General features: G+C 41.5%; 1 protein-coding gene across 4 annotated transcripts; it reads left to right on the forward strand.

Annotated features, from left to right (window-relative positions):
• Window positions 1–4537: 4537 nt before the first annotated feature.
• NFIC (nuclear factor I C) lies at window positions 4538–96000 on the forward strand. Of its 4 annotated transcripts, XM_077273684.1 has the most exons (12): window positions 4538–5015; window positions 6475–6643; window positions 19485–20016; window positions 54518–54589; window positions 54720–54794; window positions 55169–55292; window positions 58654–58778; window positions 79269–79397; window positions 81726–81910; window positions 82213–82366; window positions 82982–83067; window positions 94505–96000. In XM_077273684.1, the coding sequence occupies exons 2-12, from the start codon at window positions 6614–6616 to the stop codon at window positions 94520–94522; spliced, it is 1530 nt and encodes a 509-aa protein (XP_077129799.1). In that variant the 5' UTR covers window positions 4538–5015; window positions 6475–6613; the 3' UTR covers window positions 94523–96000. The 4 variants fall into 4 exon arrangements, with proteins under 4 accessions (XP_077129799.1, XP_077129807.1, XP_077129814.1 ...); XM_077273692.1 differs by lacking the exon at window positions 6475–6643; XM_077273699.1 differs by lacking the exon at window positions 4538–5015 and having other exon boundaries at window positions 5825–6643; window positions 82264–82366.
• Window positions 96001–102500: the final 6500 nt, after the last annotated feature.

Below are 102500 nucleotides of genomic sequence, written 5' to 3' on the forward strand. Positions count from 1 at the left end.
ATGGGAGCAGTACATGACAGAATGGGGGCTCAAGATGGGAGCAGCGCATGACAGCATGGGGGCACAGGATGGGAGCAGCACATGACAGAACGGGGGGGGGGGGTAGGATGGGAGCAGCACATTACAGAATGGGGGCGCAGGATGGCAGCAGCACATGACAGAATCGGGGCTCAGGATGGGAGCAGCACATGACAGAACGGGGGCGCAGGATGGGAGCAGCACATGACAGAACGGGGGAGCAGGATGGCAGCAGCACATGACAGGATGGGAGCAGCACATGACAGGATGGGGGCACAAGATAGGAGCAGCACATGGCAGGATAAGGGCGCAGGATGGGAGCAGCACGTGACAGGATGGGGCGCAGGATGAGAGCAGCACATGAAAGGATGGGGCGCAGGATGGGAGCAGCACATGGCAGCATGTGGGTGCAGCACATGACAGCATGTGGGTGCAGGATGCAAGCACTACATGACAGGATGAGGGTGCAGGATGCAAGCACTACATGACAGGATGAGGGCGCAGGATAGGAGCAGCACATGACAGCATGGGGGTGCAGGATGGGAGCACCACATGACAGCATGAGGGCGCAGGATGGGAGCACATGACAGGATGAGGGCTCAGGAAGAGAGTAGCACATGACAGGATGGGGGTGCATGATGGTAGCAGCACATGACAGGATTGCGGTGGAGTATGGGAGCACCACATGACAGGATTGGGGTACAGGATGGGACCACCACATGACAGGATTGGGGTACAGGATGGGAGCACGTGACAGGATGAGTGCTCAGGAAGACAGTAGCACATCACAAGATGGAGGCACACAAAACAGGATGGGGGCTGCACATGACAGGATGGGGGCGCAAGATGGTAGCAGCACATGACAAGATTAGGGCGCAGGATGGAAGCAGCACATACCAGGATGGAGACCATATACCAATATAAATGCTCGCCACCCGGGCGTAGAACGGGTTCAATAGCTAGTATATATATATATGTGTGTGTGTGTCAATATACATATATACCTATTCTATGTGTAGACATTTACTCTATCTATTCTAACCTGTCAGTGTGATTTTACTGTACACCGCACTGAATTGTCGGCTTTTCTATAGGACACCGGTGCGTATTTCTCGCAAGTCACACGCATGGTCCGTGTGTAATCCGTATTTTTCTCGCCCCCATAGACTTTTATTGGCAGACTTTTTGTGCAATATGCTGTCAAATGCAGCATGCTGCGATTTTTTCAGCACGTAAAATACGGCTGCGAAATATACGGCAGATAGGAGCTGCCCCATAGAGAATCATTGGTCCGTGTGCAATGTGTAGTTTTTGCACCTCTCATACGTCCGTAAAACTCTCTAGTGTGACGCCGGACTAATAAGGAAGCAAATTTACACTGGACTCTGTCTCGCCTCTGTTCAGAAGTGCACAAAACTGTGGCCGTCAGCACTTTTATGCAATCCTAAAAAGATGGACACCACCAAATCACAGGTCTGACGAGGTCCACAGTGCCTCGATCTGCCTCATTATAGGGTATCCTCCATCTAGGGTTCAGCCTAAAGCACGTGTTTTAGAGATTTACATGGAAACCCCAATGCAAGAGCAGAGCGCAGTATAAATGTGCGCCGAGCCTTACTGCGATCTTTTGGGAGGCAGAATAAAAAAAATGAACAGCAGGTGAAGAATTGGTTTTATTTATTTTTTAGGCAGTTGCTTGTGTGGTATAAGTGATTAGACGACTTTATTCTTCAGGTTGGTGTGATTACAGAGATACCAGATTTATATTGGGTTTTTATGTTTGGCAGCTGTCACACACCAAAAGACGTTTTTTTATTGCTAAAACTAGTTTTTTGCATCACCATATTTTGAGAGCTATAAATTTTCCATATTTTGGCAGAAAAAGTCATGAGAGGTCTTGTTTCTTGCGGGACGAGTTGACGTTTTTATTGGTACCATTTTCAGACACATTACATTTTTGATCGCTTTCTATTCTGATTTTTGGGAGGCAGAATGAACAAAAACCAGCAATTCAGGAATTTTTTTTTTTTGGGGGGGGGGAGTTTATGTCATTTCACGTGTAGTAAAATTGATAAGGCAGTTTTATTCTTCGAGGCAGTAGGATTACAGTATCATTTATTTCATTTTTTTGTGTTTTGGCGCTTTTACATAAAAACTATTTTATAGAAAAAATAATTATTTTTGCATTGCTTTATTCTGAGAGCTATAACTTCTTCATTTTTCCGCTGATGGAGCTCTATGGTGGCGTGTTTTTTGCGGGACAAGATAACGTTTTCAGCAGTACCATGTTTATTTATGTGTGTCTTTTTGATTGCGTGTTATTCCACATTTTGTTCGGGGGTATGATGATAAAGCATTGTTTTTTGCCTTGTTTTTTATTTTTATGTTTTTATGGTGTTCACTAAAGGCGTTAACTAGTGGGACAGTTTTATAGGTCAGGTTGTTCCAGACACGGCGATACCAAATATGTGTACTTTTATTGTTTATTTTTTTCAGACAACTATTTATTTTTGGGTACAATATCTTTTGATTTTATTTTTCTTTTATTTTTGTTTTAATATTTTTACAATTATTTTTAAAAATGTATTTGTACTTTGTGCCACTCTGGGACTATCATTTGGGTACAATATCTTCTGATTTTATTTTTCTTTTATTTTTGTTTTAATATTTTTACAATTATTTTTAAAAATGTATTTGTACTTTGTGCCACTCTGGGACTATCATTTTTGGCAGGCTGATCGCTTGTATAGCATGGGGATGCAGCAGCATCCCTGTGCTATGCAAACTGTCAGCTCTGCACTGAAAAGTAAAGTTGCTTATCATGTACTACACTATGCACACTACGCACTCATAACGACATCAGGTCACCATGGCAATAATCGAGACCCCGCGTGATGCCGCAAAGTTTCCGATCCAAGGGCAGAGGGACTGTCATGCCTCTGCCTGCTCTCGCAATGCTACAATCACATTTGATCGCAGCATTTAGGGGGTTAAAGTGCCAGCAGCGGTGCGGAGCCGCTCCTTGTACTTAGCGCCAGGTGTCAGCTGTCAGAATCAGCTGACACTAAGCGACGATCCATCCCGCCTCAATAAGGCCCAGGGCACGTGGACGTATTAGTACTTCCAATGTCGGAAGGTTTAGAGAAATACGGAGAGTTATAGGTTCATGCGATACATATGTATATTGTGGTGGCTAACTTCACATTGCAAAAGATTGCTATATTTTATTGTGTTGTATTTTGTACAGATGTTGGTTCTGGTGGTGTAATCAAGTACTGGTGATGGTTCTCGTGCTGTGTTCATGTACTGATTATGGTTCTGATGCACTCATGTACTGATGGTGGTTCTGGTGCTGTACTCATGATTGTTCTGGTGCTGTATTTACATACCAATGATGGTTCTGTATTCATATACTTATGGTTTTATTGTAGTGTTCGTGTGCTGATGATGGTTATGGTGCTGCATTTATATACTGATTATGATTCTGGTGCTGTAATCATGCACTGATGATGGTTCTCGTACTCATGTATTGACAATGGTTATGGTGCAGTATTAGTGTACTGATGATGGTTCTTGTGCTTTGTGTACCGATGATGATTCTGGTGCTGTATTCATGCACTGATGGTTCTAATACTACATCTGTATTTGTTAGTAGCATTAAACTTTTTTATTTTAGGGTTTGGGAAAGGAGGGGGTTGGGGATGACAGCCCTGCCTCGGAGTGTTCTGTTATATGTGTAGACTCTGTAATTTCACTAAAACCTTATATATCAGATACTACGTCACAGTTTGCATGATTTGAACGGATGTCTGAATGAGCCCTAAGTTCTAAATAAAAAATAAAGTCCTATGTTCCTAAAGCGTCATAGGGAGGTCATTATGAGGGGACTTTTCATAGTTACTTTTCCTAGCTGCTGTGTTGCTGCTATTTGCCCTAACGTTACTAAGGTGTCACAAGCGGTTTGATACATCGGCCGCCCATTTTCCCAGCTAATCACGTCCGAGAGCAGCATAAAACTGTGTAAAAACTTGGTGAGCCAAAATTTGAAAATATTTGATGTCCCCCCCACCCAAAAAAATGACACAGAACCATAAAATACATCCCCCAATGTATCCAGGGCGCCTCAGCCCCATCCTTCCATCTTCTCGTGGATCATTGAATCAGCATTTGTACAATTCGGATGCGCAGTACGCGTCCGTGCACCAGTTGGAGGAGTAACATGAGGCCTTATATTTCTGGTGCCCTAGGGCGACCCATTGGGTGGTATAACAGGTCGGAGCCCTGTATCAGTGCAGGGGCAGCTGGGTGTCACTGCAGTATAGCAACATGTTGGTGTCAGCACAGCCAGGAAGCTTTAGTAGGAATGTCTGCCATGAAGTAGTTAACCCAGGGCCTGTGCAGGCTGAGGGAGGGGAGGCTGAGCTCCTCCCTCACCCCTGCAGATGCCAGGGGGCACAGGCCAGACGGGTACGGCCAGTGTGTGGGGAGGAGACTGTGGTGGAGGTGGGGATACATGGCTAGGAAGGAGGGTGCTGCTGACAGGGAGCACTGAGGGGGTGACTAGAGGGTCAGGGTAAATGGGGAGAAGTGTGAGCACAGCGTGTGCTAGATGAGCCGGCTGGGAGCCCACATGTGGCCAGTCAGGGTGACACAGTAGCCCTCTGCCCCCAGACCAGTCTGACATAAAGCCTGTGCCCCCGAGAAGTGGGGCGCCGTCCCCTCAGTGAGACGCCAGGCGCCCGTTATTTTCGGGTGCTCCCTTCTCCCCTCCCTCCGGCCCAGTAATTCCCCAGCTGGAGCAGCGGGGAGGGCAGGACAGGAGCTCGCACTATGTTACTCAGCATTTCCTTCCCAGCGCCGGGACAGGACACACGGGGACCCTGATGGGCTTCTCCTCCGCTCCCGCCTCCCCAAGCCGCCGGGCATGGACCTGGGAAGAGCCCCTGGCGCCGCCAGCCTAATTGTGGCTGCCTAATTGCACCGGGCACAGGATCATGGTAGGTGGCTGCGCTCTCCCACGCTCTGCACATGCGGCCCCGGTATTAGCGGGGTGACACCCCCCGTTTCCTCACCCTTCTATGTGGTCTAGCGTTATACTAGAGGAGGGGAATTTAGGACAAGGGGGTGGGGAGACTCGGCTAGCACAGACTACAGGCTGGAGCTGGTTAAAAATGGCCGCGTAGGAAGGGGAGGACCCGGCGCAGACACCAGCATGAACTTGGAAGTGAAGCCGGAGAGCTGTGCCCTGCTAGAGCTGCCCTACAGGCAGGGCAGTGCCAGGCTCCAGGGCACTGCGGGAGCCGCCATGTATCTAGGGCAGGGACAGCCCCCGGGGGGCAGATGGAGCTGTCAGCCGCAGTGCCGCCTGCTGCAGTGCCCGGGCACCCAGGAGAACTTTGTGCCCATTGCACGGAGCAGTGCCATCCGCCTAGTTATACGGTGTGTGTGCTGGTGTGTGGGCCGAGCCTCTCCCACCAGGATCTCCCAGCCCATACTATCAGTGTATGGACCTGGAGGGAGACCTATGACATCTGCACACAGCCTATGCACCCCTAACCTCCTGTACACAGCCTATGCACCCCTAACCTCCTGTACACAGCCTATGCACCCCTAACCTCCTAAGAAGGGCTTGTTCACACCTTAACACCTCATCCGCACATTGCCTTCTTCTTTTTTGTCCAGCTGTGATGGGTTTTCAATCTTTCGCAGCACGCTCATTCATTCATTCTTGTACTTTTTTTTACCCATCCATAAAAACTCACATAATGTAGTTTTCTGCTGCCAACTTTGTGTTTTTTGAGTGGGGGACAAAATGGTGTAAAAAAAAAAAAAAAGTACTGTGTGATCTTACCCTTTATTGGATGACTAAGTAGGCAGAAAGTGTTTGATCCGTCACCCACAAATGACATTTCTATGTGACCCATGTCTAACTATCAGTATCTACACGGAACAGGTACCAGAGACCGAGACGGTGTCCCCAAAACAGGGTGTCTGGACTGATGGTTAACCCGTCGTCTGCCAGGCCAGTAAAGCATTGCAGTCTCCGTCACCGACCTTATTCTTTGTATAGGGATGCTACATCTTTAAAGGGATGTCATTTTATATCAGTTTTTTTTTTTTATAACTAGTGTAGGATGGGCTTGATGTAGGACGTCACCCATTTCTCTCCTCCTCCCCCTCCTTCCCACACTCTCTCTTTTTTTTTCTGTCTTTTTTATTCTATCGTTCCTCTGCTCATTTTCCTAATGGAATACAATTCACAAAGTTGCCTTCTACCTCCCTGCGAGGAAGCCTAAATTAGGCAGTGTGCTAAAGGCGGGGATCAGGATTTTTTTTTTTAGAGCAAAAAACAAAAAAGCAAAAAACCAAAACCTCTTTGCCACTGTCCCAATCTGGAATTACCCAAAAAGGAAGCTTTATTGCTTTTTTTTTTATTTTTTAATGTGTATTTTGCAGGAACATTTTTTCTTTTTTGGGGGGATCCAGAAAGTTGGATGTGGGATCGCAGAAGGAGAAGCGAGCGGACAGCTGCTGCCTGTGACTCAGTAACTTTGTGTATGTAACAGTGGAGTATAAGAGGATCCCCTACCCAGTCATGTACGCATCACCTTTATGCCTGACACAGGTAAAGTCCCTCGTACCCAGCCGTTGTGCCTCGCAGCTTGCCAGACTCCTCTCCCACCCTGCTTGCTTCTTCTTCCCGCTGCATTGTAGTGCCTTGTCATACGCAGCTCCGTTTCTATCTTTATAGGATGTTTAATGCATGGTATTGTTGGGTGAGAAGCTCTGCGTACAGAGAAAAGAGCAGAGGAGAAGGAAGCATTACCACCGTGGCAGTTACGACATTTTATATCTTATGCAAAAATCGAGAAACTGGTTAGAAGTTTTCAACAAAGTGATTGTTTCCTGAAAAGGTCCCACTTTCAGGCCATATTTCTTGTGATTTTAGCCAAAATGATCGGTTCCGATAAAGTTTTGGATATAGGTTTTTTAAAACTTTTTCTATCTTAGGAATGTAACGCAGGCCGTTCTTCGCTGATAAAAAAAAAAAAGTCACGTGTCTCGTCCGCCCCTCGTCCCACACCCTCTTGCCCGCTTTTTTCTGGGACGTGTATTTTTACATCAGATTATATATATATATATATATATATATATATATATATATATATATGTATATTTGTTATTAATCGGGGTGGGGGGGGGGCCCTTTGGCATAAAATCTGAATTTGGAAGGGTGGTTTTGGACTTTTGGTGAAGTTTAATATTTGCTATAAGTTGATGCATTTCAAGGCTATACAGATAAATTACGTTTTTGTTCACGTCGGGTAAAATTTACCGTATAGAATTAGTGCTGTTTGTTTCCCTCGGTGCTGAGTAATTGTGGGTGTTTTCCATCTCGCCCCCCTCTTTTTAATGTGTCGAAGCTTGGTAACTACCGGAAAGCAAAAATGACATCCATCGTGCTTTGTGCTGTATTTTACTGCTCGTTCAAGTGGCAGCCCAGGGGTTAATGGACTAGAGAATGGGAAAGGCCTGTGCGTAAAGTGACCTTGGCCTGGTATGACAGCACTCCCAATAAGCAGCAATAACCAAATGTTCGAACTTTCATAGAATTTTATTGCACCTGCTGATTAAATGCTATCTAGCTATTACTGCGTGAATATACACATAATTAACATATATATGTATGTGTGGGCATGTATAATATATGCAGTATATACATATATGCACACTGTGTGTGTATGTGTGTGTGCATGTATGTATAAATATATATATATATATATATATGTATATATGTATATAATAAGAATTTGATACTCTGCCAATTTTGCACATGTTCCCAGAAAGAATGGAGAGGTCTGTAATTTTTATCGTAGGTACACTTCAACTGCGAGAGACAGAATCTAAAAGTAAAAAACATAAAATCAAATTGTATGATTTTTACATGATTAAATTGCATTTTATTCCATGAAATAAGTATTTTATCACCTACCAACCAGCAACAATTCTGCTCTCACAGACCTGTTAGCTTTTCTTTAAGAAGCCCTCCTACTCTGCACTCATTACCTGTATTAATTGCACATGCTTGAACTTGGTACCTGTATAAAAGACACCTGCCACACATTCAATCACACTCCAACCTGTCCATCATGGCCAAGACCAAAGAGCTGTTTAAAGGGAACCTGTCACCTGAATTTGGCGGGACCGGTTTTCAGTCATATGTACGGGGTTTTCGGGTGTTTAATTCACCCTTTCCTTACCCGCTGGCTGCATGCTTGCTGCAATATTGGATTGAAGTTCATTCTCTGTCCTCCATAGTACACGCCTGCGTAAGGCAAGATTGCCTTGTGCAGGCATGTACTACGGAGGACAGAGAATGAACTTCAATCCAATATTACAGCCAGCATGCAGCCAGCGGGTAAGGAAAGGATGAATCAAACACCCGAAAACCCCACATGACTGAAAACCGGTCCCGCCAAATTCAGGTGACAGGTTCCCTTTAAGGATACCAGGGACAAAATTGTAGACTGGGTAGGCTACAGGATAAAAGGCAAGCAGCTTAGTAAGAAGGCAACAACTGTTGCGCAATTATTAGAAAACGGAAGAAACACAAGATGACTGTCAATCTTCCTCGATCCGGGGCTCCTTGCAAGATCTCGCCTCGTGGGGTAAAGATGATTCTGAGAAAGGTCAGTAATCGGGAGGACCTGGTCAATGACCAGAAGAGATCTGGGACCACAGTCTCAAACATTACCGCTAGTAACGCACTACGCTGTCATGTGCTGTCCCCCTGCTCATGACAGCACATGTCAAGGTCTGTTTGAAATTCACCAATGACCATCTGGTCAGGTATGGGAGAAGGTCATGTGGTCAGATGAGACCAAAATAGAATTTTTTGGTATTAACTCCCCTCGCCGTGTTTGGAGGAAGGAGAAAGATGAGTACAACCCCAAGTACACCATCCCAACCAAGAAGCGTGGTGGGGGAAACATACTTTGGGGGTTCTTTTCTGCAAAGGGGACCGGATGATTGCACCGTATTGAAGGGAGGATAGATGGGGTAATGTATCGCAAGATTTTGGCCAACAACCTCCTTCCCTCAGTAAGAGCATAGAATATAGGTTGTGTCCGGATCTTCCAGCATGACAATGACTCGAAACACAGCCAGGGCAACTAAGGAGTGGCTCTGTAAGAAGCATTGACAAGGTCCTAGAGTGGCCTAGCCAGTCTCCAGACTTGAACCCAATAAAAAAATCTTTGGAGGAAGCTGAAACTCAATGTTGCCCAGCACCAGCCCCAAAACCTCAAAGATATGGAGAAGGTCTGTAGAGAGGAGTGGGCCAAAATCCCAGCTGCAGTGTGCCAACTTGGTCAAGAACTACAGGAAACCTCTGTCTTCTGTATTTGCAAAGATTTATGTACGAAATATTAAGGTCAGTTTTTCAATTGTATCAAATACTTATTTCATGCAATAAAATGCAAATCATACAATGTGATTTTCTGTATTTTTTTTAAGATTCTCTCTCTCACAGACTTCTCTATTCTTTGTAGATGGGAAAACTTGCAAAATTTGCAGTGTATCAAATACCTATCTTCCACACTGTATCTCCATGCAGTAACATTATTTGGAGCTCATAGGCCCCAATGCAAAATCTCCAATATGGCCACCAGCTATGATGGGTTTTTAATAGAATTGGACTTCTCATATAGGCCAAAGGGACCTTTTTGATCTCCAATTGGCTCCAGGGCCGCGGTTCGTCTGCAACCTCTGCACCCACTATAGTTACTCCACAGTCTTAAGTTATGTTGCTTTTTATCTCATTTATTGTTGATTTTTTTCAGTGTTCAATTAGTTCATAATGTTATAGCTCCTATAACCAAAGTTGATCTGTCTTTCTGCAGAAGGACCTATATCAGTTTAGGTCACTCTCAGGCTTATCTAATATATAAGAGGCCTGTTGTGGAAGCATCGAAGTAAAAATGGCTTCACATATATTCAGAATTTATTGCTGAAAATACATTTCTGTTCTAAAGGGAGCATGCCATGTTGAACTTGGTATTTGATCTGCAGGCAGTTTATTATGAAGTTGGAGGAGATGATCAGAATCATACATAGTTTATTTATTGGTGAATCACTCTATTGATTTTAGCAAAAAGAAAATAACAGTATTTATTAATCAATAGCAACGAGATATAAAACAATCTAATCAATTATTGAAAGGCAAATAGTTATATGGCTTTTATTCAATCACTAAAACTGACAAGGACAAGGGGAGAGGTAGGATGGAGGAAGAAAAAATGGTTCCCCATGTGATTGGTATAAATGAAACTAAATGTAAATGCTATAAAAAACTTTTGCATCTGCCAGGTCTTCCAGGATATGTACGATCTGTATTTGTCGCCAGTATATCTCTTATTCTATGAATAATAATAATAATTTTATTTTTATAGCGCCAACATATTAGCCGGCACATTACAATTAAAGGGAATCTGTCAGAATGATCATCCCACCTAAGCCGTCTATATGGGCATGTAGGTCATAGGAAGCTGAACAAAATGACACCTTGATATCTGCAGAGAAATCCGCATTTTTCTCAGGGAGATCTAATGTAGGTCCGGTCCATAGATCTTAATAGCACATTTACATATAAGAAAAACGTGGATTTCTCCGTAATAATACATCTGATTTCCAATATCAAGGTAAAATTTTGTTTAACTTTCTATGACTTACATAGAGACAGATTACAAGAGTTGATCCTATTGACAGATCAATTTAAGAGGGTCCTTGTAGAAATATTAAGATTAATTAGAAGAAAGAAAGGGGAAAAAATGACTTGGATGGGATATATTCATATTAAACAAAAAGGGGACAACTCCATATTGGATCCCTCTTTAACAAGTCATGATACTTAACTTTTACTTAAATGATTAAAATACATACGAGGTATATATAAAAATGTCCCTTCTGTTTATATACTTTAAGGAAGACTTCCTATTAGTGCTTTCAATAGATGGCTTCCAGGGTGTCCGCGTTTTCTGGCACAACAAGACAAAAATTAGTGCACAAGACCCCCAACACGTTACCTTATTGTGCAATGGATGCATATTAATACTCTTCCTTTAAATGAAATGAAATAAGAAATATGCCCATGAATAATTGAGCATGATATACTTTAATTATTCAATTGTTTAATAAACATCCACAGTCTTTAACATCTAAACAGCTATTGAAGTGGAGGAGCCAATGTGTGTAAAATTGGCCAATCAAACTGACAATAGTCAGTGTGATGTAGCTGAAGTAACTGACCAATCCGGTTGGTATGTCAATCCACCAATAGAATGTTTGTTGCAGGTTTGATGCGGCTGGTATGGTCATCCAATCTTAGACCGCTACGTCAGTATAAGAATTCTCCATTCGGAGCCCCTGACGTCAGCATGATGTGGCTACTGTATTCATCCAATCTCAGAACGCCACGTTAGTTTGATGCTATTGATAACGAGCTTACACCTCATTGGAGCGTACGAGACAGCAGGCTTCTTTAATAGGATGCATGTTCCCATGACTATCCAGGTTTGACGCTCTATGTAGTGGTATGACGATCTATGTAGTGGTATGACGCTTTATATAGTGGTATGACGCACTATATGGTGGCGCATCATGTTACATCTTATAATTAATATATATGATTGGTTAACTTCTTCGTTAGCTATGATTGGCATTAAACATGTGGTTACCTGTTTCGTTGTTATGGACATTTACATTGGTGGCTGCATTTATACTAAGGCTATACTGTACATAGGGGACGTTCTGGCTGTCCGCCATTCATGCCATTATCCCATCCCCTGATGATACCGAACATGCGGCAAAATATTAAGACTTCCACAAACTCCAGTTTGAAAAGTGACTGAATTTGCAATGTCTCAAAATAACAAATTTTGCTAAACTTAAAAAAAAAAAAAATGTCAGAGGAGACCTTTTTTTATCTAGGAGATTGAATTTAGGATAATTGTCAATAAAGCGATCTTAGGTGATACCACAATTCTAATTGCACAGACTTGATTATAAATAAAATATATCATTCCAAAAAGAAGTGATCAACGGGTATTCCCATCAGGTATGCATGTAAGAGCTAATCGATCTACCCCATTTCCAGCAAGCATTGGAGGATGTTGGAAAGATTATGGGACATTTATACCAATTAGAAAGAATTTAAACATTTTACTTTGGAGTTCTACAAGCAATCAATGACTCGTGGTTAAGTTGAAACATTCATCTTGAGGAGTTCCTCCTCGGTGGAGGTAACAATCAGTTCTTTTTCTCATTTAAAATCAAAAGCCGAATTAACCTCTGTAGTCTTCATGTCTTTTAGCAACCCATAGACCAAAAAAAGATCAGATTTATGTAGGGATGCCTAGAAAAAAAAGGAAATTGTGTTTTATCAAGAGCGTCAGATCCAGATCGGGAAGAAAGTTTCATTTTATCATAAAAAGTCCAATATTCCTAGGAGAACTCCTGGTATGTAAGGTTGATCTGTAATAGGACAAGCCAATTCTGGGATTCAAGATAAAGCGGGAGGAAAGAGAGGGGAGAGACTGGTCTCCAGAACTAACAGTAGCTCTGAGGTCTGATGATATCAAAGTCCAAAACGTGGCCTAGTACTCTAGATGGATATCTGGCAGACTAGTGCCCCTCCTGTCTGTACGTCTTGTCATTGAGGAATTAAGGCCCCATACACATTTGATGAAATTCAGCTAAATCCCCGAATTTGGTTGAACAGCTGATGTGTATAGAGGCCACCAGACTCTCTACCATCAGATGATGGGGAAGAGAAGAATCAGACTTAGCCTTTTTTCAGTGGAGACTGGCAGTAGCTTCTTTCTCCCTGATGAAAACACTTGAACACTGAGCCAAGCAGGACCACTCATGTGTATGGAGGAGTCAAGAGAATAGCTGTCTGGTAAAATTATCTGACATATATGGCCACGATAACTCAATCTAAAGGAGCTTAAGGACCAAATAAACATGGTCACGAATGATTCAGCTTTAATAAAAAAGTATGTCCCAGGATTAGGAATTAATAATGTTTGTAGTTTGTATAGGATTCTAGGTAATATATCCGTTTTGATTGCTGCCATTCTCCCGATTAAGTGAGGGGATTCCACCGGTCATGTAGATTAATGAGGTAAGGTATATAGTTCACAGTATAGAAGACATTAAGATCTGCTACTATTTGTAATCCTATATATCTATTAAACCAATATTGGCATTGAGAAATAAATTGTGAATTAATTATATAAAAAGTATCTGATCAGAGAGAAATATTCAAAATCTCAGATTTGCAAATATCAATGTTAAAGTTACTTAATGAGCCAAGTTTTGTGAACTTGGCCAAGAACGCCAGCAGCAAGAAGTAACATACAATAGGAGATCATCTGCAGAAAGAGAAAGCTTATAAGGATGATCTGACATCACAACTCCTGGAATGCATGGAGAAGTTCTCAACACCACAACTAAATGTTCCTTTACTAGAATGCAAAGGAGAAGGAGAGGGGATACCCCTATCTTGTGCTGTTGTAGAGCAGTCAGACTACCATTGATCCTAACCTGAGTTGTAGCATTATAGTATAGACTATCTATAATCACTCTGGGGATGCCCTTTATATTTCATAAAATAGTTTTTATAAATATAAGTTATTGACGAGTACACAGAAGACTCTCTAATGTGCCTTGACTTTTCAGCAAAATTCATACCTGAACTTCTGGGTAGCGGAATCCCTGCATGCAGATCAGCTTCAATGGCCTCTCTCGCAGTTAACGCAAGAGATCTTCTACATTATCGCCAGAGTGCAAAGCGCTGGGGTAGTGCAAAGAGCGAGATCTCGCAAAAATGCTCAGAATTTAATTGCTAGTGTGTGTGTGCGTGGAGGGATGTGCAATCCCGCTCTGCATGCAAGGATCCCACAATTCAGAAGTTCAGACCGGACCGTGTCTAGAAATTTGGACCCTTTCTGAGAACTTCAGGGAGATTCTGTGCACTTTTGTCATTAATTTGTAGTTAGAAAAATGACATGTCTTGGCATGCCCACGCTTTCATTAAATAAAAAGGGCAGCCCCAGATTGGTGATATGTGCCGTTTAAGTAGATTGGGTCCCATCTATATACCCTTGAGTACCCATTGCATGAAATCTCGGCTCACTCAACCAAGTTTTTTAGGCACTTATACATAGTATGTGGTAGTTTGGTTTTCAAAGCACGGACCACGAGGGACAACATTATTAAGGTATTGCTCTCTGCCTTGGGACAAAATTTCCATATATAAACAATTTAGATCCCATCTCATTCTTGGTAGAGATAGCTGTCAATCACTGAGTAGGACCACGCACTGGACTCCTCAACACAGAATGAGCAGAGATGTAAATCAATAATATACTGGATATACTACATATTTTTGCAAAAAAACTGTATATCAGCCTCCTGCTGTACAACATGCTACCCCAAGATTGCACAGCATTTTCAGGCTGACAAATTCTGGTCACAAGGACCTCTCATCAGCATCTCATTCTTCCTATGAAAGTGGTGGCTTTTCTCTGCTCTTACACAGTTGATAGCTTGATGGAAAATGCTAGAAAATGTTATGAGTTGGAGAGCTAAGTGCTGGGCATTTCTCTTCCAGAATATGTGTGAAAATGTCACGTGTTGCTACACTTCCACTACCTATGTACATTTCTAAATGCACACGCAGAATCCGTGTCCTCGTATAACCTTACTTTCTGTTCTCTGAACACAAACACCCCTCTGAGCTCCACCTGTTCTTACTCCGGAAGTAAGATCTCCCCCCTCCATGTCTTGCATTTGCTTTGTAGATTTAACCATTCATCGACCAACAGCACCCCTTATTGTTGCCGAGAATGTTGTTTTCAGCTCTATTTAATGTTAGAAGGTTTAAGATTTTGCTGTGACCCTATTTTGATCACCAAAAAATGTGTTCATATGCCCCTACCATGCAAGGCATGGCTTGTGATTTCCACAGTGGGTGCTCGAGAGTTCCAACTCTGAAATAAAAGTCCACTGAAACTTGTCAGTAAAGACCAATGTGAAAGAGGAGAGCAAATAATACGGGATATAAAGAGTTTAAGATTAAAATCTACGAAAATTTGTAAACATTACATCAGTGACTATCTTTGGGATCATCACACCATAAATATTAGACCTATACCCATACTACAATTTAGTATAAACAGTTTATAACCAGTTTATTTACATAGGTTTCCAAACTTTTTGTGATAACGAAAGATCACAATTTAGTCACTTTTAGTTTGTTGACACCTGTTTCTTTTTTGGGGTCTTGGAAATATGCTGCCAACGGTATTTGTGGACCATTGGCCAGTCAATGAAACCTCAATTATTATATATCTGCATTACCTTTTATTGACGTACATGACTTTCTAATTGTGTTCCTATCTGTATAATCGGTATACCCCCATTGAAGCTTGATTCATGTCCCTGAAACCAGGACACAATTCCTCAACTCTGGAAACATCCGGCGTATTGCGCAGACTACGCTAAAGCAAGAACACAATTAGCGAGGAGGCATTCTGGAGTCAGTGCACACCTCTTAATGATTCAGGAACTTCTGACAAGTGGCATGTACCATGTGTGTGCCTTCCCACAAATCTTACTCCAGTTGTGGCATAGGGAACAGAGCCGTTCATCATGAATTTAAGATTCAAGGGTTGCCATGTCCCAACTCTGTCCACTTTCTTATGAGCTGGGTGAAACTCCTATAAGTATGCTATAAGTTGCAAAATATTAGTGCAGCCTCTCATTGCTCCAAAATGTTATGACTTTTCAACACCTTTTACAATAGGATTTTGTCATAAAAGCTTTGATGAATTGTGCCCCATGTGCGTAGTTTATACAGTCAATTGACAGACTCCCTCTAATACAACTGTTCTGTCTCCATACAGGATTATGATAAGTGTAACACATTCCCCTTTTACTCAAGATGATGCACTAATGATAACGACAATTTTTTATACCAGCATAAACCATCCAGTCACCTGACTAATGAGCATTTTGGTCATTTGTGGGGTGATTGCTGCTTGTATACACAGGCTAATAATTGGAAATCAAAGTACGTGAATCGGTGAACAATCTAAATGCACCTTTAGTAAAAGAAGTAACCTGTTCATTCCAAATGAAGCTGCACACTCTATATACTAGAAAGTATAAAGCTGGCACTGGAGCTGCCGCACAAATAACTGTAAAGACGCCAGCAAAAGACGGTTCGGGAAAATGCTAGTTGTCTTTGCCGGCGTCTTTACAGTCGTTTTTGCTTTGGAAAACTTAGCTGTTTCTCTGGCATCTTAACCCCTTCCCAAGAGTTATTTTTCCTTTTTGCATTTTGTTTTTTTCCTCCCCTTCTTCCAAAAGCAATTACTTTATCATTGTTCCATCGACATAGTCATATGAGGGCTTCATTTTTGATAGACAAGTTTTATTTTTGAATGACCTCATCCATTTTATCATGTGATGTACTTAAAAGTGGGAAATCCCCCCATAGAGTATAATGCCCCATAAAATGTACTCCCACAGTATGATGATCCCAGAGCATCCTCCAACACAGTATAATGTTCTCACAGCCCACACACATAATGTAACACAGACCAATGGCCACCACAGCTCCCCACACACAGTATGATGGCCGCTAGAGACCCATACACACAGATGGCCGCTATAGCCCTTCTTACAGAGTATGTTCCCGCTAAAGCCCCCCATACACAGTATGATGCCTCTATACAGAATAATAGCCCCACACATTATAATGCCACCACAGCCCCCATGTACAGTATGATGGCTATCACAGCCTTCCATATATAGTATGGTTACCCCCACCACACACAATATGATGTCTCCCACAGCCCCCATATAAATTTTGATGCCCCAAAGTACACAGTATGAAAGCCACCACATAGTATGATGCCCCACAACCCCTCTACAATAACCCGCAGTATGATGGCCTCCACAGACTCCCAACACGGTATGATGACCCCACAGCATCCTATATACAGTATGATGGATCCCACACACAGTATGAACCCCGAACACCAACTCAGTATATACAGTATGATGGATCCCACACACAGAATGAACCCCGAACACCAACTCAGTATGATGGCCTCACTGCCCCATGCACACTACAACTGTCACCTCACTCCTCCACACAGTATGATGCAACCACAACCCCTACACACAGTATGATGGCCATCATAGGCCTCCACACATGATGCCCCACTGCCCATATACACAGTATGATGGTGATCCAACCCCATACAGTGATTGATGACTCCCACGGCCCTCCACACAATATGATGATGCCCACAGCCCGTTACACATTTTGATGCTCTAAAGTCCCAAATACACAGAATGCCTCCATACAGTATGATGTCCCATATCTCCCACAGTCAGTATAATGATGTTCACAGACCTCCACACAGTATGATTATCCCACAACCCCCCCACAGTGTGATGATCACCCCAGCCCTACAACAGTACGATGATCGCACAACCCCCAAACAGTATGCCGCAGTATGATGGCTTCCATAGACCCCAACACAGAATGACGACCCCACAGCTCCCATACACAGTATGATGGTCCCCAACCACCACACAGTATAATGGCCTCACTGCCCCACGCATACTATGATGGTCACACAGTATGAAGCAGAAATTGATGGCTTGCACACCACTTCACACTCCTTTTGATGCTTCAAAGTCCCAAATGCACAGAATGATGGCTCCCATACAGCATGATGTCCCACAGCCCCCCACACTCAGTATGATCGCTCTTACAGACCACCTCCACACAGTATGATAATCCCAAAGCCCCATAGTATGATGGACACCCCAGCTTTAAGACGGTATGATGCTCCCACAAGCCCCACACACTGTCTTGATGGTCATCAAAGGCCCCCACACAGTATGATGTTACCACAGATACCACATTTAGTTCCCACAAAGTATGATGCCACCACAGCCCCCACCTAGTGTGATTGCCCCCACAAATCCCACACACAGTATGATGCTTCCAAAGATAGCAGTGAAGTGAACTCATTGTGGCGCCCAACATCACGTATGTAGCTCCAGCCTTTTGCAGGGCACAGATTGAAAGCAGCCTGCAGCCTGCTAGAGCAAACAGTGGACCAAGAAGCCAATAGCTCTCTGCTCCACTACGGGTGTTAACAGTATTGGTATCCTTAGGAAGGATGCTAGACCAGCCCATCTGGCATGTACAAAATGGCCAGTGTTGCTGTTTTTAAGCCCAAACCACAAGTGGCTCCAAAACATGGAAGAAGTAGAAATATTTCTATTGTGTTTTTTTTTTCTAATTTGGCTTACAAATTCTCAAACCTCAAATTCTCTGGTAAGAGATCTGGGTGCACTTTTCTAAAGGTCTAAAATTGTTATGACATCTAATAATTGTTGAAATGTAGTTTGTAATAATAGGGAATACAAAAGCATACAAAACTTCAAAAATACAATACAATACTAATATTTTATAACAAAAAGAATATATCAGTTTTTATGTGCTACTTTCTTCAAGCAATTTTCCAGTTTTAACATTTTATCATTCATAGGCTAGTGAATTTTGAAAGCAATGAACTGTGATGATACTTTTGCTGTTCCTGCGGTGGCACTCCACAACTGATCTAGTTCCTTTTTATAGGCTGGGGCGACATCACGACTTTAGTGCACATCACTACTGCAACCAATCACTGAGCTTAGCGGCTTGTGCCGTCTCAATTGACTGAGCTCATTGTTCTGCTGCAGCAGAGTCGTGACGTCACTGCTGCAGCCTCTGAACAGAGACCAGGGCAGTGGCAGATAGCTGCCAAATGGAGCATCAAAAGGTGAGTACAATCTCAATTTATTGTTTTTACTCTCTGCTTACTATTTTAACCTCCTTTTCATGATAAAGCGGTTTTAGATTTTATGATTTTAAGACATTTGCTACCGCCTTGTAAAACTTGTACTTCTGAGTGCGCCATATGGCTACACATAGCGGCACTTTAGTGAGAGTTTTGCTTAAGTATTTGTAAGCCAAAATCAGTAGAAAAATTACACTGAAAAATATTATAATGGATGGATTTGCAAATCCTTTGTGTTTTGGACCCATTCCTAGTTTAGCACAGCAAATACTGAAGCAAAACACTTACCAAAATATTGGTTGTTGAAAATGTCCTTTGGCTGGGTTGTACCATGTTTTGCTACTAACTGTTTTTGGCTTTATATTGACTACAATTGTAAAAACCCATAAAATCACCTCAAAAATGAAAAGATAGAATCTTAAAAATGAATTGCAAGCCATTGCTTGCTCTTTGATTCAGGCTCTGTCCACACTGGCCCAATGTCGTAGCCGGTCTACGAGAAGCCAACTAATAATACTTTTTACTTTACCCACACAGGATGAATTTCACCCATTTATTGAAGCCCTGCTCCCTCATGTACGAGCTTTTGCCTACACTTGGTTCAACCTTCAGGCACGAAAAAGAAAATATTTTAAGAAACATGAGAAAAAAATGACTAAAGAAGAAGAGCGGGGCGTAAAGGACGAACTTTTGAATGAGAAAGCTGAGGTTAAGCAGAAATGGGCATCCCGCCTTTTAGCAAAGCTTCGCAAAGATATTAGGCCGGAGTTTCGGGAAGACTTTGTGTTGTCTATTACTGGAAAGAAGGCTGCCGGTTGTGTCCTCTCTAACCCAGACCAGAAGGGCAAGATAAGGAGAATCGATTGCCTACGGCAGGCAGATAAGGTGTGGAGGTTGGATCTTGTCATGGTAATCCTTTTCAAAGGCATTCCATTGGAGAGCACGGATGGAGAGAGACTGATGAAGGCAGCGCACTGCTCAAACCCCCAATTATGTGTGCAGCCGCACCACATTAGCGTTTCTGTAAAAGAACTAGACCTGTACTTGGCTTACTTCATTCGGGAGAGAGGTGAGACAATACTTTGTGTTCATTCAGCTTTTCAATGGGAAATTTCATGCTATAATGCCAACTTTATGCCCTAAAATATGTCAGGGTATGAAGTATGAGTATTATCTCACATTGAACCTCTTGTTTTATTAAATTGGTAGTATTGGAACAGAAGAAAATAACAAAAGAAAATGTAGTTAAAAATAATTTTCTAAATACCTTTAATTAGTATATCACGCTCATCTTGTCTAGGGAAGTAATCACTATAGAATTAAAATGGTTTCTGTGTTGTTCAGTAAGGGAGTTCGTCTTCCCTCTCTTGATATGTAATAAGGTGTGCTCCCTGTATGTGTTCTAATCTAATACTGGAGATACCGGCGGTGCTGATGTAAGAAGAGGCTGCTCACACTGCTGTCCACCCTGTGTATCTGATCTAATACTGGAGATACCAGCGGTGCTGAGGTAAGAAGAGGCTGCTCACACTGCTGTCCACCCTGGGTATCTGATCTAATACTGGAGAAACCAGCGGTGCTGAGGTAAGAAGAGGCTGCTCACACTGCTGTCCACCCTGTGTATCTGATCTAATACTGGAGATACCAGAAGTACTGAGGTAAGAAGAGGCTGCTCACACTGCTGTCCACCCTGTGTATCTGATCTAATACTGGAGATACCAGCGGTGCTGAGGTAAGAAGAGGCTCCTCACACTGCTGTCCACCCTGTGTATCTGATCTAATACTGGAGATGGCAGGGGTGCTGAGGTAAGAAGAGGCAGGCTGCTCACACTGCTGTCCACCCTGTGAATCTGATCTAATACTGGAGATACCAGGGGTGCTGAGGTAAGAAGAGGCTGCTCACACTGCTGTCCACCCTGTGTATCTGATCTAATACTGGAGATACCAGCGGTGCTGAGGTAAGAAGAGGCTGCTCACACTGCTGTCCACCCTGTGTATCTGATCTAATACTGGAGATACCAGCGGTGCTGAGGTAAGAATAGGCTCCTCACACTGCTGTCCACCCTGTGTATCTGATCTAATACTGGAGATAGCAGGGGTGCTGAGGTAAGAAGAGGCTCCTCACACTGCTGTCCACCCTGTGTATCTGATCTAATACTGGAGATAGCAGGGGTGCTGAGGTAAGAAGAGGCAGGCTGCTCACACTGCTGTCCACCCTGTGTATCTGATCTAATACTGGAGATACCAGGGGTGCTGAGGTAAGAAAAGGCTGCTCACACTGCTGCCACCATGTCTATCTGATCTAATACTGGAGAGGCCTTAGGTGCTGGGGTAAGAGGTTACTCATGCTACTGTTCACTTGAGTAAGATGAAGGGAGCTCTGGAGTAAGATACGCCGCTTTATGAATTTGGCGCATCTTACAACTGCCGTACACTTCCACCAAAAAGTTAATCCAGCTGGGGTGCATTTCTGGTGTAATTTACACAATTTCTGTGGCATATTTATAATGAATATTCTATGTCAGCTTAGCCACACAATGTCCTGCCCCTTTGGCGAAGCTGGCGGGGACTAGCGTAAAGGCACCAACATTTTTCTGACATTTCATGAAGTTTCATGTGAAAATTCTATCAAATGTCTTGATGGATCAGGGCATTTATTTTCAGCTCTCCTGGAAGTGATTATTTACATGCTTTGTTTCAGACAGAAATGTTAAGGTAACAAGATATGGCTTTTGGTGCGCAGTCAGATTGTCCTGGTGGGGGGATAATTTTTGAGTGATAATTTTTTAGCCCTCATTACTGTAATTGTTATTTCTTTTTATTAATAGAAATCTGATAACTTCAGTGTTGTTTGACTATTAAGTTATGTGAACTTTAAGTGTACAATTGTTAACAGTAGACAAACCCATCTCTTGACGTCTAGGTTTAGTGCCGTGTTAGTTTTCCCTGCACAGCTTGTTTTCCCATCAAATGCATGAAAGTTCAGAATGACCCCATTTACTCCACGTGTTTAGTCATCAGTCCTGTGTGTTGGCTAGCAATTGGCTGTGCAAAGATAAGAGGGTTTGAGGATATATAGGTGAGCGGTATATACTATTCAGACACGAGCTTTGGCATAATACACTTCAAATTCAGATTCATGTCCTGTTTTTTTATTTTTTTTAAATGCCATACAAGTTTTTAAGGACATTGTGTAACATTGGTTTGCCAAGTTAAAGGGGCTGTTTGGAGAAAGCTAGTTATCTTCTGTCCACAGGATAGGCTATAACTTGTTGATGGGTGGGGTCCGACTGCTGGGACCCATACTGATCGGCAGAACTCCATTAATTCTGCGGAAAAAGTCGAGCACAGTGCTTGGCACTTTTGCAGGGAATGTGTACAGACACTCCATTCTAATGGAGTGGAGGTTGGGCATCCAACCAATCAGTATGTTATTACTGGACAATACCTTTAATCGTTTAGTTTTTTCAGTTGCTTATTTTGCTTGTCTATATACAAAATTTTGGTAAGGGGCAGACATCCGTGTATACTTTATTCCATCATGGAAGATGATAAAGCATTTGCCCTGTCTATCTCCAGGCGGAGGAATCGCACATGGCTAGTAATCCGGTCTCCTCAGACTATCACCTTGTTTCCTTCTATTAGAGGCCATGCGCCTTTTTAAGGAAAATATCACCTGTTCTTTGAGTTGGAAAGCTTCTGAGGGCTCCAGAAACATGGCGCTATCGCATCGATCATTCTCCCTCCACCATATTTCATCCCTCACAGTTGTTTCTATTCTCTTGTTTTTGCTTTGTGTCTCTTACATCAGCATTATTCTCTCAGAGTCCCACTGACTCATGAAGGATGAAACTCTAGGGAAATTTGGCCTGGAAGATTGTGTCCCTTCTAAGGGGAGAATGTGTAATTGTGAGCGTGTTTCTCCTTATGACGTTTCCGCTTTCTCTGCCCCTGTCTCACTCTTTGTCTCGTGTTTTCTCCCTCCCTAGAAGGTCACATGACACTTCTTCTCACTGCGGTTTCTTTGCAGAAGTCTTAACAAATTTTACTTATTTCAGTTTGTGGCTTGTGAGGAAAATAATGGGGGCTGGGAATAAAGAACAGATCTCGAAATGAATAAAATAAACTGAATGTTCTGAATGTGCATAGCAGAGAGTTAGAGAAGATGGATGAGGAGCAGAAATGTTGTGGTAACATTGAGATCTCTGATATCTTCTCCTCCACCCTCTCTGTTACCCCCTCTCTTACAGCGAATGCTTGTTCTCCTCCCCGTGCCCTGAGACACGCAGCAGATGGCACCAGTCTGCCTGGCAATGTGAGGGAGGGACTCATCTGTCACTTTCTCTGTGCCAGGCTTTACAGATGTGTATTAACCCTTACAAAACAGTTGCCACCTGCTATCCCTTGTTATCCATTTCTACTCCTCTAGTTTATCTGCCATTTTTTTTTTCATCATGCGCCATTCGCTTTCGGGCTTTGAAGGGAAAGATTAATCAATTATATTCTTCTGTTGTAAAATTAATAATAATAAGTCACTTAGCTTCTTTGTGAGAATTCTGCTTAAAGGGGTTGTCCCATAAACAAAGTTCATTTTAATCAATAGATCTTTGAATAATAATAATAATTTGTACAATTGGATGTGTTTAAATAAAATGTTCCTGTGCTGAGATAATCTTATAAATGTGCCCCCTGATATGTCCGATGTAATGGCTGTGTCTGACCGTACTGGAACATGGTCTGATCATACCACAGCTCCTGGACAAAGGAAGCAAAAGAGAGTATGCAGCAGGGGATAACACCTGCTGGTTTCTGCGAGGTAAAGCTTTTGCTTCTTGTTTTTAAACATGTTTACCTCACAAAAAGAATCGACTGTGATCCCCTGCTGCAATGTCTGTATACTCACTATGCCTCCTTCCCTGCTCTGGAAATGTGGTAAGATCAGATCATGTTCCTGCATGGTGAGACACAGTCATTACACATTACATAGCATGGGCACATTTAGCAGCCCCCAGCTGTCTGCTTTGCCTTTGCTGGTTATTGAAAATTGGTTAGGCTAAAAATAAATTATGTGAGGCCCCTCCTATCTATATAATTGCCTAAGGGGTACATCCGTCTGTTTCTAACTTCCGTCTGTCTGTCGTGGAAATCCCGGGTCACTGATTGGTTGCGGCCGGCTGGCCGCGACCAGTCAGAGACGGGCACAGTCTGGCCGCGAATTGGCCCCTCCCTACTTCCCTCCAGTCAGTGCCCCCTCCATACTCCCCTCCAAGCAGCGGCCACATAGGGTTTTAGCAGTCCGATAAATGGACTGCGTTACACCGCGGCATAACGCGGTGTAATGCAGTCCGTTAACGCTGCTATTAACCCTGTGTGGCCAACGTTTTACCTATGCAGCATCAATAGTAAAAAGACCTAATGTTAAAAGTAATAAAAAATCATTATATTCTCACCTTCCGGCGCCTTTCCCGCTCCTCGCGACGCTCCGGTCCCAAGAATGCATTTCCGCAATGACCAGAGATAACGTTGCGGTCTCGCGAGACCGCTACATCATCACGTGTTATTGCCGCAATACATTCTTGGGACGGGAGCGTCGCGGGAAGCATTGCTAAACGCCTGGCCTGGATCCGGGGGCCGACGGAAGGTGAGTATATAACTATTTTTTATTTTAATTCTTTTTTTTAACAGGGATATGGTGCCCACATTGCTATATACTGCGTGGGCTGTGTTATATACTGCGTGGCCTGTGTTATATACTGCATGGCCTGTGTTATATACTATGTCTCTGTGCTATATACTACGTGGCCTGTGCTATATACTACGTGGCTGTGCAATATACTGCGTGGCTGGGCAATACACTACGTGGCTGTGCTATATACTTCGTGGGCAGTGTTAAATACTACGTGGGCTGTGTTATATACTATGTGGGCTGTGTTATATACTGTGTGGGCTGTGCTATATACAACGTTGGCTGCGCTATATACTATGTGGGCTGTGTTATATACTACGTGGCCTGTGTTATATACTGCGTGGGCTGTGCTATATACTACTTGGGCTGTGCTATATACTACATGGGCTGTGCTATATACTACTATACATATTCTAGAATACCCGATGCGTTAGAATCGGGCCACCATCTAGTTTCCAATAACCAGCTAAGGCAAAGCGGACAGCTGGGGGCGGATATTAATAGGCTGGGAAAGTCTATGGCTATTGGCTCCCTCCCAGCCTAATAAAACCAGCCCTCAGCCACCCCAGAAATGGCACATCCATTGGATGCACAATTCTGGCGCTTGGCCTCGGTTCTTTCCGATTGCCTTGGTGCGGTGACAATCGGGGTAATAGTTGTTGTCAGCTTTGTAATGTCAGCTGGCATCAAGCCCAGGGATTAGTAATGGAGAGACATGTATCAGACACCCCCCATTACTAACCTTATATTTAAAAGAAAAAAAACATACATAGGAAAAAAGTTTATTTGAATAAAGAATCTCTTACACATTCCCTGGTTTACCCGTTTATTATTAAAAAATAATCTCAGCAGTTCCACCGTAATCCTTGGTGTTCCCACGAGGTCCAGCAATTCTCTAGATTCTCTTACAGGGGATGACATCAGGAGCTTCATCGCCCATGAGACATGACCGCGAGTGAACTATGCAGCCTCGTTCTCGAGAACAGGGCTGCATAGGTCACTCACAGTCATTCCTCACAGGCGATGATGTTGTGTCAGCGCCCATGAGAAATGACCGCGAGTTACCTATGCAGCCACCCCTGATTGGCCTTAAGGTGTCTGGAAGTGAGTGGCTGCAGGGAGAATATAAATTAATTTTCTCCCTGTAGCTTCTATTCCCGTATTTTTTTCATGCTCTTATTACTATGTTCTGGCACATAAAGCAGTTATTTCCATTCATATTACTGTATGGGCATGATATTTTTTACTTGGAATTGAGCTGACCAGCCTGTATTCATTTTTTTTTCTGGTATTACCTCCTGCATCTTTTACAGCTGACAATGATTCTAGAAGTAGAGCTGGAATTCTTGTTCTGTCAGGTGCACTCACAATGATTATTGTAAAAATTGAGGTTGTAGAAGTTTTCAAGGAAATCCAGCATAATTGCGGAACTTGCATTATATATTACAGCACTGGTCCGCAACCTGTGGCTCGTGGGACACCTTAAGCTCGTGAGCCACTGCTGTGTGGCTTGCAGCTAACTGCTAGCTCAGCGCATTAGCATCGGGGATAGCAGTCAGTCGAAAGTGTAGGGGGAGCCATGGAAAGGCTGTAGTGTAGCGGCGCAGTGGCTCCAATTCCCCTTAGAGCTAATTCACACGCTGCATTTTTCTACCCATTTTTACAGTATCAGAAAAGTTAATTACATTTCTGAAATCGCATGCCCATGCTACTTATTTTTTCCTTGCAGATTTGATTCAAATAATTTTATTTAAATCTGCAAAGTAAATTCTTTCAGGTTTTTGAAGCATTTTTTATCTATTTAAATGAATGGGAATAAAATGCTGTAAAAACACTTATAGGCACTTCTCCATTACTAAGCCGTGGCCTTCATGTCACCAGACAGTCCGAAAGTGACATCAACCCCATAAATATTACCCCACTTCCAAGTGAGAAGAGCCAGGCAAAATGTCAAAATTGGCGCATGTCATAGATTAACCTTTTTTGGGCGGCTGCGGGCTGCTATTTTTAGGCTGAGGGGGGGGGGGGTAATATCCGTGGCTCCATACCAGCCTGAAAATACCAGCCCCCAGCTGTCTGCTTTAGCTTGGCTGGTTGTCAAAAATGAGGGGAACACGATGCAGTTTTTATAATTAAAATAATTAAAAAAAAACTGCATTGGGACCCCTCTATTCTTGATAACCAGCCTTGCTGTAGCTAACAGCTGAGGGTTGAAGCCCCCAGCTGTCAGTTTTGTCTGTCTGATTGTCAAAAATACAGGGGAACCTATGCTGTTTTTTTTATTTATTTATAGCACAGGTGGCGATTGATGAATACTCTCATCAGCCGTTGCCTGCTCTCACTGTTATTAGCGGCAACAGGTGTAGGCTGATGTGAGTAGTAGTCCCATCAGACGCCACCTTAACTCGCTGTTATCAGTTGAATATAACTCTCAACATTCCCCCTGCTCACACTGATCACCGGCTGAGCATGGGAGAACGATGAGAGCGGTTTTCAGCACCCGGCGCCGGGGAACAGCGCTAACTGTACCGTTGCTTCCCAGGTGCCGGTTCGTATGCTACTGATGACACACCGATGTCATTCATGTGTTATCAATGTGCACATGTGCTTGACGTTTTGCGGCCCGTGCTGCTGTTAAAAAACAGACATCAGCTTATTTTGCCCACGGACACACAGTCCATGGAAACACGCTGACATGTGCACAGACCGATTCACTTGAATGTGTTTACGTGTGTCAGTGTCTCCGGTACGTGTGAAAACTGTCACCACTCGTACCAGACATACTGACATCTGAAAGAGCCCTAAGTCTGGCTGCTTTTATTGTGTGATTTTTTTGATTAATTATCCATCATGCCCTGAGCTTCTGTTTTTCATATAGAAATGTTTCCATACGATCCATTTCCCATGTTCATAGCACCGAATATTTTGAAAGTGTAGGCGTTTAAATCGTATGTAATTCCTTGCAGATTCTCTCTATTTCCCTCTCCTTTTTGCTGTCTTTCTGGAATCCAGTATCAAAATATTTATATTCCTGTTGGTTTTACTTCCTTGCTGACCTCAAGTCCCCTCTCTTCCTTTTCTGCCTCTCTTTTTAATAGATCTATAGGAGGCGCTTCCCAGTACAGAAAGATTAACCCCTTTACAGTCAGAAAAGTACAGCTAAGAAGCACACTTAATATTATGATAGAGTAAATCCTTATTGTCATCATTTATTGTATAATCTTACTATTATTTATATGTGCCCTGCCAATAAAAGTAAAAAAAGTAAAGTAATAAACGTATACTGTAGTAAAGTACTTGTGTAATAGTGTACTAATGCTGTATATATAGCAGCATCTAGGGTGGAGCCCATCTAAGAAAGCTGTTGTCAAGCAGATTAAAGGGGATAGTGGGGGTCTGACGCTGAGACCCCCAAGTTTAGCACCATTACTTGTTCAGTATTTGTCAGACACACACCATTGTGCCTTAGTACTTTAGCTTAGCCATACTCGCATAAATGTAGTAGGTCTATCAAAAAGGGGAAATGGATTTAAAATGTCACCCAAATTTTGCTGACCAAATGGGGTGTATATACTATATATATAGAGAGAGAGAGAGAATAGAGAGAGAGAGATGGTAATAGAAATCGTGGAACAGCACACTTATAAAAATGCAATGTGGGTGCAAAAAAGCCGGTTCCAAAGTTTAGGGTCACACAGACAATTTTGTGTTTTTCATGACATTGACGAGGTTCGAAAAAAACATTTTAATTTGAAATAATAATTTTCTCCTTCAAACTTTGCATTCATCAAAGAATGCTCCCTTTGCAGCAATTACAGCATTGCAGACCTTTGACATTCTAGCAGTTAATTTGCTGAGGTAATCTTGAGAAATTTCACCCCACGCTTCCAGAAGCCCCTCCCACAAGTTGGTTTGGCTTGATGGGCACTTTTTGCGTACCATACGGTCAAGATGCTCCCACAACAGCTCAGTGGGATTGAGATCTGGTGACTGCGCTGGCCACTCCATTACAGATAGAATACCAGCTGCCTGCTTCTTCCCTAAATAGTTCTTTCGTAATTTGGAGGTGTGCTTTGGGTCATTGTCCTGTTGTAGGATGAAATTGGCTCTAATCAAGCTCTGTCCACAGGGTATGACATGGCGTTGCAAAATGGAGTGATAGACTTCCTAATTCAAAATCCCTTTTACCTTGTACAAATCTCCCACTTTACCAGCACCAAAGCAACCCCAGACCATCACATTACCTCCACCATGCTTGACAGATGGCGTCAGACACTCTTCCAACATCTTTTCAGTTGTTCTGCGTCTCACAAATGTTCTTCTGTATGATCCGAACACCTCAAACTTGGAATCATCTGTCCATAACACTTTTTTCCAATCTTCCTCTGTCCAATGTCTGTGTTCTTTTGCCCATATTAATCTTTTCCTTTTATTAGCCAGTCTCAGATATGGCTTTTTCTTTGCCACTCTGCCCTGAAGGCCAGCATCCCGGAGTCGCCTCTTCACTGTAGACGTTGACATTTGTGTTTTGCGTGTACTATTTAATGAAGCTGCCAGTTGAGGACCTGTGAGGCATCGATTTCTCAAACTACAGACTCTAATGTACTTGTCTTGTTGCTTAGTTGTGCAGCAGGGCCCCTCCCACTTCTCTTTCTACTCTGGTTAGAGCCTGTTTGTGCTCTCCTCTGAAGGGAGTAGTACACACCGTTGTAGGAAATCTTCAGTTTCTTGGCAATTCCTCGCATGGAATAGCCTTCATTTCTAAGAACAAGAATACACTGTCGATTTTCACATGAAAGTTCTGTTTTTCTGGCCATTTTGAGAGTTTAATGGAGCCAACAAATGTAATGCTCCAGATTCTCAACTAGCTCAAAGGAAGGTCAGGTTTATAGGTTCTCTAATCAGCCAAACTGTTTTCAGCTGTGCTAACATACTTGCACAAGGGTTTTCAAGGGTACGCTAACCATCCATTAGCCTTCTTACACAGTTAGCAAACACAAAGTACCATAAGAACACTGGAGTGATGGTTGTTGGAAATGGGCCTCTATACACCTATGAAGATATTGCATTACAAACCAGACGTTTGCAGCTAGAATAATCATTTACCACATTAACAATGAATAGAGTGTATTTCTGAATCATTTAACGTTAGCTTCATTGGAAGAAACTGTGCTTTTCTTTAAAAAATAAGGAAATTTCTAAGTGACCCTAAACTTTGGAACGGTAGTGTATACTGTATCTACAGATGTCCAGTGGCTGGAAAAATGTTCATATATTGACAATCATATGCTGCGTGTACACGTTGCAGACTTGGTGCATTTTTGTCACCTTTTTTCTGCGCTTATTTGTGGCAAAATCCGATTCCAGCAAAGAGAATGAGAAACCTGAATTCTCATTCCCTAAAAGTGAAACAATTTGTAGCAGAACTGTATGAATGTTATTTTGTTGTTCGTAGGATCTGAGTAAACGGCAATGAGCATAATAGTGTCATGTATTCATGGTTTATGATGGCTCATTGGCATTGTGCTGTCTCTTGTTAGATGTCTGTAAAAAGATAGGGTCTTGTTTACGCTTTTTCTCATTTCTTGGGATTCCCATTGTTAATGTCTTATTATCTGATGAAAATGTTCCCCACATTGGTGTCACTGGCAGCAATACAATGCTGTGCTTTGCAGCCCTGTGCCCAGGATTGGGGTGAAATGAGGGGAGGCTCTCCTATCAGCTCTGAATGTTAATGAGGCTGTGATTGTCAGCCCAGACCGGAGCCAGTCGATGAGTATTGATCAGCCTGTGAAAAGCCTACTGCATGTTGTTAAGAAGGGGATGGAATGGAGCTTCTTGAAGCAAAACCCCTGCATAGTTTAACTCTGTATGTGCAAAGAGAGTTTTGATCATTTTGACAAATACATTAAAGGTAATCTGTCACTAGGTTTCTGCCACATAACCTGAGAGCTGGATAATGAAGGGGCCGAGACCCTTATTCCAGTAATGTGTCACTTATTGGTCTTTTAGTGTAGTTTTTTTTATAAAATCATTGTTTTATAAGCAGGAGATTATCACTAGATGACTAGTAAACCTGCTGCCGGGTAATCCAACCATACCCCCAGCACTGATAGGCAGCTTTCTAGGTATACTGTGCATTGGCAGAAAGCTGCCAATCAGTGATGTGAGCGGGGTTATCCAGAGCTCAGACAACTGATAGATCTGCAGCAGAAAAAAAACATTTTGAATAAAAACTGCAGCACCCAGTAAAGTGAGTGATACATTGAGAGCAGAATGTTATAGGGACAGAGAACCTGATTCCTGCAGAGTGGGTAGCCAAAACCTGGTAATAGACACAGCACAGTTGCAGTCAGGTATGAATTTTCTCTGAAATGGTCTGCCATTTCAAAAAAGCATAGTTTAAGCATCTGGTTGGGAACCATAGACAGAGACTAGAGTAGTGCAGCACCACCCCTGGCTGGCTACTCCCCAGACACATGTGAGAAAGACCTATCGATAACCTAGAAAGATGTGTAGAGAAGCCGGCCAGGGGCGAAACCAAACTAATCTCGCCTTTCCGTATAGTTTCTGGACAGATCTCCACACTGTAATAATACCTGGTTGCCATTGTGCACACAGGCTTTCATTCATGCTGCCCGTGGTTTGGGCAGCATGTAACGCCTGACAGTTTCCCTTTAAATTGTAAATATGATTTTAGATATTGCCATTTACGTTGCTACATACTATCTTTTTCGCGTGCTTGGTTGCATTTGAATAATAATGTAATGAAAAGAAAAAGAAATCTGTTATATTCTAAAATATGACTGTAAAAGATATCTAACATTATACAACCTTTTACACTTCTATAGCTTAATAAAGGTCTGTCACATTCCTGATATGTCTTGTTTTTAAGTGACCGCTTGTATTACCAGTGAAATAATTCTGGAGCATCTTTTCGTAGAACTCGGTGTTGTGCTGTTCCTCTGTTAATCCTCCTAATAATTTATGTAACAACTGGGTGTTATTATTTCCCCCTGAAAGGGACGTGTCCTTGCACAATCTCAGTCTGTCAGCATTGATTTAACAGTGTCAGACTGTGAAGGTGCACTTGTCTCCCAATTGGGAGACCCATTTGTCAATTTATTCATAAATTACTTGGAGGAATAATAGAGGAATAACAGAAGTGTCTCCATACAAAAAGAGTAAAAAAAAATCACATGTAATGTATTTTTGCCATGCCTTTTACAGCAAATTTCTATTCCTTTTGATCTAAAACTATCTGCGTCTGTTCATTCAAGACCTAGAAGTCTTTGTCCAATTTGATAAGTGATGGGGATGAGTCTGGTGTCCTATCTCAAATGCCAGCTTTCTTGCCTACGTGAGAATGTTGCCTAGGCTTTCCCCTCTTGTCCGTCATTGACGTGAGTGCCATATTATTGTCCAGCCTCTCATTATTATTTGCAGCATGGCATCTATGGATTACTTTTTCATCCACAAAGTGCACAGGATTCATTTTTTCATCCATTTTTGGTCAGTGCGTCATTTTTTTTTAGTACGTTAAAAAAATCTTCTGAAAGAGGTTTCCTCAGGTTCTTTTAGCAGCCAACCAGTGAAAAACGGATACCATTAGTGTGCTGTCCGATTTTTATTTTTCAGCTGATCCATTCAATTGTCCGTAGTTTTGAGTAGGATATGTTCCGTTTTTCTTTATATGGGACATCTGTCATATGATGTGTCGGTGGGCTGTTGGTGAAAAAATCTGATGTCACAAGTACTAGTGGTGAAAAACCACTTGGGTGGTTTGGTACTATACTATTGTATGGGTATAAGGGCTCATTCAGACAGCGGTTTTTTTTCCACATTTGAGATAAATTAGCGTTTCTTCCAGGTTTCAGCAATGTCATCAAAGTTTGATTGAGTTTGATCAGGGACAAAAGATACAAGTTTCTTGACCTTCTCCTGTCCATCAGTCCATGAAAAATGGACAGCCATCAGATGCCACCAAGTTGAGGTTCGTAAACCCGCAGTCAGTATGTGCTTCGTAGTCCGTGCTTGGACTGTATTCCAGATGTCTGAATTTGGCCTAAAGCTAAGTTCAAATGAATAATGAATTTTGCAGACCAGCGCATCCGTAAATTGTTCTTGTTGTTGGCCTCATGTGCAGCACCTTGCATAGCGGACAGGTGTAGGAGCTACCTACTGTTTACATGCACTAGTCTGGGCTCTAAATCAGACCAGACTAACACATGATTTGATTCCCATGTCAACTTGAGTTTTATGTGGAAATTAGCACATGTTTGCTGCATGTACTTACACACCGAAAAAAAAAATGTTTGTGTGAACTTAGCCTGATTACCTCAACGTAAGACATCCAATGCCAAATATATGTCCCGTAGATGTCCATGATAACAAGCTTCAGATATATTGCCTGTCTTTCGCACCATATTTATTATGTGTTCTAGACACTTTTTGTGCCTCGGTTGACAATGGGGGTGTGACCTTTCTGAAAAGGGGAGGTATGTCTGGAAGGGTGTGTGGCCTAAAATGCAAAACACTTTGCCAGAAACTAAAAAGTGGTGTAAGCTTAGACCGGACAGACTTAAAATTAGGCAAGTGTATCAAACAGTAGGAACCACTAAAATAGAAATGGTGGATTTTAAGACCATTTAGTGTAAGTTAGCACTGTCTGAAAATTAGACAGTACAGTTAATTACAAAAGATACGTCATTGATTTCTATAGAATTACCCTATTTTTGTATGTAGGTATAGTAATGTTATACATCTAATGTGCATGGTGGCCTTCACACTAGCTCAGAAGATACAGCAGAATGCTTCTGTGCAAAGAAGGCTTGGTGACTAATTTATACAGTAAAAGAAAAGTGTACATAGAGAACTGATATTCTTAACTACGAATGTGCGCTCTGCCATGCATCATTTTCGAGGCCAGTGCACCTACTGGCGGTGGACACTCAGATGTAGTAGACTGTATCTGAGTGACCACCCCCACTAGGCGTATACTCCTAAATATTTATACGTCGCATAGTGCATGTTCGCTCTGCTGGCACCATTAGCTACTTAATATTTGGTTGCACACCCTTTGGAATAAATAACTGTAATCAATCGCTTCCTATAACCGTCAACAAGCTTCTTCCAGCTCTCAACTGGAATTTTGGACCACTCTTCTTTTGGAAACTGCTCCAGGTCTCTCATATTTGAAGGGTGCCTTCCCAACAGCAATTTTAACATCTCTCTACAGGTGTTCAATGGGATTTAGATCCGAACTCATTGCTGGCCACTTCACAACTTTCCGACACTTTGTTTCCATCTATTTCTGGATGCTTCTTGAAGTATGTTTGGGGTCATTGTCCTATTGGGAGACCCATGACCTAGGACACAAATCTAGTTTTCTGACACTGTGCACTACGTTACGACCCAAAATCTTTTGGTAATGTTCAGATTTCATGATGCCTCGCACAGTCAAGGCACCCAGTGCCAGAGGCAGCAAAGCAACCCAAAAACATCTTTTATCCGCCACCATATTTGACTGGAGCTACTATGTTCTTTTCTTTTTAGGCCTCATTCCATTTTCAGTAAACAGTAGGATGATGTGCTTTACCAAAAAAACTCTACCTTGGTGTCATCTGTCTACAAGACACTTTCTCAAAAGGTTTTTGGCTTACTCATGTTACTCATGTACATTTTGGCAAACTGCAGTCTAGCCTTTTTATACCTGTGTCAGCAGTGGGATCCTTTTGGGTATCCTGCTGTAGAATTTCATTCAAATTACAGTGGATAGTTTGCACTGACACTGATGCCTGCAGGACATCTTGACTTTCTTTGGAACTGATTGGGGCTACTTATCCACCATCCAAACTATCCTGCGTTGCAACTTTTCATCAACTTTTCTCTGCTCTCCACGTCCAGGGAGATCAGCTACATTGTCATTGGTTGTAAACTTCTTGATTAGGTTGAGCACCATGGACAAAGGAACATCAGCATCTTTGGAGATTAATTTGTAATCTTGTGATTGCTGATATTTTTCAACAATTTTGGCTTTCAAGTCCTCAGACAGTTCTCTTCTTCAATTCTCTGTGCTTAGTGCACACACAGATGCACAATGTAAAAATTGAGTCAACTTCTCTCCTTTATCTGGTTTCAGGTGTGATTTTTATTTTGCCCACACCTGTTACTTGCTGTAGGTGAATTTAAATAACTATCACATGCTTGAAATAAAGTTATTTTCCCACAATCTTGGAAAGGTGCCAGAAATGCTGTCATGCCCATTTTGGGGTTTTGTGTGAAATTATATCCAATTTGGTTTTTTTTTTCCTTTTTTTTTGTTGGTACAATATATGCAATGGAAATAAACATGTGCATAACAAAACGTGTAATTGCAATAATTTTCTGGGAGAAATACTTCATATTCTGGAACAATTTCAAGGGTTTCAACACTTTCGGCCATAACTGTATAAAGTATGTATTCGCCTAGTCTTCAAAAACATCTATTAGAACATGTAATGCTTCGTGATACTGGATCACACTAGGCTCCTCACTCACTCTTTGGATTTAGCTATTGGCTGTGGATCTTGTTTCAGATTTTTTTCTTTATCCCAGGAGAAGCAACCGCAAAAAATACAGGATCTGATTTCTTGTTTCTGTGAAGGACAATGCCTGTCTAGCGGTGGCCAACAAAATGTGAGGAAGTGTCTTACTTATATAACTTGTTCCACATACTGAACTATTAAATTTTACAAAAGCCTTTTGGCAAAGGTCAAGCAGCTCACAATTAGAACTAGTCCCACTGACCCATCTGACTTCAGAAATAGAAAGAATTGTGATCTCCTGGAGGAAATAGGCCTGTATGAAGACCCTCTGGCTAGATTGGAAGTGATGGAAAAAAAATCTTAATTTATTTCTGAAAATTACAGTGTATCTATGAATCTGTGTGAGTGACCCTTCATGTGAAAAGTTTTCTTATATGCTGACTTTTTGAGTTCTGCAAAATATTTCTTTGACCTATCGCAACCTTTGCTGGAGTTGGGGCCAAAAAAAATTATACGGCTCTAGGGTTTGTTATTACTGCCATACTGGCAGAGGTGACCTACTGGGCTGTTCTTATTAGTAAGGTAATTGAATGACCAATCATCAGTACTTCCGTTTTAGTTGCCTTTGGGAGAGCTAATTTAGATGAGAGTAGGCTACTTATAGTTTGTGTCACCATGGACCATATTTGACCTAGTCTATTAGTAATTGTAAATCGTATATTTTGGAGGTTCAATTTCATATTTTTTACTTCAGACAACTTAGGGAACCCATGAGGAGTTGTGCTAGATGCGCATCTGGTGCTCACTTCATTGGCCTCCCCCAGAGGACACTGCTAAGCATGGGACAGACTTAGAATCTCAATCCACCTCAGAAAGAGAACCTACACCAAGTGCACCAAAAAAGGAAAATATCTCTCTTTTTGGTCAAAAGAGAAACACCTCATTTATTTGAACTGGAGCTGAACATCTCTTAATTGTTTTTACCTGAGGTTTTTGTGGTCACATGAACTGTGGTGTGATCCAATTCATTTGGTTAAAAACTGCTCCTCGTGTTTTTTACTGAAACTCATACAAGACTTTGAGTGAAGGATTGCCCTATTCCTGAAAGACTCTGGGAACCATCTCTAATGGAAACTTTCCTCCATTTCGTTGATCTTATGTCCTCTTCCTAGGGAGAGAGGGTGGTGGGCAATGTCTAATTAAGTCTCCAGAAGGATGGAGTGTATTTAGGTGACACTCCCATTAGTGAGTTATGCCACAAGAAAAATGGTAGCTTCCGAGACAACGTGAAAGCTTTCTCCCATGGGCTTGCAGCACTTCTGCATTTCATATTTGTTGGAAGCATCACTGGCTGCCGTTTACACTCAGCAGCCGTTCTGAGGCGGCCGCTTCCACGAAAAACGAATCAAAGTCTCAGCAAAGCTTGTTCCTATTACTAAAAAGACAATGTCTATGAAGTACAGATTACTAAACCACCTGTGAGAAAAATAATGAATGTTAGGCAGCTGATATATATATATATATATATATATATATATATATATATATATATATATATATATATATACGCCGTCAGTGGAATTATCCTCAGTAGAGAGGAGCTGGGAGCCTAACCTTGAGTTTGTTCTATACAGATGGTGCACATGCCAGCTTGCCTACATGCACCTGCTGTATGTTCAAGTATAATAGCTACATTGTATGCTATCTTGGTTCTGCCATCACAAGGAGCACAATAGGTTTCTTACAGCATCATTATGTTTTGTTGTGCTGGATAGTTGACTCACTTTGTCCTGGGAGAAGCAGCATGTCAAGACAACATAGATGATCGCACAGCAGTAACCTTACAGAAACAACCCGGAGGATATTCATTGACAACTTTTAGATTAAACAAAATGGTTGTCTCCAAGATCAATTATATATCGATCAGTCAATCATGGAAGACTAATTTTCAATATCACACTTTAGAATGAATAATAACTTTAGAAAATAAAAAACTGTATATATATCAAGTAACTCCAAAGCTGCCCTCAATTACAAAGTATGGAGATTTATAAGGGCTGTCCACTACTTGGACAATTTCTTCTCAATATCTACACTCACCGGCCACTTTATTAGGTACACCTGTCCAACTTCTTGTTAACACTTAATTTCTAATCAGCCAATCACATGGCGGCAACTCAGTGCATTTAGGCATGTAGACATGGTCAAGACAATCTCCTGCAGTTCAAACCGAGCATTAGTATGGGGAAGAAAGGTGATTTGAGTGCCTTTGAACGTGGCATGGTTGTTGGTGCCAGAAGGGCTGGTCTGAGTATTTCAGAAACTGCTGATCTACTGGGATTTTCACGCACAACCATCTCTAGGGTTTACAGAGAATGGTCCGAAAAAGAAAAAAAATCCAGTGAGCGGCAGTTCTGTGGGCGGAAATGCCTTGTTGATGCCAGAGGTCAGAGGAGAATGGGCAGACTGGTTCGAGCTGATAGAAAGGCAACAGTGACTCAAATCGCCACCCGTTACAACCAAGGTAGGCCTAAGAGCATCTCTGAACGCACAGTGCGTCGAACTTTGAGACAGATGGGCTACAGCAGCAGAAGACCACACCGGGTACCACTCCTTTCAGCTAAGAACAGGAAACTGAGGCTACAATTTGTACAAGCTCATCGAAATTGGACAGTAGAAGATTGGAAAAACGTTGCTTGGTCTGATGAGTCTCGATTTCTGCTGCGACATTCGGATGGTAGGGTCAGAATTTGGCGTAAACAACATGAAAGCATGGATCCATCCTGCCTTGTATGGAGCATCTTTGGGATGTGCAGCCAACAAATCTGCAGCAACTGTGTGATGCCATCATGTCAATATGGACCAAAATCTCTGAGGAATGCTTCCAGCACCTTGTTGAATCTATGCCACGAAGAATTGAGGCAGTTCTGAAGGCAAAAGGGGGTCCAACCCGTTACTAGCATGGTGTACCTAATAAAGTGGCCGGTGAGTGTATATTCCCCCTTATAAAATAACAGCCTATATTGACCGCCAGTGCACATCCCAGGCCTAGCATGACGTTTTATGTCACGTGAGCCCTGCGATCAATCAGTGAGCTGCTAATGGGTCACTTTATGCTGAAGTTAAAAGGAAGTGAAATAAAAGTGGCCTCTGACTGGCTTCAGGGCTCATGTGTTATAACAAGTTCACACTAGCCCCAGGAGTCCTGATGCTGATGTCACTGGAACAGTGCTGACACCGAAGGTGAGTTTAGACTGTCATTATACACTGGAGAGTATAACGGTTAGGAAGGAATTGTCCAAATAGTGTATTAATCCCATAATCCGAAAAAAGAGGGGTTTAATATAGGCAGAACATTAGCACTTCGATTATAGATGCTGACTTATATTACCTAACAAGGTATGAAGTGACACATTAGTAAATAGAAGTAAAAGATATCTTTATTAACATATTGTTTTAAAATTACAAATCTTAAAAAGACAGGGTGATGTAAAAAATTGGACCTCCAAAGCACGAACAGGGGGTGACCCACAAACCCCAACTGCAATATATTTTTTTATATAAATTAAATATATATACATATATATAATGTTGCTATGTTGGAGTTAGTATCCCTATAGAGAAAAAGGCTGACTATGTGGATGGACGTGAAGCGTCTCTTTAAGAATACCGCATGACAGTCTAATACCTAATTAAAGGGTATAACTAAAAAATAGTTTTTTTTAGTTATACCCTTTAATTAGGTATTTTTTTACATCATCCTGTCTTTTTAAGATTTGTAATTTTAAAACAATATGTTAATAAAGATATCTTTTACTTCTATTTAATAATGTGTCACCTTGTTAGGTAATATAAGTCAGTGTCCAAATAGTGTGTAACGTGATGTGGGGTGGTAGCTGTGGGTGAGGTACTCATTTCTTACACCCAGGTACGTTACATGAAAGTGGGGGTCCTGGCTGGGTGTGCCAGCACCAGGTGCTGGACAGTTCAATGAGGGAGACCACCATTTGAAAATAAACTTTATACTGAACAGGAACTTGGTATGGAATAAATACAAGAGATAGCGGGTACACAGTCTTATGAACGTTTCCTTTAAAATTCGAAGCATTTTCCACACAATTTCCTTCGTTCTCTTCTCGATTGTTCTCTATCCACACTTTTCCGCTTTCCTCTTTCTACTTGTCCTCTGTTTCCACTGTTTCTCACTACTTCACCACAACCCAGCTCGACTTTACAGTCCTATGTAGTAAGAGTGCTTTACTTGTCTCGCGGTTCCATGTTTTCCTTCTTCTTAGGGTGCGAATATGGCCAGACTTAACTTTAAGCTATCTGATGCTCTGGAACTCCCGCCGGACTTTCAATTCCTCTCACATACTCATGTCCTGTTTAGGCCTTTTACCTTCAAGAGTTATAAACACTGAACCTTTCTGCTAGGCGTCCTCTCCCAGTACCCATCTCCAATCAATCACTCTGTCTCTTAGTTAATTCTGCCCCGGATTTTGCTATCTCTTTCCTTCGGTCTCCTATCACTTTAGAGAGAATGTGCCAGTGCTCACAATGGACTTTAGGTCTTCTATCTATGCAATGCAGGCCCTTAATAACTTTCTAACAGGAAACTGCCACTTTCCCTTCAGTTCAGCCCTTCCCACTCTGGGCTAGTCCCAAACATTAACTCTCACTATCCCTATTGTAAAACTATACACACTATCAATATTACTAATACCTTTAACTCCCATCACAATTCACCTTACACATTACACCACATAACATTTAAACTTGTTTCATCAAGAGGTAATCATGGGCAGTATATCCATCTCCTTACAAGTGGACATCCCATTTAAGCAGCACATGAAGTCTTTTATTCATCTTTTCTTGCAGTATTTCTCAAGCATCATCAAAGAGCATCTGTCCCAGGTACATATAGTTTAAAAATGTAATTAATACCCAACAGCTATTTACAGTAGATTTAATTAGTTAAAATAAAGCAAGTAGAATATATATCATCAACCAGAGGTGCCCAGTTTTACTTTTATAACAATTCTACTCATCACGTTTTTAAATGTTCATTCTACCAGAATAAATAAAAAACTATAAAAAAAAATGCTTTGTAATCCAAAATGGCACCAATTTAAACTTCAACTCTTCCCGCAAAAATCCGCTTTGTTGGTGGAGGAAAAAAATAAGTTATAGCTCTGAAAATATGGCAATGCAAAAATTTGTTTTTGTAGAATAGCTTTTTGACTGTAAAAGTAGCAAAACAATATGGCTTCTCTAAAAAAAAAATCCATACAAACCTGTGCTCCCAAACCCAAATGCTCCCATTCCTGCTGACTCCGCAGTTAGCTTCCACCTGTTTAGTACTGTATTACTGTAGTGAGGAGAACCTACTTAATTTAAAGGAAGTGTGCCTCCAGAGGCACAATATGGGCACAATGAATTGGTCACTAAGCGGGTATATTTGAGATCTTCACTCTGCACCACCAACTGCTTATTTCTGTAACATATTTGAGGGGGTTTCTTCTGTTCTGGCACTAAATGTCTCTGCAAACGTAGTCTGCAAACTATTCCAAGCAAATCTGTGCTCCTTCCCTCCCGAGCCCTTTCGTGTGCCCAAAAAATACTGTACAGCCACATATGGGGTATTGCTTTTTATTGGAGAAACTGTGTAACAAATTAAGGATTCATTTTCACCTTGTGAAAATTAAGCTAAACAGCATTTTAATGGTAAACAGTTTATTTTTTATAATGAATGTTAAACATCAGTATCTCATTGCACACCAAGGTGAACGTAAAATGGCAGTGTTCTTAGGCAAAATTGTGCGTGAGCCCACTCCCTTGTAAAGCAACCACACATGAATGGTTCCAGGATGCTTTACTATTGGCATCACACCGGACTCATGGAAGTTCACACCTTATTTTCTCTGGGCAATCATTCTGCCAGATGTCCTTAAACTGTTTGGAGGCTTCATCAGCGAAAATAACTTTGCAGGAAGACCTGCTTTTCCAATCAAAATGTCACGCAAGCACCTTCATGGCCTCGGGACGTGTTTGCGAAATGAGGTCCTGATGACACTATGAAAGCCGGTCTATCAATCTAGACATGCGCCAACCCAGGGTTATCAATCTGCACATGCGCCAACCCAGGGCCATCAATCGGCACATGTGCCAACCCAGGGCTATCGATGTGCACAAGCGACATCCCAAACAATGGTGGCGCTGATGAAATATCTTGCTAGAAATAGCAGGTCACTGATTAAATAGTGACCTGTCAGTCAGGTTCAGGAGGCAGGCAGTGAGATAGAGTCTAATTCATTGTCCCACCCCGATTCACTTGGAACTCATCTTAATAAGATTTCAACAATAAATTTATCTAAAACAGCAAAAATTATTCCTGGCTCAGATCTGCAGTAGCAAGGTGTCAAGAGAGCAGTGTCAGAATACCCGACGTGCACAGACCAGCAGTGCCCCCCACAGCTGACGTCACTGGGCTCTGCAACATCAGGTATTATGACAACATGCTCCGTTGCTGGTTCGTTACTGTTGATCTGAGCCAACAACAAAGCGTGCGCTGGCATTGTGCATATTGTGCGCAGAGACTAGCCCAGCCCCTGAAACGAGCGCCACTGACAATGCTTCTTTTCAGGAAGGGGCTGGGACTGTGGCAGCCTCTGCCCCCTGATGACGCTTCTTTTGAGTATCCCAGCATGCACGGGATTCTCAAGTGAAGCGTCATTAAAAAGGAAGTATGGAAAAAATAGAAAAGCAATTAGATAGTGTAGTTAGGGAAAGATAGTGAACTTTTAATGCACATATATTAGAAAATAGTTTAGATTATGGCACTAAATAGATAGGGATTTAGCTTGAAAATTACTTTGCCTTTGGACACCTTCAGACCACCCCTTTAACACAAATCAGAACAAATCCTTAGGGTGTGTTTACTTCAACCTTTACATTTGTCGCTAATTACAAAATAAACATACTGCCTGCAAGTCAATTTCCACACAATTTTCTGAAACATGTAAGTGAGCTGGTACTGTATTATGCCGTGGATTTTTCACACACAAATCCACTCAGAAAATTTGCATCTAATACGCAATGTGTGAACCATAAGAGTGCTGTAATCATAGCTCACCCAGTGACTTTTAATGAGGTCCATTTGATTACAGCATAGTGTCAGGCTGCCGTCACACTAGCAGTATTTGGTCAGTAATTTCCATCAGTATTTGTAAGCCAAAACCAGGAGTGGGTGATAAATGCAGAAGTGGTGCATATGTTTCTATTATACTTTTCCTCTAATTGTTCCACTCCTGGTTTTGGCTTACAAATACTGACGTAAAATACTGATCAAATACTGATAGTGTGACGGCTGCCTCATGGTGTCAGCTTTTCCTCTACTCAAACCTGGCAGAACTTGCAATAGTCTAGAAAGGAGCCTTTAAAGAGAACCTGTCACTTTGGAAAACTCTATTTACCTGCAGTATAGGGTTAATCTGTAGGTACCATAAAGGCACTAAAAATGCTGCCAAAATACCATACCGAAAGGAAAGTGCATCTGCTGCGAGAAAGTGAACTTCCTTCCAAGAGCAGCCAGCTTTCAGTCATAGGGGGCAGTTTGATTGACAGCTCGCTCTGCATGGATGATGCATAGCCAACTGTCAATCAAAGTGCCTTTCGGACACTGCTCACAGTATACTGACCAGTGCTGTGAGCGTTGACTGTAGCCACTCCATGCACACTCCCACAACTCATCGCCTTAATTTTGAGGAAACGGATATCAGTGAAGAAGTGGGCTACCTTATGTAGTTTTTGTACAGTGGAAAACCAAAAAATTAAAAGAGACAACATCAGTTTGTGCCACTCTGAAATGGTCATTGTGGTGGGAGAATTATTCTGAAAAGCTTCCGAGGACCATTTTGTCCACATATTGGCCAGTCCTCTCTTCTTCGCACCAGTATGGACACTGTCTCTGGGCTGATGACTGCTATATTACAGATTCCTGTCTCGGAGACCACTTTGGATTGGAGAAAGTAATGTAATTAGGAGTAGGGCACCAATCTAAATCGAATAGAGAACATCTGATATGGAAGACTGAAAACATAGGGGAACATGATGTGCATTGAAAAAGAAAAGTGAGCGTGGTGTGAGAGAAACCACTTAGAAAGATAGAGGAAATAATAGAAAGCTTAAGAAATGAGGGGAGAGTGCAGAAGATAAGAGGAAGTAAGAGAAGGAAATGGAATGAACCGCTGAAAAGAGGGAGTGGAGGCAACGGGAGAAGGAGGGAGAGAACGAGAGAGGAAAGAGGGTGCTTGCCAAATTCAACTACTTGGCTTGGCAGACTTGCATGCTAGAGAATTTAACCCTGTAGTTGGTCAGCTGTAATGCACAGACACTTCCGTGATTCGTGTGCTTCCTTACAGTGCGGTTCTCCCTTATCAGAGTTGCTACCTGAAATATCAGTATTAACTCCTTGTCTACCAGGGAGGCCAGCTTGTGTCAGGTCATTTCAGTGATTCTGTTCCTTATCCACTTAAAAGGTTAAACTTTATCAGCAGTGGATCGGGAGACTGCCGGCACCCTTTTCATTCCCCTTTCTCTACTAAACCTCTGTGCTTAACAAACATTTTCACATTCAGAGACAACAAAATGGCCACCATTCTGTAAAACTGAGAGAGTGGTGAAAAGAAGATGTAAATGTAGCAGAAAAAAACAAAATGGCTGCCTAGACATTAGTCAGGTACCGCGTGACCTTAAGTATCACCCCTTCCAAAACACACCCTCCTTTTTTTTTATACCGCTCCAAAATGTCTCCTCCCCCACACTCCGTCTGTGTACTGGACATTTGCCATTATAAATATATGATCAGCACTACTGTACATTCAATCTATTTACCCGTCTTTCATTAAAGGCAGATAGGAAGGAAGTAGTTGCTCTAATCAAGACGTACTATATGCTCACACGGACACATGGAGTATTGTACGGATATGGAAATGCAAACTGAAAGACACAAACAAACAGATGTTGCTCATTTTTATGAGTGGTAAGCACCACAAGGAATGCCATGTTTCCCTGCCAGAATTGTAGAATTCATCTAGCATTAACCATATCTTGGCTTCTGCAGTCTTGGATGAAAATTACAAATGAAACCATGCAGATCTCTAACACAAGCAAAATGAAAGGAGCGACGCATAAGCTGAATAACAGATTCATCAGGCTGTGCATTGTTTCTTCACTAGTGGTCCTAAAAGTTGAATTTGACATCCAGGTCTAACGTATTTACCAAGAAAACTTTTACACAGGGACCTGACCAGTATTCCCAAACCGCAGGCACATGCTCCTTCTAGTAACTTACTGGTTCGAGATATACAGTTGAAACTAGAGATTTACATACACTATGTAAATAGACGCATATACATGTTTTTCTCAATATCTGACATGAAATCAGAATAAACCTTTCCCGTTTTAGGTCAATTAGGATTACCATAATTATTAATATTTGCCAAATGCCAGAATAATGAGAGAGTGAATGTTTAAGGCATTTTTATTACTTACTGCAAAGTCAAAAGTTTACATACATTTCATTAGTATTTGGTACCATTGCCCTTAAACTGAATGACTTGGGTCAAACATTTGGGACATCCTTCCACAAGCTTCTCACAATAATTGGTCGACATTTGGGCCCACTCCTCCTGACAAAACTGGTGTAACTGATCCAGGTTTGTAGGTCGCCTTGCTCGCACCTGCCTTCTCAGCTTTGCCCATAAGTTTTCAATAGGATTGAGATCAGGGCTTTGTGATGGCCGCTCCAAAACATCGACTTTGTTATCCTTAAGCCACTTTGTTACCATTTTCTCAGTATGCTTTGGGTCATTATTCATTTGGAAGACCCATTTCCACCCAATCTTTAACTTCCTGGCTGATGTCTTGAGATGTTGCTTCAGTATTGCCACGTAATCTTCTTTTCTCCTGATGCCATCTATTTTGTGAAGTGCACCAGTCCCTCCTGCAGTAAAATAACCCCACAACATAATGCTGCCACCCCCATGTTACACAGTTAGGATGGTATTCAGGTGGCTTCCAAGCTTCTCCCTTTTTCCTCCAAACGAAACGATCGTAATTATGCCCAAAATGTTTCATTTTAGTTTCATCAGACCACAGGATACATCTCCAAAAATTAAGGTATTTGTTCCGGTGTGCATTTGCAAACATTAATCTGGCTTTTTTTATGTTTCTTTTGGAGTAATGGTTTCTTCATGGAACAGTGGCCTTTCAGCCCATGTTGATACAGTACTCGTTTCAATGTGGATATTGACACAATCTTACCAGCTTCCATCTTTACACTGTATTTTGATTTTGTCCTTGGGTAGATTGGCACATATCGGACCAAAACACGTTCATCTCTGAGATACAGAACTCGTCTCCTTCCTGAGCGGTATGATGGCTGGACATTCCCATCTTGTTTGTACTAGCGTATAATTGTTTGTACAGATGAACAATGCAACTTCAGGTATCTTGAAATTGTACCCAAGGATGAGCCAGACTTGTGTAAGTCCACAATTCTCTCCCTAATATCTTGGCTGATTTCTTGAGACTTTCCCATGAAGCTTGCTACACAAAGAAGCAGTGTGTTTCAGGTGTGTATTAAAATAAATCCACAGGTATGCCTCTAATTAACTCATATGTTGCCAAAAAATCAGAAGCTTCCAAACACATGACATCATCATATGGGCAGTCCAGAATTGTTTAACCCCTTTCTGACATGTCTTACTCCCCCTGTTTGGAGCGGCCTGCAGCGCTGAGCTCGCACCTTTTCAGGCACATGACAGCTAATCTATATAGCTGACATGTGCCTGCAACAGCTGGGTGGAAGCGCGATTATAGTTAAATGCCACTGTCAATCTCTGTTATGGCATTTATAGGAAGCGCGTCACAAATCCCGCCCATAGGAGACCCCCTCACATGATTGCTAGTCACCGATGGGTCGGCATGACAAGCAGAGGTCTGCAGCAGACCTCTGTGGTTGTCATTGACAGATTGCTAAGAGTTTCACACCGTGGTGGACGCTCATAGCAAGTGAGCATTTCTGCCACACACAGGCGATCTGATCAATATAAAAAAAAAAAAAAATTGACCCAATCGCTAAACGGCGTAACAAGAAAAAAATTAAAAATGCCATAATTTTTTTGGTCGCCGCTACATTGCAATAAAATGCAATAACGGGTGATCAAAACATTGTATTTACACCAAAATTGTATCAATAAAATCATCAGCTTGGCGCGCGAAAAATAAGCCCTCATCCAGCCCCAGATCACAAAAAAATGTAGACGCTACTGGACTTGGAAAATTGCGCCTTTTTTTAAACAAATTTTTGAAATTTTTTGCACAAATTAAAAAGAACCTATACATGTTTGGTGTCTGTGAACTCGTAATGACTTGGAGAATAATAATGGCAGGTCAGTTTTGGCATTTAGTGAACATGGTAAAATAAAAAGAATACGACTGTGGAAATGCAGTTTTTTTGCAATTTCACTGCACTTGGAATTTTTTTTTCCAGTTTTCCAGTACACGATATGTTAAAACCAATGGTGTCGTTCAAAAGTACGACTTGTCCTGCTAAAAACAAGCCCTCACATGGCCATTTTATATTAAAATAAAAAAGTTGTGGCTCTGGGAAGAAGGGGAGCAAGAAATGGAAATGGAAAATGGCCCGCGGGTTAAGGGGTTAAAGGCATAGTAGTCTTAGTGTATGTAAACTTTTGACTTTGCAGTAAGTAAGAAAAATGCCTTAAAACCATAATAATAATTCTGGTAATCCTAATTTACCTAACTCAGGAAAGGATTATTCTGATTTCATGTCAGATATTGAGAAAACATGCATATGTGTCTTTTCATAAAGTGTATGTAAACCTCTGGTTTCAACTGTATATAATGAACTGCTCATAAATTGATTGCCCTGCAATTCTGGATCAATTCATACACTTGTATAGAGCGAGGCCGTGCCCTAACTAGTGACGCGACCGTCCAGTGGGCATGGCTGACTAGAGGGTGCAGCCTTGCTACATACAAGGCGCAGACTCCATGCAGTGAGTCCATGCCCACTGGAGGGCTCTGGACAGGAATATGTATAACGCATACATGCCCTCCGATCCCGGGTCAGAAACTGGCGAATCCCCGCAGAACACAGTGCGTGCGTTGGGGGATTCATAAGTCTGCAGTGACTGAGTTACTGCAGACTTATCGATTTGGCCCGGACAACCCTTTTAAGTACAAGGGTCTTCATATAATGTAATACTCTACTATTTTTTTGGCAAATCAGTGTGACGACCCTTGTAATGTGCCTTTCCTCCCATTTGTACATTAATTCAAAACTAATCAATAGCATTTCTACTATAATAACACAGCAATATATTACGGTTAATTAAATACTTTTCTTAAGCAATTTGTTATTCAAAATAATATTAAAAAAACCTTTGGATTTCAAATTATTACTTTGATTTTTGAGGTGATTTGAAATCCAGACCTCATTTTGTGGATGATTTTGCTGTGCATTGATCATTTATACAGTGTTTTATTTTCAATAAAGTAATTAATCAATTTATTTTAGTAAAGATTTTCAACTTGAATCTTCCCTTCATCGATACCTGATGTGTGATTTAATGAGTATCTGCCAGTCATGACAGAAATGTTACCAATGACAGCAGATTAAATTATCAGTAGCCCAGTATTACAGTGCAAAATCTGGTGAGTTTCTCTTCTCTGCGATGTACTAACTGCGAGGGGTGAAGCTAAGGCTATGCAGCATCTCTATGGTTAAAGTGAGGTCTTATGTTCAGACTTGGCAGGATTAGGCCTGTTTTGCGATTTTGTTGACTCATTCGTCCATAGAATACAGTGGAAGAATCGATTCACCTATTTTTCTCAAAGGTTTGCCAAAAAAAGGAATAAACTGCTAAAGAGTTAATCTAAGTCTCTCAAAACATAATGTACACAGGCAGACATCCCTGAGTGTGTTGCGAGAGTCGCGAAACATGCGGCCACGGAGACTCAAACATACTTTTCGAGCACGCCGAAGACGCTCGGTTAGCACCTGAGCATGGTCAGATAACACCTTATCCCAGCACGTTCACTTATCAATAAACAACATCTCTCCTTGTTTACATGCTGTATATTTCCACCCCCCACACACACATACTGTGTGTGACGCGGGGTCCCGATCGTTGCCATGGTGATGACGACATCTGGGTCACCACAGCTAGGAAACATGGTGATCATGCGCAGTGCATGTTCAGCAAGCTTCTCTGTCAGTGCAGCGCTGACAGTTTCTACAGCATGAGGATGCTGCTGCATCCTCATGCTGTAGAAGCAGTCAGCCTGCAAAAAATTATAGTCCCATAGTGGGACTAAGTAAAAAAGTTTAAAAAAAGTTACATTTTTTTAAACTAATTGTAAAAATATGAACAAAAATCAAAAGATACTGTACCTATAAATAAATATTTGAGTAAAAACAAATATAAACAATAAAAGTACACATATTCGGTATTGCCGCGTCCGCAACGACCCGACCTATAAAACTGTCCCACTAGTTAACCCCTTTAGTGAACAACATAAAAAATAAATAAAAAAGGCAAAAAACAATGCTTTATCATTATAACGCTGAACAAAAAGTGGAATAAAACACAATAAAAAAGACATATATAAGTAAACATGGTCCAGCTGAAAACATCAACTCATCCCACAAAAAAACAAGCCATCACATGACTCTGTGGGCCAAAATATGGAAAAATTATAGCTCTCAAAATATGGTGATGCAAAAAACATTTTTTTCAATAAAAAGCATCTTTTAGTGTGTGACAGCTGCCAATCATAAAAATCCAATATAAATCTGGTATCGCTGTAATCGCACTGACCCACAGAATAAAGTCGTCTAATCACTTATACCGCTTGAAAAACGGTGTAAAAAATAAATAAAACCAATTCTTCACCTGCTGTTGATTTTTTCATTCTGACTTCCAAAGATCACAGTAAGGCTTGGCGCGCATTTATCCTGCGCTTTACGCTGAGCATTTGCATCGGAGGTTTCCATGTAAATCTCGGAAATACGTGATTCAATCGGAACCTCTGGCAGAAGATTCCCTATAATGAGGCAGATGGAGGCACTATGGACGCCATCGGACCTGTGATCCGGCGGTGTCCGTTTTTTTAGGATTGCATAAAAGTGCCGTCGGCCACAGTTTTGTGCACTTCTGAACAGAAGGACACTGCTGAACAGAGGCCAGATGAAGTCCAGAGTACCTCTGCTGCCTTATTATAAGGTAATGGATTCCTCAGGGATTTCATCTGAATCACGTCACGTTGAGATTTAGATGCGCTATCATAGAACTGTGACATTATGCATTCAAATGTACAATATGTCATGTCATAGATGTATGATGGCTCACAGAAATAAGAAAGTTAAAACATAGGCCCCAGTGTCTTTTTTCAATATTGCCCTATTGACTACCAGCAAATATCTGTCCTCAGACAAAGAATCATTGGGCCAAATAATGCAGCAGCATACACAAGAAAAAAATGACACTCATAAGGGTGTGTATGAAGGCATCCTTTTAGTTTGTTGTGCACCATGGTGTGCCTGGGCGCGCAATCTACGTATATGCACCTTATGGCTGTTTTTTAGGGTGCTATGAGTGTATAGTTGGTTCTTGCTGCACAGTTAATGACAGAATTATTTTTAACTATTTGTTTTATGAAAAAAATAAAATCCAACCATAAAATCTATAGTATATTATAATATATAAATAAATATTCTCTATCTGTTGAAGTGCTGTGTATGAGGGGAGAGGTGTGCTCTGTATGGGGGTGTGCTGAGTGCGCAGTGCGGGGGGATGTTCTGCTCCTCTGCAGGGAGGACAGATGTGAAGATCTTGCTGCTTGGGAGTGAGAAGTGCTGAGCTCAGCGTCTGCAGGAGCACGATATTAATAGAGAGACGCAGAAACGGGGGAGGGCTACCCACTGATGTTGGCACGTACCACATGGGCGAAGGGGGACTGGGGAGACCCTAGCGCTAAGAGAACAACTACTTGCCATTCGCTTACTGACTGCGACAATACTGAAGAGAGATGACACACATTACTACAAGTATCTTACAGAAAGGTGCACACCTCCATCTACATGTGTTTCCTCACACACATTCTGTACAGTCAGCAAATGTCCGTACTGGAAGTGAGAAGCGCAGTAAATGAGCGCAGAGCAGATAAAGTGTGGACAATGGTAGAGAGCACATGTCCTGGCAGTGCCGCACAATCTACAACTCCCATGCCCAGCGGCCTTGAGATTCATTTCATTATAAGCGTCATTCGCTGGCATACATACGCAGTGTTGGAGTAGGGTGCCAAGGGCCCACCAGTAACCAACTCCGGGGTCCCACTTGTCAGCTACATGCAAATGTGACATTATCCTCAGTCACTAATTTCTGTCACTATGAACTGGGAAGATTATTACATGAATAGTGATTCTTGTATATAGTGCCAAGTACTGCTCGTGGCCCAATCTTGCACAGGGCCCATCGGAGGATTCTCCTGTGGGACAGTCCAAGCATGTAAATTATACAGATTCCTATCCTGACTTCTTAGTGTTTCCTCCTGATGGCATACATATTTAACCACTTAGTGAATCGAGTTACAGTTTTTGGCTCGGTGTTTGGTGTATTCTTTCACTATTACAGTGCTATTTACTGTCATACTGTGTCTGTTTTATTTGCTATGATGCAGGCATCATTTTTAACTTCCATGAGATGAAATCAGATTTTCATTACACTAAAATCATGTCATAGATGTATGATAGTTCATAGATGAATAACGTGTCACGTCACAGACATAAGATAGATCACAGGTGAACGTGTCACATCACAGACGTATGATAGATCACAGCTCAATGTGTCACGTCACAGACGTATGATAGATCACAGCTGAACGTGTCACCTCACAGACATATAATAGATCACAGCTGAACTTGTCACCTCACAGACGTATGATAGATCACAGCTCAATGTGTCACGTCACAGACATAAGATGGATCACAGGTGAACGTGTCATGTCACAGACGTATGATAAATCACAGCTCAATGTGTCACGACAGACGTATGATAGATTACAGCTGAACGTGTCACGTCACAGACGTATGGTAAATCACAGCTCAATGTGTCACGTCACAGACGTATGATAGATCACAGCTGAACGTGTCACGTCACAGACATAAGATGGATCACAGGTGAACGTGCCACGTCACAGACGTATGATAAATCACAGCTCAATGTGTCACGTCACAGACGTATGATAGATCACAGCTGAACGTGTCACCTCACAGACATATAATAGATCACAGCTGAACTTGTCACCTCACAGACGTATGATAGATCACAGCTCAATGTGTCACGTCACAGACATAAGATGGATCACAGGTGAACGTGTCATGTCACAGACGTATGATAAATCACAGCTCAATGTGTCACGACAGACGTATGATAGATTACAGCTGAACGTGTCACGTCACAGACGTATGGTAAATCACAGCTCAATGTGTCACGTCACAGACGTATGATAGATCACAGCTGAACGTGTCACGTCACAGACATAAGATGGATCACAGGTGAACGTGCCACGTCACAGACGTATGATAAATCACAGCTCAATGTGTCACGTCACAGACGTATGATAGATCACAGCTGAACGTGTCACGACACAGACATATAATAGATCACAGCTGAACGTGTCACCTCACAGAGTATGATAGATCACAGCTGAACGTGTCATGTCACACGTATGATAGATCACAGCTGAACGTGTCATGTCACAGACGTATGATAGATAACAGCTGAACGTGACACATCACAGACATATAATAGATAACAGCTGAACGTGACACGTCACAGACATATAATAGATCACAGCTGAACGTGACACATCACAGACATATAATAGATCACAGCTGAACATGTCACCTCACAGACATATAATAGATCACAGCTGAACGTGTCATGTCACAGAGGTATGATAGATCACAGCTGAACATGTCACGTCACAGACATATAATAGATCACAGCTGAACATGTCACCTCACAGATGTATGATAGATCACAGCTGAACGTGACACATCACAGACATATAATAGATAACAGCTGAACGTGTCACATCACAGACGTATGATAGATCACAGCTGGACGTGACACATCAAAGACATATAATAGATCACAGCTGAACGTGACACATCACAGACATATAATAGATCACAGCTGAACGTGTCATGTCACAGACGTATGATAGATCACAGCTGAACATGTCACGTCACAGACATAATAGATCACAGCTGAAAGTGACACGTCACAGACATATAATAGATCACAGCTGAACGTGTCACGTCACAAACATATAATAGATCACAGCTGAACGTGTCATGTCACAGACGTATGATAGATCACAGCTGAACGTGTCACCTCACAGACGTATGATAGATCACAGCTGAACGTGACACGTCACAGACGTATAATAGATCACACCTGAATGTGTCACATCACAGACATATAATAGATCACAGCTGAACGTGTCATGTCACAGACGTATAATAGATCACACCTGAACGTGTCACGTCACAGACATAATAGATCACAGCTGAATGTGACACGTCACAGACGTATAATAGATCACAGCTGAACGTGACACGTCACAGACGTATAATAGATTACACCTGAACGTGTCACGTCACAGACATATAATAGATCACAGCTGAACGTGACACGTCACAGACGTATGATAGATCACAGCTGAACGTGTCACCTCACAGACCTATGATAGATCACAGCTGAACGTGACACGTCACAGACATAATAGATCACAGCTGAACGTGACACGTCACAGACGTATAATAGATTACACCTGAACGTGTCACGTCACAGACATATAATAGATCACAGCTGAACGTGACACGTCACAGACGTATGATAGATCACAGCTGAACGTGTCACCTCACAGACCTATGATAGATCACAGCTGAACGTGATACGTCACAGACATAATAGATCACAGCTGAACGTGACACGTCACAGACATAATAGATCACAGCTGAACGTGACACGTCACAGACATAATAGATCACAGCTGAACGTGACACGTCACAGACATAATAGATCACAGCTGAACGTGACACGTCACAGACATATAATAGATTACACCTGAACGTGTCACGTCACAGACATATAATAGATCACAGCTGAACGTGACACGTCACAGACGTATGATAGATCACAGCTGAACGTGACACGTCACAGATGTACGATACCTCACAGCTATAAAAAGTGTTGCATCACAAATGTACGATCGCTCACACCTGAACAATGTTTCACATCACAGCTGTACAATAGATCATAGCTGAAGAATAAAGAACAATTCTAACAGTTGCTTTGAAATCCTGGTAGAATTTGAAAGCATTTTTATCACTTGTTTATTAGAGCAACTTGCTGTGATTGCTATTTTATGACTTTAAATAGAAAACTTGAGACAATTGAATGACGTCTGTCACCACCATCATTATTGTTCAGGGGATATCCAAAGCATTGACAAGGAGTCGGGTGTATTGTAACAATGCTGCTCCTAATCATTGGTAATGGGCACTTCGCTTTTAATAACATATTCTATTGATATACAGTATGTATATCAATAGATATATATCTTAGAGTACATCTCCAAGGTGCATTCTCCTTGTAGACCTCCTGCAGTGAAATATGCATTTCCTTCAGTACGGTTAACCCATGCATGTCAACTTTTCCATTGCAAGGTGTGAGATCTGTGGTAACATCTGCAGAATACCAGGACATGCTGGATTTTTATGAGTCTCATGCACAACGTTGGTGCTTGTGTCCTGTGGCCACATATCCATAAGACAATGTATTTGCAATGTTAAGTTTATTTAGTTTTACCGCAGAGATAATTTTTTACACTAAAAGTCTATTTAATATTTATCAGGACAGAAGTTTATCTAGTCATCTTTTCCTGGATGGATTTTTTCAGATTTTATGTTATTTTATGAATTTGCATTGCCTGTTTTAATATACACTTTTATGCGCCGTGCCTGTCCTTATGATGACATGATATACACTTGTAACAGTTAGCAGAGATATACTTGCTCTGAAATTCTTGTAGGCCATGAAAGTTTTTTTAGGGGAGGAAATTATCATTTATGGAGTAACTTTCAGCAATCCACAATTTTTAAGGCTTTAGAAAGTAAACATGATAATATACTAATAGCTGGATTATTGCTGTCTTTAGTGGGAATCTGTTGACTCACTTAAAGTATCTGTTCTCTGCAGATTCAGAACAGGATAGCAGCCCCCGCACAGCCATTGGCTCGGACATGGAGGACACTAAACCGATCAATTTGGGTAAGTGATGAGGTTCTGCCTTGTATCTTCCTGGCCCTTGTGATGGTAGTGTGTGCTTCCGGTAAGCGCATCCGCCCACATGTATTCTTCACCACCAAGTCATGTCACTGCTTTTTTTTTGTCTCTGCAGACTTGACGGATTTCCAAGAGAGTTTTGTCACTTCTGGTGTTTTCAGCGTGACAGAGTTGATTCAAGTATCTAGAAGTGAGTAAGCAGTCCTATATCCGAGGGAGTCCTAACCTCAATGCGTATTACTGAAGAAGGGGCATTGTATTTGTAGGATTCGTGCTGTCATTCGACTTCATTTGTATTGGCGCTCTTTTGTATCACTGATTGGTTATTATGGGGTGATATTTGGAACTGGAATAGAAATCCTTTCTTAAAGAATGAAACGTTGATTTGGCCCATTCTACAATATCTGGAGATAACATACAATTATGGCTAAATGCAATATATAGAAATCACTATGTCCTATGGGCAAACCTGTTGTTAATGTAATTTTGTAACAATCTCCCTCCAATGAAATGACAAACCTTAGGAATCATGCATTTCATTGCATGTTTTTTTGTATTTTACAGCCCCAGTTGTGTCTGGATCAGGACCCAATTTCTCTCTGGGAGAGCTACAGGGACACCTGGCATATGATTTAAACCCTGTCGGAACTGGGATGAGAAGGACCCTCCCTAGCACGTCATCGAGCGGGTATGTCCTCTTGTTTGTATGGTTTAACATGGAAATCAATATAGGATCTAATGATCAAATGCCATCATATAGCACATGAGCATAATTTACTGGCTTGACACAATTTACTGGCTTGATTGATTTTAAAATCTGCTCTTTCTTAATCTACTTAAGCCGGCCACACACATTAAATGGCTGTCAGACAAACAATCATTCGGCTACCAGTCATCTCGACCAGTTCTCCCATACATGGCAGTGCTTACACGGCCGAGTGCTCCTGTGTTCTCTATGAGAAAGCCATCATGTCTGGCGACAATTATCTCCAAGAGAACAAAAGGATCTGTAGTCCAAAATTTGATATGCCCCATCAACAACTACCTCGACAATGAGTAGTCTGGGGCCGTCCTAAAAATCAGACTGTCTGATGAAATTATTGATATTGGTGGGTTTCACTGATGTTAGTCTAAGGTGTTTGGGGGCCTTTAGTCATATAATAGGTAAATAGGGCACTCCTAGGTACATGGATAGGGTCCCAATGCAGTGAGGGACAGCTCTTTCTGCACCCACTTGTCTTGCAGCGATGTCTACGTCAGAGATTTGTGAGAAGGAAGAGTACATTGACATTTTCCTCCTTATGAATTCATTACAGTTTAATCTTGTTTTTAACATATATGCACTCAACACTTAAATCGCAACCCTAAGAAGGAGAAATTGTGGAATTATGGAAATCACAGGATAGATAGGCATATTAATGATATGCAAATGATGAAAAAATGGAAACAAAAATGTTGAAAAACATCTTGATTTATTTAGTGTTGAGTATTAGCACCACACGAAGAAATCTCTGCACTTATGCGCCATGGCTGCTATCAGTCAGGTTATTAATGGTTGTCTGAAGAATGTTTTTGGGCTCGCAAATCATCAAAATCTGCTGCTGGCAGCTCTCTTTGTAATGACGCCACTTATTGATAGCAGCCAAAGCGTGTTTTTCAAATTTTTTCATCATTTGCATATCATTATCTTGTCTATTGATCTTGTGATTTAAATAATACATCGACTTTTCCTTTCTTGGTGTTTGTAATTCAATGGTGAGTATATAAAGCTTATACTGTAGTTAAATTCATGACACATTTAAATGGTAAGACTTTTATATGACAAATGAAAGCTTGCTGTTCTGCACAGGAGAGCCTGTATGGAGCTGCCCGGCCTCAGTGTACCGCTGTACAGGTCATATTCTACTGTGATACCAGCATGCATAAGGCCATGCCCTCCTTTTCTCTGTTTCCATAGCATATCAGAGGCATATGCGGGTACAGTAGTGAACTACCACGCTGCCAGCTCTGATCGAAGCTGTACTACAGCCGAGTTTATAAGCCCTGAAGAAGTATTTTTATGAGATTGCACTTTTGCACTTTAACTTTACCTGTAAAGCTCTGATGAGTCTACAGTATTTGCTGAATTCGTATCCTATGCTAGTCTGCAAGTAAATAACAATAATCTAGTGGTGCAGACCTAGGTAAGTTAGCCAAAGGACAATTAAAGGGAATCTGCCACCAGGTTTTTGCTGCCTTGTCTTAAGGTACCTTCACACGAAGCGACGCTGCAGCGATAGCGACAACGATGCCGATCGCTGCAGCGTCGCTGTTTGATCGCTGGGGAGCTGTCACACAGACCGCTCTCCAGCGACCAACGATGCCGAGGTCCCCGGGTAACCAGGGTAAACATCGGGTTGCTAAGCGCAGGGCCACGCTTAGTAACCCGATGTTTACCCTGGTTACCAGCGTAAAAGTAAAAAAACCAAACAGTACATACTCACCTGCGCGTCCCCCAGCGTCTGCTTCCTGACACTGACTGAGCTCCGGCCCTAACAGCACAGCGGTGACGTCACCGCTGTGCTTTCACTTTCACTTTAAGGCCGGCGCTCAGTAAGTGTGAGGAAGCAGACGCCGGGGGACGCGCAGGTGAGTATGTAGTGTTTGTTTTTTTTTACTTTTACGCTGGTAACCAGGGTAAACATCGGGTTACTAAGCGCGGCCCTGCGCTTGGTAACCCGATGTTTACTCTGGTTACCAGTGTAAAACATCGCTGGTATCGTTACTTTTGCTTTTAAACACAATGATACACGGCGATCGGACGACCAAATAAAGTTCTGGACTTTATTCAGTGACCAGCGACATCACAGCAGGATCCTGATCGCTGCTGCGTGTCAAACTAAACGATATCGCTAGCGAGGACGCTGCAACGTCACGGATCGCTAGCGATATCGTTACAAAGTCGTTTCGTGTGAAGGTACCTTTAGAGTAGCATCATTTAGAGACTCTGATTCCAGTAATGTATCATGTATTGGGCTACTTGCTGTCGTTTTGATAAAATCACTGCTTTATCTGCTGCAAATCTAACAATTATCTGAATGCTGAGCTCTGTGTAACCCTGCCCACACCACTGATTGGCAGCTTTCTGCATATGCACAGTGTACGCAGAATGCTGCCAATCTGTGGTGTGGGCGGGGCTATACAGAGACTATAAGTATGGAGGACTGGTTTGCTAAACCACCAATGACAATCTGTTCCTGATAAAACAGTGATTGTATGAAAACTACACTAAGAAACCCATTAAGTGACACATCTCTGGAATCAGGCTCTGTCTCTACATCGTACAGCTCTCAGATTAATACAATTAGTACATGTACAACACTTAGCATGTTAAGAGCCCACCAGCATTATTGCTTTTGAGAGATGCATTGATTGGCATAGGAGCAGTATTCAGACATATCTCAACATCTTGGCTGGGTTTCACCAATCTTCAGTATTTTTTTAAAGGGGTTGTCCGGCCTTGGGATACAAGTCTGCAATCACTCTAAGTGACTGCAGACTTATGAATCCTCACATCATGTGCACTGAGCACTGTAAGGATTCTCCTGTGGCGGCGCCAAAAAGGAGTGGTCATGTGTCTTTAAGTATGTGATTTGCTTACTTCCAGTCACATTCTGACTAGACTGTATTCGGCCTTCGCTTAATATACCGGCATTGAGCAAGGCCGCACCTATCTACTCGGCTTATGACCACATGCATTCAAATCACATATATGCGGTTACGCACCTGTTGCTCTCAGCGCAAGGACCAGAGAATGCTCACAGCGTGCAATGTTAGGATCCACAAGTCTGCAGTCACATCGAGCGACTGCAGACTTGTAGCTTAAGACTGGACAACCCCTTTAAGGAGGCAGAAATCATGTCACCTTGGGTTGTCAATACTAGTATTTTTTACTCCAGAGAGGGGTGAGTGACTGTCAAGTTTTAGAGATGAAAGTTACTTATTTTAGGATGACATGATGAAGTCGGTTGAATGCTTTCATCAATCTTTTGTTATTGTTCTTTTGAAAGGAGCAAGAGACACAAATCTGGGTCTCTAGAGGATGATGTGGACACAAGCCCTGGAGGGGAGTTCTATACATCTCCGTCTTCTCCAACTGGGAGCAGCCGAAACTGGACTGAGGATATGGAGGGAGGTAAGTGCTCCAATGTAACGTAGACCTGAAGATATGAAAGTTCATGTATTCAATATTAATCTTAAAGAACACTACCTGTTACTGTCTTCAGCCGTTTGCAGCGCAGTTCCAGTCTTCCGAATAATGTGATGACAATTGTGACGCACCTTCTCCTGTGAGGACTTAAAAACACTTTCTCAATGTAAGGCCAGGTTCATATTGCGTTGGTGCAGTCCATTCAATGCATGCGTTAAACGGACTGCACCAACGCTAGTGCCTTTTAAAGATCGCACGATAGCGCAGATGCTCCACCTACGCTAGCGGTGACGGACCCGGAAACGCTGCAGCCCGTGTCCGAGGGTCCATCACAGAATGACGGCACATCGCTAACGCTGGCCGATTATGACATGCGTTAGCGATGCGCTACATAGTGTCAGTCAATGGTTGCGCTGAAGCATCCATTATATTGCGGTAGTGCAATGTGAACCCTGCCTTAGTCTAAGAGACTCAAGACAAGACTCTCGTAGACTTTCATTAAAAAAGGAAGTAACGGTCTTCTGCGTTGGCTGGCAAATCAGAGCTGTGGTCACATGATGGAGGAGAGGACAGGAGCCACGCTGGAAACGGCAGAAGACAGCGATGGGTAAATATTCCAATGTACGCACTTCACACACGTCACTGATTGCTAACAAAGAGGGCAAGAAAAAAACACAGGAGTTCCCTTTTAAGGGTCAGTGTGAATCAATTATTCTTTCCAGAGCTTTGCATTTTACTGTCAGAAATCATACGGCTTAAATGAGAGCGATTATGCCCGTAGAGGATATGATATGTGGAAAACTTATTGAGGGTATATATTGGGAGGATTTCACAACCTCTTGGCATATAGAGGGATTCATAGCCATAGCTTTCCATGTTAGATGCATAAAAACACAGTTTATTGCATTTTTCTAAAAAGTAAAAAAAATATTAACGTATACCAACATTTAGGGGCTTAATAAAAAAACGCTCTCATGTTTTTACTTTGGTAGCTTTTTTACTGAATAATATAGTGCAGCATGCTATGCTATAAGACTGGACAGAGATGAAAAAATACAATATTTTTATTTTATTTTACTTTCTTTGAGTCAATGAATTTTTCAGTATAAAATAAAATTGTATATTAGATTGTCATATTTATACTATATTTTTTTATGCCTTTTGAAATTGGGGTTTTGGTTAAATGGTCATTTGCATCTCTGGTTCATGTTAGCTTTGATCACACAGGACATAGAACACTTCAGTTCTCATCTAGTATAATTTATTGTTGTCATAGCTGTAATTTGCATACAAACTTGCATGATGTTGCCAGGCCTGTTTCATTTTTTCTTCAATAAGTTGCCTTAAAGGGGTTATTTCAATACTGCAAAGTGCTTGGAAAAACAAGTAATTTTACTATTATTAAAAATAATCTCCATTTGCGGGAAGTGAGGGATTTCTAATATTCTTGTTGAATTCTGATTGTCTAGGCTACCTACCAACCATAGACTACTGTCTAGAAGAATGGTAGAGGATGCTTAAAAACTCTATTCAATAAGGTCCTTTAAGAACTGTTTGCTGGAGGCAGAATCTGGCTAGCTTTAGTGTCCCTGCACTTCTCTGATGCTGCTGCTACATCAGAGAGTGCTCAATTCCGGCCAGCGGGGGGGCTATGCCACTGGTGCAAACTATCATTCTTCAGGGGCACACTGCCACGGCAAACCAAAAGCCGGGAGGCAGGGAACTAGTTTGCTCCTGAAGATTAAACCTGAGAACAACCCCTTAAGTCTGATTTATATAGCAGTGTCTTTTACATACTTTTGTTATAGTGTTTCATATCTCTTTATGTTTCAATATTTAGGTATATCCTCCTATTTTCATGAAAGGTCATTAGCCTTTCGTTATCATGCAGACCTGTCCTCATCATAATGTTGTATCATTTCAGTGATTTTTCAGTTATACCCCTTGGTATGCTATCAATAAGGTTATAAATGGTTGTCTTAGGAATGTTCTGCCTTGTTGAATGCACTTAAGCTTCAAATCATCAAAATCCACTGCTGGCAGCTCCTTTTGTAATTGCTGATAATTGACAGCCTAGATGTACTTGATGGAGACAAGGAGACGTTGCAGGCCACGGTAGCATGGTTAGGCCATTTAGTGTGCTGACATTGCAACTAACAACTTGCGGCCTGGCGTTGTTGTGAACAATATTACTCACTGTAAAATGATGGATTCAAATTGTTTGGAAATGGCCTTATATGTTTTCCGAGATTGAAGGGCAGAAACCATTGTTTCTTTAGGTTCATTACAGCTGTCTTTCCTCCTTTTCATTGTGTTAACACACAACTGCATGATGCAGACCAGCAAACTGCTAAAACTTATGCTTTTATACGGGTTGGTAACACTGCTGGTGTACTATCAAACAAGGGCACCTGGTTGCTACTTAACCTCATAATTCCTAAGGAAGCAGGGTATACTTAATTTTTCATACTCTACTTCTGCATTTTAGCCTAGTTTTTGTAAAATAATTCAATGAGAATGTAATTTGTAATGTTTTGTTGCTCATCTTTGGTCTTATTTGCTTAATATTAAGACTTACTAAGGACCAGATATAATTTATATACCTTGATGCGTAAAACCACAGAATTCACTTTTCTCATATCTGTATACATGAAAACTGGTTAGTCAGCAATATATGTTACATAGTATGTACAGTAGCTGTTAAAGGTACTTATCACCAGATTTCACACCTCATTTTTTAAGTTTTATTATTTTAGTTATGAAAAAATAAAAAAGCGTCTAAATATAATACATAAAAAAATAACGTATGAAAGTAATTTGCACACTACTCGATATTCGTACGCACGGTATGCAAATTAGCGATTTCCTGTTGAAAGTTGCTGTCAGGCAGCCTGATTGGAGCTTCCCGGCGTGCTGAGTGGCACTACTTTGCTCCCCAGCACTAAACATGATCTTTCACTCTTAAACAGTCAGATGTGGATGCTTTGTGTGGAGAGCTCATGCTCAGTGCAGGGGAATGAAGGAGAATTGTCGTGCAGCTGAGGAGGCATTAGTTTTGCTTTATTAATGCAAGTGTTACTGCACTTAAGTGTGCATTACTCTCAATCTTATAAACACTGTTCTCATCGAGACCATGCGGTGTAGGGCAGTGAGCTCGCTTTAGAAAATTGATAGCTATGCAGTGGAGTGACAGTGAAACCTGCTTTAATAGGGTAAAGCTAAGGACCTGCAAGTAAAGCCACTATTTTGCTTTATTCCTATTTTCTGCCTTTCCCCAATTTCTCTGAGATCTTAAATTCATGCTGTTTAGAGCAGAGAGAGCGCTGTTTAAAGACTGGACTAGAGGCATGTTCATTTGAACAATGCACAGAGTGCGCATGTGCATTGGAACAATTATAACAATGCACAGAGTGCGTATGCTCATTATAACAAAGCACAGAGTGCATATGCTCATTATAACAATGCAGAGTGCGTATGTTCATTATAACAATGCACAGAGTGCGTATGTTCATTATATCAATGCACAGTGCTTATGTTCATTATAACAATGCACAAAGTGCGTATGCGCATTATAGCAATGCACAGAGTGCGTATGTTCATTATATCAATGCACAGTGCGTATGTTCATTATAACAATGCACAAAGTGCGTATGCGCATTATAGCAATGCACAGAGTGCGTATGTTCATTATATCAATGCACAGTGCGTATGTTCATTATAACAATGCACAGAGTGCGTATGCGCATTATAGCAATGCACAGAGTGCGTATGTTCATTATAACAATGCACAAAGTGCGTATGCGCACTGTAGCAATTCACAGAGTGCATCTTTATTATAACAATGCACAGTGCGTATGCGCATTATAGCAATGCACAGAGTGCGTATGTGCATTATAACAATGCACAGAGTGCGTATTTTCATTATAACAATGCACAGAGTGCGTATGCGCATTGTAGCAATCCACAGAGTGCATATGTTTATTATAACAATGCACAGAGTGCGTATGCGCATTATAACAATGCACAGAGTGCGTATGTTCATTATAACAATGTACAGAGTGCGTATGCTCATTATAACAATGCAGAGTGCGTATGCTCAGTATAACAATGCAGAGTGCGTATGTTCATTATAACAATGCACAGAGTGCGTATGTTCATTATAACAATGCACAGAGTGCGTATGCACATTATAACAATGTACAGAGTGCGTATGCTCATTATAACAATGCACAGAGTGCGTATGTTCATTATAACAATGCACAGTGCGTATGCGCATTGTAACAATACACAGAGTGCGTATGCACATTATAACAATGTACAGAGTGCGTATGCTCATTATAACAATGCACAGAGTGCGTATGTTCATTATAACAATGTACAGAGTGCGTATGCTCAGTATAACAATGCAGAGTGCGTATGCTCATTATAACAATGCAGAGTGCGTATGCTCGGTATAACAATGCAGAGTGCGTATGTTCATTATAACAATGCACAAAGTGCGTATGTTCATTATAACAATGCAGAGTGCGTATGTTCATTATAACAATGCACAGAGTGCGTATGCTCATTATAACAATGCACAGAGTGCGTATGCTCAGTATAACAATGCAGAGTGCGTATGTTCATTATAACAATGCACAGAGTGCGTATGCGCATTACAGCAATGCACAGAGTGCGTATGCTCATTATAACAATGCACAGAGTGCGTATGCTCAGTATAACAATGCAGAGTGCGTATGTTCATTATAACAATGCACAGAGTGCGTATGCTCATTATAACAATGCACAGAGTGCGTATGCGCATTGTAGCAATGCACAGAGTGCGTATGTTCATTATAACAATGATAACAATGCACAGAGCTGTGACAACACCATGGCGGAACGAATAGGAAGAAAAGAGTTTAGATAGATAATATAGATTTAACAAAACTAAACATATGTAAATATATTATAGAGAACCTGTCATGTCCTTTTTAGCATGTAAACTGTCCCCAGTGCGTTGTTTGTGATGCAATGTGCATCACTAACACTTTTTTTTCATTAAAAATGGCCCTGTAATCATGATCAAAAAGCACTTTATATAGTTATAGCGTACCTGCTCCTTTATAGGGATGAGCGAATATGTTGGGCTCCCTCCTTATCTGAATAGCTGCATCGGGAACCCGGATACCTGGAGCGCTCCTGATAATCCGCCCAACCAGCAGGCTCTCCATGCATGTATTGTGACAGTCACACAGCCGCGACACATGCAGCTGGGGCACCGATCAGCTGATTATTGGGGCGCCCCAGGTGATGGGTTACCGAGGCAGCTATTCTGTGAGCGCTATAGCTATTCGGATAAGGAGGGAGCCAAACATATTCGCTCATCTCTACTCATTTAGTCATAAGGGTGTGCTTAGTTTTCGTTCATTTATGGGCGTCTCTCTGTTTGATTGATGTTTCCTGGTTTTTTACTTCACTCAAATCCACGGTAAAATCCTGCAAGCAGTGTGTAGTGTGGAGTCGCGCTTGCACAGTGTTGAGCGGGGACTATTTTAGCTGCTAAAAATAGCATGACAGGTTCCCTTTAAAAACTACTAGTAGGGTAAATTAAATGATTGGTCCCTTTTAACATTTTCAGGACTGGCCGACAGGGAATGGAGCTGTGCTGTTCAGCTCACTCACTCTTTACAACCAGCCGCCACTGGCGCTGAAAACATTTGTACAGCACAGCTCCAGTCCCTGTGTTGTGGATGTTCCCAGGTACTGCAGCTCAGCTCCTATTGAAATGAATAGGGGCTGAGTTGCAGTAACCAGAAACGGCCACAACACAGGGACTGGAGCTGTGCTGCTCAGCTCATTCACTGCTTACGGTAGGGGGTGCTGGATGTTGGACACCCACCAGTCTGATATTGATGACCTGTTAGTAATGAATTAGTGATTGTACCCCCTGTTACTTCTTTGAGCACTTTGTTAACTTCATGAAGTGGTTATGTGGATATTATAGGGGGTCACATCTATGCTGTTGATGTCAGTTTATGGACTTTACTCGGTGGGGTCTATATTGGACAACCCTATGTTCAGCTATATTTTTGTTTATACTTTACACTTGCTGTTTTTATATTGTTATGCAATAAACGTCAACGTGTTTGCTGTAATTTCCTGTGGAACGTTGTTCTTGTTTAGCATTTCTGAGTGTTTTACACCTTGGCTGCATCCCACCACTTACCTCGGAGTGCCCACTTAGGTTGTGTATATACCCATCACATCGCTGTGCAACTTGCAGCTAGAAAATGGCTCATAGGGCAAAGGAACAACAATCAATAATATGTAACATAGACTGCGTTTTAGGGTTTTTTGTTAGAAAAACCAGTGACTCAGTGATTAGTTCTGTTACTTTGGAGCACTGGGTTGTTTGCTTGGATGCAACCAGGTCAAAGTTGTGTTCTCTGCAATGCAGGTGTGTGGGTGACATTTCTCAAAAATCAGCATAAGGACTTGTTCACACTGTGCTTTTTTTGCTGCGGATTTTTCAGCTGCGGATTTGTAAAACCCGCAGTGCAAAACGGCGGTGGTTTTCCCTGCGTTTTTTTGTGCGGTTTCTACTGCGGATTCCACTGCGGGTTTCCAACTGCACTTTCCTATTGGTGCAGGTGGAAAATCGCTGCGGAATCCGCAGAAAGAATTGACATGCTACTTATTTTTTTCCGCAGAAAATCAGCGCGGATTTTCAAGCGGAAAAACGCAAAGTGGGCACAGCGGTTTTTGTTTTCCATAGGGTAACATTGTACTGTACCCTGCATGGAAAACTGCTGCGGATCCGCAGCTGCAAATCCGCTGCGGATCCGCAGCAAAAACCGCAAAGTGTGAACAGCCTTAGGGTCTGTGCACTTGCTTTTTTTGCTGCACAGATTTGTCACAAAACCTGCAGGATTTCCTGGTGCAATCAGCATGAATGAGATTCCTGAAGTCTCATGCACACGCTGCTTATTTGTCCCTTGCAGATTTGGTGAAGATTTAAATCAGTTCTTTTTCTGTGTTTTTGCTACAGATTCCACCAATATTAAGGAATGGGAATAAGGATTCAAAAATGGATGTTTTAATCCATGTCCACACGTTCAGTATTTGTTCAGTACTTTACCTCAGTATTTGGTCAGTACTTTACCTCAGTACTTGTTCAGTACTTTACCTCAATATTTGTTCAGTACTTTACCTCAGTATTTGGTCAGTACTTTACCTCAGTATTTGTTCAGTACTTTACCTCAATATTTGTTCAGTACGTTACCTCAGTATTTGGTCAGTACTTTACCTCAGTATTTGTTCAGTACTTTACCTCAGTATTTGTAAGCCAAAACCAGGAATGGCGATAAATACAGAAGTGGTGGTGACGTGTTTCTATTATACTTTTACTCTGACTGCTCCACTCCTGGTTTTAGCTAACTAAGGGCTCATACTTGCATGAAATACGGCTGAGTCTCACATGGTAACACCCTGCTCTGGCGCCGGCAGTTGGGAGCGGAATGTGCAGCTCCATGTATTGCTATGCAGCCGCATGCTCTGCTCTGGACTGCCGGCGGCAGAGCCAGGTTTTAACATGCGAGACTCGGCCATATTTCACACAAGTGAGTATGAGCCCTAATACTGATGTAAAATACTGCCCAAATACGGAACGTGTGAACGTGGCCTTACGCTGTGTTTTTATGCAGTGTTTTTTCTGCCAACACATCAGTATTTTCAGCAGATTCCAGTTTATGGGTGCACAAAAAACAATCATAGAGCATCCATATTGTGTTCGATTTCTACAGATATATTCCCATTAAACTGTATTTTATCATCTACATTTTGATCTGTTGATATATAAAAACGGATGTCACGCGGGCGTAAAATACGGGCACGTGGATGACGATGTGGAGAAAATGCGTCCAAAGTTTTCTGGATGAAAATCGGACGGTGACCCGGTTTTAGGGTTAGGAAGGAGACTGACCCCTTAAAATAGGGACTTACTTAGATGTGCTTTGGATAGAGGAATGATTTAAATGAATGTAAAGTATCGGACATAGTGTGAGGAGGATCAGAAGTGGGGTCGAATGTGATCTGACAGAGGAAACGTCACGTCTGCACTCAGTGGTTGATCCTTCCGCGAACCTATTGGAGAACTAGCGGCCTGAATGAAAGCATTAGCAGGAAGTGTACAGTGAGGCTGCTGTCAGTGGCCATAGCTGGGACTTCTATGTAGGTCTCCTCCCTGCTGTGTCACATGTTTACTGTATTATAGCGCTGTCCTGAGATGAACTGCCAGGTCCTGACATCCCCTCCTCTCGGTCACCCCTCCTTTCCCTCACAGCTCCCCCTCCCTTTGCTCTCAGTTAATGTCTTTGTTCAGACTGTGGTTGGATGTGGATCAAGAGCTGGATATGGATCAAGAGCTGGATGTGCTGGGCAGGCGCTGAAATTTCCACTGCCTGGAACTCAGTTTAGTTTTTTGCTGCAACTTTGTATGCATCTGCTTAGATACATTGGCAAGGAACACCATTGTGTATTCTGTAAATAATTGTCATATTTGTTTGCTACAATAATGTCTGGCCAGACATTTCATTGACAGCGTGCTACAAAATGGAGCTTCTATTGTTGATCTCCTGGCCTCCTCCTCCATTTGTGAGGATTTATAGCTCTTCTTTAATCAGATTTTAGGAAGGAACCATAAATCAACATGTAATGGAGGAGGAAAGAAGGAATGTTAATGTTAGGCAAAGGCTGGGTTCACAGGCACAGATGCAAAATCCTCATCCGTATGCCGTTGTGTCCGTTTTTTTTAAGCCATCCATACATTAATTTTGTCCATCCTTTTTTTTTTTACAAGAAATAAGTGATAAAAGACATCCAGTTTCCTCTTTTGCCCCTCAAAAATTGTAAATTTGTATAAATGCATTGCAATTCTTTAACATAGGAAACATTATTTGTTCTTGTAAATTTTAATAATGGACATACCGATAACAAGACAAGATTAAAAAACAGGAGTACACAAAGCTACTGTATATAATATGTTTATTTTTATTAATGATGGATTAAAAAATATTTATATTATACAATACAATAGGTGATCTCCATCAAGATGGTGGCAAACGTTAAGCTAAGCGTATTTTCCCTGCATCCAAAGCGTTGCATTCTAATCATGCAGGTAAATCCGCATGTGTTCACTGAACAATGGGGATTTATCGCATCCAATACATTCTATTGTGGAAATTTCTTTTGCGAAAACTTGCGTCTTCACAACAGAAATTGACATGCTGCGACTCGTAGACCCACACCACGGGTGAGTTTATGCAGCGACAAATAGAAACACAGTGGGCATGGGATTTCTAGAAATCCCATCCACTACTTGTACTGTATAACGCAGCGTTCAAAACACTGCTGTTCCTGATCGTGGGCACGTACCCTAAGGCTGCCGTCACACTAGCAGTATTTGGTCAGTATTTTACATCAGTATTTGTAAGCCAAAACCAGGAGTGGGTGATAAATGCAGAAGTGGTGCATATGTTTCTATTATACTTTTCCTCTAATCGTTCCACTTCTGGTTCTGGCTTACAAATACTGATGTAAAATACTGACCAAATACTGATAGTGTGATGGCAGCTTAACAGCAATTTTGACCAGGGGTGCCCAAATTTTTACATGCCAAGGTATGTAATGATCTTTATATATGTGAGATTTGTCATCTGAGAGATGACATGTATATAATATATATATATATATATATATATATATATATTTTTTTTTTTTTTTTTTTTTTTTACATACAGTGCCTTGAAAAAGTATTCATACCACTTAAATTTTTCCATATTTTATCAAATTACTCCCTCAAACATAAATGTGTTTTATTTGGATTTTCTATGATTTACCAATGCAAAGTAGCAAGTATTTGTGAAGTGTAAAATAAATTATACATGGATTTCTAAATTATTTTAAATATATAAATTTGAAAATTATGATGTGCATTTCTATCCAGCCACAATAAGTCAATACTTTGTAGGACCACCTTTTTGCTGCAGTTACTGCTACAAATCTTTTGGGGCATGTCTCTACCAGCTTTGCACATCTAGAGGCTGTAAGTTTTGCCTCTAGCTCAGTGAGATTGGATGGAGAGCATCTGGCAACAGCAATTATCAAGTCTTGCAACACATTCTCATTGGAATTTAGGTCTGGACTGTGACTTGGCCATTTAAACACATGAACATTCTTTGACCTAAACCATTGTAGCTCTGGCAGTATGTTTAGGATCCTTGTCCTGCTGGAAGGTGAACCTATGGCCCAGTCTTAAGTTCTTTAAGCCTCTAAGGCTAGGTTCACATTGCGTTAATGGGTTAACACTAACGGACTGCGTTGCACGGCGAAATTGTCGCAATTAACGCCGTGCAACGGGTCCGTTAGCGCACCCATTGACAGCAATGTGATTTGTCTCTGTAGCGCATCGCTAGCGCATGCCATTTTCGGCACGCGCTAGCGATGTGCCGTTCTTTTGTGACGGACCTCGGACGCTGCTTGCAGCTTCCGAAGTGTGTCCGAGGTCTGGAACGATGAACGCGAACCCTAATGAAACATTGCGTTAGCGCAATCCGCTTAACGGATTGCCCCAATGCAATGTGAACCTAGCCTAATAGGTTTTCCTCCAGGATTACCTTGCATTTAGCTCTATCCATCTTCCCATCAACCCTGGCCAGCTTCCTTGTCCCTGCTGAAGAAAAGCATCCCCACAGCATGATGCTGCCACCACCATGTTTGATGATGAGGATGATGTTTTCAGGGTGATGTGCAGTGTTAGTTTTCCATCACGCTTAGTGTTTTGCATTTAGCACAAAAAGTTTAGAACTTCTTATGGCTTGCTTTAAAAAATGGCTTTCTTCTTGCCATCCTTCCATAATGGCCAGATTTCGGTAGTATACGACTAAAGGTACCGTCACACTAAGCGACGCTGCAGTGATACAGACAACGATGCCGATCGCTGCAGCGTCGCTGTTTGGTCGCTGGAGAGCTGTCACACAGACCGCTCTCCAGCGACCAACGATGCCGAGGTCCCTGGGTAACCAGGGTAAACATCGGGTTGCTAAGCGCAGGGCCGCGCTTAGTAACCCGATGTTTACCCTGGTTACCAGTGTAAACTGTAAAAAAACAAACACTACATACTCACCTTCGCGTCCCCTGGCGTCCGCTTCCTGCACTGACTGAGTGCCGGCCCTAACAGCAGAGCGGTGACGTCACCGCTGTGCTGTGCTTTCACTTTACGGCCGGCGCTCAGTCAGTGCAGGAAGCGGACGGCGGGGGACGCGAAGGTGAGTATGTACTGTTTGTTTTTTTACATTTTACACTGGTAACCAGGGTAAACATCGGGTTACTAAGCGCGGCCCTGCGCTTAGTAACCCGATATTTACCCTGGTTACCATTGTAAAACATCGCTGGTATCGTTGCTTTTGCTGTCAAACACAACGATACACGGCGATCTGATGACCAAATAAAGTTCTGAACTTTAATCAACGACCAGCGATATCACAGCAGGATCCTGATCGCTGCTGCGTGTCAAACACAACGATATCGCTAGCCAGGACGCTGCAACGTCACGGATCGCTAGCGATATCGTTTAGTGTGACGGTACCTTAATAGTTGTCCTGTGGACACATTCTCCCACCTGAGATGTTGATCTCTGCAGCTCCTTCAGTGACCATGGCCTCTTAGCTTGGGTTTTCAATTTAGATGGACAGCCATGTCTTGGTAGGTTTGCATTTGTGCCATATTCCTTCCATTTTTGGATGATGGATAGTGCTTTGGCTTTTTTTTAATAACCCAACCCAGCTTTAGTCTTCTCCACAACTTTATCCATGACCTGTCTCGTGTGTTCCTTGGTTTTCATGCTGCTGTTTGATCCCCAATGTTCTCAATTACACCTCTGAGGCCTTCACAGAACAGCTGTATTTATACTGAGAGTAAATTACACACAGGTAGTCTCAATTTACTAATTATATGATGTCTGGTGGCAATTGTTCATTCAGAATTTTGTTTAGGGGTATCAGACTATAGTGGGATGAGTAAATATGAATTTCCAGATTTAGACTTTTGAAATAAATAGAAAACCACATATTATTTCCTTTACACCTCACAAATACTTGCTACTTTGTGTTGGTATATTACATAAAATGCCAATATAATATTTTTACGTTTTTGGGGTGTAACGTGAACAAATGTGGAGCAGTCCTCAGGGTATGAATGCTTTTTCAAGACACTATATATGATATTATTATTTAATTTTGGTTGATTGGCTTGTTTCTGCAGGGAAATATGTCAAAATATCTACACCAAAATGTGCACAACATGGTGCAGATCTCCCTGCAGCTTTTTTTCCATCCTATTCATATGAACAATTCCTATGTATAACTAAACCACACATTTCTGTTAACGAATAGACTGGTCAAGCTGGGTGGTGGAGGGGCAAACAAGGGGTCAGGAATAATATTCATTGTCCTTTATGGAGGGCATGGAGTAACCAGGGGGTGACCAAGCACAAAAGGGAGCAAGTGTGAGGAAGTTAACCCTTAAATTCTTCTCATGCACAGAGGAATCAAGATAGGGTTGAACACCGAAACTGGATGCAGAAGGGGAGGTAAGGGTCAATCCTGGCATACACACAAAAAGGCGAGGAGATGAGGACATTTTAATACATTGGGCCACAATGTGGAGATGAGGAGTAGACAACATGCATTTAAGGACGAATAAGGCATTTTATATCAGCCTGAGCTGCAAGGAGAATTTGCAGATGTAGCTGCTACTAATTAGCTGCTCCCCCCATATTGAAAACAGCTAACGGAGCAGCGCTCTGGCTATTAGGGGGTTAACGGAGTGTCCTAGGAGACAGTGCGGTCTGTGCAGCCCGTTTCTGGCCATATCTCCTATGACTTATTCCTGGGACACAATGTACCAGCTAACTGCTTCCTGGTGAGGTGCAGCACCAGGGTACAAACATCTCCTGGTCACCGCTCTCCTCATGCAGCCTCCTCTCTTATTCCTGCCTGTTACTGACTAGAAAGAATTCTCCATACACTATATAAATATACATTTGGGATTGTTTTTGTAATTTTTTTCTCAGTAACAGCCCAAGTCTGTAAGTTTAAGTACTACCATCACTGGTGGACGCAGACAGAAGGGGACCCCTCTGCAAGAACAATATATTGGCCCTTTACAGCCCATTAGCTCAGCATAATGCACAATTCCACCTGCCTTGGAGATGAAAGTGGCCCCCTTACCTCTTGGGCACCTGTGTGGCTGCACAGGTTGCACCAATGAAATGTCTGCTCCTAACTACCATCATCACCCCCTCAAAGCTTCATGAATCCTTGTCTAATGCTCTTCTTACCTGACGTTCAAAAGGCACTGAAATATAGTGGATACGGAATATATTCAGACCCCTTTACATTTTTCACTCTTTGTTTCATTGCAGCCATTTGGTAAATTCAAAAAAGTTCATTTTTTTCTCATTAATGTACACTCTGCACCCCATCTTGACTGAAAAAAAAAATAGAAATGTAGTAATTTTTGCAAATTTCTTAAAAAAGACAAACTGAAATATCACATGGTCATAAGTATTCAGACCCTTTGCTCAGTATTGAGTAGAAGCACCCTTTTGAGCTAGTACAGTTTTTTACACCTGTATTTGGGGATCCTCTGCCATTCTTCCTTGCAAATCCTCACCAGTTCCATCAGGTTGAATGGTGAACGTTGGTGGACAGCTTTGTTCAGGTCTCTCCAGAGATGCTCAATTAGGTTTAGGTCAGGGTTCTGGCGCTGGGCCAGTCAAGAATGGTCACAGAATTGTTCTGAAGCCACTCCTTTGTTATTTTAGCTGTGTGCTTAGGGTCATTGTCTTGTTGGAAGGTGAACCTTCGGCCAAGTCTGAGGTCCAGAGCACTCTGGAAGAGGTTTTCATCCAGGATATCTCTGTACTTGGCCACATTCATGATTCCTTAAATGGCAACCAGTCGTCCTGTCCCTGCAACTAAATACACCCCCATAGCATGATGCTGCCACCACCATGTTTAACTGTTGGGATTGTATTGGGCTGGTGATGAACAGTGCCTGGTTTTCTCCCAACATACTGAATGTCTTAGAATTATCACCAAAAAGGTCTATCTTCGTCTCATCAGACCAGAGAATCTTATTTCTCATAGTCTGGGGGTCCTTCATATGTTTTTTAGCAAACTCTATGCTGATTTTCATATGTCTTGCACAGAGGAGAGGATTCTGTCGGGCCACTCTGCCACAAAGGCCCGACTGGTGGAGGGCTGCAATGATAGTTGACTTTGTGGAACTTTCTCCCATCTCCCTACTGCATCTCTGGAGCTCAGCCACAGTGATCTTGGTGTTCTTCTTTACCTCTCTCACCAAGGCTCTTCTCCCACGATTGCTCAGTTTGGCTGGACGGCCAGGTCTAGGAAGACTTCTGGTGGTCCCAAACTTCGTCCATTTAAGGATTATGGAGGCCACTGTGCTCTTAGGATACTTGAGTACTGCAGAAATTCTGTTGTAACCTTGGCCAGATCTGTGCCTTGCCACAATTCTGTCTCTGAGCTCCTTGGCCAGTTCCTTTGACCTCATGATTCTCATTTGGTCTGACATGCACTGTGAGCTGTGAGGTCTTATATAGACAGGTGTGTGCCTTTCCAAATCAAGTCCTATCAGTTTAATTAAACACAGGTGGACTCCAATGAAGGAGTAGAACCATCTCGAGGAGGATCACAAAGAATTGGACAGCATGTGACTTAAATATGAGAGTCTGAGCAAAGGGTCTGAATACTTATCACCATGTGATATTTCAGTTTTTCTTTTTTTATTAAACTTGCAAAAATTTCTACACTTCTGTTTTTTTTCAGTCAAGATGGAGTGCAGTGTGTACATCAATGAGAAAAAAATGAACTTTTTAGAATTTGCCAAATGGCTGCAATGAAACAAAGAGCAAAAATTTTAAAGGGGTCTGAATACTTTCCGTACCCACTGTATACGTGAAAGTGTGGCCTGTAGTACTACAGCACTAGACCTGGCCCATGTCCGTGACACCGTTTCTGACGACCCATGCATTGGGGAAGTAACAGTTAAGAGAAGAACTTATGTTAGATGTGAAGGCTGTGATCTACACCGCAAAAGTGCATCAATAGCAGGACATCTTTTCCAATTAGAAGGCTCTCCGAAAATTGCCTCAAAAAAGTGCGAAGTATTCGTTCAAAAGAATGAACATATACATGCATTTCTGTACAAAAATGACATGATGTTCATATGTTCAGGCTTTTGAGCATCTTTTAACCAAAGACGCAATTCAGTTAAAATAAATGAGGGGAGCAGGCAGCTTCTGCTCTGAAGATTCTCTATACTTTATAATGAGAGTCAATGGGAAGGCTGCAAAAATGCCTGGAAGATGCCTAGAGCATTTTGCTAGTGTTTGCTAACTGTTTCTTCATTGTTGAATAAAGTTTATAAAATGCCACAAAAATGCTGGAAAGATGCTCAAAAAACCCTCCGGCGGTCAAAAGTGTCGAAAAAGAGCTCAAGAAGCGACCATAAGTGCCAGCGTTTCCTGAACAGTCTTCTTGAATAATTTGGCGGTTTCATCCACATGAAAAATACGTTGTATACATACCCTAAGGGTGGACTGCAAGGTGCTTTGTAGAAAAAAGTAAGCCCTGGGAGCTGATAATGGCCTGGCATATTGCCAGAGAAGTCTCGGAAGGCCTCACATTCAGCCTCCTTTTCTTAATTGTCTTGAGCTGCTTCTTGCTTTGTTTTTCCTTGTGTTTTGTTGTCTTCACTCTTCTCCTCTCTGACTAAGGCTACCCTTACCGCACCTTGTTCGGCACATTTTTACCCGAGGGAGGTTAATCTGATTTCAAGGATACAAGATATAACTTCATTACCATCATCTGAGTGGCCTAATTCAGCTTTACAGTATGTTTACCCTTCACCCACCACAAAGATAGCTTTCAGTTACGGGGAGACAGAACACAGCAATGTCCTACAGCTCATTTACTGGCCGGACAGTGAACTGGCACTGTGGAGAATAATTCTCAGGTCATTGGAAAGGGTTGTAATCTGAATATGTAAGGCAGTCTGCAGGGACAATGTCATACACAGACACTACCATCACAATTTTATAAATGCATATATTAGTACAGGGTGTGCCTTTTGCTTCTAGATGTTTCTGCACAGCAGACCACAAACGAGAGGTGTCCTACATTTCATGGTGGTTTGAAAGACTGTGCTCACATTTGTGTCGGGGCCTCCATCGCAGACTCAGGTTCATGGAGCAAAAAAAACTACCAGAAAATGCCATAAATTAAAGAGAATCTGTCACCAGGTTTTTGCTACCCCATCTGAAAGCAGCATAATGTAGGTAAAGAGACCCTGATTCCAGCGATGTGTCCCTCACTTGACTACTTGCTGCGGTTTTGATAAAATCCCTCTTTTCTCTGCTGCAGATCTAACAGTTCTCTGAATGCTGAGTTCTGTATAACCCCGCCCACACCACTGATTGTCAGCTTTCTGTTTACACTGCACTGTGCATAGACAGAAAGCTGTCTAACAGTGGTGGGGCAGGGTTATGCAGAGGAGGAGGACTATATGGCACGAGACAGCTAGTCCTCTAGTGATAATACACTGATTTTATTGGAACTGCAGCCCAGTATGTGAAACATCACTGAATCCAGACTGTGAGCTCCTACATTATGCTGCTCTCGGATTACGTAGCATAAATCTGCTGACGGATTCCCTTAAAGACATATCTACTATATAATTGTCTAAGGGTACTTCTGTCTGTCCTTCTGTCTGTCTGTCTGTCGCAGTTATTCGTTCGCTGATTGGTCTCGGCAGCTGCCTGTCATGGCTGCCGCGACCAATCAGCGACGCGCACAGTCCAGAAGAAAATGGCCACACCTTACTCCCCGCACTCACTGCCCGGCGCCCGCATACTCCCCTCCGCTCACCGCTCACACAGGGTTAATGGCGGCGGTAACGGACCGCGTTATGCTGCGGTGTAATGCACTCCGTTACCGCTGCTATTAACCCTGTGTGACCAACGTTTTACTATTCATGCTGCCTATGCGGCATGAATAGTAAAACGATCTAATGTTAAAAACAATAAAAAAAATAAAAAATCGTTATATACTCACAGTCCGTCGGCCCCTCGGATCCACAACCGGACTTTCCCGCTTGTGACACGCCGGTGACTGCTCCATGCTGCGATCTCGCGAGATGATGACGTTGCGGTCTCGCGAGACCGCTACGTCATCATCTCGCGAGACCGCAATGGGACCGGAGCGCACAAGCAGCGACGCGTCCATAACCGCTTCGCCGGAAGGTGAGTATATAACTATTTTTTATTTTGCTATATACTGCGTGGGCTGGGCAATATACTACATGGACTGGGCAATATATTACGTTACTGGGCAATATACTACATGGACTGGGCAATATATTACGTTACTGGGCAATATACTACATGGGCTCTGCTATATACTACGTGGCTGGGCAATATACTACATGGGCTCTGCTATATACTACGTGGCTGGGCAATATACTACATGGGCTGCGCAATATACTACGTGGGCTGCGCAATATACTACGTGGGCTGCGCAATATACTACTTGGGCTGCGCAATGTACTGCGTGGGCTGGGCAATATACTACGTGGGCTGTGCAATATAATACGTGGGCTGTGCTATACCCTACGCATACATATTCTAGAATACCCGATGCGTTAGAATCGGGCCACCATCTAGTAGTATAAAAACAAACAATGCAATATGTCTCACGGTACAGCAAAGCATGCAATGGCTATTGGGGTGAATGCCAAAATTCTGAATTTTTGTAGATATATGTGTATGTATTGTATGATTGTCTCTTTTACAAGACATTCAAACAGTGAATATTATTTCTAGGCATTTTTTTTCAGCATAAATGATGTTTTCAAATGGCACCAAAGCAGAACAATTTTATTGAAATAGGAAACTTGTTTTTCCTTCTATATTTCAGTGTTACAGATTTAACCAGATGTAAAACAATCATGTGTATTGATGTAATACCTGGGAACAACAGTTTTTATTTTTTAGTACATAGGCTGGCTTTGAGCATTACGTTTAGCAGTTTTTGTGACCATTTCATCCATTGTTCGGTAGAATGTGTGATTTTCCAATTGTGGACGTGTGTGTGATGCAAAGCAGTAAATGGAGGGTGAACTTGGAATTGTCCACAAGACACCTGGATACTACTCTATGTTCTCCATTATTTTAAATATTATGTTAGTTTTAACTAACATCTATGAATCATTCATTTGAACCTTTTTTGTCTCTTGCTCAAAAAATTGAGATAAAAAAGTTGTCCACTACTTTTACATTGACCTATTCATAGGATAGGTGATCAATGTCTGATAGGCTGGGGTCCGACACCCCCGCTGAACAGCTATTATTGGGGTCAGCGGCGACTGCCGGCCACAGGAGCTTCCTTGCTGAGCTGGCCGTCTACTCGTAGTGGCTGCTGCAGGGTACTCCATGTCTGCCTCCTATTCATATCAATAGGGGGCTAATGTGTAGTACCTTGCCTCGGCAGCTAGCTCTGCAAGCAAATACTTATGGCCGGCAGCAGCTGCTGTTGAGACCGATAACAGCTGATCAGCGGGGATGCTGGGTGTCGGAGTCCAGCCGTTCAGACTTTGATGACCTATCAAAAGTCGTGGACAACCTCTTTAAGTACCTTATAAAATCCCTTAGCTCCCTTTTATTTTGCGTCTTTTTTCTGTTTTCCACTGAGTTACTTAATTGCAGAGATATTAACTTTTTTTGCTTTTAGAGTGCACTATTTGAAATCTCCGTGTTTGGTGCAACTGGGCGTTTCACTATTTGAAATCTCCGTTTGTGGTGCAACTGGGCGTTTCTTCAGAGTTCTTTCTTGGAATGTATGCTTTCAACTCTCCCTGCCAGACAATGCCAATCAGAGTTCGGCCGCTAATTATCACTCTCAGATACTGCCGAGCTGTGAATATTCATATTGAGGAGGGAGGGCTATAAGCCCCCCTGAGAAGACTCTGACAAAAAAACACCCATTCGCATCAAAAGCAGAGATTTCACATACTGTGAAAGCAACACATTTGAATATCTCTGCAAGGGAGTGAATCTGCGGAAAACAAAAGAAAGCTGCAAAATCAGGGCAGGACAGGGATTTTACAAGATAATACATTCTTTTGAACAAGTGACAGGTCCTATTTGAGCTATTTTTATGTGAAATAGTTTTTTTATATCATACTGGCGAAAAGATAATTGGCACCACATATTACGGAGAAATGTATCACTGGTATAAAACTTACTACCAGGTACTTATAACCAAACAGTACAGGGGAAAGGTAAACTAGAGGATATGCTAGATATCAGTTTTGTCATAAGCTAATAAATTGCATATAATTATTATCCAGTACCGGTACGTCCTGTAGTATCACAGGAGCATAGATGGAAGACATTAACCACTAGTGAAAAGGGTGGTAGAAGGCGGAGGGAGTACCCTCCTCATAAAAGCCTAGCTGCATTCTTTATTAGGCTATGTGCACACGTTGCGGATTTTGCTGCGGATCTGCAGCAGTTTTCCATGCGGTGTACCGTACCATGTAAAATCCGCAATGCACATGCTGCGGAAAAAAAACGCGCGGAAACGCAGCGGTGTTTTTTCCGCAGCATGTCAATTCTTTGTTTACACCTGCTCCTCAATAGGAACCGCAGGTGTAAAACCGCAGGTGGAATCCGCACACAAACCACGGTAAATCCGCGGGTAATCTGCAGTGCAGTTTACTTGCTGATTTTGCAAAAACAGTGCAGAAAAATCGGCACACCAATCTGCAAAGTGTTCACATAGCTTTAAGCTCTGTACTGGTACAATTTTTTATGCCTGTGCTAGTGGTAAAGCTGACTTGTCCCCTTAATATCCTGTCCTACTTCTCATTGATAAAATTCTTTTGGCAAATGTGCACAAATAACATTTTTTTCCATAGCTGTGAATATTATATTGATTTTTAGTATATAATAATCTTGCTCAGTTATCATCCTTTCCATCAACAGAATGCAGACTGTAGTTTACAGCTGCCTGAATTCTCCATGTTAAGCAGGTTTTTTATTCTTTTTACATTTTTTATGGTTTATAAGAGGGAGGTTACTCTCTTTTTATTCAGCTATGTAGTTATATTTTTTTTACTTCATGTTTTTAATTTTTACTTTGAACATGGCCATCTTAAATTTGTTCTCCACCTTTTGCTGTTCATGTCCTTAGTTATATGGTCACCATTATTATGCAAGCTCCAGTTGGATGCACCTTACTGTAGAGGGCAAGTAGTCAACCATACCTAGCCTTAGCTAATAACTTTTATTAATTGTGGCAAAATGTTTACATATACCCAATACCTGTTTTGTTTTGTATTGTAATTGGCTAGGAATGTCTCCCACTGTGAAGAAGTCAGAATTGGACAAATCACCATTTCACAGCCCATCTCCTCAAGATACATCCCCAAGAATCAGTGGCTTCACACAGCATCACAGGCCGGTTATAGCTGTGCACAGTGGTGAGTTCCCACAAGTGAGAGCATAGCTCTGTAGTCCACACTTTAAAAATATATATATAGTCATGGCCGAAAGTGTTGGTAGCCTTGCGATTGATCCAGAAAATGAAGTATTTCTCCCAGAAAATTATTGCAATTACACATGTTTTTTATACACGTTTATTTCCTTTGTGTATATTGTAACAACACAAAAAGAAAATCAGAGAAAGAGAGGTAAATTGGACATCATTTCACACAAAATCCCAAAAATGGGCCAGACAAAATTGTTGATGCCTTTCCAAAAATTTGGGTAAACAACTTTTTTTCCAAGAATATAGTCCTCATTTAAAGTCACCTGTGGCAAGTAACAGGTGTGGGCAATTATGAAAGTCACACCTGAAACCAGATAAAAAGGGGAGAAGTTGACCATATCTTTGCATTGTGTGTCTGTGTGTGCCACACTAAGCATGGATATCAGAAAGAAGAGAAGACAATTGTCTGAGGACTTGAGAACCAAAATTGTTGAAAAATATCATCTGTCTCAAGGTTGCAAGTCCATCTCCAGAGATCTTGATGTTCCTTTATCCACTGTGCGCAACATGATCAAGAAGTTTACAACCCATGTAACCCAGTGACATATGCGCCCATGGACAAATAAACATTAAGATCTATACAGTTGGACTTGTCACCTTGAGATAGTTGATATTTTTCCCTTCATGTGGACGGCAGAGAAAAATTGCTGAAACTTTGCAACGTTTGGTGGATAAGCAGCTGCAATCAAGTTCCAAAGAAATTCAAGCTGTCCAGCAGGCTCAGGGTGTATCAGTGTCGGAGCGAACTATCTGTCCACATTTGAGTGAATCCCTAAGGCAGGAGACCTAGGAGGACCACACTGCTGACACAGAGACAAAAAATCTAGACTGCAGTTTGCCAAAACATACACGAGTAAAGCAATCCTCTTGGGAAGTTGTCTTTTGGCGGATGAGACCAAGATAGAGCTTTTTGGTTAAGCACATCATTTACCAAAAACAGAATGAGGCCTACAAAGAAAAGAACATAGTACTTACAGTCAAATATGGTGGCGGTTCAAAAATGTTTTGGGGCTGTATTGCTGCCTCAGGCACTGGGTGCCTTGACTGTGTGCAAGGCATCATAAAATCAGAAGATTACTAAAGGATTTTGGGTCTCAATGAAGTGCCCAGTGTCAGAAAGCTTGGTTTGCCTCCTAGGTCATGGGTCTTCCAGCAGGACAAATGGATGGAAACAAATAGCTGGAGAGTTCCGAAGTGGCCAGCAATGAGTCCAGATCTAAACCCATTGGACACCTGTGGAGAGATCTTAAAATTGCTGCAGGATGAAGGCACCTTCTAATGCGAGAGACCTTTAGAAGATTACAAAAGAAGAGTGGTCCAAAATTCCAGTTGAGAGGTGTAAGAAGCTTGTTGATGGTTATAGGAAGCCATTGATTGCAGTAATTTATTCTAAAGGGTGTGCAACCAAATACTAAGTTGAGCCAACAATTTTGTCCAGACCATTTTTGGGGTTTTGTGTGAAATTATGTCCAATTTGTCTTTTACTCTCTGTTTTTTTGTGTTGTTCCAATAAACAAAACATGTGTAATTGCAATAATTTTCTGGGAGAAATACTTCATTTTCTGGAACATTCCAAGGGTGCCAACACTTGTAGCCACGTCTATATAGCTCTGGCAAAAATTAAGAGACCACTGCAAAATGTTCAGTTTGTCTGATTTTTTTCTCTATAGGTATATTTTTGATTAAAATGTAAATTGTTCTTTTATTCTATAAACTTCTGACAACATGTCTCCGAATTTCCAAGCAATAAATTTTGTATTTTTTTTTCTGACAAAGAAAAATGGTCAAAATTAAAAATGAAAAAAACCCAGTGCTTTCAGACCTCAAATAATGCACAGAAAACAAGTTCAGAATCATTTAGAAAAAACAATACTAATGTTTTAACTCAGGAAGAGTTCAGAAATCAATATTTTGTGGAATAACCATGATTTTTAATCACAGCTTTCATGTTTCTTGGCATGCTTACCACCAGTCTTTCACACTGCTTCTGGCGCAAAAATGTAAGCAGTTCTTCTTTGTTTGATGGCTTGTGACTATCCATCTTCCTCTTGATTACATTCCAGAGGTTTTCAGTGGGGTTCAGGTCTGGAGATTGGGCTGCCCATGACAGGGTTTTGATGTGGTGGTCTCTTAATTTTTGCCAGAGCTGTTTATGGGATTGCTCTTCTTTATATGTTTTTTATTTTTTCCCAGTTGAATGTTTATTCCTTTCTCTTTTTTCCCCCCACTCTTTACTGTTCCAATATCTTGCACTCCTTAGGCCTTGCCCGAAGTCCCCATGGCTCCACTACGTTACACTTCCCACCTTCCTCCCTCCTTCCTCAGGCGGCTTCCACTTACTTTCCTCACACAGCTATTCGCTACCCTCCTCACCTAAACCCTCAGGATCCCCTGAAAGACTTGGTGTCTCTTGCCTGTGACCCGTCCAGTCAACAACCAGGCCCGGTAAGCATATAAGAGTTTATGGTTAATAATATAATAGATAAGGGATAATAGATACTGACATATGTGAGAGTGGGATAGTGGGGTTTGCATGTTGATGGTTTTTGTATTCCATGTAATGAGCATTTTGGAGAGGAATTTTAGATAAATCTAGTTGGATAGCATGTACTAACGGTCTTTCATTGTGGGTAGATAGTTTACAATCTTGTCAATTATTTCATGGGCTATATCCCATGCAATAAAATGTGCTGTGGGGTCATACTAGAATGTTACCACATTTCCTCTCCACCCACTTGCTCTCTAAGCTGAATGGGAGTGGCCAGGTGAAGGTTTCGAGTCACTATATCTCCACGCAGATGTTGGCCCCGCCTCCTCCTGGGATGCCCCGCCTCTCATTGTCCTCCGATACCAAATCAACCACGGCATCCGACGGGGGTAACTCCTCACCCACTTCTCCAAGTGAGTACCTGTTGGAACATTCAGTTATTTACAAAGCTATAGTATAATAGAACAATAATCTTGCCAATAGATAATAAAGTGAACCATGTTCCGAATAACCGCTCATATGTGCAAACCCAAGTACTATAGTTCTGGCAAAGAATTTAGCTAGGAAAGCGTATATGTCCACATTATTACTGCACTGAAGTTAACTGCTCTTATTTTATGCTTATTTTTATGCTATTAAGCCAAATTCTTTGACATGCAGAATCCATAAAGGGAATCTGATACCAGGTTTTTGCTCCCCCGTCTGAGAGCAGCCTGATTTAGGAACAGCGACCCTGATTCCAGTGATATGTCACTTACTGGGCTGCTTGATGCAGGTCTAGCAGTTCTCTGAATGCTGAGCTCTGTGTAACCCCGCCCACACCACTGATTGGCAGATTTCTGTGTACTCTGTGCATAGGCAGAAGTCTACCAATCAATGTTGGGTGTGTGGTTATACAGGGCTCATGAATATGAAGAACTACATGGCCGCAGGTTTTATTACTCCTCTAATGATAATTGACTACTTCAATATAGTCTGTTTTTCATATTTTTTTATACATCGAATGTTAAAAAATGTATTTTTCACAGCATACTCCGCCCCTAGCACGCCTCCCGCCAACCGATCCTTTGTAGGACTTGGACCCCGTGACCCTGGGAGCATATATCAGCCACAGGTAAGTTTGATTAAGGTAAGCTTTTCCATTCATGCCAATGTGTATCATTTTGCGCATGTTGGCTGGGACCTGTCAATCCAGGGAAACGGGCGGGGACAAGCCTCCATGTACCGCCTGTCTGACTGGAGTGGGCAGCATGTATAGGCAGACTGGTTCCCATAAACACACACAAAATATTTCGGTGGTTTTCCCATATTCTGAGACCCATAGCTATTTTATAATTCTGTAAACCGAGTTGAGTGACAAGTTGTAAATTTCTCAGTTTCCTTTCATACGACTTTTTGATCACTTTTTCCCTTTTTGTGAGTCTGAATGAAGAAAAAACAGCAATTCTGGCGCTGGTTTTGTATTTTTTTTTACTTAAAGCATTCACCATGCAGGATAAATAATGACATAGTTTTAATTTATATTTTTATTGTTATGTTTCTATGACCTTTACAGAAGAAGATCACTTTTTTTTTTGTTTGCAGCGATGACAATGAGGCAGCCTCTACGTGCGGAGAAAAGAAGGTTTAATCATAGTCACAGGCGCAGATTATTTACTGTAAGAGCAGTGAGACTCTGGATCTTTCTGCCACATGTTGTCATGATTGATTCACGGCAAACATTCAAAGAGGCATGGGTCCCTTTCTTGAAAAATAGAATTTAATACACGTACATGTATAATATTATTATTTGATGGGATGTTGATCCAGGGAACTAGTCTGATTGCTGTCTATGGAGTCTGAAAGGGATTTTTCCCCTAATATGGAGCTATTAGTGACTGCCTCAGAGGGTTTTTGCCACCTTTGGTTCATTATGTTACGCTATAGGTTGAACTCGATGGACTTATGTCTACCTTTAACCTAAAAAGTTATAAACTATGTGTCACGGTCACTATTGACAGCGGCATATGGGAGTATGAGGGGTTAATGGGATTGTTCAGAACACAGAATTTAGTATTTACAGCACTTATCCTTCTGTATATATATCAGTCAGGCTCCTGGAGCTGATACCGCCGGCAAAGAAGCAGTACTCGACAATCATCATGGTGGCCATATCAGTCATGGACACATGCTCATCACAGATGTGTGCTGTATAGCATGAATGGGTTAAATTTGCCCTCGCCCATGAGTCCCATATTAAAAGGCAGTAAGGTCGTTTATGTATACCAGCTCTGTCCCGAGGTCTAATCCAAATCTCAACTGAACTAGTAACTGGACCTGCTGTTAGAGGCTGGTGTCATCTGTATAACACAGCTGGCACCCACTATCTATGGGGTGCCAAGCTCCAAAGCCCTCTACATACACCTGCACTCTAACAGTGATGCACCATTATATTAAAGTGTTAAAACGTGTTGTCCGCTGCTGAAAAACCGGCATTAGGACGTGAACGTCCTGGGCAGGGCTCCGCAAGTGTGGAAGGGGCTCAAGCGCTCATGTCAATCAGCAGAAATGTTACCTAGTTTTTTTTCTACCAATACATTTATCTAGTCACATTCAAAAATCTAGGGCAGGGATGAGCAATTTATTTCCTCAAGGGGCAACATGAGAGGGAGTGAATGTTGTGGGGGGCCGGACAAACCACCTGAACTTCATTCTGCTCATTATCATTATTTCATATACATTTTTGTCACTTAAAGGGAACCTGTCAGCAGTTTTTTTGATTAATCTGAGAGCAGCATAACATAGAGCAAGAGAGCCTGATTCCATGGATGTATCACTTATTAAGATGTGTGCTGTAGTTTCTATTTAATCAGCGTTTTATCAGCAGATTATCACTGCCTGAATAGGTCTCATGTGCAGGCCTGTCAGACTAATCTGTGTAACCCCGCCCCCCACCACTGATTGGCAGATTGCTAACGATGTACACTGTACACAGGAAACTGACAGTCAGAGGTGTAGGTGGGGTTATACAGTTCGGCATTATGACCACTGCTATATCTATAACTGAGAATGACCCCAAGCAGTCCAGTAAGTGGTACATCGGTGGAATGTAGTTCTCTTGCCCTATATTATATTTCTCTCAGATTACATAGCTAAACCTGCTGACATATTCCCTTAATTATTGAGCAGAATAAAGTCTGTTGTCTATCTACTTATGCAAATATATGTTAACATAAATCGCATTGTAAAATGCATTTTCACCAGTATCAGCTAATTAAAACCATATGTTACAGCTTTTTGTAAAAGTAAATGCCCCCCCAACTGCTTCTACACACACACACAGCATGATACTCCCACACCTCCCCACACACAGCATGATACCCCACACAACCCACACACAGCATGATATTCACACACCTCTTCACACACAGCATGATACCCCACATCTCCCCACACACAGCATGATACCCCACACCTCCCCACACACAGCATGATACCCCACACCTCCCCACACACAGCATGTTACCCCACACCTCCCCACACACAGCATGATACCCCACATCTCCCCACACACAGCATGATATTCACACATCTCTCCACACACAGCATGATACCCCCACACCTCTCCACACACAGCATGATATCCCCACACCTCCCCACACACAGCATGATATCCCCACACCTCCCCACACACAGCATGATACCCCCACACCTCCTCACAAACAGCATAATATTCACACACCTCCCCACACACAGCATTATACCTCCACATCTCCCCACAAACAGCATGATATTCACACACCTCCCCACACACAGCATTATACCCCCAAACCTCCCCACACATAGCATGATATCCCCACACCTCCCCACACACAGCATGATACCCCCACACCTCCCCACAAACAGCATGATATTCACACACCTCCCCACAAACAGCATGATATTCACACACCTCTCATCGCACACAGCATGTCATATCATTTAAATATTATTCATTTAACCCATTCCCAATGTGAGACTTACTGGTATGTCACTCGTCAGGTGAGCATCCTTAGGAGCTGATCCCGCTTTGGAGCTGATCCCGCTTCATACATTGCAAGTGGCAACTCTGTTATAATCGTCTAACCATTTAAATGCTGCTGAAGCGGACAGCTGATACATGCTGCTTTATCCACGGGCAGCATGTATCATACACGGACAGTATGATTTCACCCATCTATGTTTGAGTCTGAAAAGCTGCACCATTTTGTAGAAAAACATACTTTATAAGTTGACCGGGGACCAAGCCGTATGGGAGAATAGATGGATAGGCCGATCCCTAGCTGCATCTCCACACCTGCTCCCCTTAAGTGAAAGTTCTTGCTCTACATGTATAGGGAGGGACCTATTGGTCACTGACAACAGGCAGGGAGAAACCGCCGAGGACCGACGTTTTCGACTAGTCTTCAATGCAGCTTGGTCATCAGCAGTTTTAAAGTTTGTTTCTCTTGCAAATGCTGCAGCGTTGTAGAGATTACCATATTTGTTGCTTTTGGAGCGCATTATGTGAAATCTCTTCTTGCAGTTCAACTGGGCATTTCTTCAGGTTCTTTTCTGGAGGCAGTCAAAGCTTGGCAGCTGATCTAGCAGTCCTAGTTGCTGCAAACTGTGATTGGTATTGTCTGGGAGGGAGGGGTGAAAGTGCACACCCCCAGAAAAGACTCTGAAGAAACAGCCAAAAGGCCTGCCAACAGAAATTTCACTTACTGGGCTTCAAAAGCAATGGAGGGCTGCAATGCAGAAAGGGAAAGAGCAACAGAATCCGTGGTACTCCGTGATTTTTATAAGGTATTTTTCTAAATTTTTTAAGCATGTGAGAGTTCCTCTTAAAAAATAAAATCTCCAAATCAAAACCATTTTCCCAAAACCTAGCAAAATCTAAAAATTAAAAATGTATATATTTGGCAGCATTAACCATACAAATGGTGCTTCTCCATAGGGCCCGTGGCAACAGCTCCACATTGAACCCTGTATGCAGAAAGACATCAACTCCCTGCCTCAGAATTCCCTGTAGTAAACCACAGACGTCTTGGCCCAGGGAAGGCAGTATGAGGCAGTGACAGCATTGTCAATTGGAAACTAAGAGCACAGTATGTCAAAGTCACTACATTGTGCCTATGCGAGCCCGCAGATGACCCGCGGTTTTAGTGATCTGTCTGTGATAGCTTTAGACCACCGATGTGGTATTGTGATATTGCTGATATTAAAAATTAGGTATCAATTTTTTTTTATATGAGGCTAATAATAATAAATAGTATAAGACATCACAAAAGGGGTCAATTATTTGTTGGTGGAGGCCACAAAGGGGTCCAGCAATTCTGTCTGGGTGCAACGGAGGCATTGTTGTGGGGACCAAAAAGAAGGCATAATCACGGTGTGGGACCTAAAGAGGTCATTTATATTATTACTACCTGGAACATGACTACAGTCTGGGTCACCATCTATCAGAAAGTACTGTTTTCAAGGGTACTATCTTGTGGCAGTGAGCACAGTATTTGGGCAGGTACAATGATGGAGCTATAGGAGAAATAAAATATGCAGCTTGGGAATCGTAGCTAGAAGGGAAGTTGCCTGAGCTAAAAGGGAAAGTTTACAATTAGAGAAGATCAAAATCCTTCTAGTTAACGTGCACAAAAAAATCCACTTCTTGATAGATGAAATAGTACGAATGATTGACTGGGTAGACATGCTAAAATAATTTGCATCATTTAGGGGGTGGAGTCCTAAAACCTTTGTATTACGCCCTTTATATAGGAAACTTGCCACTTGCTTCATGTTGCCCAAAGCACGGGTAGTATGCCCCAGAAACATTGCTGCAAACAAAGTTTCAAAAGCAGCCTGGGAACCATTAGGAGAGATTGACTGGTCCCACGGCCCCACACTGCTCTAGTAGGACCCTCCCCTCCCGTGTGTACATAGGGAGGAGAAAATGGCCTCAATCAGTCGCGGACTAGTGACATCTCTTCCTTATTGTCCCCAGCCACATGTTGAAACTATGTTTTCTCTGTGATACCAAAGCCAGATTCGGATTCATGCTTCCCGTGGTCCAGACAGCATGAATCTAATGGAAGGTCCCCGTCAAAATGGCAGAATAGCAAAGATTTAAATTGTATTATGTCTACAAATTTGTGTTATTGGTGGTGTAAAATAAACTGAATTCTTGGCATTTTGTCCTGCAAAGCCAATCTTCATCCATATGCCCTATTATAACAAATGGACGTCACACAGTCATCTGCCCCCTTTATAAGACAAATATGTGGCAAGCGGCTTATGTTCTGTTAGACCCAAGCAGTTCATGTATTACCTTGAATTCCATTTATCTGATGGTTGTCATATAATAATATATCTTCCCGGAAATCCACTCAGAAGTCAGCTGTTTGCCAAAATTGCTGTGAGCTAGACCCAATTAATCACCATGGGGGCTCAAAATGTAAAGAAGATGTCTCTTTAAGCTTAGAAAATTGCAGGTTCATTTGCAAAGACAGGTCAGATGGGGGTACATATGTATATGTAATACCAATACTGATGCAAAGGGACTTTCTATATTCTAAGCATATTGCGCCATCTACAGGGTATTTGTATGTATTGCAAGACAATACAAATTCAGGCTCAGTAAGTGCAAGCTGTTAAGAAATTGTATATAACAGAAATTTTACAGTTGTGATAATGGACGTGCATTCATAATTCACCTCTATCTTGGAAAATTCTTCTTTGAAACCCTATAAGTATGATTAAAGTGGTTCTTTGGAGATAGAAAAAGTATACAGCTCTGGCAAAAATTAAGAGACCACTGCAAAATGTCCAGTTTGTTTGATTTTTCTCTTTATAGGTATAATTTTGAATAAAATGTAAATTGTTCTTTTATTCTATAAACTCTGACAACATGTCTTCATAGTTCCAAGCCATAATTTTTTTATTTTTTCTGACAAAAATGGTCAAAATAAAATAAAAAAAAACAGTGCTTTCAGAGCTCAAATAATGCAAAGAAAACAAGTTCATACTCATTTAGAAACAACAATACTAATTTTTTAACTCAGGAAGAGTTCAGAAATCAATATTTAGTGGAATAACCATGATTTTTAATCACAGCTTTCATGCGTCTTGGCATGCTTTCCAACAATCTTTCACACTGCTTCTGGCGCAAAAATGTAAGCAGTTCTTCTTTGTTTGATGGCTTGTGACTATCCATCATCCTCTTGATTACATTCCAGAGGTTTTCAATGGGGTTCAGTTCTGGAGATTGGGCTGCCCATGACAGGGTTTTGATGTTGTGGTCTCTTAATTTTTGCCAGAGCTGTATAAAGGAAGAAAATATAATTATGAACAAACATCTAAAAAACCTTTAATTACCAAATCACACTTGATTTGCCATGGCAGCTAAATGCTATAAAATATTTAAATGACGACCATCATATTACGCTAGCACAAACCTGTCCTAGCTTGACAATAGTACATGAACCTGTGAGTATGTGCATTAGGATGCTCTGACCCTTATCTACATGGAAGATGTAATTACAGTGTGTCTTCTGATCTAATCTTGGAGATACCAGGGTTGCTGAGGCTTACAAAAGGAAACTCACTGTCTTTCTGAATGCTGAGTGACTGCAGTGACCTGCATGCAGCTTGACATTATAGAGCACATATGTCAATCTCTGGCCCTCAGGGTGAGTGTATTTGGCCCGCAATGCAGTTGGGTCCCACGAGTATATTTGGCCTGTGACGCCGAGCAGAGGCTCGCCCGCCCAGCATCCTATTTTCAACTATATCAGCATCCTGTATTCCAAAACAGTTGAAAGTAATGACGTATCAGCACAGCGGGCACATTGACGTAATTACAAAGTGCCCGCTGTACCAAGATGTGCAGAGAATCTGAACACACCATGAAGAAACCGGAGCAGAGGGGAAACTGGCAGAGGTGAGTATTTTTTTTTTTTTGTGTGTGGGGCCCATTATACTGTATGGAGAACTATGTGGGGCTCTTTATACTGTATGGAGCACGATGTGAGGCCATTATACTGTATGGAACAAAATATGGTGCCATTATAATGCAGTGTATGGAATCCATTGTGATACCATTATTCTGTATAGAGCACTATGTGGGGGCCATTTTACTATATGGAGCACTACGTGGGGCCACTATACTGTATGGAGCACTATGTGGTGTCATTATACTGTATGGAGCACTACGTTGTGCCAATTATACTGTATGGAGCACTATGTGGTGCTCATTATACTGTATAGAGCACTATGTGAGACCCTTAAACTATATGGAGCACTATGTGATGCCTATTTTACTGTATATAGTCAAACAAATAAGGCAGCACACTGTGGCGCTAAAACATGCAAACATGAAACATGAAAATTGAACTGCATTACTGCACTAGAAATATGAAAGAATGAGAGTGTTTAGCGCATAAATTGGCCAATTCATGTGTACCTGGTAGCCACATAAGGCATCTCTCGTATACCAGGTCCCAAACATTCCTTTTCTCGCTGAGAATAAACGTCTCCATCTGAATGGGTACCTACTGTGAATCCTCTTCTTAGACTAAATTTCTCTCTCTCTGTGGAGGGGTAATGAACCTGCTGCGACTAAAACACCTGTGGCTAGGAGTCGGAGTGCTCAGTCAGAAGGCTAAAGAATACAAATTTAAAAAACTTACCGTCACATCCAAACATAGACTAAGTGTGAACAGGTGCTGAACCTAGAGTCACCAACTCGTACACAGTCAAACAAATAAGGCAGCACACTGCGGCGCTAAAACATGCAAACATGAAACATGAAAATTGAACTGCATTACTGCACTAGAAATATGAAAAAATGAGAGCGTTTAGCGCATAAATTGGCCAATTCATGTGCACCTGGTAGCCACATTAAGGCATCTCTCGTATACCAGGTCCTAAACTTTCCTTTCCTCGCTTTTCATGTTTCATGTTCAATCACTTTCTAGTGTTGTTAAAAATTCGCTCCAGTTGTTTAGTTGTTTAATCCATATGGAGGTAGTGTCTTCATTTTGTATGTCCAATATATTTCTTACTTCCTGAGGGGATCATATCTGTTATCATGTGATCAGTTGGAATAATAGATATGGAGTCCGAGTTATTGGGATGTACTATAGCACAATATCACAACTGACCATGTTCCATATATTTATTTTTTTTCGATCTTTGTTAAATCTCCTATGGAGTGCTTGTACTGATAGGTAAATCACTTATTCGGTTTGGATGGCATGTTAAGTTTTGTTTTACATTGAATGTTTTTCCTTTATGGAAGGATCTAAATTCAGAAATATTGTTATGGCTAGTTTTGCAACATAAGCATTACGGGGCATAGCATTTATAGCTTCTTGGTTGGGTAATATCTTCATTAATGGATTTATTGAGATGTTTTATTTGACTTGGTGCCTGAATTTTTTTAAAGGGAACCTGTCACCCCCAAAATGGAAGGTGAGCTAAGCCCACCGGCATCAGGGGCTTATCTACAACATTCTGGAATGCTGTAGATAAGCCCCCGATGTATCCTAAAAGATGATAAAAAGAGGTTAGATTATACTCACCCAGGGGCGGTCCCGGACCGGTTCTGGTCCGATGGGCGTCGCGGTCCGGTCCGGGGCCTCCCATCTTCATTAGATGACGTCCTCTTCTTCACGCTGCGGCTCCGGCGCAGGCATACTTTGTCTGCCCTGTTGAGGGCAGAGCAAAGTACTGCAGTGCGCAGGCGCCGGGAAAGGTCAGAATGCTGTAGATAAGCCCCTGATGCCGGTGGGCATCTTGGGGGTGACAGGTTCCCTTTAAAGGAAATCTGTCACCACATTTGTGCTATGTAATCTGAGAGCACCATAATGTAGGAACAGAGACACTGATTACAGTGACATGTCACTTACTGGGCTATGTTTTGCGGTTTCAATAAAATCAGCATTTTTATCAGCAGGAGATTATCATTACAGGACATGCTGCCTTGTGCCTCCTAGTCCCACCATGCCCCCAGCACTAATTAGCAGCTCTCTGTCACTATACAACGTACACAGAAATATGTGGTATGCGTGAGGTTATACACAGCTCAACAACTGAGCTCTGCTCAGTCTGTAGCAGAGAAAAATGTCATTCTATCAGAACTGCTGCACCCAGTATACTAAATGATACTTTGCTGGGGCTCTACCTCACGCTGCTGTCAGATTACATAGCAAACACCTGCTGACAGATTTATTTTAAGTGTTGTGGCCCGGTGGAATATAATCAAGGTTTTTTTTGGAATGTGACCTTTCAGGAGCAGATTCTTAAACGGGTTGTCCAGGACTTTATATTGATGGCCTATGCTTAGTATAACAAATGAAGTTGCATTCTGTAATGCCATACCATGCAAACATCTAGATAAAGTCCTTGAGGGGTCTAGTTTCCAAACAACTTTACTTGTTAAAGGGTTTCCACTGTTTAGGCACATCATGTCATGACACCCGCAGACCTAGAGGGGTGCAGATTTTAGGATAGTGTCACTTTTGGGAATTTTCTGTCATATAGACCCCTCAAAGTCACTTCAAATGTGATATGATGCTTAAAATTGTACATTTTGTTGTAAAAATGAGAAATCGCTGGTCAACTTTTAACCCTTCTAACTTTTCTAACAAAAAAATGTTTCAAAAATTGTGCTGCTGTAAAGTAGACATTTGGGAAATTTAAAGACATAAAAATTAAATGTTTGAAAATTGCAAAATTTTTGCCAAATTAAAGATTTTTTCACAAGTAAACGCAAGTCATATCAAATAAATGTTACCACTATCATGAAGTACAATATGTCATGAAAAAACATTCTTAGAATCAGTGGGATCCATTGAAGCGTTCCAGACCTTATAAAGTGACCCTGGTCAGAATTGTAATATTTGGCCTTTTCAGGAAGGTGAAAACAGGCTTCTGGGTGAAGGGGTTAAAACTGCTATTAGCCCATGATAGGAATCACATTAGGTCCCCAGCAAAAAAGATCATCTTGTTGCTGGCAGCTGGGTATACATAAATTGGCCAAATTATGTGCCAGATATCTTTGTTTTTCCCTACTTTCTAGAGCAGTAAACCAATTCCAATTTCATGTTTGCATGCTATAGCATTATGGAGTGCAACTTTGTTACCTATGCTTAGTATAAGTCATCAATATCAGAGTATTGTGGGTGCGATACTCAGCACCTCCACCAATCAGCTGCTCTCGGTACCAGCGTGGCCAGAAGTGATCAGTTGCAGAGCATAACTGTATAGCTCTGAGTGATCAGGTGCCGAGCATAACTGTATAGCTCTGCTGACTGTATAGTGGCAGAAGCTGGGTGCTGCAGATCTTCTCCCGTTCATTCAAATAGAGGCGGATGTGTAGTACCTTGCCGCGGCCACAATACTTGCTTTTATGCTCCACAACTGATCACTTGCAGCCACCGCTGACACCAAGAACAGCTTACGGTAATAGTGGTGCACCTCCTACTGATCTGATAAGAATAGACCATCAGTATAAAGTACTGGACAACCCCCTTAAGGAGTTTGCCCTAATTTACTCCAGTATTGTACGGAATATGAACATATGAAGATGAGGTACAGTTTGAATGATTTGCTCCTGATTTTCTGGGTTCGTGACCTAAGGCAGTCCATTTGATGAAATGTTTTGGCGATCTAGGCATTTGGTATTAGTTTAGTCTTATAATTTTCATCATTGAAGCGTTTTCTCAGCATTATGGCTTGTTTCTTAGGCTGGGTTCATACTGCGTTCTGGCAGTCCATTAGACGGACTGCGTTACACCGTGGCATAACGCGGTGTAACGCAGTCCATTAACGCTGCCATTAATCTCTATTTCAGGCACATCGCTAGCGCACGCCCAAAATGGGCGTGCGCTAGCGATGTGCCGTCATTGAGTGACGGACCCTGGGACGCGGGCTGCAGCATTTCCGGGTCCATCACCGCTAGTGCAGATAGAGCATCTGCTTGCTCTATCTGCGCTAGCGATATGACGGCACTTGCGTTAACGCAGCCCGTTTAACACATGTGTTGAACGGGCTGCTGTTAACGCAATGTGAACCCGGCCTTATGTGTTTGTATCTGTACAGTTCCTTCTTATATGATTAACTTGGCTGAACGGTATGTTTTTAGCCATTTTTTTATGACAGCTTAAGAACTGTAGGTAGATCTTTGTGTCAACTGTTTTGAAAAAAAAAGTGACAATCTTAGAGAATTCCGTTTTCTTTCTCTGGACGGAGAGTTGTAAACTCCATGGGTTATTATTGATGGTATTGCAGGATTCCTGTGCACCTGATAATAGAAAGTCTCGCTGCAAACTGTCCATGAAAGGACAAAGTAGGAGTCTAAACGAGCCTCAGAGGCTACTGTGAAAACTGCATGATTACTAATATTGTGAGATAGCAAAAAAACACTATTGACAGAAAAGTGTAAACAATAGGCCATCTTCTGATGACAGAGTCCCTTTAATTCATTCGTTTTAAAGTGTGCAGCCTTCATTCTCACTATTGTCTTCTTCCTCCTTCTTCCCTTTTTTTCTTCACAGTCATGGTACTTGGGATAGCAGCCTGACCTACCTCCCATCCACTGGAACCAGCAGACAGAAAATGGTCTCTGCAAAGTTTCTGGTCCAGGACAACAGCTAAATGCATCTTTTCTAAATAAATATTCCCACGAGAGAATAAGTCGGTGGTATACTACAGCGGTCAGTGGGAGATGAAGACGTGATAATATACTTTGAGGGGCTTTTATCTTCAAACAGGATGTCTTAGAGCATTTGCTCTTGCATTATGGATTTTGAGAAAATATACGTGTATATGATTTTAATGTCCTTTTACTCCTAACCCATTCATAAAAGGGTTGAATATCCAACCAGCAAGAAGGAGGAAGAACAAAAATCTTCCTGTATGGATATACTTTTGTTATTGTTGCAATTATTAATAATATTATTATGCGATTGATATAACTTCATTGTTTATTTACTCTGTTCTGCTCCCTCCCTGAGAAGTTTAACTGTTCTTGGCTGAAGGACTTTGATTACGACAGCTTGCCATTTGGGGGATACACAAAAAATTGCAGTATGCACCTTAACAATTTACCCCTGGTCCTTATTTGCAACTTCAGGGTACCTAGTAAATTAGCTACCATACGTAGATACGTCTAGGATTGGAAAGCAGGGCTTGTGATCTGTTTAGCACACTGACTCTAAATTGTGATTTGTTTTTGTTTTTGGCTAGTTTTCACCCCCCGATCTGTATTCCCATTTAGTATGTTGATATCAGTATGTGTGAACCATAGACACATGCAGTTGTAATATGCCTTGCATATATTTCTTTTATTTCAGTTGCTTTGACTTGCATACTTCCCAAATGTACCAATAATCTTGGGGAGAAAAAAACCCAACAAATATTCAAAGTGGTGTTTGGCCTTGGACAGATTGGTCCTTTCAAAAAAAGCAAATAGTAAAGTATCCCCCTGTTAAGACCCTTAACAATCAGCTGTTTCCTGTGAGGAAAGCTTTCAGTAAATGTTTAAAGGGAATGGTTCAGCTGGTTGTAGCCTACTTGTGTGTATAGAGTAGGTGTACGGTAAAGAACAGAAGTGAATTCATACCTGTATTAGTGGACAACCCCTTTATATGTAGTGTACGTCCATACGATTACAACCTAGAGTGAAAACATAAGGCACAGGCACACTGCAGTATGTGAACAGTAGGAAAACTAGTAAATAACATATTGCACTTAAGTTTATTCATTTATTTTACTCACTTATATAGTGATATTAATTCCACTGCACTTTGCAGACATCATCATCACTGTCCCCATTAGGGCTCACAAACTAATTTCCTATCAGTATGTCTTTGGAATGTGGGAGGAAACCGGAGTACCCGGAGGAAACCCCCCAAACACAGGGAGAACATACAAACTCTTTTCAGATGTTGTCCTTGGTTGAAATTTTAGTTAATACCCTTTTGATCAAAAATAATAATATAATAATAATAATCATTATTTATATAGCGCCAACATATTCTGCAGCGCTTAACAGTTTCAAACAACAATCATAGGTAACAATCTTAGCAATACAATAATAAAGCAAAATAAGACGACCCTGCCCGTGAGAGCTTACAATCTACAATGAGGTGGGGGAGATACAAAGTACAGGTGTGTATTTACAATGATGTATTTATACAAAAAGGCATAAAAGCCATCCCACCTTGACAAGGTGTACCCAATCAGGATGGTCCTTAACTCTAGTGACTTATCTCACTATGTGCCAACCAGGTCTCAACAATGGATGGGGGGCAGAGCAGGACCTGTCCCTGACTGTTTTGGGACCTGTCTGCAGAAGACTGAATATATAATAGGGCATGGCCAGGAGGAGGGAGCACCCCCTAGCGGAAGGATGACCTCCTCTAATGTACCAAGTACAAGAAACTAAAGAAAAACCGAAAAACAAGGACAGACACACCTGTTAGTATAAGTGGTACTACATATACACTAACAGGTGTGCTGGTCCTTGTTTTTAGCTTCTATTTAATACTATTAGCACATCTGTTTTTCCTTGGTCCACATTTAATCCTAGTCACTTATTTTTGTTGCTAGTTCTCTAAATACTCATTAATTCCAACAATATCCCACTCTATCTATTCTTTCTATCCCCTCCTCCCAGATCCAAGTTTAAAAGCCCCTCCAGCCCTCTATTTTCTTCCCAAGCTTCATGCTCCCCATTGAGGTGCAACTTGTCCCTACTGTAAAGCCTGTAGTCAACAGAAAAGTCATCCCAGTCCTTTATGAAAGCAAACCCTTCCTTCTTGCACCAATTTTTAAGCCACTCTCTGGACTTCAGCTTCTCTCCTAGTTCCCTAAAATCCTTTTTAAAGATGCACGTCCTACAAAAATTACCGTATATACCCTAAAACTGTTTAAACGTGTATGTAATGTAGTGTAGTTGTATTATTTACCGACCACAGTCTTCCCCAGTTTCCAGTGCCCCTCTGATCCTCTTCTGAGTCACATGACTTCAACTCCAACTAGTTGGATCACTCTTGACCAGAAGTCACTTTTACAATGTAAATCTAAGGAGCTTCATTCACTTCAGTAGAGAGAAGGTCCAATACCAAGCCCAACTCATATTGGTAACTACCACTAGTCCAAGAAAAGAGGACCTTTTTTCCGATACTGGACAGACCCTTCAAACCATATCAAATTCCCTTTTTGTTCTTTGTTTTGTTTTATACTTTTAGCATAAATGTAGTAACAAAATAGCAATGCCATCATTTTGCCGATAACAGCGCTGCATGCTGTGATGTTCTTGCCATCTAAATTTGACAAAATTGCTGTGGGCCAACTTTGACTCCAGGCTGACCGTGCTTAAATCAGCTAGGGTTAACATGCTCCGCAGATCCATTGCCCCTTGTTTTCTTTGTTCCTTGAGATGATTTCATCTTCATTTTGATCTCAGAGTTTTGTGTAGTATACAAGGTCTACTCAGCATCTGAAGTAATACTGGGAATATGCAAGGCATAACAAATATCTATATATATATATATATATATATATATATATATATATATAGCATAATGTATGGCATTAATCAACACTAATCAGTCCATTTGATCTTTATACAATAATATTAGAAGAATGCACGCCTTACCTCCTTTACCAAACCTATCTCCGAAAAAAGTGTTCTCGTTACCTAGAGCAATTATTCAGCTTTTATTGTTTAAACTGCACTAAAAAAAATGAAACTTTGAAACTGATTTTTTGTAATGGGTGGCAGAAACTTTTTTCCCGTGAAGCTGTAAATAGCTTTCTTGGATTTTGAGTTGATGATGGTCTATGGATGTGTCATACATGGGGTCTCATTAGTAGGACCCTCACCAATAGGCATGCCTCATCATAATTGTTCCTACACAGTGTTTCACATGTCTAAGCCACTGTGTCTAGCTTATTTACTTTGTGTTAAAGGTTTGGGTTGCCATTCCTTCATTCTTTCAATCTACTATTTGGGCAGAGTAAAAGATCTAACGGATGCGTATTGGTAATGAATTAAAAGGCCATATATAAATCAGGGAAATACTGATAAAGACCCGTAAGCCACTCCACAATTGATTAAACTACACAGAAAAAGAACAAAGGAGTTAAAAGGCTGAAAACGGTAAATATGTTATTAGAGTAGATACAAAATAAACACTTAAATCTAAAGTATATAGGATGAAATAAAACAGCACACTGACTACCAGATAACAAAGGTTATGTGGTGAGATGAGTATATGGAGGTAAATTTCACATATAATATACTCAATAGTTGTTAGGAACAAGACTCTCACTGTACAAATTTCCACATGTAAATTAAAATAAAAGCACCCTTTTTATCAAATAAAGACCAATGTGGTCATATTAAATGCGTTCCTAAGAGTCAAATTTAATATAAATATAAGGTTGAGAAGTATCATAAAGTACGCCAAGTGTATTTGCCAGGCATGAAAAGAGCCCCAACGTGCGTTTCGCGTATTTGTGATCTTGCTTCTTCAGGGGGATGGACTTGTGTCTCTGCTCTAAAATCCCCACAAATCAGACATTAAATAACTCTCAATGTTAAATCCATGAAAACTCTGTGTAAATTTTAGTACATGAAACCCACTATGTTTGCTTTCAAAAATTTGCAGTAGCATCAGTCGCGAACAGAGACCGAAGAATACATGGGCCAATAGCTTTTTATAATGCACAATTCCACCTTCTTTGGAGGGGGAAGTGAGCCCTGTTACTTCTTGGATCCCTTTGCCACTGCCCGGTTTGGACCAATGGTATGTCCGACCCTGAATAGCTTAGAGTATAACAAAAGATACGTTAGCAAGGAATAGATCACAAGGATTCACAATATTATCTCATACATAACAAATCCAGCTCTAAATTAACCATACTGGTGAATATATACAAATATATTGCTGTCACTAAAATCCAAACACACCTAGACAAGATGTACAGATATGTAAAGTACATACACTACTGAAGTATGGGCCACCAATGGAAAGAAAAAAAAAGCAATTATGTTTTTGCTATTTTAAAAGAATAACGAAGTTGTCCTAAGTAAATGAATCTTCTCAGCCCTGTTACAGAGTAAACTGCATGGTGCTTCTTCCTGCAATCAACCCCACTACTTGCACTCATCATACAGGCTTGTGGCTGAAGACCTGCATGGCAGATTTACCGTAAATATGGCACTGTTCCCATTAATAGTTAGAATGGGAGTGGGCATTCTTTTATATTTCACACTGTCATCTTTGCCATATAGTAATAGTCAGACTTGGAGGAAAGGTTAAGGAAGGAAACAGTACTTCTATTATTGATTTTCAGTAATCACTGTGGTAGAGATGTCCTTCTCAGTTGAACCACCTTTCACCCCAAAGAAATCATTGAAGAGTTCTCAGCAATTGACATAATCTTAAGGAGGCTACTCACTGTTTCTAATGAGCATATTATTCTCTGCCATTAACAAAATAGCAATATAATTAAAAACAATCGATGGCTATTTTGGAGTGATGAGAAAAGTAGTTTCACTCTCTTTTTTAAGACCATGACATGAATCTGAGATGGGGTCTGCTGTGTTTTAAGATGTTAAATTGGAAGGAATACATGGAAAAAAAACAACACGCGCTATAAATAAAACACTAGAATTCCAAAAATATCATATGAAACAAAATAGTATATATAAATATATATATATAGCATTAAATATGTACAAATGATCTTTTTTTCCCTTATTTGCACGGAATTTTCTATCACATTATGTGCCTTGCCTTCTGACAAATGATGAAATAACCACTTGCTCATTTGCTGCATGCTATGACTTCAGTATACAGGAAATATGAAATGTGTACAGACATTAAACAGTTAATGATTTCTGATTCCTTATTACTTTATTAATGGACTTTTAATTGTTTTCTTTTGTATGCCGTCTTCATCTTTTCTGCAGTATTTCTGTTGCATTGTCGTTCCCCTTGTTGAGTGTGTAGTGTCAGAGAGGCTGTTAAACATTGGCAATGCTGGGAGCCATACTAAAAAGAAAATTTGCAAATAACAATTGAAGGGCTACGGGGTGAGTGGAATATGATGGCTCCACTGTTTTTATGCTTAGAGTCTGTTGTATGATCAAAGTATAGCAAAAAAGCTATGACTCTGGCAGATAAGTGTTACAGATTGAAGAAAGGTGTAGACAGTAGGAGTGGGAGGAGGAATGTAACTAGAGGCTGTAGAGTCAGTAATGTAGGAAGACATACACATATTTAAAGGGAACTTGTCAGCAGGATTTAGCCCTATAAACTAAATTCATGGCCATAATGGTGCCATTATGCTGATCAATCTGGTTCCTGATGTAAAGGGATCTGATCAGTGGCAGTTGAATACTCATTTTCTGAAGTTTTCTTCTGTGTTTCGGGGCGGGACATGGGGCAGGACATTCTTCTGGTTCTCTGCCCCCTCAGCCTCCATTGCTTCTTGTCAGTGACCTGCCTTTTTAAAATTCCACGCCACTGCCATTATTGTGTGGGCGGCGTGTGTTCAAGACTTCAATAAAATGGTGCACATGTGCATATCAAGATTTTGGCTCAGTGGAAAACTCAACTGAGCCGTAATCTCGAGCTACGCATGCACCATTTTATTGAAGTCCTACACACAGGACAGAGACTCACACTGCGCACACAATAATGGCATGGGGGTGGAGAACCAGAAGAATGTCCTGCCCCATGTCTGCCCTGAAGCACAGAAGATTTCATTTTATAAAAACTTCATAGGATGAGTATTCAACAGCCACTGATCAGATCCTTTCACATCAGGTATCAGATTAATCATCATCACAGAGCCATTATGGCCATGCCTTTAATTTATAGGGCTAAATCCTGCTGACAAGGTCTCTTTAATAAATATTAAGCCGTATGCCTTTTACATGGTCTATATCCTCTATTTCCATTATCACCGAGCGTATCATTTTAATAATTCATTTTCCCCAATGAACAAAACCATATTGTTTCAGTTATTAAGATGTCCAGCATTTTCAGAAAGATACATCTTCGGGGGATTTACAATCATGAACATGTGTGTGTGTGTGTGTGTGTGTATGTATATATTATATATATATATATATATATATATATATATATATATATATATATATATATATATATATATATATATATATATATATATATATGACAGACACATGCAGGACTGTGGAAAGGTTTTAGGCAGGTGTGGAAAAAATGCTACAAAGTAAGAATACTTACAAAGATAGAAGTATTAATTGTAAATCAAATCAATATTTGGTGTGTCCACCCTTTGTCTCCAAAACAGCTTCAATTCTTCTAGGTACACACAAAGGAAGGGGGATTTTATAGCATTATAGTTGGGTGTGTGAGTAACGAATTATACTAAACAGGTGATAATGATCATCATTTTCATAATTAGGTTGAAACATGGTCATTAACTGAAACAGAAACAGCTTTGTGGGTGAAGAACAATCTCTGCTACAAAGGTGAGGTTGTGGAAAAAAGTTTCAGGTCTTAATTCCTATACCATGGCATGATTGAGCAAGATAAAAGGTAGTTATATTGCATCAGCAATGTCTCTCCCAAGCAAAGATTTCAAAGCAGGCCGGGGACTCATGTGCTGTTAAATGACTTTTGCTGAAGCACCAAGAAATGGACAGCTAAGACGACCTTAGACATAGTAGTCAGCCAAGGAAATTTAATATAGCAGATGAAAGACACATATTGCTTACCTCCCTCCGAAATCAGAAAATGTCCAGCAGTGCCATCAGCTCAGAACTGTCAGCAACCAGTGGGACCCATCTATTGTTCAGAGAAGTCTGGTGACAAGTCGTCTTCATGGAAGCATTGTGGCCAAAAACTATACTTTCAACATAAAAATAAGGCCAAGTGATACTTAATAATTATGCACAAAAACATAGAAACAGGATTTCAGAAAAGTGGCAGTATGCTATCCAAACTGATGAGTCAACTATTTGGCTATAATAGAAGGTACTTTATTTCCCTGAAGGACAGGGGACAGGTACAATAACGAGTTTCTGCAGTCACCAGTGAAACATGGTGGAGGTTCCTTGCGATTCTCCAGCTTCATTTCCGCAAATTGAGTTGGGGACTCAATTTGGTCAATTGGTCTAGATGAATGGTGTCCTCAATGCTAAGAAATACAGTCAGATACTTATCTATGATGCAACACAATTATGTAGCTGTCCGATTGGTTCCAAGAGGACAACAATCCCAAGCGTACAGCCAATGTTATTAAAAACTATCTTCAGTGTAAAGAATAACAAGGAGTCCAGGAAGTGATGATATGGTCCCTACAGTACACTGATCTCAACATCATCAAGTGTGTCTGGCATTGCATGAAGAGACAAAAGGATTTGCGCAAGCCTACATCCACAGAAGATGTGTGGTTGGTTCTCCAAGATGTTTGGAAAAGCCCCCCTACATAGTTCCTTCAAAAACTATGAGCAAGTGTACTAAGAAGAATTGATGCTGTTTT

The sequence above is a fragment of the Ranitomeya variabilis genome, chromosome 1 (genome assembly GCF_051348905.1).
Source record: "Ranitomeya variabilis isolate aRanVar5 chromosome 1, aRanVar5.hap1, whole genome shotgun sequence".
NCBI classification, from domain to species: domain Eukaryota; kingdom Metazoa; phylum Chordata; class Amphibia; order Anura; family Dendrobatidae; genus Ranitomeya; species Ranitomeya variabilis.

Coding starts and splice junctions, on each gene's coding strand:
- NFIC (XM_077273684.1), top strand. CDS start 6,614: ATGTACGCATCACCTTTATGCCTGACACAG. Junction 54,590..54,719: donor CACTAAACCGATCAATTTGG/GTAAGTGATGAG, acceptor TTGTCTCTGCAG/ACTTGACGGATTTCCAAGAG. Junction 58,779..79,268: donor GACTGAGGATATGGAGGGAG/GTAAGTGCTCCA, acceptor GTAATTGGCTAG/GAATGTCTCCCACTGTGAAG.